Here is a 144,179-nt window from a genome sequence, read left to right on the forward strand (position 1 = left end):
GCTCGACAGAGTGAAAATTATCTCGTCGAACTGAGACATCGGCGCCAAAAGCCGAAGGAGACTCTGCTTGAACTAGGGCAAGCGATTCACGAATTGACAGCGAGAGCATACCCTGAGTTGCAGGAAGATGCTCGTGAGAGGTTGGCTAAGAACCACTTCATAGATGCTGTTGACAGTCATTCAGTTAGGAAGGGCATCAATAGGGCTCGTCCAAAAACTTTGGATGAAGCAATCCAGGCTGCCCTGGAGACTGAGAATTTCGAGAAGGTGGAACAGCACAGATTGCTGGACCGGAAGCCCGCCAAATTGGCGAGAGCTTTGGGTTCAGTAACTGAACAGAGGCTGGACACTCTCGAAGAAAATCTCAATAAGCAGGCCAAAACTTTGGACTCTGTGGCTGAATTGGTGAAGTCTTTGTCAAGTCAGATTAAAGGTCAAGGTCAGGGTAAGGGCGTGTTGTCTCCCCAGACTCACAAGCCCGGTAGGCCTGAACCTGGGGCCTTGCGGTGTTTCAGATGTGGTGACAAAGGGCACTTTGCCCGGGAGTGCAAGAAAATTCCAAAGCAGGGAAACGTCAGTCAGCCCCCCGTAGAACCCGTGGGAGGGCTGAGAGGTTAAAAGGGTTCAAGAGACAACACAGTGACAGCGAGGGTGGTGGTGGAGAGAAAAGGTCAAAGCCTGGGGATGGGCAACGAGTCAAAACTCTGCCTAATCCTAGTAGTGGAGCTCGTTATGGTTTGCTTGTTGATGGGATGGTAAGGACGACAAAGTGTCGATTTTTGATCGACACGGGGTCCACCGACACTTTGATAAATAGTACGGTGTACTACCAATTTCCTAAGGAAAAGAGACCCGTCTTACAGACGGAAGACGTTCAGGTAAAGCAAGTTGACGGTAGTCAGCTAGCCGTGTTCGGTATAGCTTGGGTAGAGGTACAAGTGGGTCGAACCACGCACCAAGTCAGGGCAGTGTTTGTTGACATGAAATACTGTGGTATCCTGGGCATGGATTTCCTGGTACCCACAGGTGGAAATTTAGATTTCCAGTCGAAAGAGTGGAGGCTCAATGGTGAGCGAATCAAATGCACAAATGGTGCTGGCGAGCATTTTGTTGGTCGTGTTGTAGTTTCTAAAACTACGGTGATTCCGTCAGGTCATGAGGCCGTGGTCCCGGGTATAATTGCTCGGAAGGGGGTTGACTTGGTCGGGCCTGCCATGGTAGAACCGATGGAAGGTGGCGGTGACCTAGCCAAGAGGGGCTTGGTGTTGGCCTGATCTCTGGTTGAGACTGAAGCCGATGTTGTTGCGTTGCGGGTCTTCAATCCCGGAAGGGAGAAAAGAGTTGCACGTGAGGGTACAACAGCGGGACTGATCTCCCAGGTGGAAGTTGGTTCAATTCATGGTGATTTGGATAGGGTGACAAATGCTGGTGAAGAGTTACCCCAGCACTTGCAAGATTTGTTTGAGAGGGGTACAGCCAATGTGGAGGCTATGTACCATGTGGATGTCCGGAAATGTCTCGTAGACTTTCAGGACGTGTTATCCAAGGGTGACCATGACATTGGTCGCACGGACGTGGTGCAGCATCACATAAATTCTGGTGATGCTAAGCCGGTGAAAGAACGGATGAGGCGTCATCTGTATCTGGAAATCCAGAGGCAAGTCGGTGATTTGGAAAAGAGGGGGGTGATTGAACCTTCCGACAGTCCATGGGCGGCAAATGTTGTTTTGGTTGACAAAAAGGATGGTACGAAACGCTTCTGTATTGATTACAGAAAGTTGAATTCGGTGACCATCAAGGATGCCTATCCGGTGCCGCGCATTGATGAAACATTCGATGCGTTGGGTGGGGCGAAGTGGTTTTGTACACTCGACATGGCGTCGGGGTACTGGCAAGTCGCTCTGGATGAGGACGCCAGCCAAAAGTCAACATTTGTTGTGAGGAGCGGGTTGTACCGGTGGAAATGCATGGCTTTTGGGCTGTGATATGCCCCGGCGACATTTGAGCAGCTCATGGAAAAGGTCATGGCCGGGTTGCTGTGGGAAATCCTACTGATTTATTTGGATGACATCATCGTGTTTGGTCAGTCGGTGATGGAGACCCTAGAACGTCTCCGAGTTGTGTTGGACAGGCTAAGAAACGCTGGGCTTAAACTCAAGCCCAGCAAGTGCCATTTGTTTCAGAAGTCAGTGGCTTACCTAGGACACATTGTGTCCTCAGAAGGGGTAGCCACGGATCCTAATAAGATTGAGGCAGTGGCAAATTGGCCGGTTCCAAGGCGTGTACGAGATGTGCGAAGCTTTTTAGGACTCGCATCGTACTACCGGAAGTTCATAAAAGGGTTTGCAGAAGTGGCGAGTCCACTTCATGCGTTGACCGAAAAATCAAGAGAGTTTGTGTGGAGTGAGAGTTGTCAAGAGGCATTTGACGAGCTGAAGGGCAGGCTTCAAGCCGCCCAAGTTTTGTCATACTCAATGCCCGAGGGTGACTTCATGCTGGTCACAGATGCCAGCGGTGAAGGTATTGGGGCGGTGTTGTCGCAGGTCCAGGCTGGTGACGAGAAAGTGCTTGCTTATGCGAGCCGGAAGCTCAGCAAACTTACTGCGTCAGCGAAATTACTGCGTCACTCGTAAAGAGTTGTTGGCTGTGGTTGTGTACTTGAAGTATTTCAAACAATACTTGTACGGCCGCAGGTTGACGGTCAGAAATGACCATGCCGCATTCCGGTGGGTACTTAATTTTAAGAACCCCGAGGGTCAGCTGGCGAGGTGGATTGAGGTCCTGTCTCAATATGACTTGGTCATTGAGCACATGAGTGGCAAGAAGCATGGTAATGCTGATGGGTTGTCGAGACGGCAATGCAAACAGTGCGGCCGTGAGGAGGTGGTCAAGGAGGATGAGGCAACCGGTGCGATACCCGAGGTTCAGCCTCAGGGGAGTGAGTTTTTGGTTAGGGGCGTAGCTGCCCAACCAACCCTGTCTCGCAGTGCTTTAAAGGAAGCACAGTCACAGGATGACACCATGAGTTGGCTCATGAAGTTGAAGGAGGATGGTGATAGTCGTCCTGAGTGGAAGACGGTCTCGCACTTGTCGGCAGCCTGTAAGACCTATTGGTCACAGTGGGACGAGTTACAGGTCCGGGAAGGAGTTCTGCATAGGAGGTGGGACTCCGACGACGGAAAGTTCATCCGGTGGCTGTTGGTTTTGCCAATGAAGTTTCGGAAAGAAATTCTGTCAGAGTTGCACGGTGGGCAACTTAGTGGTCATTTGGGGGTCAGCAAAACTCTGGCCAAAGTCAAAGCCAGGTACTTCTGGCCAGGCATGTCTGCGGACGTGCGGTCTTTTCTCCGAGGTTGCAATGTCTGTGCCAGGAGAAAGTTGGCTGCTAAGAAGAGGGTTGCGCCCCTACAGCAGTATCGAGTTGGTGTTCCGATGGAGCGAGTAGCAATAGACTTGCTCGGGACATTGCCCGTCACGGACAATGATAATCGTTGGGTGTTGGTGGTTGGCGACTACTGTACTAAGTGGATGGAAGCATTTCCACTTCCTGACGCTACTGCGGTTACAGTCGCGCACATTTTGGTGACTGAGTTTGTTTGTCGATTCGGGGTGCCCCAAGAACTTCACTCTGATCAGGGCACAAACTTTGAGTCAGAAGTGTTCAGGGAAATGTGCCGAATTCTCGGCATATCAAAAACCCGGACAACCGCCTATAATCCGAAATCGGACGGCATGGTTGAGAGGTTTAACAAAACCTTGGTCAACATCGTAGCGATGCTGATTGACCCTAGGCGTAGGCAGAAGGACTGGGATGAGTTCCTCCCCTCTGCGACCTTCGCTTATAGGTGCACGCCGCAAGACACGATTGGGGAATCGCCCAACATGATGATGTTGGGAAGAGAGGTGAGTGTCCCAGTGGATCTGGTGACAGGGTGTCCTGAGGTTGAGGCGGAAGCCACTGCAGACTTTGCTGAAACATTGCGAAGTAATATGCAGGAGGCCCATAATAGGGCGAGGAATTGTCTCGGGAAAAGTGCCCGGAGGCAAAAGAAGAATTTTGACAGGAGAGCATCTCAGCATGGGTTGAAGGAGGGCCAATTTGTGTGGCTACACAACCCTGCAAAGAAAAAGCACATGTCCCCCAAATTACAACTTAGGTGGGAAGGACCATGGCTTGTTGTCAAGAAGCTGTCTGATGTAACGGTTCGTATCCAGCTTAAGCGTAATGGCAAGCCAAAGGTAGTCTTTGTAGACCGACTAAAACCGTATGTCGGTGAGGCAATCGAACCGTGGATTGTCAGTCCAGGGATGAGGTGACAGAAACCCTCCCCATGGATGCAATCCCCGAGGTTTATGATGACAAAGAGTCGTCTGAGGAGTTGGCTGAGGTGGCCGAAAATGAGGTTCCTGTGGAGCATTCCATCACAGAAGATTTGAGTCCAAGTAGTCCAGCCGATCAGTCAGAACGGCAGGATGAGTCAGCGCCAAGACGGTACCCAAGACGGGCCCACAAATTGCCCCTGTGGTATCGTTAGAGTCCAGATTTGTTGTTAAGGTCGTCTAAGGGATGCGAGTCCAGTCTCCCCTGTTTCATCCCCTGCATCCTCCACTCCCCTACTCGAAGAGTTGGCGAGACAATCCCAGCCACGCCCCGAAGTGTCCCATTCCAGAGAGACATCCCCCCTGTTGAAGATAAGGACGGCAACTGTGCGGTTCCAGTCATCATCTCTGCAAGCAAGTGTCCACTGATGAGAACGGGCGTCCCGTCGACTCAAGTGAACGACGTGTTCAAGTTTAATGTATTTTTTTGTTTTTATCTAAGGTTTCTAAAGTTTTCTAAGGTTTTAAACAGTTCTTAAATGTTTTCTTAATAGTTTTGTTGAAAGTTTCATAAATGTTTTTATAAAAGTTTATTGTCGGTAAAGAAAAACAATGTATATAATTTAATGGAAAAATTCGTTGTTTAAACTCCGTAAAATTTATCCTAGTTAAATCATGTAAAATTCGATTAGCGAAAATCTTGCCATCAAATTTAGTGTACATTTCATCAGTCTAAGATTATCCTTAAATTTCTGCCCTTAAAATCAGTGCAAATGTTCCCCTTAATTTCTTGTGAATATTTAATGAACTAAAATTTGAGCCAGAAAAGTATAATTTTCATTAAATTTCTTGTGAATATTTAATGAGCAAAAATGTGATTCAGATGCTATACGATAATTCCCTGTGAAATCTTGTGAATATTTAATTAGCAAATGTTGGTGAAGTTGTACATGTACATGGATTTTCGACACGTTGTACTGTGCACTTAGAATCTTGTGCATATTTAATGAGCTGAATTTTGGTGTTCTTGCACATGTGAAACACTTGTACATGTAAGTGACATGTGAGGAAGGTACATGATATATTTTGTGAATATTTAATGAATTTTGAAATCAGCTTCCTCTCTTATGTTTTCTTTTAAATTTAAAAGATGAAGTTAAACTTTATGTTTCTATTGTCTTATGTTTTCTTTTGAATTTTATAGATGAAGTTAAGCTTTAAGTTTTGTATTGAATTATTTTGAAGAAGTAAAGATGTAGTCACACTTTCCTTTTATTTTTGTATTATGGCTTTAGAGTATGGGGACATCCTCTGCCATGCTCGGGGCCTTGTGGCGGAAAGTGTTTAGTTGTGACGTCATTCCATAGCTCTAACGCTTAATCACTTGTGTGCAGTGACCGGGCGGAGCTTACGAGCTCCGTGGGCTGCTACGCGTACGTGATTGGCCAATAACTCCCATAAGTTTAGCGCACCATAGGGTTAGTGCATGCACGTGGTTTGTAGACATGACGTAGCGTCTGGTACATGTATATAAATGCGTGCCTGGGGAGCGCGCTCGGTTTTAATTCTGCTTTCAGACCAGGTTTGGGTTCTAGCGGTTTAGTTGTTGGGACTGATTGATACAGTTGTGGAGATCGTTGTTAGGTGAGAAACTATAGCTGGTTGAGTGTATAGTTTTGGGGCTCAGCTGTTTTCGGTGTTGAGTGCCGCCTGTCACATGAAAATCCGACTCCTATGGAAATCGGACCCCTATTTCCCTATTATTGGTTGATCCCTCGCACGTGACAGGTCACTCTCCCGAAACGATCCTAAAAATAGCACAGTATCGTACTCACGCGTGCGCAGTACTACCAATGAGTCCACATTTCATGGAGTCGGATATTCACGCTACACCTGGTGTAGCTGCGACAGCGGGCAGAGAAGTCGGTAAATTACTTGTACTCTGCGTGTGTAATTGCTTAGGCGATTTGTGTACAAAGTCGGTGTAGCTGTACTGGGGTTGCGCTGGTATGTGTAGCTGAATTCTGGCTTACACGCACGGCGTAGCGGGTACCCTGCTATAGGACTGTATACATTGCTAAGCGGCTGTTGTGCACCTGTGATGCTGTGATATTGCTAACTTAGCGATTTATTACTAGCGCTGTGCATAGTTGCTCATTGCTGCCATTGTTGTCTAGTGCTTAATGCTGTGTGCATTGTTGCATAGGCTAGCAGCGGGCTATCTTCAGTAACTAAGGACCCTGTTAATAAAACAACCAACCGAATCACATCCTAATTGTTGTACTTGATTATTGTTGAATAAATTACGATCATTGTTGTTTGAGATTACTGACAATTCTGCTTCCAGTGTTTATGTTTACAGGATTATTGTGCAATTAATTAACGGAGATAAATAATCAACACTCATTCATAATCGGGCGGTAGATTTCCACCAAAACGGACCTGCACCCTTAGCCTTGAAGATCGCTCTGAGTGATCTCTCGTCTAGGGAAGAGCCTTGGTTTGGGAAGATTGTCTTCACCCCACTAGGAGTTAGACTTATCCTAACAGACTTAGGTTGGTCCGGGGGGTTCCCGCCACAATATCCTAGATTTTAAAGGTGTTACATGCAGAACTTCACTTAAACAGTTGTCCCGACATTTGGGGTTCTTTTTTTTTACTCACCCTGATAGTTCTTAAATGTTTTACAATGACTAAGACGATTCTAGACGATTTTATCTTAGGTTAGGCAACCTGTGCACTTGCGTTGGGTTGAATTGAGTTTGGTTGGATTTACGCCACAAAAGTACAAGTAATCCGCCTTTTGATTTTGTAGTACGTGCAACGTATATATGCATACCTTATTCTCTCCAAAAAGTGGATTTTGTTTAGTTTGTATTTTTTTTTTTAACGGATTTCATTTTGGGCACAAATAATCCGCTCTGTGAGAGCCAAAATTAATGCCTGGCTACCAATAATTCGAAATTTGTGAAGAAATAATTCACTAACTAAATGTTGGTGGATTTAAGTTAAATGTGTCATTTATAAGCGAATATAATTTATATTGCTGGGAAAATTTAAAAAAAAAAAAAAAAATTGGGGAAAAACAGTCTACTTTCCGAGGTGAAACTCAAAAACAGCACGGGGAATGCATCTTTGAATCTCAGAGAAATGGCAACATCATTCTAAATACGCTGCTGTACTCACCCCGAAACTTTTGCAAAAAGAACCCTCCAAATAGTTAATCTTGTTTGGCGCATTCACCCCATCCTGAATACATCCCCGCACTGCTTCTCTGAAGGCAGCCAAGATATCCGTCATCCTGTACACACACAATGCTGAGTGATCCAGGGGTACATCACTGGTACCCGGAGCTCCTTGGTTCTTGGCAAACACAGCATACAGCACCTGCTCGTCTGCATGGAGACCCAATGATGCCGCTAGATCAGGTCCTGCTGGTCCAAAGTGAGCTGCTTGCACCAAGCTGTACACACTGCCATCTGATCCACTGCACTGTAGGGTAATTTCTGTGTAAGCGTCTAGGTTTGGACCGCCTTGACAAACTCTGCTTATCTTTGAGACCAAACTATCGAAGTCCTCTTTTTGGGAGACAACGAAGTAGGTGAAACCCCCGAGGTCAAATGCTGCAGCGTACTTAAGATGTACCACTGATATAGGGAAACCGCTGAAGATGGAGTTATCATCGTCTGTCGCTGCTAAAAAACTAGCAGTTTCGAGGGATCTTCTTGTAATTGGTCGAAAGTGTCCTCGAGAGTCAACATTTTCAGGACTGTATGTAACTGCAACGTAAAGCTTTGCTTTTCCACCTCGCCCTTGAGTAAGCATCCAAACAGTAGATACATCCTCAAACCCAGCAGCAACGTTAGGAACTGACTCCATTATTACGTTATTAATGCCCCGTAACTGTCGTAACTGACAAATGCCATCATACACACCACCACATGTTATCAGGCTGTTTGGCCGGGTACTGTCAACTACCAGTATCTTGTTGTAGTTATTTGTAAGGTGACAGGGCATCACACTATCTGACCTGCTGTCACCACAGGTTGAAACATTCTGTATCTCTTCCAAACTACTGTCCAACCTGTACAACCAATTGACAGCTCCAACATACACATCACCATGGTCACTCAAGGTAAAATGATTGAACTTTGATACACGTCTTGGGGGTTCTTCCAAAATATCAGGATTATCAAAGCTGGCCAACTCATAGTCTGACAGGTCTCCGAGCCACTCAGCTGATGTGGTAAAAACATTTACACAGATGATGCTCCAAGACAGAACAATTGCCCACGGGAGGGTGGAGTGTCTCCTACAAGACTCCATAATATTTAGTTCACGGGGATGTTTGAGATGGCAATGCACCGTTTTGTTCAATGCAGTGGGTCGTAGAGAAAAGTCTATAGCCACAGACTGTAAAAAAAAAAAAATAGATAAATAAAAATTACCAAGGTTTACAGTACAGTAAGGGAATCCATACAATGAAAAGATTTACAAATAAAGGATGGTTCTCCTTATTTCTAAATGATTTTTTTTCACAAACGTTCTAACTGTTAGTTTTGCACAAAGTCAATTTCTGGTTATGAAACGAATGTCCAGATCTGATCTTTCGGACTCTTGTCCAAAGCCTAGAAATTTCAGGGAAAAGGTTCTCCTTCGTTTACCTGATTATATACAAAGGGGTGAAAATTAAATACTTTTATGATTGAAGAGACAAAACAAAATCCAAAATAGGACTGGATGTCGATTTCATTGTTTGTATCGTTCTAAAAAAACACACACACACAACTTTTTCCACTTTCGTGGAAAGGAAAATGGAAAATTTACGGTGTGATATCCAAATGCAGTTGGCTTTTGCTCGTCTATAAGAAATATTGGTTCGGAATTGACAATGACTTCTGGTTAACACCGATGTACATGTACTGGATAGTTAATGTCATACTCGGTTCTCCGATTGTTCAGCAACCCGGATCTACTACTGTATGGGTCTTCCCAAAAGCTATCAAGCTGCAACAATATTAATGGTGGAGAACCATTAACACGGAAGAAGCACCTTTAAGACTTGGATTTTGTTCGAATGGGGCTTTTGTTTATTTTTAAGAAAAAATTGGCCCTTGAAAACACAAAACAAGGAATATCTCTATCAAAATAAAATTTTGACGAAGCTGGCAAGCACACTATTAGACGTGAAAATTGAGGAGAATTATTCGGAAGCATTTGGAAATTCCAGTCTAAAAAATATATATCTTGAAGGATTGAAATGATGAATGTCTTTAAAGCTGGATATTAAAGCGAAATGTTGTCGTCTTTCTTGTCAATTAAGCGTGACCTCTTTTCGTTGATGTTCTATACAGATTAAATCTTAAATGTAACCCTTATTGATATCTTTTGACTGAAAGCAGGTTCGCACAGTCCATCTGTTTACCGCTGGCCCTCTTAAGTGCAAAACGTTGTAGAATCCCACATTAGTCTTCGCCCTTAGTTCCCCATTCGTTCTTCCTCATAAATAATTTATATTATACTAGACTGTGGAATAACCAATGACTGTATGACGACTGTTTGAAGCTGTGGGGAAAAGTTATTAATTCAAGATATCAAACGTACCTGATAGTGTAGGTTGAATCACTAGCACTCAGGAAATAGTCTGTGACACTTGGAAATATTGGATTGTACAAGAACAGTCACATCTATAAAAGAGCAAGATGTGCCCATTGCGTTAACCGCCACAAGTAACCGTGCTAATGGGCTAGACGCTGAGCAGTTAGTTGTAGATATAGTTTAGGCTGTCTCAGGAGTGCGAGGTGATTCTCCTCACGATCCCTCTGCTTAGTCTAAAGAGCAAAAGTTGAGTGACTGATGCTGGGTTCAATACTCCAATGAAAGTTCTTCATGTTTGTTAAATGATTACCACTCAGCCCATAGCCACAGCAACATGAACACACGTAGAGTGGCAAAAATATAATGTCGATGGGGTACGCAGTGCAGTATTGTATACATATTGATAGGAAAACAAAATAGAAAGGTTTCTTCATGGGCCAACGATCATCATTTGTTAAGTTGCCGTAGCTGATTTTCTACATAGGCCTGGTTTAAATTTTGGGGTTTCGTTTCCGGGTGTTGAAACTCAAGGTCTTTTTAACAGTTCCCTGAACGGTTGGTGAACTCGCTCAGTTGACGGTACACTCAGTGTAAGTTGTTACTGTGAAGAACAAAATATTTTTTTTAAATTACTGACTGGTTTCTATAGTTCTTGAGACTGACAAGAAATCTAGTTGTGACAAAAACAAATCCAATTCACAGTGAATTTTCCCTTTTACTGTTGACTATTATTTCAAAGAATGTTCTATTTTACTTTGATAAATTTAAATGTCAGGTAAACTTTTACTGTTTTCCATTTATATCCGAATACAATTCCTTTATAAAGAGAGTGTAGTCCTAATCTTTTTCACCGTTAAATTTCCGTAAAACAATTATGGAACCATAAAAATTCAGTATTGCATCATGACACGTCATGACACGCAATAACCTCTCTGTCTAGTTTTCAGCTATGCTCCGGTTCTGTTGTTTTTATAATGCCAGTATTACGAGATAGCAAAAACGTTTTCTGGCAATAAACCCAGCATGTCTGGATAAATCACGAAGCTGAGGATCGAGTTGTCTACCCGACTGACAAGAGGTGTGTAGGAATAACTGGAGACAACCAACAGAGGAGTGTCCGTGATGAACGGCTGAGCCTACACTCGCAAAACCCAAAATGTTCAACTCCACATGCAGTAGAAAGAGAAGTCTCTCGGAGTGTACAATTCTACAAAACATGACTTATTATGTACAGGTGAAGTCACAGTTGTTAAGCTCGAAGCAAATATAATTGCTAAGGTATGTCATCATTATGGGAGCGACTCCAGCTACGAATTTCCGCAAGTTGTTTCCGTAAGTAAACTCACGCTATTAACATTACGCATATTCAACTCCAGGGCAAATAAATATCGCTTCCGGGAGCAAACTGGCGATACTAACAATACGTGTATTCAACTGCTGGAGTGCTGGACAAATACTAATCTACATTGGTTTCGATGAAGTAATCACTGACTGTATTATAGAAGCACTACAAAGACGGTGTCAAGTTTAACAAAGGTTTGGTTGAACTACTTCCTTGAGAGGTACTTTTACACGATGGGAACCGACTTTAGTTTCCTGGTGCATACGTTAGGGTTTATCCCATCCACAGGTAATACTGGTCAAATTGGCAATGATAGATTGTTTTGTTTCACATGTCATTTTCATGGATTTTACTCACTTTTGTGTCCTGATAAATTTCCGTCTCACACTTATTTAAACGTGTAGTTAGTCTAGTTAGGTCTGACTGCAAAATACTCCAGCTTGTAATTAGCAGACGGTGCGACACGGTGTATGGCGTTATTATTGTGCGCATGACTAGTAGAGAGCGCAGGCCGGAAAGGCATCCTCCTTTTTCAGATATAGCTTTGGATTTTGGTCAAGTCTTTTTAAAATATTGTGTTCTAGAAAGGAATCGGGATACGTCACTTAATCAAAAGCACACAAAAACGAGTATCCACAAACTCGCCATTTTGTGTAACTATAGCGTAGTTAAAGAGGTTGACTTGAAAAACAGCTCTCAAAAGTACCTTTTGTACTCATTTTATGACAGAAACAATAGTCGTTTTTATTTCATGACACTTTAGGCTACATATACCCGAAAAATGACGGAAATGTCTTCGAGCATTCCACAACCTCTTTAACAAACGGCGAATGTATTTGTCTTAATTTTTAACAGATCATCATGAAAACAATCATAAATATGTTAGAATATTTAACAATACTAAATTGTTTGTAAGATCGGTTCTGGACAGATTCGTCAGTTCGTCAATCTCTGACGATTTATCTGAAATATTGTTCGATAATGAATCGAATCGAATTTGAACGAACATTGTATATGCCACAGGAGAGAGGACGAGAAACATTGGATCCTCATCAAATCAATTTTTTAAACTGATGAACAATTCTAGACGTCAACGTGCATACAAACGAATATATTTGTCATCCTCCGTTTTCAAATTTATCCCACAGGGAATCTGAGGCGTCTTTTCTGAGTGCCCCGCCCACTTAAAAACTCCAATCCACCGCTGCTAGGAGGAACGCTTTCATTGCCATGCAGTCTCAACACTGATGAGAAGGAAGGCGAGCATGAGGTACATCTTGCAAACCTTAAAGTACCTTAGCTACAGTTCCCCTGCATCGTTAGAAGTATCAAACAAGCGACACTTCTAATGGAATACTTGAAATACATTGTGAAGTATTCGTGTATAATCCTGAGCCAACCGGCGGTGTTTACAGGTCAATATCCCCTGGACGGTTTTATCTGGTTGTTGCATTGTTAAGATTCGTTTTCACCTGCATTTGCTGTATTTAGTATCAATGTTGTGACTACAACCTATTGTAGCGCAATGCATTTTATAGAGGGCGCACTGTAGTTCTTTACTGGTAGCCCACGGGGTGCGCGTGCACACACCCAGGTTTATGGGGGCACCAGCCAATTAGCGCCAGTGTATATAAGCGGCCATGCGCTCAGCTTCGCCCTCTTTCTGCTGTGGCCGGAACCCGTGCGCGGTCTCAGGAAAAGTTGCACTATTCTAATCTCCCACAATTAACCAATCACCAATCACCTAAAGTCGCAGCGGAGGGAGCCTCATACTCTGTGTGAGTGTAGTTAATTAATGATTCCTGCATTATAATCCAGATAATTAAGTAATCTCTGAGTTTGTAAGGGAAGTGATTGAGTATAAGATCACGTAGGCGAGGCGCCTCGGTAGGCTAATAAAATAATCTTCCGAAACACATATCTGGTGTCAGGTCCCCATCCTTCCCCAGTCCCCCTAGTTAGTCCGCTTGGGTTGTGTGAGCGAGAGTGCGTGTGAGGGTGATCCTTCGGTAGTCTGCTGCGGGCTGGCGGTAAATCTCCGCCGAAACGGATCTGCGTACCCGACCGTAGAGGCTAGGCCGTTCGCCGCTACTCGCCGGGGCAGTCGTCCGAGGCAGTACCACTACAATATTTTATTTGAGTCTCCCGGATTTTCCCCAATCTCATTATACAAAAGTCAATAATAGGGTAGTTTGCTATTACTTGATGCATTTTCAGGTGTTTACGGTGGGATGAACTTAGTCGTACAAACCAATTAACACTGCATGAAAATCAGACTGGCGCTGGCCTTTTCCAAAGATGTGAGTTGTATTCTATGCTTTACTCGCAGTTCTGTAATACTGAGTCAAAACACTGCAGTGTATTTCATTTCTCTTTAACCGGTGTGTAAGTGTGACGTCATTTCAACTTAACCATGCTTCTGCACATGGTGTGGCATTGGAACACATGGAACCGAAAGTAAGTGCATCTGGAGTTCTTAGCCAATGGGCGCTAGTGATCAGTGGGGCGCGCGCGTGTATATGACGCAGTCACTTACGAACCGGATAGTATCACTCCTGCCAAAATATGGTGAGGACCTGCTTTCACATAACTTTCATGTCTGTAACCATAATACCAAAAATCATGTAGGGCCTACAAATACAACTTACAAGCTTGAATATGCTAAATTGCGCAGTATGATATTATATTCAGATAAACGTAGTCAACTAAGCGTATAGAATTATATCGAATATATCGCATATAAAAGTTGCAATTAAGTCATGTTGTGTTTCTGCATTATCGAGGCAACATATCGTCACCGACACCACGAACTGACACCCGGTGGTCAGCGTTGCAGAAATACAAATCGGAGAAAAACGCTTTTAAAGGTTTGACACGAATTTACTCAGTAAAATATTCCATTTATCTTGGAGGTTTTAATATCACTCAACGTAAAAATGCTTTCACTACTCCATTATAAACGTTATATTGTAAAGATCTGCTTAGTTCATTAGCAATTAAAAGATTAAGATGGGTGTCAGTTCGTGAAAACCAAAATGTACTTGTTTTCGGAGAGTGCGCGTATGCAATAGCGTTAGTGAGTGTCAGTTCGTGAAAACCAAAATTGACCAATTTTGGGAGAGTGCGCGCACACACTGCGCATGCGTGCGCGCACTCTCCCAAAACGCGTCAATTTTGGTTTTCACGAACTGACACTCACTAACGCTATTGCATGCGCGCACTCTCCGGAAACACGTACATTTTGGTTTTCACGAACTGACACCCTGTGCAGTGTCACTTCGTGGTGACCAAAAATACCAGAATTGACAAATTTCTTGAAAATTCATTAGTAAAATTCGCTTATTTTAGATGATTTCAGCAATTTTAACCTCGTCATATTAAACTTCATGATACCAACTGCTAATATGTGCAAAAAAAGAAAATTTGAATTTTTTTTTTTTTTGTACACATGTGATGCAGAGGGTGTCAGTTCGTGGTGTCGGTGACGATATGTGAGCGGCTTTTCTTACCTTACATTAAGAACTATTTTACAAAGGTGTGTTTATTTTTTGCAACAGCTTTGATGGATGCCTCTTCTTTCACACATAAAAAAACAGGATGCAATTTATGTAATGCACCAATTTACATAAGGTAGAACGCATATGAATTTGGCAAAATAATGCATATTATGCATGTGGCATCTGACTTCACAGACTAGATTGTAGGAATGCACGAATCTCCATTGAATACCGGTCCAAAGGTGTGTTTTTTTCATGAGAGTCAAACGGTAAAGTTGTGTTGATAATGGAATATCCTCGGTCAATGTCTTTACTAAGGAGAAAATCTGTGCACACGTGATTGCGTAATAACATATACTTGGTCAGCTGGGAATATAGAGAGTCCTGCATGTACATGTATTGCAAATATAACAAGTAATGTAAATTATGTAATAGAATATATGCAGGTGGAGCATTTAAATAAAAAAATCCCATTTTATAGATTTTTGTATTGATTTCAATCAGGATTTAAATCAATCGTCACCGACACCACGAAGTAACACTCTACCGTGTAAAACCATATTTTTTTTCGATTTTCAGTTTTTTGGATTTTTAAACATTATTCATCAAGGCCTACCATTGCACGAAGTTTCAAAGCTTCAAGAGCTTTACTTTAATCATTACGCTAAGTATCCATGGCAACTTTTGCGCAAAAGTGACAATTTTCGTTTTCACGAAGTAACACTCAAGTTCCATTTACCATAGCAATGCATGGCGCGCACTCTGCTCATAAGTGAGCAAAACGTTTTCACGAAGTAACACTCTTCTTGTGACAAGTTGTATGAGCGCGCGAGCGCTGACCTAAAGTTGCACTTTCCTCGTGTTAAATACATTGAAGAGTGTTACTTCGTGAAAACAAAAATTTACAGTTTCGCAGCCTTTTCGGTTTCACGAACTAACACTGGACTTTTTTCTCTTTTTTCTTGTTTATTTAATACACAAACGGGTGAAAAACAGCAGATTTAATAAATTCAATTCATCAAGTGTCCAAAACGAGAAACCCAACTGAAAATACTCTGTCGTTTGACGCTAAGTGTTGTTTTAGAAGGCGTTCAACTTTAGTTGCCGTTTTCTCCGATTGCTAGTTTTTACTGGGCCCAATTTCATAGAGCTGCTTAATAAGCAGAAAATTTGCTTATGCACGAAAAAAACATTGCTTAGTAAAATTAGGTTAGTGGCCAAAACTCCATGTGATGTACATTGCTTGTGACTGGTATTTAGCTTTTGTTTACTTAGCATAACAATCGCATGGAGTTTTGGCCGGTCACCTGATTTTATTAAGCAAGACGTTTTTGTGCTTAAGCAAATTTTGTGCATAAGCAGCTCTATGAAATTGGCCCCAGTATGTAGATGGGTGTTACTTCGTGGTGTCGGTGACGCAATGATTAGAATTAAATAGATCAAATCAAACAACCCTGCTTCCCTAAAATACCCTACAAAATGGAACCCTCCGCATCAAGTATAAGAAGAAAGTCATCGGATAGATCGATGTCTGTGAGTATGTGATTATATGGCTTCAACACATCTAAACTAAATGCGTCGGCTTTTTAAACATAAATTCAATATTGGATAAGTTAGCAATATACCAGTTACTTATAACCAATTCTGATAATCTGAATAAAAAGGTGATCAAATATGTATCTGTGTATCAAATGAATAAATGATCCAAAAGCAAGATTATATAAAGTCAATGAATATCGAATATGAGCCTTTATACAGCACTTGGTACTAACTACAATCATCGTTACATAGATCTCCTAACTCTACGATATTTTAACAATTCATTTTCACAGGCATTTACCAACTGTTTCTGGTAAATTCTTTAACCTGTCAAGTCAGGTTGGTTTCTCTACATTAACTTGCAACCATTGAGCAGCTTGCCATACCTTGCATTAAGAACTCTTTTACAAAAATGCTAATTTCTCGCAACCTTCGACAGAAGCCTGTCCTTTCACCCCAAAAAATGTACATTTTTAAGGTAAACAAGATATCATTTTTAATAAACTGAGCTGCATTTCTATACATTTTGCAGAAGAATGCATATGCACGTGCCATCTGTCCACTCAGAATATTGGCCTTTACAGGTATTCCAAATATAAAATGTCAATTATGTAATACACTATATATCTTAATAATTAAATGCTGAAAAAACCTTTGTACACTACGTTAAATAAAATAACATTGCTATTATTGTTAGCTCCTTTTAGTTATATTTAAGTGTTTATATCAATGCTTTGTGCAGCTTGGAAGAAATTTCCCTATAAGCAAGTTATCATTTGCAATTTAACATGTATGGCTTATTATTGGTTTACCGTTTTTTCAGTACAAGAATGTTTTTTTATAAAGTTCAGATATTAACGTAGGATCATGTTTTAAAATGTTGAAATTGGCCCAGCAAATGGTTATATAATACAATACTGGAAAATCACTGTGTGTTTTAGATTAAACGGTACAAGTTTTAGGCATATTATAACATGTGAACATTTTTATCTTTAAAAACAATCATGCACTCATTTGCCCGAAATCCGAATATTATGAAGTAAAACAAAATGTGTATCTGCGAACTTTTCATTCAATGATGGTGAACGACAGTAATACCTCAGATTAAAATACCAATGTCCATAAACAACAAATGTCAATCGGAGAAAATGGCTTTTGGCATTGGTTCGGGACACTTAAACAGACAGATGTTTTGACTATTATAGTCTAGCTTGCCACCTTCTATATATTGCAAACGATTTCATTCCTATACACGAACATAAAAGGCTAAATCTTATTTTCTTAGGAATGAAAGTGAGCAAGGAGAGCCACCTTGATAAGTAAAGATTTTAAAATATTGGCCACTTGAAACAGACTTTTTCTTCAAAACATTTTCTTTTCGGATATCTCTTATCGGGGAATATGCACAGTACTTATCTAATGACAATTTTATTGACATAATCCAAGGGATCATGGGCGGCAGTCGCATGGCTCCCGCTGGTTTCTCCGTCACTACACGGGCCGTCAGCACCAAAGGCGGTCTCCTGCTGCATCGGGACCAGATAGCTGTCGTCTGTGACACCAGGTTCTTCGCGATGTTCGATGGGTCCCATACCAACCACTACCACACTAGGAGCTGCTACGTAGTCGCGATCGCCCTCCAACAGTTCTTCCAGCTCGTTGGCAACTTGGACGAAGGTGCAACGTGACTTGGGGTTGTCCTGCCAGCAACGTACCATTATGCCGTAGCTGTATCAGTCAGCAAATGTAACAAGAATCAAGATCATTAGATACTGCATTCTGGATCGTATCAAATTTTGCCTGCATTTTTACTTGAAACCCCCGACAGTACACTTTCCTTAATACTGATTACTATTATTGTTGTTTTTCACAACTAGAGAGTGTTATATCCCTACTTTAAAGTAAGGAAAACATCTGAGAGTGAAACAAGTGCATTAAGATTCCTTCGCCTTCAGAAAAAGTTGAGCAAAATGTAAAAGAAACATGTATACTTTTACAGCAGTTAAAACGACATTAAATGTGTATTTGTTTTTTAAAGTAATGGTGAGCGCTGTTTGAACATACATTTCTGGCGGGCAGTTCTTGGGAGCATCCATGCGTTGACCTCTCTTCAAGAAATCATACACATCTTGGTTGGGAATTCCTGGATACGGTTTTGCACCCTTACTGAAAATCTCCCATAGGAGCACACCGTACGACCACTGTAGAAAACCAAAGAAGACAATTTTTTTCAATGTAAGAGACCATTCTAATGATGCCTGTTCAACTGAGCTACCGAACAGTTGACATGAGCAAGCTGGAAAGGGTAGCAAAGATTAACGAAGATTGACCAAACTACATTGTATTTGAGTCTTTATTGAACTGTTTAATGAGATCTTGTGTCAAATTAAAATAAAAACGTTTATTACTAAGTTAACTTAGCAATCAGTTCGAGGTGGGCGTCTGAAGACGAAATACTCCAGCTAATGAGGGTCAGGCGCCTTGAAAAACATACCCGATGTAAATTATCAATAAACTGACGTTTAATGACCGGACATCAAAGTTCATGTAGATTCTCTTCGAAGGATAGTTCCACAGAACGCAAAGAGATGTGTTTTGCTTTCTTTTCCGTTAAGATCTTTATCTAAACATCATCTAACGTTCCAATCAAAGATGGATTTAATTGCGTACCACGTCAGTCCTGGCGTTGTACACTCGACGTTCCATGGACTCGGGAGCCATCCATTTGATAGGCAGCTTAGCCTGGGCATCGCCGCTTGTGTAGTAATCCGATTCGTGCATGTCACGGGATAGTCCAAAATCCGCTATCTTCACCAGAAGATCACTGTTCACCCTAAAGAGGTTGTTAAAAGTTGATCTTACTTTGGGGTCACATCATTAAAGAATTGCAATACCATTAATTCGAACTCTGGAGTTAATTCAATGAATGCATGTCCCTTGGTATCTCTGGTGCATAAAAATTATTTTCGATGAAACAGCTTACCGATTTCTCGTAACATTCATTTGCTTTTACTCATACACACACATAAAGACATGTGTAAAAGCCCCGGATGATATAGAAGAGAGGATACACTTACATGCAATTTCTGGCCGCAAGATCTCTGTGGACAAACTTGTGCTGAGCCAAGTAACTCATCCCGAGTGCGGCATGTGAGGCAAACCTCATCAGCAGAGATGTCGCCAAGGTCTAAATTGAAAGTAAAAACCTCCAATGAATAAATAAATACCACACTCAGAACAAAACACACGACATACTGTTTACGAAATGGAAAAGCATTTTGTTTAATAAATCTCGTGCACTGAGTGAACTATTAATTATCAAACGTAACAACATCTACCAAAATCACCATTAAGTCAGTTTAAACTCATGCCACTCATCACCAATTCTTTTATCAAAACTTCCTCTATTTATTATCGACATTGATCGCTCTTGACTACATACCTGTTTCTTCTTGACCAGATATGTCTTGAGGTCACCGTTGGCCATGAAGGGTATCACCACCAAGGGGTTTTTGTCCGCGTCAAAGGTCAACCCCAGAAGCCCCAGTACGTTGACATGGTCGAAGGTTTTCATGATCAGGCCTTCCTCCAGGAACTTCACCACATTTTTTGGGTCCAAGGTGTCTATACATGCAAAAATAAGGCATATTATATGATAACTGGCACGCCCAACTTACATTTGGCCAAGCTTACTACACAAAAACAGGAACTTGTATTTCAATTTATTTTCATCACCACAGAAATGCAATAACCCAGAGACACATTTAATTCAGTTCAAGAATATTTTACAACCAACAATTCGCAATTCTGAATGAAAAGACTCTTTCGGCTCTTTCATTCAAGACGCATAATGATTAATGTTGTTTAGTTCCTCTTTCTCGGTATAAGGTCATCCAACACCTCTTCTGTAACTCTAATCAGCAACAAGTATAATCAAGACCAAAATGCATACCATTCTGAAACTGGCCCTTTTTTAACCGAGGAACAACTTTTCAACGCTTTGTTTTGAATCCTTGATACTGTCGTAGAAAACATCTCTCACAAATGGCCGACTTTCTCATCACCAACCTTGCACTGTCTTTACGGCCACAATTTGATCTTCCCCTGACGTATCGTGTAGAACAGCTTTCAGTACACGCCCAAATGCACCTGTAAAATGTATTCAAGTGTTTTATACTCATCTTTTCTGATTATCTTTTTCTGGTACGAAGACTAGCCAGCTGGCAGACCAACCGACCTACCGGCTTACTAACAGACCCAGCGACTGGCCGAGTCTAAATAATTTCCTAAAGGTCGAAACGTGAAAATGTGTTTCAATCACGCCAATAACGGTTTGCACACACAGCCCCTTTATGTAGGCCTCTCCTTCTAAGGTAAAATAACAGCTTACACTTTGAACTCATGAAATGTTCATTGTTTCCCCGTACAAAGTCACTACCTTGTCCGAGAGTTTCCCCCAATTTCAGTTGGCTGAAGTCGATATGAATGTCGTCGGGAACGAAGCTGACCTTGTTGTTCAGGACAATGCGCTTTTGTTTTGGCTGAGCAGATTCCGACTGTTTCTGGGATCTATACCACCTGCGTCTTTTGACGTGGGAGTCAATTTCTGAGGAAAAGAGATAAAATGTCGCATTAACAGTAAATAACGTAATATAGTGGTAAGTTTACGAGCACGTTCAGGCTTACAAATCAAGATAAAACAACCTTTGCATGCTACACAAGATTCACAAGTTGTCTAAAATGGTAAACACAATCTTGACAAAAGAGTTCTATATTTACTTTTGTTTTTGTAGAGAAATTTGTTTCATCCTGTCTACAACTTGACAATTTAAAGTCAAATGAGAAGCACGCCATTTGAATTCTTTTGCCATGTATTTTACCATCAAAACCGGCTGCCCGTTAGCAGCCATCTTCAGAGTTTTTTTAGAAGTAGAACATAATTTAATACGGAGATGTGCAGCTACGTACTGTTTAATTTTTTTCTAAACTATCATAATTATGTTTGAAAATTAGAAATTGATAGGTAGCCGGTAGATACAAGTGATGAAGGATAATTGGCTTTGAAATTTGAAAGGGTTTCGTGTTTACCATTTCGCGGTCTTGCAATCAAGTGATTTTAACTTACAAGAGCATACTCATATAGACTGAGATGATACTCTCTCTTCACCGCAGTTTTGTGCACCTGTTTCTAGCACTCAGGAATTAAATATTCGAGTAAACTGAAGTCATCTCTTGCCACCAGCACTTACCGAGATGAATCGCCACTATCCTGCCCAATAGTCTTCGGTCGTGGGTGCGCTTCCTTTGCAATTGTTTGCAATACACGAAGGTAGCAGCGAGCAGTATCGCCATGGAGAGTGGAATGACCAAACTCGGTACAAGTATAGCGACAAGTGGCACCGTACTGGGATAGACCAAATAGCCCAACCTAAATTTTAAGTTATTGTGGCGAACCTATGGAATAACACAAATGAAATAATAAACTATTCAACATAGACTTGATTAAACGATTCAACAACTGACATAGACTTAACCAATTTGTTAATGTCGACGGTATAATAATCACTTTTGAAGAAACAATCAACAATGACAAAGTAGTGTAATTACGTTTTTGGGAGAACTGGCCGAATGTTGGGTGTTTTTAAACCTTTCGGATTGAGTACAACAGATGTTCAATCAATCTGAGGAACAATGTTATGAGCCGCTTTTCTTGGTCATTTTACAGCCAGAGGGGTCTTCTCTTCAGATTTCGGGAGTGTAATGACCGAATATTATGAAATTCTTTGACCGGATAAATACTGATTCCAATTTTCTAATTGGTTTACTATTCATAATGTCGAAACAATTGAACAAAAACTGAGAAAGAACTTCACATTTACAAGGTTGTTCTAAAAAATTTGTTGAAAAGCTTCAGAAAAACTTCATTTCTTTTAGATGTTTTTAAGGATAATATCAAATTAGCACAATAAAAAATTACCCGCAAGTCTGTAAAGGCGTACAGTGGCAGATCTATACGGGGAGGGTAAGGGGATAAACCTCCCCCTTGGGGCCGCACAAGAAGGAAAAAACTCGAAAGAAAAGAACAATTGACAGCTACCCCCCCCCCTCAATTCAAAAATGGATCCGCCCCTTACTTACCCATACCACAGGCAGACCTTTCCCGGTATCTTCTCCCATGTAGTCATCGGCTGCTGGTGCCTCCTCAGGCAATTCACATACGAGTGCTGAATCAGTGATCAGGCTAACGTGACAGCTCTCGACGCCGATCTTCACGATGATTTCTCCCTCTGTGATGGCGCTGTCAATCCGCTCGCCCTGTCAAAGCATCCACAGGTAATTGAAGTTCAATTGTTTTAAAGGAATTTTATTGGTATCTGCATTGGTATATTTCGGAAGAGTTTAGTCTTTTCGGTTGTGACAATTAATGCTCAACACTTTTATTTCTTTCTAAACACGAAGGTCATATGGCTGTATCACACGTAAGAATTTCTGTCGTTTTTCATGTACATGTACTCCTACACACCGTGTGAGGACTGAGGTAAAAAAGAAAGAACCTTAATTGTTATTTCACATCACATCTAGATTTGCTTTGCAATGACTGATCTGAGCTAATGAAGTTTTGTAACTCAGCAAGAGTTACCAAGATAGGCCTACTGTATTTTTTGGAAGATCCACGTGATTCAGGAGGAAGAGATATCAACTTGAATGTATCTTTAGTCACATATGAGAGGTGTTTCACTTTACAAAGCACTGTATAAGTGTGCTTCGTGCACGTTTACCGACAGGCCCCATATCTTTATACAGATAGAAAAAGCAATAAAAGGATAGGCGCATAGAATAAGACACGCGTATACCAACCGTGATTGTCAAGGTTTCTCCTTCTTTGTCCTTCATACCACCTTTAAATTTGTTATACATTGGATCCTCAAAGTACTCCAAGTTGGCATCGTTATCCTGAGACCATGTTAACAGTTGAGTGACCCCATCCATGATGAAGCCAAAGGTCAAGTTTTTATTGCTCGTGTCGAGGTCTGTTATGTTAGGAGACGGGCACCGCATCTCTGTTGCAGATTCACCTTGACATTCCTGCAAAATAAAGACCCACATCAGTCAGTTGACAATTCAGTTGACAATTGCACCTCTCTTTGTTTCTACTTCAAAACAGAAATGTGTTTAATGATGTAATGGCTGTCATTCTTTACTAGTACCCTTATTGCAATGTTCACATTTAAAGTGGTCGTTTGCAGTAACTTAGCAAAATAGAAGTTTTAAATGTTTTCCAATTATAGGCCTATATGTTGGAAGAATGGAGCAAGTAGATATAATAAGGGAGGTTGAGCAAGGATAGGGCAGATATATAATCTTTTATACAGATAATAAGTATAACACATTTCTCACCTCATTTGCATTAGTGACAACGATTTGACGGTTTCTACTTGTGTTTAGAAAAGTGCCAGTAACCGTCAACATTCGACCACCCCTGACAATTAAAATACCGATAGCAAATACTGAAAATATATTCTATACACTGAAAGATATGGGCTGGTGTAACATCACTCTAAACAATTTAGAAATGCAAGAACATGTTCACTTCCAGATATTTGAGCAAATGACATTTGGAAGTTTAGAATAAAGCAAAACATTTCACTGTAGTCTTCAGTAATAAAAAGATTTGTATTAGTCTGCTTCTTAAAACAAGCTAGCATAAATTTGACTGGGAGCTTGCTTTTTTGACAACTTCTACCTAACAACAGAAACATAACATTTCAATAATACCAAGACCAAAATTCCCCTATTGCCCTCATTTTGTTGTTAGAGTTTAAAAAATTTCAAACACCGAAAGTATCTTTTGACAATACAGGCTGTAACAGTAAAGATACAAATTAATGTGGACGTTACAAATTGAAGTATATAGCCCATGGTAAAACATATGAAGACATAAAATCATGTAGACTCACGAAACGATGCTTTTCAGAGGAGACACCTTAGTAATGGTAGGATTCTCAGCGTACGTGTACATATATGATGAGGTTCTCATGGCCCCATGGAAGGAGAGTTTCACAACATCTTTATATCCAACTTGGCCAGCAGTGGTTGTGCATTCTAGCATGGATTCAACTGGTTGGCTGAATAATTTGGGAAAGAAGGAGCAGAGGCCAAAAGACACAGGGCATGTTTACTAAAATCTAGTGTTAGACCCTTTCTGAAGAAAGGAAAAAGCGAAATTCATCTATGTGAATAATGGTCCTTGTCACTGTATGGAATTCCTCAAGGTAAATGAAAATTTGACGGTTTTGTTGTAATTCTTCACGAAAGTATTAAGTCTATTTTTAAATAAAATCATGGAAAAATAAAACATACTACTTTTACATAAATTAATTGAAATATATTTTTTTTAATTCACAACAACGAAATACTTATACAGTGTCGTGAACTTGGGGAATATGAATTATGATAATTGAAGGAACTGATTATTTGAAGCCACTGATAATAGCAATGTTGACGAGATCCCTCTTTTTCCTGAATTAATCATAATTCCACTTCTTAATTGTATTGTTTCCAACGAATGCTACAAGTCATATCATTCCAGAGTTAACTCAGGGGAAAAATTAGATTTTTCTTTATAGCGATTTGTAGGTAAAGTTACACAATACCCTGTTATCATGCAAGGACGGTCGCCGATGAACGCTTCAATATCGTGTCCCGTGTTGAGAGCAGTGCCATTCACACTTACTACCGTCCCACCGGCTTCTGGGCCGAGGCGGGGGTGAAATACTGTAATCCGTGGGTTCTGCAGTATCAAACAGTATATAACATATAACAGTAGACATAAACTTTTTTCCTGGACGCTTGTTCCAATGTTAGGCAGATTCCTAAGGGGTCAACTCAGTGTAAAGAAAACGGATGCAGGACGTGACTTACTGTGAAGCTAAAGTTGACCGTTCCTGAGCTGTACTGCATTGTACCATCTGCACCCGTGACTGTCAAAGTAACCAACTCGGCTCCTACACTCTCTACTCTCGTTCTGCAGCTGACACTGAAACGTAAAATGATATGTGAATTCGAAATATAAGGAGGTTGAGCAAAACTCCTTTACTTCATCGACTCTGGAAAATAATAACATTAACATGTTAAGCACAAAATGTATACTTTTAAGATTTGACAATGTTCAACAACATGGCACACATTCTGATGTTGACTAGATTTTGAATTGAGAATTCTGTAGGGACAAAAATACAATAATTTGATTAGAAATTCGAATAATTTTTAAGCAGGGCATACCGACATTGCCTCCAAATATAGAGAAAAAACGTATTATTACTGACAGAGAGCAATATATAGATAAAATTGTTCAATAGAAAGACTTTAAAAATGTGAACAAAAAGACGAAAAACTTAATAGCTGAATATAGTTCAAAGCTTGAATAAAAAGTACAAGGTAATGTCCTTGCATGAAGTACGATTTGACCCTATACCTTGCTCCAATTTGGTAGTCTGAGTTTAATCCAGCCAGATCACAGGGCCGATTGCCAACCATCACACTCACAACATCCTCAAATCTCCGACCGATATCAGTTCCCATCACATCTATGACTGTGTTGCCTTCAATGGGCCCAGTCAAGGGAAATACCTAACGCGTGATTTGGAAACAATAATACCATAACGCACAAACGCAAGTACATGTATCATGAAACAATGTATTTCAATACAACACATTTTTAGTAAATGCTCTTGAGAGACAGATTGTTCAGCTTGGTGGCTCATATGCAGTCATCCATATAAGCATATTTTATCATTATGATAGGTCCAACACCTTTGCTTATGCAATCATAACAATTTTTCCATCGTGCACATAACAAAATTTTCCTCTTTGTCTTTCTGTCACAAAGGCAGGCAGGTCAAATGGATACAAGGTGTTCCTCATTAGGAGGCATTAATCTTTGATACTTTGTGATAACTATGTATAATTACAAACATGTTGACAAGTAGCCTCACCTGGAATATTTAAGCGAATAATATTCAACTGGAGAGTTGTATAACGTACCTCACTCAGAACTGGATCAGGGCAGTTCAATCCGTTATCCAAAGTCACCCTATTTTCACTGCAAATTTCATTCAGTTTGCAAACACCAGACTCGCTCGGCATGGCACCACACCAAACACATTTGAGCGCTGGGCGGGCTGTAACACAACGGCTGCAGTCTGGCTTCTGGACTTCACACTTGTACAATGTTACTATTTGATATGAGCAGAATACAAGATAATCTCATGTCTTTCAACTCAATATTTTAAAGAACAACCTCCAACCGAAAAGTGTTATAACAAACGATGAAAAGCATATGAAAAGTATATTTTTAAAACGCGATATACACATTTAAAAAAAAAAAGTAAAAAGTTCGCACGGTTCTGAACTTTAAAGAATATTATAAAACAAACATCATTTTCGTGTGATTGTATTCTTAAATTCGATACTGAATTCGGGCAGCCAGGAGTGGGTGTGATTCTAAAAGGTAACAAAAGGACGTTTATCACGTTTTGGGGATAAAGTCTTCATACCTAACCATTTTAGACTGACTGACTCCTTAATCAGTCCTTATTCCTTACCGTCAAATCCATGTATGTCATCTAGGATGTGCGCAAAACCGTTTGTGTCAGACCATAAAACAGACAGTCTCACTTCCAGCTCTGGTTCATCATTGGAGAGGTATGTGTACTGTTAAAGGCAAGCATGCAAACAACGTTACCTTTTAATACCTGAAGCTAAAAACAACAACATTGTGTCCGGCCAATATACAAAATAAGTGAGGACTTTCATTCTTATTAAAAAAAACTTTAGCAATCCAAGGCAAAAAAAGTTGGATTTTAACTTACAGCCTTAGCTTGGCATGTGATCCTAATTCCATTGCGTTCTGCATTAACAACCTGTGGCGATCCCTCAACATCTAAGCTGCACTGATAGCTAGAAATCTGCACAAGGAAAACAAAGGGTGTAACGACCAATGTATTTTTTGCAAGGTTAAGTGAGTCAGGAAAGAGAATTACAAACTCAGATTTACTTTGCAGTATTTCCTTTCATGGACTCGGTAAAAGGTCTTTTGAAGTAAACAGCTTTATTTGAAAGTTCAATACTTGACAATGCGATGCAATGTTTATATTGCATGCCATCAAATGGTAATTCAAGAACAGCTTATCATTCAAATATTAACCTCTATCTAAGCACACGCAATGTTAATGCTTATGATATTATATATATGGTGCATAAAGCATTTGCAACTGCACCGACTACACTGGCCTCAAGTTTACATAGGCGGTCCTAAAAGTATAGTTATTATACAGCTAATGATAACTTTGCAATTCGCTTTGCATTTAATTCATTTAATTTAATGTCATAAAGAAGGTCAGATATCTAGAACAATAGCATATCGCAAACTATATCGGACAGTAATCCAAGAGGAATTGTATTTTCTTCTCGGGGATAAATTAAGCAAGGTTGCAAGGTTGGTATGAAAAATGACACTCTCAGGCATTGACAAGGGACTTTTCTGATAGACGGGGGTTATCAGATTACAGATTGTCATTGTGTTTGTTGTGGGGGTTTTTCCAGACATTAATAAACAAACCCCAGCTTCTGGCAGGTTTGTAGTAATGACAGTGATGTTCCTCATAATGTAATTAGGAAGCAGAACTTCAGCAGTCTGGTTCAGCAGCTGAGGGCAAAACTCAGGTCCTTTGACTGCAGAGGCGGTTGGATTCTGTGGATAAACGCCAACAAACAACAAAGTATATGTCATTGCCTCCCCAAAATGCACATTTGAAACTTATGATCTACTGACATCCGATAGGAATGGGCTAATTTCCAAAGTACTTCTATGGGTGCTTAATGGGAGGCCATATCCATTACAATAATCGGTGCCATTTTCATTAAGTAATGCGCAAAATAAGTATTTTACTGAAAAGTCAACCTAACTATAGGACTCTATACAATCAAGATATTTCAGTACAATAATACATTTTAAACAATTCAAAATATGTCTTGGTTTGGCTCGTATATTCTTGTTCTCACGTTATTTCCAGTAATGATGATTTCATTAGCACGTGTGCATGTGGAGCTATCATGAGTACATCTGTTCTCAAACACGCACCAATCGCAGGCCCAGCGACTACCAACACAGGATACACATCTACGTAAACAACCAAAGGGAATTGCTTATATTCAAAGATAAAACAAATATCATCAGGCAGACGTTCTAGGGGAAAAAACATGCATTTGAACAACCTAAAGGAAAAGACATTGAATTTCAAATACAACTAATTAATAGGGTATATAAGCTCGAATACTCACGAAGTGTGAGTTGAACACTCATAGGAGTAGAAGTCGGTGTCTATGAATTGAACTGAAGTTTCAGATGAATTAACACTCAAATCTACTCTTACTGCATCATCTAAGCAATAAATGAGAACAAATCTCTGCATTAATTAGTTGAAACAGACAATTACAAATATATTTATTGTGGGTACCAAATGCAGAAATCATTTTCATGCTGACAGGAAGCAAGTCGGTGTACCATATTTTACTGCCTATGAACACATTCTCTAAGTTGATATCCTTATGATTAGCCCAATAATGCGATTGAATGAAAAACGACACGCTTGTTCACAAACATCATTTCATTCTAGTTTGGACAAGAAGGAAACTACACGTCGACTTTTTGAATGTTTACTCTGTAAATTTTTGCCCTGAATAAATTCATATGGGTGTCTCTTATTGCACTTGCCTCCTTGTGGAATGGTAGGTATCCCATCACTGGGAGGTGACGTACACTCTAGTACTTCACCATTCTTCGTAGCTGGAGATTCGAATGACCCGAAATAACATTCATAACTCTGGCCTGTCCCTAGATCAGGTAACTGCTGCACAGTCAGGGTGATCTAAAAGTGAAAGTAAAAAATATATTAAATACTAATATTTATTTCATTAATATTCAATGACTCCAATAGTTAACTCCATTAGTCAGGGATACTGTAAACAAAGTTAAAATAAATTTGGTGAGCTCCAAATACCTGAGAATGAGTGACAGGTATAGTACATGAAGCACAACATTCTGAATCATTCCGACGCATGGTGACATTTTACAGTTGTTGACTGATGTGATGTGGGATATGACGTTTTGAGCACCCTCGGGGACGCATAGCACCCTCGGCTTCGCCTCGGGCGCTTTGCGTCCCTCATGTCCCACATCACATCAGTCAACAACTGTTTTGTCATACCTCTGTCTTGATGATGTGTTTTGCTTTTTTTAAGGGAAATTAAGGGTGGCAAACTGAAGGAATCTTAGAAAAATTTTCTTTCAACATATATAGATGTAGGGGCATTAAAACAAGCTTAAGTTCAGGGAAATTTGGGGTAAAGGTTTTAAAAGTTTAATAAAAAAAATCTTCTGTCCAGTTCTTTCACAGGAAGTGTCTCGAAACGAGTGTTCCTGCCCGTTTCTTCGCAGAATTCTCGTACAACGCGGACTGCGTAGTCGGTACAACGTTTGGTGTTTGATGAGTCTTGTTCAAAAGCTAAATCTTTTATTTGTTGTTTGTAGCGGCTCAAAAACCTTTTTGGGGCGGAGAATCTGTGCCTCCGGGCTCAGCTGACATGTTGAGGCTGATGAGGATCGTATACGAAAAAAACTAACTGTGTCAGCCCTGCATTTCCGAAGTTCTGAAGGCCTATAGGCACCGTTACTAGAGTCAGTCAAAACGTAAACATAATCTTAATGCCGCTCGTCGCTGGCCGCCAAATTAAAGTAAATATTGTCTGCAAATGCACTGCTCCCTCACTGCTATACATTATATCGTAGAACGTGAAAGTACTGCGGGGTACCAGTGAGTACAAGTATAGTCTGGTTTAAACGCGGTCCGCGCATAATGGTTTGGACTGTGGGGCGGGGACTAGTCTACATGCATGTGATATCACAATGTGATATACAACGGGAGTGTGCCATGCATATTTATCGCCCGGTCAGGTGATCGTCCTGGGCCAAAGAAAATACAGTAGAAAGACACAGGTATGACAAATTTTCTTAGAGAGTCACAAATTTCAAAACATAAAAAAGATTTTTGACATCAAATAAACAGGTCTCTGTACAAAGCCAAAATTTCATTAAGAATACAGAAAAATCAATACACAATTTACTCATCACAATTAAGGAGGCACAATAATTAAGCCTAATATTGAACTATAGGCGTCGCTTGAACTATACAAGTATAGGCGTCGCATTGACGAAAAATATTTCCGCGTACCTATAGGCCAATCTGGATATGTCCATAACAAATCTGCACTTTGAAGAAAGTGTTTAGTTTGAAAGTATGTTTAAATTTTGTTCCTATAAAGATGTGAGTAAGATGTAATCTCAATACATCTGGCTCTAGCTCACCTGTTGCTCAGTGACTGTAATTGGCAGGTTATCATAGGGAGCTACATCGGTAATACTTATGCACTGAGCAGCATTGTAAGCCAACCATCGAGTAGATACATCAGGTGATGGACAGTCGGAATATCTCGTACATCTAAGACAGAATTCAATGTTATCATATGATCAGGAAAGCAAAAACCAAAACGGAAGAGCATGAAATGCTTTACTTTCTCGATTTCATTGAGAAACATCGTTTCTTTCACGTACACATAACATCGGACAACCATGCAATGAATAGGCTCCTTGAACTTTATTAACATATACAGTGTAAATAAAAAAGAAGTTCTATCACTGACACAATCAACTAGACTGACCAGCTGTGGGAACTCTCCTAATAAATTACTTCCATTCCAGAGTGCACAACTTATATATGTTTACCTACACCATTAATGCATTAAATCTAATTGTTGCACCCCGTCTGAGTGGTGATAGACTACCGTTCTTACACCCCTCAACTCACTCAAACATTTTGGAGCATTCCGTGTGACTTACCGTCGTTCCAGTGTGCACCATCCACAATATGGGTCTCCATCATTCCCTGCATCAGTCCCAATACACGTTTCGCATGTAGTGTATTGGCCACAATTCTCAACGCGAAGCTTCACCAACTAAAGTGTAAAACATATTGTACTTTTTTTTTACAATCTTAATGTTGAGAAAAAAGTATTGATTTCATCATCAGGAAACTTTTTTTTTCTTTAAATCTTGAATCTGGTTTTTAGTTTACGAAGCAAAGGAACAATGTTTATTGTTTGCATTTGGCCAAATTCGTTGTTATAAATAATACTCAAAGCACCGAATAGTTTCTGTGGCTTTTCATAAATGACTGGAAATCTAGTTGCTATTAAAAAAACACATTTGCTTGTCAGCTTAGCTTTTGACTTTTCTGTTGACAAATCTGTCAACTTTTCTGCTAATGCGAAGCCCACGGGGGACGCTAAATCGAGCAGAGAAAGTTATTATTCAGTTAAAAGCATTCCTCCTCGGCAGGTTAGGTATGCGCTTACCTTTTTTTCCGTCAAGAGAAAAAGTACACGTGTTGTGTCATCCACCTTGACATCTGGCAGAACTGGACTGGTATCAACGCTAATGCGTTTATAAAGTCGGCTGGTAGTGTAACTTTCCACATGAACCTAATGACAAGATGCATAATTACGACACATAATAGGACTTAAACAATCTGTTTACACCGACATTGTACATAGAGAGTTAAGACGTTTTGACATGGACATGGTCAACCCGGCATGCACTGCTTGCCTTGAGTGTTTGTTCATGCAAGCCAATTTATTAAGAGAAACCAAAACTAGCTAATTGTTTCTCATTATTAAATTTTCAATGCGTCGTGATAGTAACCAAAGTCTCGAGTGCAAGGGGTGTGAACGAAATGGTTTGAAATAAAACTGTTGCTACACATTCCAATTTAGGCTCTACGACGACTTCAGCCACATTTAAATCGATTAGGGATAATTTACCTTGAGTAGATCTCCACTCGATGTTCCGATTAAAGCGATTGTGTGGTTGACTTCTATTGTAGTTATGATGGATGACATGAGAGTACCAGGCAGCTCTAGAATTGCCGTGGATGAAACGGGGGCCATGCCCTTGGCGTACTTGAATAATGGCGTTTGATTATCATCATTGGTAACGGGTATGCAGAAATAGCGATCCAGAATGTCAATCTATAACGAAAGTAGAAAGAAGAAACATGATTAAAACAGTAAAAGCAATATCGTGGTTCAGCAGTGGCAATTATCAAGACACATGAATCCAGGAAGTTCAAGGAGAGTCGTTGATGAAACGAAAATTTCAATCTAATTTAATTTAAGGGGTTTTATTATCGATTCGTCGCAGCCCAAAGGCTGAATTGTGGACGATATACAATCGTCAATACACAATATATACGTCAATATACAATAGAAATTTCGATTTCTATGTTATAACAAATTATCATGCCCAAATTCACGCGTTACCAATCCTATATCAGAAAAAAGTATGAGTGCTTTAGCGTGTTTATGCAACCACATTGATGCATCAGCGAGGGGACTACAAAGAAAGCTGCCTTGTTTTTACCATCATATGGTTCAATTACCTATAGTTTGCACCATTATTGCAGAAAAACACAGTTTGAACCGTTCAGCCTTGGACAGAGGGCTTGGCTTTACACGACAGGTTTGCTATGCATTTTGGGGGCATTTTAGGGCCTAAACAGAGTAATGTGACCGGCCAGACTTAAATTCCTGTAATTATGCTGCCAGGTCCCGTCTGTAAAATGTTTCTTTGTCGATGTCTTATATTTTTAACATAAGCGAGCGATGCGAAAGTTGTCGAAGCATTTCGAGCGCCCTTTTGTGTTTTCCATTGAATTTAGCATACTGAGTTGCGTAACAATTAACATATGGCATGCAGTGCGAAAAACCTTTTATTCCGTGCAGTGTTATAAAAGCATAAGGCTTCGGACGCACATTCCTTGAATTTTTCGCTAGTTTTCTTGGATAGTAAGCAAGCATGGGTAGGTCACTTGACTGCTGCCAGCCACACCTTATTGCGAGCCAGCTTTATTGTATTTTGCTGTATTTCGTACGTGGTTTTGCCATGGTTAGCACGCCGCATGTGCATACACATATCATGTACTTGCATATCGTGTAGTTTGCCCAAACATCCCGAGGCATAGGTACACAGGCCGCAACTGCTCCGGTAAGTGTTTCAACTTGGTAAATTTGACACATTTTTATGCCATGAATACTCAAGGTTGGAAGCCAAGTCTGTATGAAACATTTTTATGCCATAAAATAAATATCCCAGGTTGAAAGCCAAGTCTTAGTATATGAAAATTGTGCATAATATGACTTGAATTTTCGATACCGAACCTCCTTGTAATATTTGCACATTTTTTTTTTTTTACCCTTTTTTTTTGCTTCAAATGTCGGCTGATGACTGCAAATGGCATGAATGGTGCCCGACTAAACTTAGTGCAAATATATATGGGAATCCAGAGAGGCCACATAAAGCTTATTCTGGACCATAACCCAATCTAAAAACACGTTAAAATTGTGCAGCAGCAGGATTCCAGTCAAACCAGTGAGTTTGGCGGTTTTGAGACATCATCTTTCATTGATAAAAAAAACTTTTTCATTTTGCCGAAGCGCATGGCTACGGCGACGCGCGCGCATACCAGAAACCGGAGACTTTTTTTTTTTTTGGCCTAAGGATGTGTACATATGTACGGTGGCGATGAAACATTTTTATTGGCAGTGATGAATTTAATATTCCTTCATCGAAACATTTATTAATATTTATGAGATTACCTAGTATGTACATGTACAGTAATTTTATTACAGCTACTGCTTGTGGTTTTTGGTGGTTCCCGATGGTCACAAATAGAGAAGCCTTCGCGAGTAGACCAGTGTATCCTACAACCAGCATCCATAACATTTGGGTACGTGTATAGAACATTATTGCTTGAAATGTGCCTGAGAAATTGGAGATTTGGAGATAAATGTTTTGTAAAATTGTTGCCTAGCAAGTGCTTATGGAGATTATTTCTCCGTGATTAAATTTCCACGCCTTTAATATTTTTTTGCCTCTCTTAAGAAATGTATTTGCAAATTCGCACCAGAAACATTTCTAAGGAACAAATAAATGGAAATTGAGGTGTATAAAACCGCTAATGCAATTTCTCATGATGAGAGATAACCAAGGATAAGGAGAGATGGTTATTTAAAGTAATTAAATAACTGAATAATTGGATTCGTAGTCATTGTATATTTGAAATTAAATTAATTTCCATTCTTCTGTTTTTTGTTATTGCAGACTGCTTAAGAGTGACTGTCGGTTTTTTCCGTTTTGTAGTAATACAATTTTGATCAATTAAGTGGAATTATATCCCTGTGTCACTTTCAAATCTTCTGCATAACCTTCCCAGCTCAGTAACATACATCATGAGCAGAATAGCAAAGGCTAAGAAGCACTCACTGGACCTGGTCCCCATCTGGAAAGATGGAGGCGTAACCTGTGCATTTGCGTTGGGTTGAGTTGAGTTGGGTTGGATTTACGCCACAAAAGTACAGGTAATCCGCATTTTGATTCGTAGACGTGATGCAAACCGCTCTTCAAAAAGTGGATTTTGTTTAGTTTGTATATTTTTTTCAGATTTTATCATTTTGGACACAAATAACCCGCTCTGCGAGAGCCGAATTGTTGTCTACTAGCAGCCAATAATTTAAAATTTGTGAAGAAATAATTCAATGTCTCATTTTATTGCTACAAAAAACCGAAATTGAAGAAAAAAAAACCTGTTAGAGGTGTAACTCGAAAACAAAACGGGGAATTCATCTTTGTATTTTATTAGAGAAATGGCAGCATCTTTCCTAATATGCTTCTGTACTCGCCCCGAACGTACTGCAAAAATAACCCTGCAAATAGTCAACAGAGTACGTATTTCCATTCTGAATACATCCCCGCACTGCTTCTCTGAAGGCAGCCAAGATATCCGTCATCCTGTACACACACAATGCTGAGTGATCGATGGGTACATCACTGGTACCCGGAGCTCCTTGGTTCTTGGCAAACACAGCATACAGCACCTGCTCGTCTGCATGGAGACCCAATGATGCCGCTAGATCAGGTCCTGCTGGTCCAAAGTGAGCTGCTTGCACCAAGCTGTACACACTGCCATCTGATCCACTGCACTGTAGAGCAATTTCTGTGTAGGCGTCTAGGTTTGGACCGCCTTGACAGACTCTGCTCATCTTAGTAACAAACTGGGCAGAATTCAAATCTTCTTTCTGAGAGGAGACGAAGTAGGTGAATCCACTGTGTGCAAATGACCTAACATATTTTATCTTGTAATTGGCATGTATGGCATCCCTAATTAAGATAACACGGTCCTCGTAAAGTGCTGGTAAAGAGGGGTACTCTTCGAGATTTCTTCTTGTTATTGCCGGAAAGTTTCCCAAACTATCAATGTTTTTCCCACCATATGTAACAGCCACATAAAGCATTTCTTGTCCACTTCTTCCTGGAGCAATCAGACTAACAGTGGATGCGTCCTCAAACCCAGCAACGTAACGATATGATTCCATCATCACGTTACTAATATCCTGCAACTGTCGTAACTGACAAATACCATCATACACACCACCACAGGTTATCAAACTGTTTGGCCGAGTACTGTCAACTACCAGTATCTTGTTGTAGTTATTTGTAAGGTGACAGAGCATCACACTATCTGGCCTGCTGGCATCACAGGTTGAAACATTCTGTTTCTCTTTCAAACTACTGTCCAACCTGTACAACCAATTGACAGCCCCAGCATACACATCGCCATGGTCACTCAAGGCAAAATGGTTGAACTTTGATGCCCGTCTTTCGTTTTCACCCAAAATATCAGGATTGTCAAAGCTGGCCAACTCATAGTCTGACAGGTCTCCGTGCCACTCAGCTGATGTGATAAAAACATTTATGCAGATGACGCTCCAAGACAGAACAATTGCCCACAAGAGGGTGGAGTGTCTCCTATAAGACTCCATGATCTTCAGTTCACGGTGGATGTTTGAGATGGCAACGCACCGACCCTTTTATATCATGCAGTGGGTCGTAGAGAAAAGTCTATAGTCACAGGCTGTAAAAAATAATAAATACAAATTACCAAGGTTTACAGTACAGTAAGAGAATCCATACAATGAAAAGATTTACAGATAAAGGATTGTTCTCCTTATTTCTAAATGATTTTTTACACAAACGTTCTAACTATTGGTTTTGCGCAAAGTCAATTTCTGGTTATGAAACGAATGTCCAGATCGGATCTTTCGGACCCTTGTTCAGAGCCTAGAAATTTCAAGAAAAAAAATTCTCGTTCGTTTACCTGAAAAATATACGAAAGGGTGAAAATTAAATACTTTTATGATTGAAGAGACAAACAAAATCCAAAAATAGGACTGGATGTCGATTTCATTGTTTGTATCGTTCTTATAAAAAAACACACACAACTTTTTCCACTTTCGTGGAAAGGAAAATGGAAAATGTTTTGGTGTGATACCCAAAGGCAGTTGGCTGTTGCTCGTCTTGAAGAAATATTGGTTCGGAATTCACAATGATTTCTGGTTAACTGCATTGGTCTTACCAAAAACTATCGAACTGCAACAATATTAATGGTGGAGAACCATTAACACGGTAGAATCACCTTTAAGACTTTGATTTTGTTCGAATGGGGCTTTTGTTTCTTTTTAAGAAAAAATTGGCCCGTGAAAACACAACCCAAGTAATATCTCTATCAAAATAAATTGTTAAACATAAACATTTTAATGTCACGTGACTTTCATGAACATTTTTACAAGTGCCCCCCCCCCCCCCCCCCCCCCCCCCCCCCCGTCGCGACGCCCATGAGTCCATCTGTTTACCGCTGGCCCTCTAAGTGCAAAACGTTGTAGAATTCCACATTTAGTCTACGTCTGCGATTCCCCATTCGTTTTTTCTAATAAATAATTTATGTTCTACTACACTGTGGAATAACCAATGACTGTAAGGCGACTGTTTGAAGCTGCGGGGAAAAGTTATTAATTCAAGATATCAAACGTACCTGATAGTGTAGGTTGAATCACTAGCACTCAGGAAATAGTCTGTGACAGTTAGAAATATTGGATTGTACGAGAGCAGTCACATCTATAAAAGAGCTTGATGTGACAATTGCGTTAACCGCCACAAGTAACTGTGCTAAATGGACTAGACGCAGAGCAGTTAGTTGTAGATACAGTTTAGGCGGTCTCAGGAGTGCGACGTGATTCTCCTCACGATCCCTCTGCTTAGTCTAAAGAGCAAAAGTTGAGTGACTGATGCTGGGATCGGACTTCCAATGAAGGTTCTTCGTGTTTGTTAAAGCAGTACCGCCCAGCCCATATATAGCCACAGCAACATGAACACACCAAGAGTGGTAACAAGCTAATGTCGATAGGGTGCGCAGTGCAGTACTGTATACACATATAATTGATAGAAAAACATGTTAAATAGAAAGGTTTCTTCATGGGCCAACGATCATCATTTGTTAAGTTGCCGTAGCTGAGTTTCTACATATGCCTGGTTCAAATATTTTGGGGTTTCGTTTCCGGGTGCTGAAACTCAAGGTCTTTTTAACAGTTCCCTGAACGGTTGGTGAACTCGCTCAGTTGACGGTACACTCAGTGTAAGTTGTTACTGTGGTGAGCAAAATATTTTGAAACAAACTACTGACTGGTTTTCTCTTGTTTTAGCGGCTGACAAGAACTCTATAGTTGTGACGAAAACAAATTAATCCAATTTCCAGTGAATGTTCCCTTTTAATTTTGACTATTATTTCAAAAGAATTGTCAAATAATTGAGGTCTGATAATGTTTACTGATTATTTTCCATTTAAATCTGAATACACTTCCTTTTTAAAGAGTGTACTCCTGCTCATTCACACCATTTAATTTCCATACAAAGTGAACATTGAACTTATGGAACCATAGAAATTCACTTTTTCAAGGCTTCGTCATGACACGCAATGCCACCTGTGTTTTTTTTCTATGCTTTCAGTTATGTTCCAGTTCTGTTGTTTTTATAATGCCAGCATTACAAAATAGCAAAACAAGTTTTCTGGCAATATACCCAGCATGTCTGGATAAATCACGATGCCAAGGAGTTGTCTACTCGGCTAACAAGAGGTTGGCAGAAATAGTTTTGTGTGAGCTGGAATCCATGGGAGATCAGTGAGGTTTTTTTTACTGAATGGATCACCCAGGAAAAATAAAAAATAAATAAATAATTATTGGAGGCAACCAAACGAGGAGTGTCCATGATGAACGGCTGAGCGTGCCCCCAAACCTAAAATTTCCAACTCCACAGGCCACAGAAATTGACGTCTATCGGAAAGTAAAATTTAGCAAAAGCACGAATAATGTAAAGGTTTATAGATCGCGGTTGTCGCTCGAAGCATATAAAATTGCCAAAGTAACTGTGTATCGTCATATTGCATAGCGAACCCCGCTACGAATTTCCACAAGTCGTTTCCGGGAGCGAACTGACGCTTTTAACAATACATGTATTCAACTGCAGGGCAAATATAAATCTACGTGTACATTGGTTTCGATAAAGTAAACACTGACTGTATAGAAGCACTACAAAGACGGTGTCAAGTTTAACAAAGGTTTGGTTGAACTACTTCCTTGAGAGGTACTTTGACACGATGGGAACCGACTTTAGTTTCCTGGTGCATACGTTAGGGTTTATCCCATCCACAGGTAATACTGGTCCAATTGGCAAGAATACATTGTTTTGTTTCACATGTCATTTGCATGGATTTTACAGAATTTTGTTGTACTTATAAATTTCCGTCCCACAATTATTCAAACGTGTAGTTAGTCTAGTTAGGTCTGACTGCAAAATACTCCAGCTTGTATTTAGCAGACGGTGCGACACGGTGTATGGCGTAATTATTGTGCGCATGACTAGCAGAGAGCGCAGGCTAAAAAGGCATCCTCCTTTTTCAGATATAGCTTTGGATTTTGGTCAACTGTTTTTAAAATATTGTGTTCTAGAATTGTTAAGGAATCGGGATACGTCACTTAATCAAAAGCATCCACAAACTCGGCATTTTGTGTAACTATAGCGTAATTAACAAACGGCGAATGTATTTGTCTTGATTTTTAGAAGATCACCTTGAAGACAATCATAAATATGTTAGAATATCTAACAATCCTAAATTGCGTATCAGGTCGGTTCTGGACAGATTCGTCAGTTCGTCAAACTCTGACGATTTATCTGAAGATTTGTTCGATAATGAATCGCGACATTCGAACGAACATGGCATAAGCGACAGAAGAGAGGACGAGAAACATTGCATCCTCATCAAATCAATTTTTTTAAACCGATGAACAAATCTAGACGTCAACGTGCATACACACGAATATATTTGTCATCTTCCGTTTTCAAATATATCCAAGGGGATTCTGAGGCGTCTTTTCTGAGTGCCCCGCCCACTTTGTTTAAAACTCCAATACACCGCTGCTAGAAGGAACGCTTTCCTTACCAGCAGTCTCAACACAGATGAGAAGGAAGACGAGCATGAGGTACATCTTGCAAACCTTCAACTACCTTAGTTTCCCTGCATCGTTTGAAGTATCATACAAGCGACACTTCTAATGTAATACTTGAAGTACATCGGGCAGCATTTGCCTATAATCCTGAGTCAACTGGAGATGTTTACAGGACAATCCGGTTCGTTAGTGTGATGTCACCTCCAGCACTTTCTGCACGATTGGAACCGGAAGTCAACGCAGCTCCAGTGGTTGTAGCCAGTGGGCGCTAGTAATCAATGGTGGGCGCGCGTAAATGACGTTTTTACTAACGAACCAGATATCCTCTGGAAGGTTTTATCTTCTTGGTTGTTGCATTGTTTAGAATCTCATTAAATAAAAGTCAATAATAGTGTATAGTTTGCTATATATTACTTGATGCATTTTCAATGGTTAACGGTGGGATGAGACAGGGGAGTCAGGTTGGCGTAGCGGTACTTTCCTCGCCTTCCACCGCTGTGACCCAGGTTCGAATCCCGCCTGGGCCAATACGTGGATTGGGTTTCTACCTGATTCCGTGGGTTTTCCTCAGACAATTCCTCTGGGTTTTTCCACCCACCTCTAAAACTGTAATTTCTTCTCATTGTCTTCTCTCTACAGGTTTCTTCAGGCTTTCGAGCTACAGTGCTTATGGTACTTTTGAGGATCCTTGGTTTCATTACCAGAAAGAAATAAAATAAAAATAAAATACTAAAAAATGAATTAAGTCGTGCAAACCAAATATCAATGAAAATAAAACTGACGCTGATCTTTTCCCACGATGTGAGTTGTATTCTATGCTGTATTCACATGCAGTTATGTAATATTGAGTATAACAAAACACTGACTTCATCAATCAATTGGTTGAATCTCATATGTCTTAATCTGGTTTGTAAGTGTGACGTCATTTCAACTTAACCCTGCGTACTGCACACGGTGTAGCATCGGAACCAATGGAACCGGAGTAAGTAAGTGCACCTGGAGTGCTTAGCCAATGGGCGCTAGTGATCAGTAGTAAGCGCGCGTGTATGACGCAGTCACTTACGAACCGGATAGTATCACTCCTGCCCAAATATGGTGAGGACCTGCTGTCAATACAAACAAGCATGTAGGGCCTACAAATACAACTCCGATTAGAATGCGCTTGAATATGCTAAATTGCACAGTATGATGTTGTATTCACATATACGTAGTCAACTAAGCGTATAAAATTTCATCGAATATATCGCATATAAAAGCTACTTTTACAGATGAGACAATTTATCATAAAGTTTAATTTGTCAACGTTTAACACAATCTCTGAAAAAATACTTTGAGAATACCTTTATAGAGTCCATTTTACTAGCTTGGTTTAAATTGAATGACCGGGTGTTAAATGTGGTTCTTTCTTTATTCAATGGAAAATCTATATATGTTATTATCCTTTGGAATAAAATCTAAACTAAGGTTTAAATTCTATTCTGACAACAACAAAGTATGCATTTCAAACACAGTGCGTCAATGTCTTGACTATTTAAACGGAAATTCAATATCCGAAATTGTAATGTTAGTTAAGTAAATACTTGTAAATATGTATCCGTGTATCAAATGAATACAAGATCCAAAAAGCAACATAATAAAAAGGCAAATGATTTCGAATTTGAAAATAACAGTGCTTCGTTCTCATGACAATCATGATTGCAAAATTTTACTTTACAAAATTTATATTTCGCGGGCATTTACCAATGTTTCGTTTTTGAAAAAAAAAATAAGTCATGTTGTTTTCCTGCATTATCGAGGCACCAAGTGAGCGGCTTTTCATACCTTTAATACATTTAAGAACAAACACTTAGTAGTCGTGAATTTCTATACGCCCAATGAATATGCTCCCATACACTAAGCACATAACCGTACGATCGAGGACCGTTTTCAACAAAGACCCAACACTCGAGGACTGAAAGGATCTTTTGTTCTCCCTCTGTGTCTGTCCTCTGTCGTAAAGCCATACATGTACTACTTTTAAAATGTGTGTTAATTTCCTGTGTGTTAAAAAACAGCTTTGATAGACGACTCTCTTTTCACACATGAAAAACACGATGTACATTTCTAATGTAAACACAGCTATTTACATAAGGTACAATACATATTAATTTGGCAGAATAATGCATATGCACGTGGCATCTGTCTCCACAGACTAGTTTGTAAGAATGTATGAATCTCCATTGAATACCAATTCCATTTTTCATACGAGTCAAACGGTAAAGTTGTGTTGATAATGGAATATGCCCTCGATCAATGTCTTTATAAGGGAAAAAAACCTGTAACAGATACTTAGTTAGCTAAGAATATAGGCCTGCACATGTAGGGATGGTAGGGCATTATAGGGGCCGTTTGGTTCAGTTTCTTCCAAAAGCACCAAATTTGGCACAGATGTCGTTCATACCATACTATTTCGATTTTTGACGGGCGCCAAGACGGGCGCCCCACGGGGCCGCCATATTGGCAAAATCCAATATGGCCGCCAACCGGGTCAGAGGTCAATCGAACTAAACGAGCTAGAATCATAAATACTACCACTTTTCAGGTATTTTCGGGGTCGAGCAATCCGAATCTGATGTTATTTTTACGAATTGAGGCAAGACAGATGCCCCAATAAGGGACCGCCATATTGGCAAAATCCAAAATGGCCGCCACATACCGCAGTTAAAAAACTTAACTAGCTAGAATCATAAGTAATACAACTTTGGAGGGGTTTTCGTTGTCAACGAATCTGAATCTGAGGTTATTTTAATGATTTGATGCCAGACGGATGCCCATGGGGCCATATTAGAAAAATCCAAAATGGCCGCCAGCCAAGTTAGAGGTCAGTCACAGTTAAAAACTAAACGAGCTAGAATTATTAATAATACCATTTTACATGGATTTTCAGGGTCGGAGAATCTGAATCTATTGTGTTATTAAAGATTGTATGTCACATTTTGCCCTAAAGGTCATTAAGGATTGGACTTATCAATAAGCCAAAAATTATTGTTTGAACTATTTTCATTTAAATATTTAGAGATGATGTCTGCAGTGACAAAATGCTATGTGCCGCTGTATGCGTTTAAATGGAGCTGTTCATTTGTAGAGGACCTTGCATATAGAAACCTAGTGTAATTGCATTTCAACCTTCCTTTGCATGTGCCTGCAGCCGCAGCGCACGAGAATGGCACATGTCACTGAAGCATCATTGAGAGTTGGTCCATAGTGATTGCCATGTACTGGTACCATCTTTGTGCCAGCCCCACATGATGAAGTCAGGAATTTCCTGCTGGACCGAGGTGGCCTGTAGTAGCGGTTGCTTTACATGTTCAAACAGCACGGCAGGTAGCTGGGAGCCTGGGATGCTTCCGACAAGCTGCTTCCAGTAGTGAAGAAGCGATGTCTGGCCCCTTTGACACCTACAGTTGCACCACAGCCCTTGCTCTGCATGAAATGGCAAAGCAAGTTGTGTCACACCATGTTAGGCTTTGGAAGAAGGGTGGTGCCAAGGACTTTGTCAGACCGAGATCGGAGTAGATGCTTTGGAGTAGTATGTTACTGTACTTTTCACCACTTCTGAAGCCCACTCAGATCTCCAATAGGCCGAGGATCTTCAAAACAAGCTTGAAATGATCTCGAAAGTGATCGCAGTGACTCGACTCTCAATTTTTCACTGGCTCAGTGGGTCGCATATCAAGTTACTCCGGTGCACCCATAAGATGTGGATGCAGCCTTGTCTATGTATAGGGCGTAGATCCCGATTTTGGCATGGGGCTTTGCCGACTCGATTGCTAGCACTGAGTTAATTGTATCCCAACCAGGTGAGGATGTCACCATCTGCAAACTGTTATGATGTGTCGAAGAAGTCAAGCTTGATGAGCCCGCCTCACTGCAGGGTTCTCATGCGAGAAATGGATATTTACGGTTTGGGCATATCACTGGAACTCACTAAGTGAGAGGTTGCCCTGAGCCTTTGTTATCTGTGATCAACATTGGTTGATAGCTCCACCCATCCTCAGCATGGCGGGCACACACCACACGCGCCTATACATCCTTACAATAACTTAGGACACTTGTCTCGCTCCAATCTAAGATTGTTTCTGTGGTATGCGTAGAAATGTCAAACTGTCCGACATTTGCAGCTAATGGGAAACGTTTTTTTTTATGGAATGACGCACCAGAAACACCAGGTTTGACCAGAATGATCTCGAGTGGTAAACTTGACATCAAATAATCAAAATAACATCAGAATCAGATATTTGGACCCCCCCCAAAAAAAAAAACCCGTTGTATTGTTTTAACTGCGAGTACCTCCAACCTGGGTGGCGGCCTTTTTTTCAAAAATGGCGGCTCCTACAGCATCTGCCTTGCCTCGAATCATTAACCCTAAAATGGCCGGGGGGGCGGAATCCCCCCTCGACTTTTTCCGTGATAGCCTTCAAAAAATGTTTTTTCGCGACCCAAACTTGTATTACTTTTTAGCCTCGAGCTTTGCGCATCTTTTGACACCAAAAACATAAAAATCGGACCGGGGGTTGTCGCGCAACGAAAGTTTTTCCGGCGCTACGCGCCGGGAAAACTGAATTTTCCCATATACGTCGTGTACACAGTCCAGAATTGCCATTCATACATATGAATAATTAATTAGCCATAATTCCAAAACCCTTTGACCTTTGGTCATGAAATTTCTTTGGTATGTTCATGAAGAGTTGCTCTCTTCTGTGAAATTGGCCTAGCAAATGGTTATATAATACAATACTGGAAAATCACTGTGTGTTTTAGATTAAACGGTACGAGTTTTAGACATATTATAACATGTGAGCATCTTTATCTTTAAAAACAATCATGCACTCATTTGCCCGAAATCCGAATATTATGAAGTAAAACAAAATGTGTATCTGCGAACGTTTCATTCAATGATGGTGAACGACAGTAATACCTCAGATTAAAATACCAATGTCCATAAACAACAAATGTCAATCGGAGAAAATGGCTTTTGGCATTGGTTCGGGACACTTAAACAGACAGATGTTTTAACTATAGTCTAGCTTGCCACCTTCTTTATATTGTAAACGATTTCATTCCAATACACGGACATAAAAGGCTAAATCTTTTTTTCTTAGGAATGAAAGTGAGCAAGGAGAGCCACCTTGATAAGTAAAGATTTTAATATATTGGCCACTTGAAACAGACTTTTTCTTCAAACCATTTTCTTTTCGGATATCTCTTATCGGGGAATATGCACAGTACTTATCTAATGACAATTTTATTGACATAATCCAAGGGATCATGGGCGGCAGTCGCAAGGCTCCCGCTGGTTTCTCCGTCACTACACGGGCCGTCAGCACCAAAGGCGGTCTCCTGCTGCATCGGGACCAGATAGCTGTCGTCTGTGACACCAGGTTCTTGGCGATGTTCAATGGGTCCCATACCAACCACTACCGCACTAGGAGCTGCTACGTAGTCGCGATCGCCCTCCAACAGTTCTTCCAGCTCGTTGGCAACTTGGACGAAGGTGCAACGTGATTTGGGGTTGTCCGGCCAGCAACGTACCATTATGCCGTAGCTGTATCAGTCAGCAAATGTAACAAGAATCATGACCATTAGATACTGCATTCTGGATCGTAACAAATTTTTTCTGCACTTTCACTTGAAACCCCCGACAATACACTTTCCATTATTACTGATTACTCGAGCACATTAACCCTACATTTTTTGAAAAATGTTTGAGAACTGAGTTACCCTTTTTTTGAAACCCCAAACAAAACACTCTTCACAGTTTCTCACAACTACAGAGTGTTATATCCCTACTTTAAAGTAAGAAAAACCTCTGAGAGTGAAACAGATTCCTTCACTTTTAGAAAAAGTTGAGCAAAATACAAAAAACCATGTATACTTTTACAGCAGTTAAAACGACATTAAATGTGTAATCTTTTAAAAGTAATGGTGAGCGCTGTTTGAACATACATTTCAGGCGGGCAGTTCTTGGGAGCATCCATGCGTTGACCTCTCTTCAAGAAATCATACACATCTTGGTTGGGTATTCCTGGATACGGTTTTGCACCCTTACTGAAAATCTCCCACAGGAGCACACCGTATGACCACTGTAGAAAACCAAAGAAGATCTTGTGTCAAATTGAAATAAAAATGTTCATTACTAGGTTAACTTAGAATCAGTTTGAGGTGGGCGCCTTAAGACGAAATACTCCAGCTAATGAGGGTCAGGCGCTTGATGAGGGTCATGACCGGACATCGAAGTTCATGTAGTTTCTCTTCGAAGGATAGTTCCACAGAACGCAAAGAGATGTGTTTTGCTTTCTTTTCCGTTAGGATCTTTATCTAAACATCATCTAACATTCCAATCAAAGATGGATTTAATTGCGTACCACGTCAGTCCTGGCGTTGTAAACTCGACGTTCCATGGACTCGGGAGCCATCCATTTGATAGGCAGCTTAGCCTGGGCATCACCGCTTGTGTAGTAATCCGATTCGTGCATGTCACGGGACAGTCCAAAATCCGCTATCTTCACCAGAAGATCACTGTTCACCCTAAAGAGGTTGTTAAACGTTGATCTTACTTTGAGGTCACATCATTTAAAAATTGCAATGCCATTAATTCGAACTCTAGAGTTAATTCATCTCTGGTGCATTAACATTTTTTTCCATAAAACAGCTAACCAATGTCTCGTAAGATAAACAAAATATCTGGAGTCAAATTTTGCCTTAATACAAACGCTTATATAAAGACATGTGCAAAAGACCGGATGACAGAAGATACACTTACATGCAATTTCTGGCCGCAAGATCTCTGTGGACAAACTTGTGCTGAGCCAAGTAACTCATACCGAGTGCGGCATTTGAGGCAAACCTCATCAGCAGAGATGTCGACAAGGTCTAAATTAAAAGTAAAAACCTCCAATGAATAATTAAATACCACACTCAGAACAAAACACATGACATACTGTTTACGAAATGGGACAGCATTTTGTTCAATAAATCTCGTGAGTGAACTATTAATTATCAAACTGAGCAACATCTACCAAAATTACCAGTGAGTGAGTTCCAAACTCATGCCACTCATCACTTATTCTTTGATCAAACTTTTCACTACTTACTATCGACATTTTTGATTGTCATGATCGCTCTTGACTACATACCTGTTTCTTCTTGACCAGATATGTCTTGAGGTCACCGTTGGCCATGAAGGGTATCACCACCAAGGGGTTTTTGTCCGCGTCAAAGGTCAACCCCAGAAGCCCCAGCACGTTGACATGGTCGAAGGTTTTCATGATCAGGCCTTCCTCCAGGAACTTCACCACATTTTTCGGGTCCGAGGTGTCTAGACATGAAAAAATAAGGCATTGATATGTGTTAACTGGCACGCCCAACTTACATTTGGCAAAGCTAGTACACAAAAACAGGAAGTTGTATTTCAACTTATTTTCATCACCACAGAAATGCAATAACCCAGAGACACATTCAATTCAGTTCAAGAACATTTTACAACCAACAATTCGCAATTCTGAATGAAAAAACTCTTTCGGCTCTTTCATTCTCAAGATGCACATTGATTAATGTTTTTTCGTTCCTCTTTCTCGGTATAGGGTCATCCAACACCTCTTCTGTAACTCTAATCAGCAACAAGTATAATCAAAACCAAAATGCATACCATTCTGAAATGGGCCCTTTTTATTCGAGGAACAACTTTTCAATGCTTTGTTTTGAATCCATGATACTGTCATAGAAAACATCTCTCACAAATGGCCGACATTCTCATCACCAACCTTGCACTGTCTTTACGGCCACAATTTGATCTTCCCCTGACGTATCGTGTAGAACAGCTTTCAGTACACGCCCAAATGCACCTGTAAAATTTATTCAAGTGTTTTATACTCATCTTTGCTGATTATCTTTTGCTGGTACTGAAGAACTAGCCAGCTGGCAGACCGACCGACCTACCGACTTACTAACAGACCCAGCGACTGGCCGAGTCTAAATAATTTCCTAAAGGTCGAAACGTGAAAATGTGTTTCAATCACGCCAATAACAGTTTGCACACACAGCCCCTTTATGTAGGCCTCTCCTTCTCAGGTAAAATAACAGCTTACACTTTGAACTCATGAAATGTTCATAGTTTCCTCGTACAAAGTCACTACCTTGTCCGAGAGTTTCCCCCAATTCCAGTTGGCTGAAGTCGATATGAATGTCGTCGGGAACGAAGCTGACCTTGTTGTTCAGGACAATGCGCTTTTGTTTTGGCTGAGCAGATTCCGACTGTTTCTGGGATCTATACCACCTGCGTCTTTTGACGTGGGAGTCAATTTCTGAGGAAAAGAGATACAATGTCGCATTAACAGTAAATAACGTAATATAGTGGTAAGTTTACGAGCACGTTCAGGCTTACAAATCAACACACAAAACAACCTTTGCATGCTGCACAAGATTCACGAGTTGTCTAAAATGGTAAACACAATCTTGACAAAAGAGTTCTATATTTAATTTTGTTTTTGTAGGGAAATTTGTTTCATCCTGTCTACAACTTCACAATTTACTGTCAAATGAGGAGCACGCCATTTGAATTATTTGCCCGTTAGCAACCATCTTGAGAGTTTTTTTTAGAAGTAGAACATAGTTCAATACAGAGATGTACAGCTACGTACTGTTTTTTTTCTTATTAACTATCATAATTATGTTTGAAAATAAAGAATTGATATGTTGCCGGTATACACTAGTGATGAAGGATAATTGGCTTCGAAATTTTAAAGGGTTTCGTGGTGTTTACCATTTCGCCGTCTTGCAATCAAGTGATTTAACTTACAAGAGCATACTCATATAGACTGAGATGATACTCTCTCTTCACCGCAGTTTTGTGCACCTGTTTCTAGCACTCAGAAATTAAATATTCGAGTAAACTGAAGTCATCTCTTGCCACCAGTACTTACCGAGATGAATCGCCACTATTCTGCCCAATAGTCTTCGGTCGTGGGTGCGCTTCCTTTGCAATTGTTTGCAATACACGAAGGTAGCAGCGAGCAGTATCGCCATGGAGAGTGGAATGACCAAACTTGGTACAAGTATAGCGACAAGTGGCACCGTACTGGGATAGACCAAATAGCCCAACCTAAATTTTAAGTTATTGTGGCGAACCTATGGAATAACACAAATGAAATAATAAACGATTCAACATAGACTTGAATAAACGATTCAACATAACTGACATAGACTTAACCAATTTGTTAATGTCGACGGTATAATAATCACTTTTGAAGAAACAATCAACAATGACAAAGTAGTGTAATTACGTTTTTAGGAGAACTGGCCGAATGTTGGGTGTTTTTAAACCTTTCGGATTGAGTACAACAGATGTTCAATCAATCTGAGGAACAATGTGTAAACTTAGCTTAATAATATTCAATCCTAAATGAGCCGCTTTTCTTGGTCATTTTACAGCCAGAGGGGTCTTCTCTTCAGATTTCGGAAGTGTAATGACCGAATATTATGAAATTCTTTGACCGGAGAAATACTGATTCCAATTTTCTAATTGGTTTACTATTCATAATGTCGAAACAATTAAACAAAAACTGAGAAAGAACTTCACATTTACAAGGTTGTACTTAAAATTTTGTTGAAAAGCTTCAGAAAAACTTCATTTCTTTGAGATGTTTTTAAGGATAATATCAAATTAGCACAATAAAAAATTACCCGCAAGTCTGTAAAGGCGTACAGTGGCAGATCTATACGGGGAGGGTAAGGGGATAAACCTCCCCCTTGGGGCCGCACAAGAAGGAAAAATCTCGAAAGAAAAGAACAATTGACAGCTACCCCCCCCCCCAATTCAAAAATGGATCCGCCCCTTACTTACCCATACCACAGGCAGACCTTTCCCGGTATCTTCTCCCATGTAGTCACCGGCTGCTGGTGCCTCCTCGGGCAATTCACATACGAGTGCTGAATCAGCGATCAGGCTAACGGGACAGCTCTCTACGCCGATCTTCACGATGATTTCTCCCTCTGTGATTGCGCTGTCAATCCGCTCGCCCTGTCAAAGCATCCACAGGTAATTTAAGTTCAATTGTTTTAAAGGGAATTTATTGGTATCTGCATTGGTATATTTCGGAAGAGTTTAGTCTTTTCGGTTGTGACAATTAATGCTCAACACTTTTATTTATTTCTAAATACGAAGGTCATATGGCTGTATCACACGTAAGAACTTCTGTCGTTTTTCATGTACATGTACTCCTACACACCGTGTGAGGACTGAGGTAAAAAAAAAACCTTAACTTTTATTTCACATCACATCTAGATTTGCTTTGCAATGACTGATCTGAGTTTGATATGAAGTTTTGTAACTCAGCAAGAGTTACCAAGATAGGCCTACTGTATTTTGGGAAGATCCACTTGATTCAGGAGGAAGAGATATCAACTTGAATGTATCTTGAGTCACATATGAGAGGTGTTTCACTTTACAAAGCACTGTATAAGTGTGCTTCGTGCACGTTTACCGACAGGCCCCATATCTTTATACAGATAGAAAAAACAATGAAAGGATAGGCGCATAGAATAAGACACGCGTACACCAACCGTGATTGTCAAGGTTTCTCCTTCTTTTTCCTTCATACCACCTTCAAATTTGTTATACATTGGATCATCAAAGTACTCCAAGTTGGCATCGTTATCCTCAGACCATGTCAACAGTTGAGAGACCCCATCCATGATGAAGCCGAAGGTCAAGTTTTTATTGCTTATGTCGAGGTCTGTTATGTTCGGAGACGGGCACCGCATCTCTGTTGCAGATTCACCTTGACATTCCTGCAAAATAAAGACCCACATTCTTAAGTTGACAATTCTGGTCAGTATTAGCTCCGGTTGACAAGGCACCCTTCTTTGTTTCTATTTTAAAACAGACAGGTTTTTAATGATGCAATGGCTGTCACACTTCACGTAGTACACTTTTTGCCAGTTTCGTTAGTGGTTAGAGAAAAATAGAAGTTTTAAATAGTTTCCATATTATATGTATGTTGGAAGAGTGGAGCAAATAGATATATTGAGATTGTTGGTTAAGGGGAAGTTGAGCAGGGATTGGAAAGATATAAAATCCTTTATACAGATACCAAATGAGTGATCTTGCAGGGGTGCACCTATTTTTCTACTCACTTAATTGTCCATCTCATTACCGTAATTGTAGTTACTTGTTTACACATGTATATCCTTATACATTTGTATATATTTTTTTTTATTCGTGTGAAATAATAAATTAAATGAAAAACATTTCTCACCTCATTTGCATTGATGACAACGATTTGACGGTTTCTACTTGTGTGTAGAAAAGTGCCAGTAACCGTCAAAATTCGACCACCCCTGACAATTAGAAACACGATGGCAAATACTAAAAATACATTTTATACACTGAAAGATATTGGCTGGTGTAACATCAATTTAAACAATGTAGAATTGCACGCACATGTTCACTTTCAGACATTTTCAGCAAATGACATTTTGAAGTTATTAATCAGCCATAACATTTCACTGTTCACTCAGTTAACAGTAGTCTTCAGAAATAAAAAGAGTTGTGTTAGTTTGCTTCTTAAACAGCCATGCTTAAACTTGGCTGCAAACTTGCTACTTGACAACGTATCTCACAATAGAAACATAACATTATTTTCACTAATACAAGGACCAAAAGTCCCTTTTTACCCTCATTTTGTTGTTTGTGTTTAAAAATATTTAAAACACAGACATTTTCATTGGACAATACAGACTGTAATACAAATTAGGTAGAAATAATGTGGTCGATACAAATTGAAGTATATACCAAAAAAGCTATACCAAAAAGCTATACAAAAATGCCCATCATGGTAAAAAAGATGAAGACAAAAAATCTAGAGACTCACGAAACGATGCTTTTCAGAGGAGACACCTCAGTAATGGTGGGATTCTCAGTGTACGTGTACATATCTGATGAGGTTCTCATGGCCCCATCGAAGGAGACTTTCACAATACCTTGATATCCAACTTGGTCAGCAGTGGTTGTGCATTCTAGCATGGATTCAACCGGTTTGCTTTACAATTTGGGAAAGAAACAAATCACTTGAGACAGAGGCCATGTAAAGTTTTCTGCAGAGACGTAAACGTGAATTCCTCTCTGTGTATGATGCTCCTTAATACTGAATGGATGTATAGCAATTATTGTTCAAGGTAATTGGAAATTGGACGCATTTAGAGCAATTCTACAGAACAGGATAAAGTAGAGTTTTATAATAAAATATATAACTAACAAAAGCCGTTCCACACAGGTGGGAAAGGAAAATTTAACAACTGAAGCTTGATAGAAGTCTAAATGATTTTGTTGAAACTAGAAATTGTACCAACGTTGGGGAGATCCCTCTTTTTCCTGAATTAATAATGATCGTACAAAACACTGTTATTTGTTTCCAATGAATGCTTCAATAAATGTCATTCCAGAGGGGAAAATAGGACAATGCTCCGATTTTTGCCGTATGGGCAACAATTTGAATAATCACGTGTATCAGGAAAGAGACACAATACCCTTTTATGTTGCAAGGATTGTCGCCGATGAACGCTTCAATATCGCGTCCTGTGTTGAGGGCTGTACCATTCACACTTACTACCGTCCCACCGTCTTCTGGGCCAAGGTGGGGTTGGACATGTGTAATAACTGGGTCCTGTTAACAAAATACATCTGATGAAAACATTTCTAGAACTGTGTTAGTCTCTCACACAATTTGCACAACAAGTATATTGTTTTTATATTATATTATCGTTGAAGTAAGTATTTGCTAGATAATCGTACATAGAATACTCAAGTATTATTGATTTTAAGTATTTTGACGTTTCAAACGTATTTCTGAGATACGTTTGAGGAAATTCACTCAAATGCCTGGCACTTTTCCAAATATCCTCAACTCAAACATACAATTTTTGGTGTAAAATTATCAACTAATTCAGCCAAAGTATATCTTATCATTGCTCCAGCTGACATAATGCGGTGCCGCACTGCTAAAAAAAAGAACATTCGTGAACAGACCCCTTTCGTGATCATACATTCCGTGATTACTATTTCAGTGTAAAAAAAAATTCTTGGACGCTTGTTCATTTTCCAAGCAGGTTCCTCAGTGGCTGAGTCAGTGTAAACGAGTGCGTGCAGGACGTGACTTACTTTGAAGTTAAAGTTGACTGTTCCTGAGGTCTGTTGCATTGTACCATCTGCACCCGTGACTGTCAAAGTAACCAACTTGGCTCCTTCACTTTCTGCTCTCGTTCTGCAGCTGACACTGAAACGTAATGTGATATGTGACATTAAGAAAAGGAGGTTGAGCAAACCTCCTCAACCTCATCCACTCTGGAACAAATACATGGCCAATTAAGTAAATGCTATATTTGTTAAGCACAAAATGTCTCCTTTTAGATTTTACAATGTTCCACAGCACGACACACATGACTGTGAATTGAGAATTCTAAAGGGAAAATTATTAGAAATCCAAACAAAAAAAATTTATGCACAGCATACCGCATCGCCTGTAAACGATGGAAAAAAGTATTATAACTGACAGAGAACAAAATACTTCCGTTAGAAAGTTTTTTTTTAATATGTTAACAAAAAGACGAAAAACTGAATAGATGGCCATTAGTCAGTGCTTGGATTAAAAGGTAATGTCCTTACATGCAGTATGATTTGACCCTACCTTGCTCCGAGTTGGTAGTGTGAGCTTAATCCAGCCAGATCACATGGTTGATCGCCAACCATCACCCTCACAACATCACTCGATCTCCGACCGATATCAGTTCCCATCACATCTATGACTGTGTTGCCTTCAATGGGCCCAGTCAAGGGAAATACCTAATGCGTGATTTGGAAACAATAATACCATAACGCACAAACGCAAGTACATGTATCATGAATCAATGTATTTCAATACAACACATTTTTAGTAAATGCTCTTGAGAGACAGATTGTTCAGCTTGGTGGCTCATATGCAGTCATCCATATAAGCATACTTTATCATTATGATAGGTCCAACACCTTTGCTTATGCAATCATAACAATTTTTCCATCGTGCACATAACAAAATTTTCCTCTTTGTCTTTCTGTCACAAAGGCAGGCAGGTCAAATGGATACAAGGTGTTCCTCATTTGGAGGCATTAATCTTTGATACTTTGTGATAACTATGTATAATTACAAACATGTTGACAAGTAGCCTCACCTGGAATATTTAAACGAATAATTTTCAACTGGAGAGTTGTATAACGTACCTCACTCAGAACTGGATCAGGGCAGTTCAATCCGTTATCCAAAGTCACCCTATTTTCACTGCAAATTTCATTCAGTTTGCAAACACCAGACTCGCTCGGCATGGCACCACACCAAACACATTTGAGCGCTGGGCGGGCTGTAACACAACGGCTGCAGTCTGGCTTCTGGACTTCACACTTGTACAATGTTACTATTTGATATGAGCAGAATACAAGATAATCTCATGTCTTTCAACTCAATATTTTAAAGAACAACCTCCAACCGAAAAGTGTTATCACAAACGATGAAAAGCATATGAAAAGTATATTTTTAAAACGCGATATACACATTTAAAAAAAAAAAAAGTAAAAAGTTCGCACGGTTCTGAACTTTAAAGAATATTAAACAAACATCATTTTCGTGTGATTGTATTCTTAAATTCGATACTGAATTCGGGCAGCCAGGAGTGGGTGTGATTCTAAAAGGTAACAAAAGGACGTTTATCACGTTTTGGGGATAAAGTCTTCATACCTAACCATTTTAGACTGACTGACTCCTTAATCAGTCCTTATTCCTTACCGTCAAATCCATGTATGTCATCTAGGATGTGCGCAAAACCGTTTGTGTCAGACCATAAAAGAGACAGTCTCACTTCCAACTCTGGTTCATCATTGGAGAGGTATGTGTACTGTTAAAGGCAAGCATGCAAACAACGTTACCTTTTAATACCTGAAGCTAAAAACAACAACATTGTGTCCGGCCAATATACAAAATAAGTGAGGACTTTCATTCTTATTAAAAAAACTTTAGCAATCCAAGGCAAAAAAAGTTGGATTTTAACTTACAGCCTTAGCTTGGCATGTGATCCTAATTCCATTGCGTTCTGCATTAACAACCTGTGGCGATCCCTCAACATCTAAGCTGCACTGATAGCTAGAAATCTGCACAAGGAAAACAAAGGGTGTAACGACCAATGTATTTTTTGCAAGGTTAAGTGAGTCAGGAAAGAGAATTACAAACTCAGATTTACTTTGCAGTATTTCCTTTCATGGACTCGGTAAAAGGTCTTTTGAAGTTAACAGCTTTATTTGAAAGTTCAATACTTGACAATGCGATGCAATGTTTATATTGCATGCCATCAAATGGTAATTCAAGAACAGCTTATCATTCAAATATTAACCTCTATCTAAGCACACGCAATGTTAATGCTTATGATATTATATATATGGTGCATAAAGCATTTGAAACTACACCGACTACACTGGCCTCAAGTTTACATAGGCGGTCCTAAAAGTATAGTTATTATACAGCTAATGATAACTTTGCAATTCGCTTTGCATTTAATTCATTTAATTTAATGTCATAAAGAAGGTCAGATATCTAGAACAATAGCATTTAGCAAACTATATCGGACAGTATTCCAAGGGGAATTGTATTTTCTTCTCGGGGATAAATTAAGCAAGGTTGCAAGGTTGGTATGAAAAATGACACTCTCAGGCATTGACAAGGGACTTTTCTGATAGACGGGGGTTATCAGATTACAGATTGTCATTGTGTTTGTTGTGGGGGTTTTTCCAGACATTAATAAACAAACCCCAGCTTCTGGCAGGTTTGTAGTAATGACAGTGATGTTCCTCATAATGGTATTAGGAAGCAGAACTTCAGCAGTCTGGTTCAGCAGCTGAGGGCAAAACTCAGGTCCTTTGACTGCAGAGGCGGTTGGATTCTGTGGATAAACGCCAACAAACAACAAAGTATATGTCATTGCCTCCCCAAAATGCACATTTGAAACTTATGATCAACTGACATCCGATAGAAATGGGCTAATTTCCAAAGTACTTCAATGGGTGCTTAATGGGAGGCCATATCCATTACAATAATCGGTGCCATTTTCATTAAGTAATGCGCAAAATAAGTATTTTACTGAAAAGTCAACCTAACTATAGGACTCTATACAATCAAGATATTTCAGTACAATAATACTTTTTAAACAATTCAAAATATGTCTTGGTTTGGCTCGTATATTCTTGTTCTCACGTTATTTCCAGTAATGATGATTTCATTAGCACGTGTGCATGTGGAGCTATCATGAGTACATCTGTTCTCAAACACGCACCAATCGCAGGCCCAGCGACTACCAACGCAGGATACACATCTGCGTAAACAACCAAAGGGAATTGCGTATATTCTAAGATAAAACAAATATCATCAGGCAGACGTTCTAGGGGAAAAAAACATGCATTTGAACAACCTAAAGGAAAAGACATTGAATTTCAAATACAACTAATTAATAGGATATATGAGCTCGAATACTCACGAAGTGTGAGTTGAACACTCGTAGAAGTAGAAGTCGGTGTCTATGAATTGAACTGAAGTTTCAGATGACTCAACACTCAAATCTACTCTTACTGCATCATCTAAGCAATAAATGAGAACAAATCTCTGCATTAATTAGTTGAAACAGACAATTACAAATATATTTATTGTGGGTACCAAATGCAGAAATCATTTTCATGCTGACAGGAAGCAAGTCGGTGTACCATATTTTACTGCCTATGAACACATTCTCTAAGTTGATATCCTAATGATTAGCCCAATAATGCGATTGAATGAAAAACGACACGCTTGTTCACAAACATCATTTCATTCTAGTTTGGACAAGAAGGAAATTACAAGTCGACTTTTTGAATGTTTGCTCTGTAAATTTTTGCCCTGAATAAATTCATATGGGTGTCTCTTATTGCACTTGCCTCCTTGTGGAATGGTAGGTATCCCATCACTAGGAGGTGACGTACACTCTAGTACTTCACCATTCTTCGTAGCTGGAGATTCGAATGACCCGAAATAACATTCATAACTCTGGCCTGTCCCTAGATCAGGTAACTGCTGCACAGTCAGGGTGATCTAAAAGTGAAAGTAAAAAATATATATTAAATACTAATATTTATTTCATTAATATTCAATGACTCCAATAGTTATCTCCATTAGTCAGGGATACTGTAAACAAAGTTAAAATAAATTTAGTGAGCTCCAAATACCTGAGAATGAGTGACAGGTATAGTACATGAAGCACAACATTCTGAATCATTCCGACACATGGTGACATTTTACAGTTGTTAACTGATGTGATGTGGGATATGACGTTTTGAGCACCCTCGGGGACGCATAGCACCCTCGGCTTCGCCTCGGGCGCTATGCGTCCCTCATATCCCACATCACATCAGTCAACAACTGTTTTGTCATACCTCTGTCTTGATGATGTGTTTTGCTTTTTTTAAGGGAAATTAAGGGTGGCAAACTGAAGGAATCTTTGAAAAATTTTCTTTCAACATATATAGATGTAGGGGCATTAAAACAAGCTTAAGTTCAGGGAAATTTGGGGTAAAGGTTTTAAAAGTTTAATAAAAAAAAATCTTCTGTCCAGTTCTTTCACAGGAAGTGTCTCGAAACGAGTGTCCCTGCCCGTTTCTTCGCAGAATTCTCGTACAACGCAGACTGCGTAGTCGGTACAACGTTTGGTGTTTGATGAGTCTTGTTCAAAAGCTAAATCTTTTATTTGTTGTTTGCAGCGGCTCAAAAACCTTTTTGGGGCGGAGAATCTGTGCCTCCGGGCTCAGCTGACATGTTGAGGCTGATGAGGATCGTATACGAAAAAAACTAACTGTGTCAGCTCTGCATTTCCGAAGTTCTGAAGGCCTATAGGCACCGTTACTAGAGTCAGTCAAAACGTAAACATAATCTTAATGCCGCTCGTCGCTGGCCGCCAAATTAAAGTAAATATCGTCTGCAAATGCACTGCTCCCTCACTGCTATACATTATATTGTAGAACGTGAAAGTACTGCGGGGTACCAGTGAGTACAAGTATAGTCTGGTTTAAACGCGGTCCGCGCATAATGGTTTGGACTGTGGGGCGGGGACTAGTCTACATGCATGTGATATCACAATGTGATATACAACGGGAGTGTGCCATGCATATTTATCGCCCGGTCAGGTGATCGTCCTGGGCCAAAGAAAATACAGTATAAAGACACAGGTATGACAAATTTTCTTAGAGAGTCACAAATTTCAAAACATAAAAAAAAAATTTGACATCAAATAAACAGGTCTCTGTACAAAGCCAAAATTTCATTAAGAATACAGAAAAATCAATACGAAATTTACTCATCACAATTAAGGAGGCACAATAATTAAGCCTCATATGATTGAACAATAGGCGTCGCTTGAAGTATACATGTTTAGGAGTCGCATAGACGAAAAATATTTCCGCATACCTATAGGCCTATCTGGATATGTCCATAACAAATCTGCACTTTGAAGAAAGTGTTTATTTTTAAAGTTTTTTTCAATTTTGTTCCTATGAAGATGTGAGTAAGATGTAATCTCAATACATCTGGCTCTAGCTCACCTGTTGCTCAGTGACTGTTATTGGTAGGTTATCATAGGGCGCTACATCGGTAATATGAATGCACTGAGCAGCATTGTAGGCCAACCATCGAGTAGATACATCTGGTGATGGACAGTCGTAATATCTCGTACATCTAAAACATAATTCAATGTTATGATAAGGAAAGTAAAAACCAAAACGGAAAAACATGCAATGCTTTACTTTCAAGATTTCATTGAGAAACATCGTTTCTTTCACGTACACATAACATCTGACAACCATGCAAGGAATAGGCTCCTTGAACTTTATTAATCATATACAGTGTAAATAAAAAGGAAGTTCTTTCACTGACACAATCAACTAGACTGACCAGCTGTGGGAACTCTCCAAATAAATTACTTCCATTCCAGAGTGTACAACTTATATACATGAAACCTTATTGTTGCACCTCGTCTGAGTGTAATAGACTACCGTTCTTACAACTTCTCGAACGACCCACTCACACACTTTGGAGACATCCCGTGTGACTTACCTTCGTTCCAGAGTGCACCATCCACAATATGGGTCTCCATCATTCCCTGCATCAGTCCCAATACACGTTTCGCATGTAGTGTATTGGCCACAATTCTCAACGCGAAGCTTCACCAACTAAAGTGTAAAACATATTGTAACTTCTTTTTACAATCTTAAAAAGTATTAATTTCATCATCAGGAAAGTTTTTTTCTTAAAATCTTGAATCTGGTTTTTAGTTTACGAAGCAAAGGAACAATGTTTATTGAGTGCATTTGGCCAAATTTGCTATGCTTTTCGTTGTTATAAATAATACTCAAAGCACCGAATGGTTTCTGTGGCTTTTCATAAATGACTGGAAATCTGGTTACTGTTAAAAAAAACACATTTGCTTGTCAGCTTAGCTTTTGACTTTTCTGTTGACAAATCTGTCAACTTTTCTGCTAATGCGAAGCCCACGGGGGACGCTAAATCAAGCAGAGAGAGTTATTATTCAGTTAAAAGCATTCCTCCTCGGCAGGTTAGGTATGCGCTTACCTTTTGTTCCGTCAAGAGAAACAGTATACGTGTTGTGTCATTAACCTTGACATCTGGCAGAACTGGACTGGTATCAACGCTAATGCGTTCATAAAGTCGGCTGGTAGTGTTACTTTCCACATGAACCTAATGACAAGATGCATAATTATATGACACATATAGGACTTAAACAATCTGTTTACACCGACACTGTACATAGAGAGATAAGAAGTTTTGACATGGACATGGTCAACCCGGCATGCACTGCTTGCCTTGAGTGTTTGTTCATGCTTGCCAATTTATTAAGAGAAACCAAAATTAGCTAATTGTTTCTCATTTTAAAAAAAATCAATGCGTCGTGATAGTTACCAAAGACTCCAGTGCAAGGGGTGTGGACGAAATGGTTTGAAATAAAACTGTTGCTACACATTGCGATTTAGGCTCTACGACAACTTCAGCCACACATTTAAATCGATTAGGGATAATTTACCTTGAGTAGATCTCCACTCGATGTCCCGATTAAAGCGATGGTGTGGTTGACTTCTATTGTGGTTATTATGGATGACATGAGACTACCAGGCAGCTCTAGAATTGCCGTGGATGGAACGGGGGCTATGCCCTTTGCGTACTTGAATAGTGGCGTATTATTATCACTGGTCGTGGGTGTGCAGAGATAGCGATCCAGAATGTCGATCTATAACGAAAGTAGAAAGAAGAAACATGATTAAAACAGTTTAAGCAATATCGTGGTTCGGCAGTGGTCGTTATCAAGACACATGAATCCAGGAAGTTCAAGGAGAGTCGTTGATGAAACGAGAATTTCAATTCAATTTAATTTAAGGGGTTTTATTATCGATTCGTCGCAGCCCAAAGGCTGAATTGTGGACGATATACAATGAAGTACAAATATAACAAAACATTTGAATTACTTCATACAAAAAAATGAATCGTCATAACAAATTAATAGCTATCAATTAGGAATAAAATGAATAACATGTCAAATAAAAACGCAATATAAGGACACACATAAAGGATATATATTTTTATCTTCAAAGTTAACAATAGAGCAACATTCTTGCTGATGAAATTACGGTTGTTAATAAAATAGCCTAAGCTCAATTAAAAAATAGAAATTTCGATTTCTATGTTATAACAAATTATCATACCCAAATTCACGCGTTACCAATCCTATATCAGAAAAAAAAGTATGAGCGCTTTAGCGTGTTTATGCAACCACACTGATGCATCAGCGAGGGGACTACAAAGAAAGCTGCCTTGTTTTTACCATCATATGGTTCAATTACCTATAGTTTGCACCATTATTGCAGAAAAACACAGTTTGAACCGTTCAGCCTTGGACAGAGGGCTTGGCTTTACACGACAGGTTTGCTATGCATTTTGGGGGCATTTTAGGGCCTAAACAGAGTAATGTGACCGGCCAGACTTAAATTCCTGTAATTATGCTGCCAGGTCCCGTCTGTAAAATGTTTCTTTGTCGATGTCTTATATTTTTAACATAAACGAGCGATGCGAAAGTGGCGATGAAACATTTTTATTGGCAGTGATGAATTTAATATTCCTTCATCGAAACATTTATTAATATTTATGAGATTACCTAGTATGTACATGTACAGTAATTTTATTACAGCTACTGCTTGTGGTTTTGGTGGTTCCCGATGGTCACAAATAGAGAAGCCTTCTCGAGTAGACCAGTGTATCCTACAACCAGCATCCATAACATTTGGGTACGTGTATAGAACATTATTGCTTGAAATGTGCCTGAGAAATTGGAGATTTGGAGATTAATGTTTTGTAAAATTATTGCCTAGCAAGTGCTTATGGAGATTATATCTCCTTGATTAAATTTCCACGCCTTTAATATTTTTTTGCCCCTCTTAAGAAATGTATTTGCAAATTCGCACCAGAAACATTTCTATGGAACAAATAAATGGAAATTGAGGTGTATAAAACCGCTAATGCAATTTCTCATGATGAGAGATAACCAAGGATAAGGAGAGATGGTTATTTAAAATAATTAAATAACTGAAAAATTGGATTCGTAGTCATTGTATATTTGAAATTAAATTAATTTCCATTCTTCTGTTTTTTGTTATTGCAGACTGCTGAAGAGTGACTGTCGGTTTTTTTCCGTTTTGTAGTAATACAATTTTGATCATTTAAGTGGAATTATATCCCTGTGTCACTTTCAAATCTTCTGCGTAACCTTCCCAGCTCGGTTACAGTAACATACATCATGAGCAGAATAGCAATGGCTAAGAAGCACTCACTGGACCTGGTCCCCATATGGAAAGATATAGGCGTCGATACATTATTTTGTCAAAATGTTACATTTTACATTATTTTGCAGTTTTTCCTCTTCGCTATTCTACATTCACTCATTGTCGTGAAAAAGCAGCATATTTTGCACGTTTAGTGCTTAATTGTTTTACAACTACTAAGACGACTCTGGACGAATTTATTTTAGGTTAGGCAACCTGTGCATTTACGTTGGGTTGAGTTGAGTCGGGTTGGATTTACGCCACAAAAGTACAGGTAATCCGCCTTTTTGATTCGTAGACGTGCAATGTACAGATGCATACCTTATGCTCTTCAAAACTGAATTTTGTTTAGTTTGTATATTTTTTCATTTCATTTTTATGCACAAATAACCCGCTCTGCGAGAGTTGAATTGTTGTCTGGCAGCCAAAAATTCGAAATTTGTGAAGAAATAATTCAATAACTAAACGCTGGTGGATTTTTGAGTAAATTGTCTCATTTAAAAGTGAATAAATGTTATATTGCTGGGCAAATGGAAATTACAAAAAAATTCCAGGTGTAACTCGAAAACAGCTCGGGGAATTCATCTTTGAATCTTTTTAGAGAAATGACAACATCATTCTTAATACACTTCTGTACTCACCGCGTAGTTATTGCAAAAAAAATGATCCAAATAGTCCACAGAGTACGTATTTCCATTCTGAATACATCCCCGCACTGCCTCTCCGAAGGCAGCCAAGATATCCGTCATTCTGTATACACACAATGCTGAGTGATCGATGGGTACATCACTGGTACCCGCAGCTCCTTGTTTCTTGGCAAACACAGCATACATCACCTGCTCGTCTGCATGGAGACCCAATGATGCCGCTAGATCAGGTCCTACTGGTCCAAAGTGAGCTGCTTGCACCAAGCTGTACACACTGCCATCTGATCCACTGCACTGTAGGGTAATTTCTGTGTAAGCGTCTAGGTCTGGACCGCCTTGACAGACCCTGTTTATCTTAGAAACAAACTGAGCAGAATTCAAGTCGTCTTTCTGCGATGCGACGAAGTATGTGAATCCACTATAGGCAAATGATGCAACATATTTCATGCGAAATTGTGTCATTTTTGCAGTGTTTCCAAAAAAGATTACATCTTCATTTTCAGCTGCCGATAAAAAAACATAATTGAGGCTTCTTCTTGTAATTGGTGGAAAGAATCGTCTATTATTGACATTTTCACCAGTATAAGTAACAGCCACATAAAGCATTTGTTGTCCACCTCTTCCTGGAGCAATCAGACTAACAGTAGATGCGTCCTCAAACCCAGCAACGTAGAGAACAGATTCCATCATCACGTTACTAATATCCTGTAACTGTCGCAACTGACAAATACCATCATACACACCACCACAGGTTATCAAACTGTTTGGCCGAGTACTGTCAACTACCAGTATCTTGTTGTAGTTATTTGTAAGGTGGCAGGGGGTCACACTATCTGGCCTACTGTTATCACAGGTTGTAACATTCTGTATCTCTGTCAAACTACTGTTCAACCTGTACAACCAATTGACAGCTCCCACATACACATCACCATGGTCACTCAATGCAAAATGATTGAACTTTGATGCACGTCTTTCGTTTTCACCCAAAACATCAGGATTGTCAAAGCTGGATAACTCATAGTCTGACAGTTTTCCGAGCCACTCAGCTGATGTGGATAACACATTTACGCAGATGACGCTCCAAGACAGAACAATTGCCCACAAGAGGGCGGAGTGTCTCCTACAAGACTCCATGATCTTCAGTTCACGGGGGATGTTTGATAAGATGGCAATGCAGCCTTTTATATCATGCAGTGGGTCAGAGAGAAACGTATATAGTCACAGGCTGTAAAAAAAAATTATAAAAATTACCAAGGTTTACAATACAGTAAGGGAATCCACACAATGAAAAGTTTACAGATAAAGGATGGTTCTCCTTATTTCTAAATGATTTTTTTTCACAATGTTCTTACTGTTGGTTTTGCAACAAGTCAATTTCTGGTTATGAAACAAATGTCCAGATCGGATCTTTCTGACCCTTGTCCAGAGCCAAGAAATTTCAAGAAAAAAGTTCTTGTTCGTTTACCTGAAAAATATACAAAAGGGTGAAAATTAAATACTTTTATGATTGAAGAGACAAAACAAAATCCAAAAATAGGACGGGATGTCGATTTCATTGTTTGTATCGTTCTGAAAAAAACTCTTTCCACTTTCGTGGAAAGGAAAATGGAAAATGTGTTGGCGCGATACCCAAAGGCAGTTGGCTGTTGCTCGTCTTTAAGAAATATTAGTTCGGAATTCACAATGATTTCTGGTTTAACACCGATGTACTGGATAGTTCATGTCATACTCGGTTCTTCGATTGTTCAGCAACCCGGATCTACTACTGCATGAGTCTTACCAACAGCTATCAAGCTGCAACAATATTAATGGTGGAGAACCATTAACAAGGGTGGCAACACCTTTAAGACTTGGATTTTGCTCGAATGGAGTTTTTTTTGAAAAATTGGCCTGTGAAAACACCAACCAAGGAATATCTCTATCAAAATTTAATGTTAAACATAAAAAGTTTAGTGTCACGTTACTTTCATGAACATTTTTATAATGCTGGCAAGCAAACTATTATACGTGAACATTGAGAATTATTTTGAAGAATTTGGAAATTCCAGTCTAAAAAATGTCTTGAAGGCTTGAGATGGTGAATGTCTTTTAAAGCTGGAAATTAAACCGAAATGTTGTCGTCCTTTTTGTCAATTAAGCGTGACCTCTTTTCGTTGATGTTCTATACAGATTAAATCTTAAATGTAACCCTTATTGATATCTTTTGACTGAAAGCAGGCTCGTACAGTCCATCTGTTTACCGCTGGCCCTCCCAAGTGCAAAACGTTGTAGAATTCCACATTTAGTCTATACGCTCGTAATTCCCCATTCGTTCTTCCTCATAAATAATTTATATTCTACTAGACTGTGGAATAACCAATGACTGCATGGCGACTGTTTGAAGATGTGAGGAAAAGTTATCAATTTAACATATCAAACATACCTGATAATGTAGGCTGAATCACTAGCACTCAGGAAATAGTCTGTTACACTTGGCAATATTGGATTGTACGAGAGCAGTGACATCTATAACAGAGCTTGATGTGACAATGGTGTTAACCGTCACAAGTATAACTGTGCCAAATGGGCTAGACGCAGAACAGCTAGTTGTTGAGAGTTTTGGCGGTCTCAGCTTTGCGAAGTGATTCTCCTCAACATCCCTCTGCTTAGTCTAAAGGGCAAAAGTTGAGTGACTGATGTTGGGGTCGGCACTCCAATGAAGGTTGTTCATGTTTGTTAAATCACTCTCTGCCGCCCAGCCCATATATAGCCACAGCAACATGAACACACCAAGAGTGGTAACAATCTAATGTCGATATGGGTGCGCAGTGCAGTACTGTATACACATATTGATAGAAAAACATGTTAAATAGAAAGGTTTCTTCATGGGCCAACGATCATCATTTGTTAAGTTGCCGTAGCTGAGTTTCTACATAGGCCTGGTTCAAATATTTTGGGGCTTCGTTTCCGGGTGTTGAAACTCAAGGTCTTTTAACAGTTCCCTGAACAGTTGGTGAACTCGCTCAGTTGACGGTACACCCAGTGTAAGTTGCTGCCATGGTAAACAAAATATTTTAAAACAAATTACTGACTGATTTTCTCTTGTTTTAGAGACTGACAAGAACTCTATAGTTGTGACGAAAACAAATTAATCCAATTCACAGCGAATTTTCCCTTTTAATTTTGACTATTATTTCAAAAGAATTGTCAGTTACGCCTCGGTAACTTTGAGGTCTGATAATGTTTACTGATTATTTTCCAATTATATCTGAATACACTTCCTTCATACAGAGTGTACTCCTGCTCATTCACACCGTTTAATTTCCATACAAAGTGAACATTGAACTTATGGAACCATAGAAATTCACTTTTTCAAGGCTTCGTCATGACACGCAATGCCACCTCTGTTTTTTACTATGCTTTCAGTTATGCTCCGGTTCTGTTGTTTTTATAATGCCAGCATTACAGAATAGCAAAACAAGTTTTCTGGCAATATACCCAGCATGTCTGGATAAAACACGATGCCAAGGAGTTGTCTACTCGGCTAACAAGAGGTTGGCAGAAATAGTTTTGTGTGAGCTGGGATCATGGGAGATCAGTGAGGTTTTTCTCACTGAATGGATCACCCAGGATAAATAAAAAATAAATAAATATCGTCATTTTGCATAGCGAACCCTGCTACGACTTTCCACAAGTCGTTTCCGGGAGCGAACTGACGCTTTTAACAATACATGTATTCAACTGCAGGGCAAATATAAATCTACATTGGTTTCGATGAAGTAAACACAGACTGTATTATAGAAGCACTACAAAGATGGTGTCAAGTTTAACAAAGGTTTGAATGAACTACTTCCTTGGGAGGTACTTTGACACGACGGGTACAGACTTTAGTTTCCTGGTGCATGCGTTAGGGTTTATCACATCCATGGGATATACTGGTCAAATTGGCAAGGATAGATTGTTTTGTTTCACATGTCATTTTCATGGATTTTACACAAATTTTTGTACTGAGAAATATCCGTCTCACACTTATTCAAACGTGTAGTTAGTCTAGTTAGGTCCGACTGCAAAATACTCCAGCTTGTAATTAGCAGACGGTGCGACACGGTGTATGGCGTTATTATTGTGCGCATGACTAGCAGAGAGCGCAGGCTAAAAAGGCATCCTCCTCAGATAAACCTTTGTATTTTGGTCAACTGTTATTGAAATATTGTGTTCTAGAATTGTTAAGAAATCGGGATACGTCACTTTACGGTGGCCCACAACTGTCACGGCAAGCGCAAAAGCGCCACGGCAAGCGCAAAAGCGCCAAGGCAAGCGCAACAGCGCCGCGGCAAAAAGCAAAAGCGCCACGGCAAGCGCAAAGGCGCCAAGGCAAGCGCAACAGCGCCGCGGCAAAAAGCAAAAGCGCCACGGCAAGCGCAAAAGCGCCGCGGCAAAAGCAAAAGCGCCACGGCAAGCGCAAAAGCGCCGCGGCAAAAGCAAAAGCGCCGCGGCAAGCGCAAAAGCGCCGCGGCAAGCGCAAAAGCGCCGCGGCAAAAGCAAAAGCGCCACGGCATGCGCAAAAGCGACACGGCGAAAGCAAAAGTTTTGTGTAACTATAGCGTAATTAACGAACGGCGAATGTATTTGTCTTGATTTTTATAAGATCACCTTGAATACAATCATAAATATGTTAGAATAGCGAACAATCCGAAATTGCGTATCAGGTCGGTTCTGGACAGATACGTCAGTTCGTCAAACTCTGACGATTTATCTGAAGATTTGTTCGATAATGAATCGCGACATTCGAACGAACATTGTATATGCGACAGGAGAGAGGACGAGAAACATTGCATCCTCATCAAATCAATTTTTTTTTAAACCGATGAACAAATCTAGACGTCAACGTGCATACACACGAATATATTTGTCATCTTCCGTCTTCAAATATATCCAAGGGGAATCTGAGGCGTCTTTTCTGAGTGCCCCGCCCACTTTGTTTAAAACTCCAATACACTGCTGCTAGAAGGAACGCTTTCCTTACCAGCAGTCTCAACACAGATGAGAAGGAAGGCGAGCATGAGGTACATCTTGCAAACCTTAAAGTACCTTAGCTACAGTTCCCCTGCATCGTTTGAAGTACCATACAAGCGACACTTCTAATGTAATACTTGAAGTACATCGGGCAGCATTCGCCTATAATCCTGAGTCAACCGGAGATGTTTACATGCCAATCCGGTTCGTTAGTGTGACGTCACCTCCAGCACTTTCTGCACGATTGGAACCGGAAGTTAACGCAGCTCCAGTGGTTGTAGCCAGTGGGCGCTAGTAATCAATGGTGGGCGCGCGTAAATGACGTTTTTACTAACGAACCAGATATCCTCTGGAAGGTTTTATCTTCTTGGTTGTTGCATTGTTTAGAATCTCATTAAATAAAAGTCAATAATAGTGTATAGTTTGCTATATATTACTTGATGCATTTTCATTGGTTAACGGTGGGATGAGACAGGGGAGTCAGGTTGGCGTAGCGGTACTTTCCTCGCCTTCCAACGCTGTGACCCAGGTTCGAATCCCGCCTGGGCCAATACGTGGATTGGGTTCTCTACCTGATTCCGTGGGTTTTCCTCAGACAATTCCTCTGGGTTTTTCCACCCACCTCTAAAACTGTAATTTCTTCTCATTGTCTTCTCTCTACAGGTTTCTTCAGGCTTTCGAGCTACAGTGCTTAGGGTACTTTTGAGGTATCCTTGGTTTCATTACCAGAAAGAAATAAAATAAAAATAAAATACTAAAAAATTAATTAAGTCGTGCCAACCAAATATCAATGAAAATAAAACTGACGCTGATCTTTTCCCACGATGTGAGTTGTATTCTATGCTGTATTCACATGCAGTTATGTAATATTGAGTATAACAAAACACTGACTTCATAAATCAATTGGTTGAATCTCATATGTCTTAATCTGGTTTGTAAGTGTGACGTCATTTCAACTTAACCCTGCGTACTGCACACGGTGTAGCATCGGAACCAATGGAACCGGAAGTAAGTGCACCTGGAGTGCTTAGCCAATGGGCGCTAGTGATCAGTAGTAAGCGCGCGTGTATGACGCAGTCACGAACCGGATAGTATCACTCCTGCCAAAATATGGCGAGGACCTGCATTCAATACAAACAAGCATGTAGGGCCTACAAATACAACTCCGATTAGAATGCGCTTGAATATGCTAAATTGCACAGTATGATGTTGTATTCACATATACGTAGTGAACTAAGCGTATAAAATGTCATCGAATATATCGCATATAAAAGCTACTTTTACAAATGAGACAATTTATCATAAAGTTTAATTTGTCAACGTTTAACACAATCTCTGAAAAATTACTTTGAGAATACCTTTATAGAGTCCATTTTACAAGCTTGGTTTAAATTGAATGACCGGGTGTTAAATGTGGTTCTTTCTTTATTCAATGGAAAATCTATATATGTTATTATCCTTTGGAATAAAATCTAAACTAAGGTTTAAATTCTATTCTGACAACAACAAAGTATGCATTTCAAACACAGTGCGTCAATGTCTTGACTATTTAAACGGAAATTCAATATCCGAAATTGTAATGTTAGTTAAGTAAATACTTGTAAATATGTATCCGTGTATCAAATGAATACAAGATCCAAAAAGCAACATAATAAAAAGGCAAATGATTTCGAATTTGAAAATAACAGTGCTTCGTTCTCATGACAATCATGATTGCAAAATTTTGCTTTACAAAATTTATATTTCGCGGGCATTTACCAATGTTTCGTTTTTGAAAAAAAAATAAGTCATGTTGTTTTCCTGCATTATCGAGGCACCAAGTGAGCGGCTTTTCATACCTTTAATACATTTAAGAACAAGACTTAGTAGTCGTGAATTTCTATACGCCCAATGAATATGCTCCCATACACTAAGCACATAACCGTACGATCGAGGACCGTTTTCAACAAAGACCCAACACTCGAGGACTGAAAGGATCTTTTGTTCTCCCTCTGTGTCTGTCCTCTGTCGTAAAGCCATACATGTACTACTTTTTAAAATGTGTGTTAATTTCCTGTGTGTTAAAAAACAGCTTTGATAGACGACTCTCTTTTCACACATGAAAAACACGGTGTACATTTCTAAAGTAAACACAGCTATTTACATAAGGTACAATACATATTAATTTGGCAGAATAATGCATATGCACGTGGCATCTGTCTCCACAGACTAGTTTGTAAGAATGTACGAATCTCCATTGAATACCAATTCCATTTTTCATACGAGTCAAACGGTAAAGTTGTGTTGATAATGGAATATGCCCTCGATCAATGTCTTTATAAGGAAAAAAAACCTGTAACAGATACTTAGTCAGCTAAGAATATAGGCCTGCACATGTAGGGATGGTAGGGCATTATAGGGGCCGTTTGGTTCAGTTTCTTCCAAAAGCACCAAATTTGGCACAGATGTCGTTCATACCATACTATTTCGATTTTTGACGGGCGCCAAGACGGGCGCCCCACAGGGCCGCCATATTGGCAAAATCCAATATGGCCGCCAACCGGGTCAGAGGTCAATCGAACTAAACGAGCTAGAATCATAAATAATACCACTTTTCAGGTATTTTCGGGGTCGAGCAATCCGAATCTGATGTTATTTTAACGATTTGAGGCAAGACAGATGCCCCAATAAGGGACCGCCATATTGGCAAAATCCAAAATGGCCGCCACATACCGCAGTTAAAAACTTAACTAGCTAGAATCATAAGTAATACAACTTTGGAGGGGTTTTCGTTGTCAACGAATCTGAATCTGAGGTTATTTTAATGATTTGATGCCAGACGGATGCCCATGGGGCCATATTAGAAAAATCCAAAATGGCCACCAGCCAAGTTAGAGGTCAGTCACAGTTAAAAACTAAACGAGCTAGAATTATTAATAATACCATTTTACATGGATTTTCAGGGTCGGAGAATCTGAATCTATTGTTTTATTAAAGATTGTATGTCACATTTTGCCCTAAAGGTCATTAAGGATTGGACTTATCAATAAGCCAAAAATTATTGTTTGAACTATTTTCATTTAAATATTTAGAGATGATGTCTGCAGTGACAAAATGCTATGTGCCGCTGTATGCGTTTAAATGGAGCTGTTCATTTGTAGAGGACCTTGCATATAGAAACCTAGTGTAATTGCATTTCAACCTTCCTTTGCATGTGCCTGCAGCCGCAGCGCACGAGAATGGCACATGTCACTGAAGCATCATTGAGAGTTGGTCCATAGTGATTGCCATGTACTGGTACCATCTTTGTGCCAGCCCCACATGATGAAGTCAGTAATTTCCTGCTGGACCGAGGTGGCCTGTAGTAGCAGTTGCTTTACATGTTCAAACAGCACGGCAGGTAGCTGGGATGCTTCCGACAAGCTGCTTCCAGTAGTGAAGAAGCGATGTCTGGCCCCTTTGACACCTACAGTTGCACCACACCCCTTGCTCTGCATGAAATGGCAAAGCAAGTTGTGTCACACCATGTTAGGCTTTGGAAGAAGGGTGGTGCCAAGGACTTTGTCAGACCGAGATCGGAGTAGATGCTTTGGAGTAGTATGTTACTGTACTTTTCACCACTTCTGAAGCCCACTCAGATCTCCAATAGGCCGAGGATCTCCAAAACAAGCTTGAAATGATCTCGAAAGTGATCGCAGTGACTCGACTCTCAATTTTTCACTGGCTCAGTGGGTCGCATATCAAGTTACTCCGGTGCACCCATAAGATGTGGATGCGGCCTTGTCTAGGTATAGGGCGTAGATCCCGATTTTGGCATGGGGCTTTGCCGACTCGATTGCTAGCACTGAGTTAATTGTATCCCAACCAGGTGAGGATGTCACCATCTGCAAACTGTTATGATGTGTCGAAGAAGTCAAGCTTGATGAGCCCGCCTCACTGCAGGGTTCTCATGCGAGAAATGGATATTTACGGTTTGGGCATATCACTGGAACTCACTAAGTGAGAGGTTGCCCTGAGCCTTGGTTATCTGTGATCAACATTGGTTGATAGCTCCGCCCATCAACAGCATGGCGGGCACACACCACACGCGCCTATACATCCTTACAATAACTTAGGACAATTGTCTCGCTCCAATCTAAGATTGTTTCTGTGGTATGCGTAGAAATGTCAAACTGTCCGACATTTGCAGCTAATGGGAAACGTGTTTTTTTTATGGAATGACGCACCAGGTTTGACCGGAATGATCTCGAGTGGTAAACTTGACATCAAATAATCAAAATAACATCAGAATCAGATATTTGGACCCCCCCCCCCAAAAAAAAAAAAACCGTTGTATTGTTTTATCTGTGAGTAGGCCTACCTCCAACCTGGGTGGCGGCCTTTTTTTCAAAAATGGCGGCTCCTACAGCATCTGCCTTGCCTCGAATCATTAACCCTAAAATGGCCGGGAGGCGGAATCCCCCCTCGACTTTTTCCGTGATAGCCTTCAAAAAATGTTTTTTCGCGACCCGAACTTGTATTACTTTTTAGCCTCGAGCTTTGCGCATCTTTTGACACCAAAAACATAAAAATCGGACCGGGGGTTATCGCGCAACGAAAGTTTTTCCGGCGCTACGCGCCGGGAAAACTGAATTTTCCCATATACGTCGTGTACACAGTCCAGAATTGCCATTCATACATATGAATAATTAATTAGCCATAATTCCAAAACCCTTTGACCTTTGGTCATGAAATTTCTTGGGTATGTTCATGAAGAGTTGCTCTCTTCTCTGAAATTGGCCTAGCAAATGGTTATATAATACAATACTGGAAAATCACTGTGTGTTTTAGATTAAACGGTACAAGTTTTAGACATATTATAACATGTGAGCATCTTTATCTTTAAAAACAATCATGCACTCATTTGCCCGAAATCCGAATATTATGAAGTAAAACAAAATGTGTATCTGCGAACGTTTCATTCAATGGTGGTGAACGACAGTAATACCTCAGATTAAAATACCAATGTCCATAAACAACAAATGTCAATCGGAGAAAATGGCTTTTGGCATTGGTTCGGGACACTTAAACAGACAGATGTTTTAACTATAGTCTAGCTTGCCACCTTCTATATATTGTAAACGATTTCATTCCAATACACGGACATAAAAGGCTAAATCTTTTTTTCTTAGGAATGAAAGTGAGCAAGGAGAGCCACCTTGATAAGTAAAGATTTTAATATATTGGCCACTTGAAACAGACTTTTTCTTCAAACCATTTTCTTTTCGGATATCTCTTATCGGGGAATATGCACAGTACTTATCTAATGACAATTTTATTGACATAATCCAAGGGATCATGGGCGGCAGTCGCAAGGCTCCCGCTGGTTTCTCCGTCACTACACGGGCCGTCAGCACCAAAGGCGGTCTCCTGCTGCATCGGGACCAGATAGCTGTCGTCTGTGACACCAGGTTCTTGGCGATGTTCAATGGGTCCCACACCAACCACTACCGCACTAGGAGCTGCTACGTAGTCGCGATCGCCCTCCAACAGTTCTTCCAGCTCGTTGACAACTTGGACGAAGGTGCAACGTGATTTGGGGTTGTCCTGCCAGCAACGTACCATTATGCCGTAGCTGTATCAGTCAGCAAATGTAACAAGAATCATGACCATTAGATACTGCATTCTGGATCGTAACACATTTTGTCTGCACTTTTACTTGAAACCCCCGACAATACACTTTCCATTATTACTGATTACTCGAGCACATTAACCCTACATTTTTGAAAAATGTTTGAGAACTGAGTTACCCTTTTTTTGAAACCCCAAACAAAACACTCTTCACAGTTTCTCACAACTACAGAGAGTTATATCCCTACTTTAAAGTAAGAAAAACCTCTGAGAGTGAAACAGATTCCTTCACTTTTAGAAAAAGTTGAGCAAAATACAAAAAACCATGTATACTTTTACAGCAGTTAAAACGACATTAAATGTGTAATCTTTTAAAAGTAATGGTGAGCGCTGTTTGAACATACATTTCAGGCGGGCAGTTCTTGGGAGCATCCATGCGTTGACCTCTCTTCAAGAAATCATACACATCTTGGTTGGGTATTCCTGGATACGGTTTTGCACCCTTACTGAAAATCTCCCACAGGAGCACACCGTATGACCACTGTAGAAAACCAAAGAAGATCTTGTGTCAAATTGAAATAAAAATGTTCATTACTAGGTTAACTTAGAATCAGTTTGAGGTGGGCGCCTTAAGACGAAATACTCCAGCTAATGAGGGTCAGGCGCTTGATGAGGGTCATGACCAGACATCGAAGTTCATGTAGTTTCTCTTCGAAGGATAGTTCCACAGAACGCAAAGAGATGTGTTTTGCTTTCTTTTCCGTTAGGATCTTTATCTAAACATCATCTAACATTCCAATCAAAGATGGATTTAATTGCATACCACATCAGTCCTGGCGTTGTAAACTCGACGTTCCATGGACTCGGGAGCCATCCATTTGATAGGCAGCTTAGCCTGGGCATCGCCGCTTGTGTAGTAATCCGATTCGTGCATGTCACGGGACAGTCCAAAATCCGCTATCTTCACCAGAAGATCACTGTTCACCCTAAAGAGGTTGTTAAACGTTGATCTTACTTTGAGGTCACATCATTTAAAAATTGCAATGCCATTAATTCGAACTCTAGAGTTAATTCATCTCTGGTGCATTAAAAAATTTTTCCATAAAACAGCTAACCAATGTCTCGTAAGATAAACAAAATATCTGGAGTCAAATTTTGCCTTAATACAAACGCTTATATAAAGACATGTGCAAAAGACCGGATGACAGAAGATACACTTACATGCAATTTCTGGCCGCAAGATCTCTGTGGACAAACTTGTGCTGAGCCAAGTAACTCATACCGAGTGCGGCATTTGAGGCAAACCTCATCAGCAGAGATGTCGACAAGGTCTAAATTAAAAGTAAAAACCTCCAATGAATAATTAAATACCACACTCAGAACAAAACACATGACATACTGTTTACAAAATGGGACAGCATTTTGTTCAATAAATCTCGTGAGTGAACTATTAATTATCAAACTGAGCAACATCTACCAAAATTACCAGTGAGTGAGTTCCAAACTCATGCCACTCATCACTTATTCTTTGATCAAACTTTTCACTACTTACTATCGACATTTTTGATTGTCATGATCGCTCTTGACTACATACCTGTTTCTTCTTGACCAGATATGTCTTGAGGTCACCGTTGGCCATGAAGGGTATCACCACCAAGGGGTTTTTGTCCGCGTCAAAGGTCAACCCCAGAAGCCCCAGCACGTTGACATGGTCGAAGGTTTTCATGATCAGGCCTTCCTCCAGGAACTTCACCACATTTTTCGGGTCCGAGGTGTCTATGCAAAAATAAGGCATTAATATGTGTTAACTGGCACGTCCAACTTACATTTGGCAAAGCTACTACACAAAAACAGGAAGTTGTATTTCAACTTATTTTCATCACCACAGAAATGCAATAACCCAGAGACACATTCAATTCAGTTCAAGAACATTTTACAACCAACAATTCGCAATTCTGAATGAAAAAACTCTTTCGGCTCTTTCATTCTCAAGATGCACATTGATTAATGTTTTTTCGTTCCTCTTTCTCGGTATAGGGTCATCCAACACCTCTTCTGTAACTCTAATCAGCAACAAGTATAATCAAAACCAAAATGCATACCATTCTGAAATGGGCCCTTTTTATTCGAGGAACAACTTTTCAATGCTTTGTTTTGAATCCATGATACTGTCATAGAAAACATCTCTCACAAATGGCCGACATTCTCATCACCAACCTTGCACTGTCTTTACGGCCACAATTTGATCTTCCCCTGACGTATCGTGTAGAACAGCTTTCAGTACACGCCCAAATGCACCTGTAAAATTTATTCAAGTGTTTTATACTCATCTTTGCTGATTATCTTTTGCTGGTACTGAAGAACCAGCCAGCTGGCAGACCGACCGACCTACCGACTTACTAACAGACCCAGCGACTGGCCGAGTCTAAATAATTTCCTAAAGGTCGAAACGTGAAAATGTGTTTCAATCACGCCAATAACAGTTCGCACACACAGCCCCTTTATGTAGGTCTCTCCTTCTCAGGTAAAATAACAGCTTACACTTTGAACTCATGAAATGTTCATAGTTTCCTCGTACAAAGTCACTACCTTGTCCGAGAGTTTCCCCCAATTCCAGTTGGCTGAAGTCGATATGAATGTCGTCGGGAACGAAGCTGACCTTGTTGTTCAGGACAATGCGCTTTTGTTTTGGCTGAGCAGATTCCGACTGTTTCTGGGATCTATACCACCTGCGTCTTTTGACGTGGGAGTCAATTTCTGAGGAAAAGAGATACAATGTCGCATTAACAGTAAATAACGTAATATAGTGGTAAGTTTACGAGCACGTTCAGGCTTACAAATCAACACACAAAACAACGTTTGCATGCTGCACAAGATTCACGAGTTGTCTAAAATGGTAAACACAATCTTGACAAAAGAGTTCTATATTTAATTTTGTTTTTGTAGGGAAATTTGTTTCATCCTGTCTACAACTTCACAATTTACTGTCAAATGAGGAGCACGCCATTTGAATTATTTTGCCATGTATTTTACCATCCTGCCCGTTAGCAACCATCTTGAGAGTTTTTTTTAGAAGTAGAACATAGTTCAATACAGAGATGTACAGCTACGTACTGTTTTTTTTCTTATTAACTATCATAATTATGTTTGAAAATAAAGAATTGATATGTTGCCGGTATACACTAGTGTTGAAGGATAATTGGCTTTGAAATTTTAAAGGGTTTCGTGTTGTTTACCATTTCGCCGTCTTGCAATCAAGTGATTTAACTTACAAGAGCATACTCATATAGACTGAGATGATACTCTCTCTTCACCGCAGTTTTGTGCACCTGTTTCTAGCACTCAGAAATTAAATATTCGAGTAAACTGAAGTCATTTCTTGCCACTAGCACTTACCGAGATGAATCGCCACTATCCTGCCCAATAGTCTTCGGTCGTGGGTGCGCTTCCTTTGCAATTGTTTACAATACACGAAGGTAGCAGCGAGCAGTATCGCCATGGAGAGTGGAATGACCAAACTCGGTACAAGTATAGCGACAAGTGGCACCGTACTGGGATAGACCAAATAGCCCAACCTAAATTTTAAGTTATTGTGGCCAACCTATGGAATAACACAAATGAAATAATAAACGATTCAACATAGACTTGAATAAACGATTCAACATAACTGACATAGACTTAACCAATTTGTTAATGTCGACGGTATAATAATCACTTTTGAAGAAACAATCAACAATGACAAAGTAGTGTAATTACGTTTTTAGGAGAACTGGCCGAATGTTGGGTGTTTTTAAACCTTTCGGATTGAGTACAACAGATGTTCAATCAATCTGAGGAACAATGTGTAAACTTAGCTTAATAATATTCAATCCTAGATGAGCCGGTTTTCTTGGTCATTTTACAGCCAGAGGGGTCTTCTCTTCAGATTTCGGAAGTGTAATGACCGAATATTATGAAATTCTTTGACCGGAGAAATACTGATTCCAATTTTCTAAGGTTGTACTTAAAATTTTGTTGAAAAGCTTCAGAAAAACTTCATTTCTTTGAGATGTTTTTAAGGATAATATCAAATTAGCACAATAAAAAATTACCCGCAAGTCTATAAAGGCGTACAGTGGCAGATCTATACGGGGAGGGTAAGGGGATAAACCTCCCCCTTGGGGCCGCAGAAGAAGGAAAAATCTCGAAAGAAAAGAACAATTGACAGCTACCCCCCCCCCCCAATTCAAAAATGGATCCGCCCCTTACTTACCCATACCACAGGCAGACCTTTCCCGGTATCTTCTCCCATGTAGTCACCGGCTGCTGGTGCCTCATCGGGCAATTCACATACGAGTGCTGAATCAGTAATCAGGCTAACGGGACAGCTCTCTACGCCGATCGTCACGATGATTTCTCCCTCTGTGATGGCGCTGTCAATCCGCTTGCCCTGTCAAAGCATCCACAGGTAATTTAAGTTCAATTGTTTTAAAGGGAATTTATTGGTATCTGCATTGGTATATTTCGGAAAGTTTAGTCTTTTCGGTTGTGACTGTTAATGCTCAACACTTTTATTCATTTCTAAATACGAAGGTTATATGGCCGTTTCACACGTAAGAATTTCTGTCGTTTTTCATGTACATGTACTCCTACACACCGTGTGAGGACTGAGGTAAAAAAACCTGAACTTTTATTTTACATCACAATTACATTTGCTTTTGCAATGACTGATCTGAGTTTGATATGAAGATTTGTAACTCAGCAAGAGTTACCAAGTTAGGCCTACTGTATTTTGGGAAGATCCACTTGATTCAGGAGGAAGAGATATCAGCTTAAATTTACCTTGAGTCACATATATGAGAGGTGTTTCACTTTACAAAGCACTGTATAAGTGTGCTTCGTGCACGTTTACCAACAGGCCCCATATCTTTATACAGATAGAAAAAACAATGAAAGGATAGGCGCATAGAATAAGACACGCGTATACCAACCGTGATTGTCAAGGTTTCTCCTTCTTTGTCCTTCATACCACCTTCAAATTTGTTATACACTGGATCATCAAAGTACTCCAAGTCGGCATCGTTATCCTGAGACCATGTCAACAGTTGAGTGACCCCATCCATGATGAAGCCAAAGGTCAAGTTTTCATTGCTTATGTCGAGGTCTGTTATGTTCGGAGATGGGCACCGCATCTCTGTTGCAGATTCACCTTGACATTCCTGCAAAATAAAGACCCACATCAGTCAGTTGACAATTCTTTTCAGCATTAGCTCCGGTTGACAATGGCATCCCTCTTTGTTTCTACTTCAAAACAGAAATATTTTAATGATGTAATGGCTGTCATTCTTTACATAGTACCCTTATTGCAATGTTTACATTTAAAGTGGTCGTTTGCGGTAACTTAGCAAAATAGAAGTTTTAAATGTTTCCTAATTATATAGTTGGAATAGTGGAGCAAGTAGATATAATAAGGGAGGTTGAGCAAGGATAGGACAGATATCAAATCATTTAAACAGATAATAAGTATAACACATTTCTCACCTCATTTGCATTAGTGACAACGATTTGACGGTTTCTACTTGTGTTTAGGAAAGTGCCAGTAACCGTCAACATTCGACCACCCCTGACAATTAAAATAACAATAGCAAATACTGAAAATATATTCTATACACTGAAAGATATGGGCTGGTGTAACATTACTCTAAACAATTTAGAAATGCACGAACATGTTCACTTTCAGATATTTGAGCAAATGATATTTGGAAGTAGTTTAGAATAAAGCAAAACATTTCACTGTAGTCTTCAGTAATAAGAAAATTTGTATTAGTCTGCTTCTTAAAACAAGCTAGCGTAAATTTGACTGTGAGCTTGCTATTTTGACAGCTTCTACCTAACATAACATTTCAATAATACCAAGACCAAAATTCCCCTATTGCCCTCATTTTGTTGCTAGTGTTTAAAATATTTAAAACACCGAAAGTATCTTTTGACAATACAGGCTGTAACAGTAAAGATACAAATTAATGTGGATGATACAAATTGAAGTATATAGCCTATGGTCAAACAGATGAAGACATAAAATCATGTAGACTCACGAAACGATGCTTTTCAGAGGAGACACCTCAGTAATGGTGGGATTCTCACTGTACGTGTACATATCTGATGAGGTTCTCATGGCCCCATGGAAGGAGAGTTTCACAACATCTGTATATCCAACTTGGCCAGCAGTGGTTGTGCATTCTAGCATGGATTCAACTGGTTGGCTGAATAATTTGGGAAACAAGGAGCAGAGGCCAAAAGACAGAGGCCATGTTTACTAAAATCTAGTGTTTCTGAAGAAATGTAAAAGTGAAATTCATCTATGTGAATAATGGTCCTTGTCACTGTATGGAATTCCTCAAGGTAAATTAAAATTTGACGGTTTTGCTGTAATTCTTCACGAAAGTATCAAGTCTATTTTTAAATAAAATCATGGAAAAAAATAAAACATACTACTTTGACATAAATTAATTGAAATATATTTTTTTAAATTCACAACAACAAAATACTTATACAGTGTCGTGAACTTGGGGAAAATGAATTATGATAATTAAAGGAACTGATTATTTGAAGCCACTGATAATAGCAATGTTGACGAGATCCCTCTTTTTCCTGAATTAATCATAATTCCACTTCTTAATTGAATTGTTTCCAACGAATGCCACAATTCATATCATTCCAGAGTTAACTCAGGGGGAAATTTTTTTAGATTTTTCTTTGATAGTTGTCATATCCACCACAATTTGAATATTGAATTGTAGGTAAAGTTACACAATACCCTGTTATCATGCAAGGACGGTCGCCGATGAACGCTTCAATATCGCGTCCCGTGTTGAGAGCAGTGCCATTCACACTTACTACCGTCCCACCGGCTTCTGGGCCGAGGCGGGGCTGAAATACTGTAATCCGTGGGTTCTGGTAACAAAAAACATTGTATCAAACAGTATATAACATATAACAGTAGACATAAACTTTTTCCTGGACGCTTGTTCCAATGTTAGGCAGATTCCTAAGGGGTCAACTCAGTGTAAACGGATGCACGACTCAGTGTAAACGGATGCGAGACGTGACTTACTGTGAAGCTAAAAATGACCGTTCCTGAGCTGTGTTGCATTGTAATACCATCTGCACCCACGACTGTCAAAGTAACCAACTCGGCTCCTTCACTTTCTGCTCTCGTTCTGCAGCTGACACTGAAACATAACGTAATACGTGACATTAAAATAGAGGGTTGAGCAAAACCTCATCCACTCTGTACACTTTTAAGATTTTACAATGTTCCACAACATGGCAACAAAAGAGAAGTAATGTCCTTGCATGAGGTAAGATTTGACCCTATACCTTGCTCCAATTTGGTAGTCTGAGTTTAATCCATCCAGATCACAGGGCTGATTGCCAACCATCACCCTCACAACATTACTCACTCTCCGACCGATATCAGTTCCCATCACATCTATGACTGTGTTGCCTTCAATGGGCCCAGTCAAGGGAAATACCTAATGCGTGATTGGAAACATAATAACATAACACACAAAAGCAAATACATGTAACATGGAATAATGCAGTAAAATACAACACATTTTTAGTACAGATGCATTGGTAAATGCTCTTGAAAGACAACTTGCTCAGCTAGGTGGCTCATATGCAGTCATCCGTATAAGCCTACTTTATAGACCATACACCTTTGCTTATGCAGTCATACGAATTGGGTTTTTTTTTTCATCTTGCACATGACAAAATTTCACTTTTTTTTACCTTGTCGCAAAGGCAGGTCAAATGGATACAAGGTGTGCTTCATTTGGAGGCAGTAGTCTTTCATACTTTGTGATAAATATGGATAATTACAAACACGTTGACAAGTAACCTCGCCTGGAATATTAATAAAGAATATTCTAGCGAATAATATTCAGCTGGAGAGAGTTTATAGCTTACCTCACTCAGAACTGGATCAGGGCAGTTCAATCCATTATCCAAAGTCACCCTATTTTCACTGCAAATTTCATTCAGTTTGCAAACACCAGACTCGCTCGGCATGGCACCACACCAAACACAATCGAGGGCTGAGCGAGCTGTAACACAACGGCTACAGTCTGGCTTCTGGACTTCACATTTGTACAATGTAACTGTTTGATATGAGCAGAATACAAGATAATCTCATGGCTTTCAACTCGACATTTTAAAGAACAACCTCCAATGCAAAACTGTTGATAACAAACGAAGAAAAGCACATGAAGAGTTTGTTTTAAAAACTTGATATACCCATTTCCAAAAAAGTAACAAGTTTGCACGGTTCTGAACTTTAAAGAATATAAAACAAACATTATTTTCGCTTGATTGTAATGATTCTTAATTCGATACTGACTTTGAGCAGCCAGGAGTGAGTGTAATTGGTAAAACAAAATGACGTTTATCAGTTTTGGAAATAAACTCATATATAAACGTTTTAGACTGACGAAAGATTGAATTTCCAAAATCTGTCCTTATTCCTTACCCTTATATCCATGTATGTCATCTAGGATGTGCGCAACACCGCTTGTGTCAGTCCATGAAACAGACAGTCCTACTTCCATCTCTGGTTCACCACTGGAGAGGTAAGTGTACTGTTGAAGGCAAGCAAGCAACGTCACCTTTTCAAACCTGAAGCTAAAAATCTCCACATTGTGTTTGGCCAGTATGCAACGTTCATTCTTATCAAAGAAGTTAGCAATCCAAGGTTACAATATAAGTTTAAGTATAACTTACAGCCTTCTCTTGGCATATGATACTATCTGCATCACGATATGCACTAACAGCCTGAGGTGATCCCTCTACATCTAAGCTGCACTGATAGCTAGAATTCAGCTGCACATGGAAAACAAAGGGTGACCAATTTTTTTCAAATTTAAGTGATTCTCGAAAGGGTAAAACTAAGATTTACTCGGCAGTATTGCATTGAATGTCATAAAGAAGGTCAGATATGTAGACCAATAGCATTAAGCAAACTATTTCATCAAGTATTCCAAGGGGAAATAGTATTTTTTTCTTCGAGAAAGAATTAAGCAAAGCGGTAACTGGACTCAGAGAAATTTTGAAAAATGCCACTATCAGGCATTGACGGGGGAATTTTTTGATAGACGGGACTTAACGTGGACATCAGTCACAGACTGACATTGTTTTTTCCCCAGCCATTAATAAACTAACCTCAGCTTCGTCTGGCAGGTTTGTAGTCATGACAGTGATGCTCCTCAAAATGTCATTAGGAAGCAGAACTTCAGCGGTCTGGTTCAGCAGTTGAGGGCAAAACTCAGGTCCTTTGACTGCAGAGGCGGTCGGATTCTGTAGGTTGAATGCCAACAAACAACAAACTATGTCATGACCTCCCCAAAAATATACATCTGCTTCAATCTGAAACTAATGATCAAGAGAAATCTGATGGGAATTATCTTATTTCCAAAGTAAAAATATAATTTCAGAAAAGTCCACGTGTGCTTAATGGAAGGAGTACATGACAATTAGTGTCATTTTCAATAACTAATGCGCAAAATACGTGTTTACTGAATAGTCAACATATAGGATTCTACAATCAAGAGATGTAAGCAAAAGAATTTTTTTTTTTCTTTTCAAAATTTGTATCGGCTTAGCTCTTATAGTTTTGTTCTCACGTTATCTCCAGTAATGATGTTTTCATTAGCACGTGTGCATGTGGAGCTTTCATGAGTACATCTGTTGTCAAACACGCACCAATCGCAGGCCCAGCGACTACCAACGCAGGATACACAGCTACATAAACAACCAAAGAGAATTGCGTATATTCAAAGATTAATCAATTATCATCAGGCAGACGTTCTAGGGGAGAAAACATGCATTTGAACAACCTAAAGGAAAACACATTGAATTTCAAATACAACTGATTAATAGGTTTATAAACTCGAATACTCACGAAGTGTGAGTTGAACACTCATAGAAGTAGAAGTCGGTGTCTATGAATTGAACTGTTTCAGATGACTCAACACTCAAATCTACTCTTACTGCATCATCTAAGCAATAAATAAGAACAAATCTCTGCGTTAATTAGTTGAAACAGACAATTACAAATATATATTGTGGGTACCAAATGCAGAAATCAATTTCATGCTGACAGAAAGCAAGTCGGTGTACCATATTGTACTGCCTATGAACACATTCTCTAAGTTGATATCCTTATGATTAGCCCAATAATGCGATTGAATGAAAAACGACACGCTTGTTCACAAACATCATTTCATTCTAGTTTGGACAAGAAGGAAACTACATGTCGACTTTTTGAATGTTTGCTCTGTATATTTTTGCCCTGAATAAATTCATAAGGGTGTCTCTTATTGCACTTGCCTCCTTGCGGAATGGCAGGTATCCCATCACTAGGAGGTGACGTACACTCAAGTACTTCACCATTCTTCGTAGCTGGAGATTGGAATGACCCGAAATAACATTCATAACTCTGGCCTGTCCCTAGATCAGGTAACTGCTGCACAGTCAGGGTGATCTAAAAGTGAAAGTAAAAAATATATATTAAATACTAATATTTATTTCATTAATATTCAATGACTCCAAGAGTTAGCTCTATTGGTCAGGGGTACTAAAGACAGAGTTGAAATAACATTTGGTGAGCTCAAATGACTGAGAATGAGCGACAGGTATAGTACATGAAGCACGACATTCTGTATCATTCCGACGCATGATAAACTATTTTCTTAGAGAGTCACACATTTTAAAACATATTTAAGATGTTTGACATCAAATACCCACCAGGTCTCCGTACAAAGCTAAAATTCATTAAGAATACAGAAAATCAATTGCTTACAATATTTACTCATCTCAATTAAGGAGGCAAAATGATAATACCTTATATGATTGAACTATAGGCGTCGCTTGAACTATACAAGTATAGGCGTCGCATTGACAAAAATATTTCTGCATATATATAGGCCTATCTGGATAAGTCCATAACAATACTGCACTTTGAAGTAAGTGTTTAATTGTAAGGATGTTTCAATTTTGTTCCCATAAGGATGCAAGTAAGATGTAATTTCAATCCATCTGGCTCCAGCTCACCTGTTGGTCAGTGACTGTGATTGGCAGGTTATCATAGGGAGCTACATCGGTAATATTAATGCACTGAGCAGCATTGTAGGCCAACCATCGAGTAGATACATCAGGTGATGGACAGTCTGGATATCTCGTACATCTGGGGAGGAATGCAATGTTATCACATGACCAGGGTAGCTTGGTAGTCGACAGTGACCAGAAGCCAAAAACGAAAAACATGAAATGCCCTACTTTCAAGATTTCATCAAGAAACATGGTTAAGTCACCACTTAATTTAATGAATCGCACGAAGATTCTCTACGTACAAATAACATCGGACAACCCTTACAATGAATAGGCTCCTTGAACTCTGTATTGATCATATAAATAAAAGAAAGTTCTTTCACTGACACTCAACTAGACTGACCAGCTATCGGAACTCTCCTATTACTTCCATTCCAGAGTGCACAACTTATACAGTTGTACCTACATTATTAATGGATCAGATCTAATTGTTGCACCCCGTCTGAGTGGTGATAGACTACCGTTCTTACAACTTCTCGAACGACCCATTTACACACTTTGGAGACATTCCGTGTGACTTACCTTCGTTCCAGAGTGCACCATCCACAATATGGGTCTCCATCATTCCCTGCATCAGTCCCAATACACGTTTCGCATGTAGTGTATTGGCTACAATTCTCCACACGAAACTTCACCAACTAAAGTGTAAAACAAATTGTACCTTTTTTTACAATCTTAATGTTGAGAAAAAAAGTATTTGATTTCATCAGGAAACTTGTTTTTTTTTTCTTACCATCTTGAATCTGGTTTTTAGTTTACGAAGCAAAGGAACAATGTTTATTTTGTGCATTTGGCCAAATTTGCTATGCTTTTCGTTGTTATTAATAATACACAAAGCACCGTGTTTCTGTGGCGTTCCATAAATGACTGGAAATCTAGTTGCTGTTAAAAAAACACATTTATTTGCTTGTCAGCTGAGCTTTTGACTTTTCTGTTGACAAATCTGTCAACTTTTCTGCTAATGCAAAGCACACGGGCGAAGCTAAAAAAAAAAGGAGAAATAGTAATTATTCAGTTAACAGCAGTCCTCCGTGGCAGGTTAGGTATGCGCTTACCTTTTGTTCCGTCAAGAGAAATAGTATACGTGTTGTGTCATTAACCTTGACATCTGGCAGAACTGGACTGGTATCAACGCTAATGTTTTCATAAAGTCGGCTGGCGCTGTTACTTTCCACATTAACCTAATGACAAGATACATAATTGTGACACATATAGTACATAAATACATCCGTTTACACCTACATTGACATGGATTTATGGATATTAACATAAGGTCAACCCGGCATGCACTGCTTGCCTTGAGTGTATGCTTAAGCAGGGTCGTTCATGCAAGCCAATTTATTAAGAGAGACCAAAAATATAGCTTATTATTTCTCATTTTAAAAAAAAAATCAATAACTTTCGAGAATCAGTGCGTCCTGCTAAAAACTGAAGTCTCGAGTGCTAGGGGTGTAAACGAAATGGTTTTAAAAAAATCTGTTGCTACACAGTCCAATTTAGGCTCTGCGACACCTTAAGTCATACATTTCAACCGATTATGGATAATTTACCTTGAGTAGATCTCCACTCGATGTTCCGATTAAAGCGATGGTGTGGTTGACTTCTATAGTGGTCGTGATTGATGACATGAGAGTACCAGGCAGCTCTAGAATTGCCGTGGACGGAAATGGGTCTATGCCCTTGGCGTACCTGAATAACGGCGTTTGATTTTGATCATTGGTCTTGGGTATGCAGAAATAGCGATCCAGAATGTCAATCTATAACGAATTTAGTAGATACAAGAAAAAATGACTAACCAGTTAAAGCAATATCATGGTTCGGAAGTGGCAATTATCAAGACACATGAATCCAGTCAGTTCAAGGAGAGTCGTTGATGAAACGAGAATTCCAATTCAATTCAATTTAAGGGTTTTATTATCGATTCGTCGCAGCCCAAAGGCTGAATTGTGAATAATACACAATAAAGTATGTTATTATAACAAATTATCATACCCAAAGTCACGCATTACCAATCCTATATCAGAAAAAAAGAATGGGCGCTTTAGCGTGTTTATGCAACTACATTGATGCATCAGCCAGGGACTACAAAGAAAGCTGCCTTGTTTTTTACTATCATCTATGGTTCAATTACCTATAGTTTGCACCATTATTGCAGAAAGAAACAGTTTGAACCGTTGTGCCTTGAAATGAAGTGGAGAAGCGGGACAGAGGGCTTGACTTTACACGACAGGTTTGCTATGCATTTTGGGAGGCATATTTAGGGCCCACAGAGTAACAGACATCGACAGCAGAATAGTGATGGCAAAGAAACACTCACTGGACCTGGTCCCCATCTGGAAAGATGGACGCGTCGATACATTGTCAAAATGTTACAGTTTATACTATTTTGCAGTTTTTTTCTCTTCGCTATTCTATATTCACTCGTTGTTGTGAAAAAGCAGCATAGTTTACACGTATATAGTGATTTAATGGTTTATAATGACTAAGACGACTCTGGACGATTTTATTTTAGGTTAGGTAACCTGTGCATTTGGGTTGGGTTGAGTTGAGTTGGGTTGGCTTTACGTCACAAATGTACATGTAATCCGCCTTTTGATTCGTAGACGAGCAATTTACACTGCATGCCTTATGCTCTTCAAAAAGTGGATTTTATTTACTTTGTATATTTTTTTTCGGATTTTATCATTTTGGACACAAATAACCCGCTCCGTGAGAGTCAAATTGTTGTCTACTAGCAGCCAATAATTCAAAATTTGTGAAGAAATACTTCAATGTCTCATTTTATTGCTAAAAAAACAGAAATTGAAAAAAAAAACCTGTTAGAGGTGTAACTCGAAAACAGCACGGGGAATTCATCTTTGAATCTTATTAGAGAAATGACAGCATCTTTCTTAATATGCTTCTGTACTCACCCCGAACCTACTGCAAAAAGAACCCTCCAAATAGTCAACGGAGTACGTATTTCCATTCTGAATACATCCCCGCACTGCTTCTCTGAAGGCAGCCAAGATATCCGTCATCCTGTACACACACAATGCTGAGGGATCGGTTGGTATATTACTGGTACCCGGAGCTCGTTGGTTCCTGACAAACACAGCATACAGCACCTGCTCGTCTGCATGGAGACCCAATGATGCCGCTAGATCAGGTCCTGCTGGTCCAAAGTGAGCTGCTTGCACCAAGCTGTACACACTGCCATCTGATCCACTGCACTGTAGGGTAATTTCTGTGTAGGCGTCTAGGTTTGGACCACTTTGACAGACTCTGCTTATCTTAGAAACAACCTGCATAGAATTCAAATCCTCCTTCTGGAAGGCTACGAAGTATGTAAACCCTTCGAAGTCAAATGCTTCAACATAATTAATAACAAAATTATTTGTTCTTGCAACAGCACTGAAAAGGATGGCATTGGTGATCTCGGATGCTGATAAAAAGGGATTGTTTGGAAGCTTCTTCATTGATATTGCTTGAAAGCGTCCTGCCGAGTCAACATTTTCCCCAGTATATGTTACAGCCACATACAGCATGTCTTCTCTACCTCTTCCTGGAACAATCAAACTAATAGTAGATGCACCCTCAAACCCAGCAACGTAACGAACCGACTCCATCATCACGTTCCTGATATCCTGTAACTGTCGTAACTGACAAATACCATCATACACACCACCACATGTTATCAAACTGTTTGGCCGAGTACTGTCAACTACCAGTATCTTGTTGTAGTTGTTTGTAAGGTGACAGAGCATCACACTATCTGGCCTGCTGTCATCACAGGTTGAAACATTCTGTATCTCTTCCAAACTACTGTCCAACTTGTACAACCAATTGACAGCTCCAACATACACATCGCCATGGTCACTCAAGGCAAAATGGTTGAACTTTGATGCCCGTCTTTCGTTTTCACCCAAAATATCAGGATTGTCAAAGCTGGCCAACTCATAGTCTGACAGGTCTCCGTGCCACTCAGCTGATGTGATAAAAACATTTATGCAGATGACGCTCCAAGACAGAGCAATTGCCCACAGGAGAGCGGAATGTCTCCTACAAGACTCCATAATATTAGTTCATGGGGATGTTTGAGATGGCAATGCACCGCTTTGTACAATGCAGTGGGTCCTAGAGAAAAGTCTATAGCCACAGACTGTAAAAAAAAAATAGATAAATAAAAATTACCAATGTTTACAGTACAGTAAGGGAATCCATACAATGAAAAGATTTACAGATAAAGGATGGTTCTCCTTATTTCTAAATGATTTTATTTTCACAAACGTTTTAACTGTTGGTTTTGCACAAAGTCAATTTCTGGTTATGAAACAAATGTCCAGATCTGATCTTTCGGACCCTTGTCCAAAGCCTAGAAATTTCAGGAAAAAGGTTCTCGTTAGTTTACCTGAGAAAATATACAAAGGGGTGAAAATTAAATACTTTTATGATTGAAGAGACAAAACAAAATCCAAAAATAGGACTGGTTGTCGATTTCATTGTTTGTATCGTTATGAAAAAAAAAACACGCACAAAGCTATCAAGCTGCAACAATATTAATGGTGGAGAACCATTAACAAGGGTAGCAACACCTTTAAAACTTGGATTTTGCTCGAATGGGGCTTTTTAAGAAAATTTGCCCTTGAAAACACAAACCAAGGAATATCCTATCAATATAAAATGTTAAACATAACATTTTAATGTCACGTGACTTTCATGAACATTTTTACAATGCTGGCAAGCAAACTGTTATACGTGAAAATTGAGGAGAATTATTCTGAAGAATTTGGAAATTCCAGTCTAAAGAAATGTCTTAAAAGGCTTGAGATGATGAATGTCTTTTAAAGCTGGATATTAAACCGAAATGTTGTCGTCCTTTTTGTCAATTAAGCGTGACCTCTTTTCGTTGATGTTCTTTACAGATTAAACCTTAAATGTAACCCTTAGGGCCGATCGATATCTTTTGACTGAAAGTAGGTTCGTACAGTCCATCTGTTTACCGCTGGCCCTCTTAAGTGCAAAACGTTGTAGAATTCCACATTTAGTCTACGCCCGTAATTCCCCATTCGTTCTTCCTCATAAATAATTTATATTCTACTAGACTGTGGAATAACCAATGACTGCATGACGACTGCTTGAAGCTGTGGGGGAAAGTTATTAATTCAAGATATCAAACGTACCTGATAGTGTAGGTTGAATCACTAGCACTCAGGAAATAGTCTGTGACACTTGGAAACATTGGATTGTACGAGAGCAGTCACATCTATGACAGAGCTTGACGTGTGACCATTGCGTTAACCGCCACAAGTAACCGTGCCAAATGGGCTAGACGCAGAACAGCTAGTTGTAGTAGTTTAGGCGGTCTCATGTGTGCGAAGTGGTTCTCCTCAACATCCCTCTGCTAAGTCTAAAGAGCAAAAGTTGAGTGACTGATGCTGGTGTCGGTACTCCAATGAAGGTTGTTCATGTTTGTTAAATCACTCTCTGCCGCTCAGCCCATATATAGCCACAACAACATGAACACACCAAAAGTGGTAACAATCTAATGTCGATAGGGTACGCAGTGCAGTACTGTATACACATATTGATAGAAAAACATGTTAAATAGAAAGGTTTCTTCATGGGCCAACGATCATCATTTGTTAAGTTGCCGTAGCTGAGTTTCTACATAAGCCTGGTTCAAATTTTGGGGTTTCGTTTCCGGGTGTTGAAACTCAAGGTTTTTTCACAGTTCCCTGAACGGTTGGTGAACTCGTTCAGTTGACGGTACACTCAGTGTAAGTTGTTACTGTGATGAACAAAATATGTTTTAAAAATTACTGACTGGTTTCTATACTTCTTGAGACTGACAAGAAATCTAGTTGTGACGAAAACAAATCCAATTCACAGTGAATTTACCCTTTTATTGTTGACTATTATTTCAAAGAATGTTCTGTTTTACTTTGATAAATTTAAATGTCAGGTAAACTTGTACTGTTTTTCATTTATATCCGAATACAATTCCTTTATAAAGAGAGTGTAGTCCTAATCTTTCTCACCGTTAAATTTCCGTAAAACCACTTATGGAACCATAGCCTTGACCAAGCCGTTGGGCTTATCGATTCGCCGATAAAAAAAATCGCCGATAAGAAAATCCCTTATCAACTTGGCAAGGCATAATTGCGTGCACATATCGATGCCCGTACGCTGCTAGTGAGAAAGTAACTTGCCCACCATACAGCAAGGCTATGCTTGTACGTACGCACGTACACGCACCCCCACACCCATACTCGTACAACAGCCATGCACAGTACATGCATGAGCTAGTCCCACTTATCTCTATATAAAGACTGGATAGCGGATATGCATACAACATTCACACAGTAGACTTTGCATATTGACCAATTCGCCCCCGGTCTCACGAAGATGGCTGCGTATAATACGAACGTTCTACGCGTAACTACGCGCGCGTTGTATCAACAGTTGACGCGCATTTTGGTCACGTACACATATTATGATGTTCTAAAAGGGACCCATTTCCGTAGTGATTATTATTTCAAAACGCCGAAAAAGTTATATTTGCGGCATTTTAGTAACCACGACGTTAGAAAAATTGTAGTTAACCTTGGTCAGTGGTGGTGGTCAAAATATAAGTCAAGTGAACCGCGACGTTACAAACGAAATCATGCTGTCTACAAAGACAGCAACTTGTCCTTTGTAGATCACCAGCCGGTCTCACCAATATGGCGTCAAATTCGTTCATTGTGCGGCTCTTTATTAGCTATCCAGTCTTTATATAGAGATCAGTGCCCACGACAGGCCACGCGGCGCGTATATCCCCCACACGCACGTACGTACACCCACACGCAGAACACAGTAGGCCTACATTAACTGCCTTATTACACCATGCGTACAGTCCGTACACACGTGTGTGCTTGCTGGTTGTGTGAGCCGTTCGTACGGACAAGGGTCGTACACACACGTAGCCGCGTTGATTGCGCAGGGCCCGATTATCTCCCTTCGACAAAAAGCCGAGAGACCGCATTGAACAAGGCTAATGGAACCATAGAAATTCAGTATTGCATCATGACACGTCATGACACGCAATAACCTCTCTGTCTAGTTTTCAGTTATGCTCCGGTTCTGTTGTTTTTATAATGCCAGCATTTCGAGATAGCAAAAATGTTTTCTGGGAATAAACCCAGCATGTCTGGATAAATCACGAAGCTAAGGATCGAGTTGTCTACCCGACTGACAAGAGGTGTGTAGGAATAACTGGAGACAACCAACAGAGGAGTGTCTGTTATGAACGGCTGAGCCTACTCTCGCAAAACCCAAAATGTTCAACTCCACATGCAGTAGAAAGAGAAGTCTCTCGGAGTGTACAATTCTACAAAACATGACTTATTATGTACAGGTGAAGTCACAGTTGTTAAGCTCGAAGCAAATATAATTGCTAAGGTATGTCATCATTATGGGAGCGACTCCAGCTACGAATTTCCGCAAGTTGTTTCCGTAAGTAAACTCACGCTATTAACATTACGCATATTCAACTGCAGGGCAAATAAATATCGCTTCCGGGAGCAAACTGGCGATATTAACAATACGTGTATTCAACTGCTGCAGTGCTGTACAAATACTAATCTACACTGGTTTCGATGAAGTAATCACTGACTGTATTATAGAAGCACTACAAAGACGGTGTCAAGTTTAACAAAGGTTTGGTTGAACTACTTCCTTGAGAGGTACTTTTACACGATGGGAACCGACTTTAGTTTCCTGGTGCATACGTTAGGGTTGATCACTAATACACAGGTAATACTTGGCAATGATAGATTGTTTTGTTTCACATGTCATTTTCATGGATTTTACTCACTTTTGTGTCCTGATAAATTTCCGTCTCACACTTATTCAAACGTGTAGTTAGTCTAGTTAGGTCTGACTGCAAAATACTCCAGCTTGTAATTAGCAGACGGTGCGACACGGTGTATGGCGTTATTATTGTGCGCAATACTAACAGAGAGCGCAGGCTGGAAAGACATCCTCCTTTTTCAGATATAACTTTGGATTTTGGTCAAGTCTTTTTAAAATATTGTGTTCTAGAACTGATAAGGAATCGGGTTACGTCACTTAATCAAAAGCACACAAAATCGAGTATCCACAAACTCGCCATTTTGTGTAACTATAGCGTAGTTAAAGAGGTTGACTTGAAAAACAGCTCTCAAAAGTACCTTTTGTACTCATTTTATGACAGAAACAATAGTCGTTTTTATTCCATGACACTTTAGGCTACATTTACCCGAAAAATGACGGAAATGTCTTCGAGCATTCCACAACCTCTTTAACAAACGGCGAATGTATTTGTCTTAATTTTTAGCAGATCATCATGAAAACAATCATAAATATGTTAGAATATTTAACAATACTAAATTGTTTGTAAGATCGGTTCTGGACAGATTCGTCAGTTCGTCAAACTCTGACGATTTATCTGAAATATTGTTCGATAATGAATCGAATCGAATTTGAACGAACATTGTATATGCGACAGGAAAGAGGACGAGAAACATTGGATCCTCATCAAATCAATTTTTTAAACTGATGAACAATTCTAGACGTCAACGTGCATACAAACGAATATATTTGTCATCCTCCGTTTTCAAATTTATCCCACAGGGAATCTGAGGCGTCTTTTCTGAGTGCCCCGCCCACTTTGTTAAAAACTCCAATCCACCGCTGCTAGGAGGAACGCTTTCATTGCCATGCAGTCTCAACACTGATGAGAAGGAAGGCGAGCATGAGGTACATCTTGCAAACCTTAAAGTACCTTAGCTACAGTTCCCCTACATCGTTAGAAGTATCATACCAGCGACACTTCTAATCTAATACTTGAAATACATTGGGAAGTATTCGTGTATAATCCTGAGCCAACCGGCGGTGTTTACAGGTCAATATCCCCTGGACGGTTTTATCTGGTTGTTGCATTGTTTAGATTCGTTTTCACCTGCATTTGCTGTCTTTAGTATCAATGTTGTGACTACAACCTATTTTATTTGAGTCTCCCGGATTTTCCCCAATCTCATTATACAAAAGTAAATAATAGGGTAGTTTGCTATTACTTGATGCATTTTCAGGTGTTTACGGTGGGATGAACTTAGTCGTACAAACCAATTAACACTGCATGAAAATCAGACTGGCGCTGGCCTTTTCCAAAGATGTGAGTTGTATTCTGTGCTTTACTCACAGTTCTGTAATACTGAGTCGAAACACTGCAGTGTATTTCATTTCTCTTTATCCGGTGTGTAAGTGTGACGTCATTTCAACTTAACCATGCTTCTGCACATGGTGTGGCACTGGAACACATGGAACCGAAAGTAAGTGCATCTGGAATTCTTAGCCAATGGGCGCTAGTGATCAGTGGGGCGCGCGCGTGTATATGACGCAGTCACTTACGAACCGGATAGTATCACTCCTACCCAAATATGGTGAGGACATGCTTTCAAATCACTTTCATGTCTGTAACCATAATACCAAAAATCATGTAGGGCCTACAAATACAACTTACAAGCTTGAATATGCTAAATTGCGCAGTATGATATTATATTCAGATAAACGTAGTCAACTAAGCGTATAGAATTATATCGAATATATCGCATATAAAAGTTGCAATTAAGTTATGTTGTGTTCCTGCAATATCGAGGCAACATATGTGAGCGGCTTTTCTTACCTTACATTAAGAACTATTTTACAAAGGTGTGTTTTTTTTTTGAAACAGCTTTGTTTATTTTTTGAAACAGCTTTGACAGATGCCTCTCCTTTCACACATAAAAACACGAAGCAAATTATGTAAATACAGCAATTTTACATAAGGAAGAACGCATATTAATTTGGCAAAATAATGCATATATGCACGTGGCATCTGTCTTCACAGACCTGTTTGTAGGAATATATGAATCTCCACTGAATATCAATTCAAAGGGATTCCATTTTTTTGCATGAGAGTCTAATGGTACAGTTGTGTTGACACTTGAATATTCCTCAATCAATGTCTGTACTAAGGCGAAAACCTGTGCACACGCGATTACGTTAGAACAGATATTTAGTCAGCTAGCAGGCCTGCGTGTACATGTATTGAAAATATAACAGTAATGTCAATTATGTAATAGAATATATGCAGGTGGAGCATTCAAATTAAAAATGCCGATTTTAGTCGTTTTTGTATTGATTTAAACCAGGATTTAGATTAATGATTAAAATCAAACAATAATTCAAATCAAACAACCCTGCTCCCCAAAAATACTCTACAAAATGCATATCAAGTGCAAGAAGAAAGTCATCGGATAAATCGATCTGTCTGTGAAATGTATGTGATTCAACTCATCTGAACTAAAGTTTGTCTTAACATTTTAAACAGAAATTCAATGTTTGCTATAAGTTAGCAATATACCATTGCAATGCTAATAATCTGAATAAAAAAGGTGATTAAATATGTATCTGTGTATCGAATGAATCATGATCCAAAAGCAAGATTAAATCGAATCAAATGAAAATCGAATACATGTATGAGCATTTATACAACACTCGGTGCTAACTACAATCATTGTTAGATCTCCAACTCTGCAACTTTTTAAAATAAATCTTTCGAAGTCATTTACCAACTTATTCTGGTATTTTGTTAACCTGTTAAGCCAGTTTGTTTTTCTACATTAACTGGCAACCATTGAGCAGCCTCAGTTACCTTGCTTAAAGAACTTCTTTTCAAAATTGCTATTTTTTGCACCTTCGACAGAACACTCTCCTTTCACCATTTTTAAAACACTTTTAAAGGTAAACAAGATATCATCTCAATGAAATGAGCTACATTTCATATTGATTTCGCAGAAGAATGCAAATGCACGTGTCATCTGTCTAAGTATATAAGTCTTTACTGGTGTTCCAAATATACAAATTATGTCAATTATGTAATACAATATTAATTTTAATAATTAAATGCTGAAAAACAAATGTGTACAATACGTTAAATAAAATAACATTGCTATTAGTGTTTGCTCCAAATTTTAGTTTTATAAAGATACCGACAGTCGATAATTATTGATAACTTCACCCATTTTTATATAAATGATTTGTGCAACTTGCAAGAATCTGTAAGGAAATTTCCCAGTCGGCAAGTTATCAATTGCAAATAAACATTGTATGGCTTGTTATTATTTTCCTATTTGTACAGGAATGTACTTTACGAAGCTAATGGTTATATAATACAGTACTGGAAAATCACTGTGTATTTAGAATAAACGGTTCAAGTATTATTATAAAATGTGAACATTTTTATCTTTAAAAACAATCATGCACTCATTTGAGGGAAATCCGAATATTATGAAGTTCAACAAAATATTTATCTGTGAACGTTTCATTCAATGATGGTGAACCACAGTAATACCTCAGATTTAAATACCACAGTCCATAAACAACAAATGTCAATCGCAGAAAAAAATGGCATTTGGCATTGGTTTAAGACGCTTAAAAAGCCATGTTTTAGCTATTAATTTAGTCTGCCACCTTCTATATATTGTAAACGATTTCATTCCAATACACGGAGAGAAAAGACTAGAATCTTTTTTCTTAGGAATGAAAGTGAGCAAGAAGCGTGTCCTATAGATCCATCTTGATCAATAATGATTTTAATATATTGGCAACTGGAAACAGACTTTTTTCTTCAAACCATTTTCTTTTCGGATATTTCTTATCTGGGAATTTGCAAGACACTTTATCTAATGACAATTTTATTGACATAATCCAAGGGATCACGGGCGGCGGTCGCATGGCTCCCGCTGGTTTCTCTGTCACTACACGGTCCGTCAGCACCAAAGGCGGTCTCATGCTGCATCGGGACCAGATAGCTGTCGTCTTTGACACCAGGTTCTTCGCGATGTTCGATGGGTCCCATACCAAACACACCCGCACTAGGAGCTGCTACGTAGTCACGGTCTCCCTCCAACAGTTCTTCCAGCTCGTTAGCAACTTGGACGAAGGTGCAACGTGATTTTGGGTTGTCCTGCCAGCAACGTACCATTATGCCGTAGCTGTATCAGTCAGCAAATGTAACAAGAATCATTAGATGCTGCATGCTTGATCGTACTTCAAATTGTGTCTGCACTTTTACTTGAAACCCCCGACAATACACTTTCCATTATTACTGATTACTCGAGCACATTAACCATACATTTTTTGATAAATGTTTGAGAATTGAGTTACCCTTTTTTTGAAACCCCAAACAAAACACTCTTCACAGTTTCTCACAACTACAGAGTGTTATATTCCTTCTTTAAAGTAAGAAAAACCTCTGAGAGTGAAACAGATTCCTTCACTTTTAGAAAAAGTTGAGCAAAATACAAAGAAACAGGTATACTTTTACAGCAGTTAAAACGACATTAAATGTGTATTTGTTTTTTAAAGTAATGGTGAGCGCTGTTTGAACATACATTTCTGGCGGGCAGTTCTTGGGAGCATCCATGCGTTGACCTCTCTTCAAGAAATCATACACATCTTGGTTGGGAATTCCTGGATACGGTTTTGCACCCTTACTGAAAATCTCCCATAGGAGCACACCGTATGACCACTGTAGAAAACCAAAGAAGACAAATATTTGTTTTCAATGTAAGAGACCATTCTACTGATGCCTGTTCAATTGAGCTACCGAACAGTTGACATGAGCAAGCTGGAAAGGGTAGCCAAGATTAACGAAGATTGACCGAACTACATTGTATTTGAGTCTTTATTGAACTGTTTAATGAGATCTTGTGTCAAATTAAAATAAAAACGTTTATTACTAAGTTAACTTAGCAATCAGTTCGAGGTGGGCGTCTGAAGACGAAATACTCCAGCTAATGAGGGTCAGGCGCCTTGAAAACATACCCGATGTAAATTATCAATAAACTGACGTTTAATGACCGGACATCAAAGTTCATGTAGATTCTCTTCGAAGGATAGTTCCACAGAACGCAAAGAGATGTGTTTTGCTTTCTTTTCCGTTAAGATCTTTATCTAAACATCATCTAACATTCTAATCAAAGATGGATTTAATTGCGTACCACGTCAGTCCTGGCGTTGTACACTCGACGTTCCATGGACTCGGGAGCCATCCATTTGATAGGCAGCTTAGCCTGGGCATCGCCGCTTGTGTAGTAATCCGATTCGTGCATGTCACGGGATAGTCCAAAATCCGCTATCTTCACCAGAAGATCACTGTTCACCCTAAAGAGGGTGTTAAAAGTTGGTCTTACTTTGGGGTCACATCATTTAAGAATTGCAATGCCATTAATTCGAACTCTGGAGTTAATTCAATGAATGCATGTCCCTTGGTATCTCTGGTGCATTAAAATTATCTTCGATGAAACAGCTGACCGATTTCGTTTTGGTTTGCGGTAACACCATGTGGTAATAACTACTGCTTAGATAATATTAGTTCTGAAAAGAACTTGTCCTGCTTATTATCAATTTTGCTAAGTAGTTTTTTGTTCGGTAAAGAGCAGTCCTGCTGTAAGTTCTAAACGAACTGACCGATTTCTCGTAACATTCATTTGGTTTTACTCAAACACACATATAAAGACATGTGTAAAAGCCCCGGATGATATAGAAGAGAGGATACACTTACATGCAATTTCTGGCAGCAAGGTCTCTGTGGACAAACTTGTGCTGAGCCAAGTAACTCATACCGAGTGCGGCATGTGAGGCAAACCTCATCAGCAGAGATGTCGCCAAGGTCTAAATTGAAAGTAAAAACCTCCAATGAATAAACAAATACCACACTCAGAACTGGGACAGCATTTTGTTTAATAAATCTCGTGAGTGAACTATTAATTATTAAACGTAACAACATCTACCAAAATCACCATTAAGTGAGTTTCAAACTCATGCCACTCATCACCATTTCTTTTATCAAACCTTCCACTACTTATTATCGACATTGATCGCTATCGACATTGATTGACTACATACCTGTTTCTTCTTGACCAGATATGTCTTGAGGTCACCGTTGGCCATGAAGGGTATCACCACCAAGGGGTTTTTGTCCGCGTCAAAGGTCAACCCCAGAAGCCCCAGTACGTTGACATGGTCGAAGGTTTTCATGATCAGGCCTTCCTCCAGGAACTTCACCACATTTCTCGCGTCCGAGGTGTCTATACATGCAAAAGTAAGGCATTTATATGTGATAACTGGCACGCCCAACTTACATTTGGTCAAGCTACTACACAAAAACAGGAACTTGTATTTCAACTTTTATTCATCACCAGAGAAATGCAATAACCCTGAGACACATTCAATTCAGTTCAAGATCATTTTACAACCTACAATTCGCAATTCTGAATGAAAAGACTCTTTCGGCTCTTTCATTCAAGACGCACAATGATTAATGTTGTTTAGTTCCTCTTTCTCGGTATAAGGTCATCCAACACCTCTTTTGTAACTCTAATCAGCAACAAGTATAATCAAGACCAAAATGCATACCATTCTGAAATGGGCCCTTTTTTAACCGAGGAACAACTTTTCAATGCTTTGTTTTGAATCCATGATACTGTCATAGAAAACATCTCTCACAAATGGTCGACATTCTCATCACCAACCTTGCACTGTCTTTACGGCCACAATTTGATCTTCCCCTGACGTATCGTGTAGAACAGCTTTCAGTACACGCCCAAATGCACCTGTAAAATTTATTCAAGTGTTATATACTCATCTTTGCTGATTATCTTTTGCTGGTACCGAAGAACTAGCCAGATGGCAGACCAACCGACCTACCGACCTACCGACTTACTAACAGACCCAGCGACTGGCCAAGTCTAAATAATTTCCTAAAGGTCGAAACGTGAAAATGTTTTTCAATCACGTCAATAACGGTTTGCACACACAGCCCCTTTATGTAGGCCTCTTCTTCTCAGGTATAATAACAGCTTACACTTTGAACTCATAAAGTGTTCATTGTTTCCTCGTACAAAGTCACTACCTTGTCCGAGAGTTTCCCCCAATTCCAGTTGGCTGAAGTCGATATGAATGTCGTCGGGAACGAAGCTGACCTTGTTGTTCAGGACAATGCGCTTTTGTTTTGGCTGAGCAGATTCCGACTGTTTCTGGGATCTATACCACCTGCGTCTTTTGACGTGGGAGTCAATTTCTGAGGAAAAGAGATACAATGTCGCATTAACAGTAAATAACGTAATATAGTGATAAGTTTACGAGTACGTTCAGGCTTACAAATCAACAGACAAAACAACCTTTGCATGCTACACAAGATTCACAAGTTGTCTAAAATGGTAAACACAATCTTGACAAAAGAGTTCGATATTTATTTTTGTTTTGTGTGGAGAAATTTGTTTCATCCTGTCTACAACTTGACAATTTACAGTCAAATGAGGAGCACGCCATTTGAATTCTTTTGCCATGTATTTTACCATCAAAAACCGGCTGCCCGTTAGCAGCCATCTTGAGAGTTTTTTTAGAAGTAGAACATAGTTTAATACGAAGATGTGCAGCTAAGTACTGTTTAATTTTTTTCTAAACTATCATAATTATGTTTGAAACTTAGGAATTGATAAGTAGCCGGTAGACACAAGAGATGAAGGATAATTGGCTTTGAAATTTGAAAGGGTTTCGTGTTGTTTACCATTTCGCCGTCTTGCGATCAAGTGATTTTAACTTAATAACGAAAGGTTTGCGGAAACACCATGTGCGAATAATTTCTCAACTAAGAGAATGGTTCTGAAAAGAACCAGAGGTATAAACTCGACGTTCCGGTAAGTATGCTCTGACCGTCTTCAGGAGAGTGCCTAAACTCTAAGAAAGTGAATACAGAAAGTAGCAAAAGGCGAAGTCAATGAAGTGAGAAGTTTGCATCCTGTGAGGATGCCAAGTAGACAGGATCTTAGAACAAGCTTGGTGCCCACTGAAGTGGAACAGTAGGGTTGCAGTGTCAGTAGAGGGAGGACCTAGGGTATAGGAGACCCATCAGTCTAAGGTGGTAGCTGAGGACCTAGGGTATAGGAGACCCATCAGTCTGGAGAAGTGGGAGCCAGATGTCGTTGAGTTGAAACCCGATGTCTTGCGGAACTGTGTTGTGCTTGCGGATCTCGATGGCTTCCCGTATGCGTCTAGGATGCCAGAACTGGATCGGTGCGAAGAGTTCGGCCGCATCCCAATCAACTTTGTGGTCGTTGATGTGGGAATGTTTGACATTGGCCGATTTGTCAAAATCCCCTCGCCGTCCATGTGCTCTGTGTTCCTTGAGCGGGAAGGTTCCGACCGGTTTCGCCGATGTAGACTTTGCTGCATTCACATGGAATGCGGTAGACTCCCGCCTTGAAAGAGGAGTCCTGCTTGTCCTTTTGAGTATGGAGGCTGCCTTGGAGCTTGTTGCCAGATGAGTGGTACACCTTGACGCCAGCTTGTCGGAGGATGCGTTGTAGATGATGAGAAGCTGGACCTATGTAAGGAAGAGTGACTTAGGGAGATACAGTGGAAGGACCTTGGGTATAGGAGACCCGTTGGTCAGGTTTGCTGATCGTGATGCGGTTGGGTTTGTAGCCGTTCCGTTGTAGTGACGCCTGGATGTGCTTGAGTTCACGCTTGAGGTTGTCTTGGTCGCAGACCTCAAAGGCTCTCTGTACTAGGGTGCGGTTGACCGATGACTTGATGCTGGGGGGATAAAACGACCGCTGGTGGAGATAGCGGTCGGTGTGGGTTGGTTTCCTGTAGACGCTATGTCCCAGGGTGCCATCTGGATTCCTGGAGTTCTTGACGTCCAGGAAAGGAATGGTGGCATGCTGTTCTTGTTCCGTGGTGAAGCTGATGCTGGAGGAAGTCTTGAAGTGTGTCCGGGCCATGGGACCACAGTTTAGGCACTCTCCTGAAGACGGTCAGAGCATACTGACCGGAACGTCGAGTTTATACCTCTGGTTCTTTTCAGAACCATTCTCTTAGTTGAGAAATTATTCGCACATGGTGTTTCCGCAAACCTTTCATGATTTTAACTTACAAGAGCATACTCATATAGACTGAGATGATACTCTCTCTTCACCGCAGTTTTGTGCAGCTGTTTCTAGCACTTAGGAATTAAATATTCGAGTAAACTGCAGTCATCTCTTGCCACCAGCATTTACCGAGATGAATCGCCACTATCCTGCCCAATAGTCTTCGGTCGTGGGTGCGCTTCCTTTGCAACTGTTTGCAATACACAAAGGTAGCAGCGAGCAGTATCGCCATGGAGAGTGGAATGACCAAAGTCGGTACAAGTATAGCAACAAGTGGCACCGTACTGGGATAGACCAAATAGCCCAACCTCGATTGTAGGTTATTGTGGCGAACCTATGGAATAACACAAATAAAATAACAAACGATTCAACACAGACTTGAATAAACGATTCAACACAACTGACATAGACTTAACCAATTTGTTAATATCGACGGTATAATAATCACTTGAAGTTTGAAGAAACAATCAACAATGACAAAGTAGTGTAATTACGTTTTGGGGAGAACTGGCCGAATGTTGGGTGTTTTTGAGCCTTTTGGATTGAGTATAACAGATGTTCAATCCATCTGAGGAACAATGTTTAAACCTAGCTTAATAATATTCAATCCGAGATGAGCCGTTTTTCGTGGTCATTTTACAGCCAGAGGGGTCTTCTCTTCAGATTTCGGGAGTGTAATGACCGAATATTATGAAATTCTTTGACCGGAGAAATACTGATTCCAATTTTCTAATTGGTTAACTATTCATCATGTCGAAACAATTGAACAAAAAGTGAGAAGGAACATTACATTTACAAAGTTGTACTTAAAATTTTGTTGAAAAGCTTCAGAAAAACTTTATTTCTTTGAGAAGTTTTTAAGGACAATATCAGAAAAATGACCCACAATTTTGTACTCACAACAATGGAAAAAAAAGGATAAACTTGTTCCCCTTGGGACCGCAAAAGAAGGAAAAACCTTGAAAGAAAAAAACACTTGACAGCTAACCCCCCACCCCACCCTCTGATTCATACATGGATCGGCCCCTAACTTACCCATACCACAGGCAGACCTTCATCGGTATCTTTTCCCATGTAGTCACCGGGTGATGGTGCCTCATCGGGCAATTCACATACGAGTGATTTGTCACTGATCAGGATAACGGGACATCTCTCTACACCGATCGTCACATTGATTTCATCAGCTGTGATGGCGCTGTCAATCCGCTCGCCCTGTCAAAGCATCCATAGGTAATTTCAGCTAAATTGTTGGAAAACTATTGGTATCTGGATTGGTATATTTCGGAATAGTTTAGTCTTTTCGGTTGTGACAAAATGTGCAACACTTGTTTTACTTCTAAATAGAAAGGTCATAAACTATGTCACACGTAAGACTTTCTGTCGTTGTTCATGTACATATACTCCTATACACACTGAGTGAGGACTGAGGTAAAAAAAAAAAAGAACCTTAATTTTTATTTCACATCACATCTAGATTTGCTTTGCAATTACTGATCTGAGCTAATGAAGTTTTGTAACTCAGCAAGAGTTACCAAGTTAGGCCTACTGTTTTTTGGGGAAAATCCACGTAATTCAGGAGGAAGAGATATCAAACTTGAATTTATCCCTAGTCACATAAAAGAGGTGATGTCACTTCACAAAGCACTGTGTAAGTGTGCTTCGTGCACTTTGACCGACAGGCCCCATTTCTACACATAGAAAAACACAACAATGAAAAGGATAAGCACATAGAATAAAACACGCATATACCAACCGTGATTGTCAAGGTTTCTCCTTCTTTTTCCTTCATACCACCTTCAAATTGGTTATACATTGGATCCTCAAAGTACTCCAAGTCGACATCGTTATCCTTAGACCATGTCAACAGTTGAGTGACCCCATCCATGATGAAGCCAAAGGTCAAGTTGTCATTGCTTATGTTGAGGTCTGTTACGTTCGGAGACGGGCACTGCATCTCTGTTGCAGATTTACCTTGACATTCCTGCGAAATAAAGACCCACATCAGTCAGTTGACAATTCTGTCCAGCATTAGCTCCGGTTGACAATGGCACCTCTCTTTGTTTCTACTTTAAAACAGAAATGGTTTTTGATGATGTAATGGCTGCCACACTTAACATAGTACCCTTTTTGCCATTTTCACATTTAAAGTGGTCGTTCGCGGTAACTCAGCAATATAGAAGTTTTAAAAAGTTTCCTTTTTAGGATCACTGGATCCTCAAAGAACTCCAGGTGGACATCGATATCCTCAGACCATGCCAACAGTTGAGTGACCCCATCCATGATGAAGCCAAATGTTTCATTGATCTCTGACAAGGTCTGTTATGTTGGGAGACAAGCACAACATCTCTGTTGCAGATTTAACTTCACATTCCTGCAAAATAAAGACGCCATCAGTTGACAATTCTGGTCAGCATTAGCTCTGGTTGACCATATGGCACCTCTCTTTGTTTCTACTTCAAAACAGAAATTTGTTTCATGATGTAATGGCTGTCACACTTTACATAGTACACTTATTGCCATTTTGTAAAAGTGGTCGTTTGCGGTAACTGAACAAAATGTAAAAAAATAAAGGATTTAAAAAGCTTCCTAATTATATATGTTGCAATAGTGGAGCAAGTAGATAGAGATCGGTGGTTAAGGGGAGGTTGAGCAAGGATAGGGCAGATATAAAATCATTTATGCAAAGATCAAAACACATTTCTCACCTCCACTTTACGATCACCGTTTCCATTAGTGACAACGATTTGACGGTTTCCACTTGTGTTTAGAAAAGTGCCAGTAACGTTCAAAATTCGACCACCCCTGACAATTAGAAACACCGATAGCAAATACTGAAAATAAGTTCTACACTGAAAGATACTGGTTGATGTATAGAATCAATTTAAATAATTTAGAAATGTATACGCACATGTTCACTTTTGATATAATAATAATGAAATTTTGAAGTTTAGAATAAAGCATAATATTTCACTGTTCACTCAGTTATCAGTGTCTTCGGTGATAAGATGATTTGTAGTAACCTGCTTCTTAAAACAATCAAGCATAAATTTGGCTGTAAGCTTGCTGTCTTGAAAGCGTGCCTTACAATAGAAACATAACATTTCACAAAATTAATACCTAGACAAACATTTATTTTTACTCCATTTTTTGTTTGCATTTAAAAAGTTTTAAAACACCGAAATTCTCTTTGGACAATACAGTCTGTAATGATTTACTAATAATGTGGATGATGCCAATTGAAGTATATACATGGTAAAACAGACAAAAAACAGACAAAAAATCATGTAGACTCACGAATTGATGCTTTTCAGAGGAGACACCTTAGTAATGGTGGGATTCTCACTGTACGTGTACATATCTGATGAGGTTCTCATGGCCCCATCAAAGGAGACTTTCACAACACCTTGATATCCAACTTGGCCAACAGGGGTTGTGCATTCTAGCATGAATTCAACTGGTTGGCTGGATAATTTTGGAAAGAAATAAAAGTTTTCTGCAGAGATTTTTACCAGGCGCGGTTCTACAGGAGGCTGGGGGTGTCTTTAGGCCCCCTAATGTTGTCTAGCCCCCCCCCCCCACCTCCAAAAAAAAAATCTATTGAAAAAAATGCCAGTAGTCAATTTAGGAATTTGACGTCACATGCGACTTGTCTCCCCCCCCCCCTAAAAAAAATAAAATTGAAGGGGGCATTTGTCCACCGTTTGGTAATACAGTGTGCACGATTGTAAGACTTTATCAGAACTCCTCATAGAAAATATGGTACGAGGCCCACTCCCCCCCCCCCCCCCCTCGGAGGCCTGATAAAAACCGGTCTAAATTTCAGCACGCCTCCAGGCAAAAATTTCAGAATCCACACATGCTAGCCCCCAACAAATATAGGCTCTAGAACCGCGCCTGGCGTAAACTTAAATTCATCTTTGTGTATGATGCTCCTTAATACTGAATGGATGTAAAGCAATGTCTCAAGGTTATTCGAAATTGGACAAATTTAGAGCAATTCTACAGAATAAGATAAAGTAGATTTTTATAAAAGAATTTATAACTTACAAAATCCCTTAAAGGTGGGAAAGGGAAGGCGATCGTGAAGTGAAGGGCCCGGTTCCTATATAGGGAACAAAATCCACTTTGAAAGTATTGGACCTACCAAACTAGTTTACGACATTCTCAATAAACAGGTATGTCATAGACAGAGAGCAGGGTTTTGATTTTTTGAGGGAAATTTGGGGGTAAAATGACGGTGACAGCGCGGAGACAACACGCGACCCGAAAATAAAGATGGCGATCACCGCGCGATGTACCGTTAGCACGCACGGCGCGCTGAATCGCAAGGCACAAACCGCGCAGGAAAATCGTGATTTCTACCCTAAGAATCTGTTCAAAATTGCAAAACGGGTGTTTGATTGTAAAGGTGAATTTTGAGCAATGAAAAATATTTTTGACTCTAATTTGATCAAAACAAAACAGGGGCCCTTCACTTCACGATCGCCAATGTTGTACCAATGTTGTACCAATGTTGGGGAGATCCCTCTTTTCCCTGAATTAATATTATTAATAATAATTATCGTAAAAAGCACTGTTATTTGTTTTCAATGAATGCTTCAATAAATGTCATTCAAGAGGGCAAAATTTGACAATACTCCGATTTTTGCCGTATGCGCAACAATTTGAATAATGATGTGCAACGAAAGCGGCATAATACCCTGTTATGTTGCAAGGATTGTCGCCGATGAACGCTTCAATATCGCGTCCTGTGTTGAGAGCTGCTCCATTCACACTCACTGCCGTCCCACCGGCTTCTGGGCCGAGGAGGGGTTGGAAATCTGTAATCATTGGGTCCTGTTAAGAAAAACATGAAAACATTTCTAGAACTGTGTTTGTCTATCACACAATTTCCACAACAATTATATTATTTTTATATTATATTATTGTTGAAGTAAGTATTTGCTAGATATTCGTGCATAGAATCCTCGAGTATACTTGATTTTAAGTATGTTGGCGTTTCAAACGTAAATCTGAGATATGTTTTAGGAAATTCACTCAAATGCCTTGGATTTTCCCAAATATCCTCAATTCAAACATAAAATTCTTGGCGTGAAATTATCAACTAATTCAGCTCAAATATATCTTATCATTGCTCCAGCTGACATAATGCGGTGCCGAACTGTTAAGAAAAGAACATTCGTGAACAGACCTCATTCGTGATCATACATTCCGTGATTACTATTTCAGTGTAAAAAACATTTTCTTGGAAGCAGGATCCTCAGTGGCTGAGTCAGTGTAAACGAGTGCGTGCAGGACATGACTTACTCTGAAGTTAAAGTTGACTGTTCCTGAGCTGTGTTGCATTGTACCATCTGCACCCGTGACTGTCAAAGTAACCAACTCAGCTCCTTCCCTTTCTGGTCTCGTTCTGCACCTGACACTGAAACGTAATGTGATACGTGACGTTAAAATAGAAGGTTGAGCAAACCCGCATCCACTCTGGAACTATACTTTTAAGATTTTACAATGATGTACACTTTTAAGCTTTTACAATGTTCCACAACATGGCACACACTTTGCTGTTGACTAAATTGTGAATTAGAAATTGTGAGGGAAAAATTAACATTTGAATAGAAATTGAAATATTTTTGTTGGCAAGACATACCGACATTGCCTACAAATACTGAGAAAAAAGACAATATTATAACTGACAGAGGACAATTTATAGATAACATTTTTCGATTAGGACGGTTAAAAATATGTTAACAAAACGTCGAAAAACGGAATAGGAGAACATTAGTTAAAGTTTTGAATAAAAAGGACTGGTAATGTCCTTGCATGAAGTATGATTTGACCCTACCTTGCTCCAATTTGGTAGTCTGAGTTTAATCCAGCCAGATCACAGGGCTGATTGCCAACCATCACCCTCACAACATCACCAAATCTCCGACCGATATCAGTTCCCATCACATCTATGACTGTGTTGCCTTCATTGGGCCCAGTCGAGGGAAATACCTAATGCGTGATTTTGGAAACAATGATAACATAACACACAAAAGTACAAATATCACGGAATAATGTATTTCAATACAACTCATCATTAGTAAAGATGCATTGGTAAATGCTCTTGAAAGATAATTTGTTCAACTTAGCGGCTTATATGCAGTCATCCATATCGACCTACTTTATATAGTGGGTATTACGCCTTTGTTTATGCAGTCATAAAAATGGTTGTTGTTTTTTCATCTTGCACGGGAACGAAATTCCTTTTTTTTTCATTTTGTCAAAAAGGCACGTCAAATGGATACGAGATGTGCTTCATTTGGTGACAGTAATATTTGATACTATGGATGATTACAAACATGTTGACAAGTATCCTCGCCTGGAATATTCATAAAAGAAATATTCAAGATACTTCAAAGCGAATAATATTCAACTGGAGAGTTATAGCTTACCTCACTCAGAACCGGATCAGGGCAGTTCAATCCGTTATCCAAAGTCACCCTATTTCCACTGCAAACTTCATTCAGTTTGCAAACACCAGACTCGCTCGGCATGGCACCACACCAAACACAATCGAGGGCTGAGCGGGCTGTAACACAACGGCTGCAGTCTGGCTTCTCGACTTTACACTTGTACAATGTAACTGTTTGATATGAGCAGAATACAAGATAATCTCATGGCTTTCAACTCGACATTTTAAAGAACAAACTCCAATGCAAAACTGTTGATAACAAACAATGAAAAGCATATGAAGAGTTTATTTTAAAAACGCGATATACCCATATCAAAAAAAGGCAATTTGCACGGTTCTGAACTTTAAAGAATATTAAACCAACATCATTTTCGCTTTATTGTATTCTTAAATTCGATACTCACTTTGGGCAGCAAGGAGTGGGTGTGATTCTAAAAGGTAACAAACTGACGTTTATCAAGTTTTGGAAATAATCTCATATTATATATAATAATATAATTATGCAAAAAATCCGAATACGAGCTAATCAAACTTTGGCAGATCTCTCTTCTGGACAGACTGTTTTGTACCATAAGGCACTCATCAGCAGAATTGTGAATTGAATTGTGACAGAAGACGATTTCATTGGATAATAATATAATTATGTATGAACATTTTAGACTGACGAAATCGTAAATCTCCTCAAATTATTATCAATCGGTCCTTATTCCTTACCATCAAATCCATGTATGTCATCTAGGATGTGCGAAGCACCGCTTGTGTCAGTCCATGAAACAGACAGTCCCACTTCCATCTCTGGTTCATCATTGGATAGGTAGGTGTACTGTTGAAGGCAAGCAAACAATCACCTGTTAACACATGAAGCTCAAAACATCAACATTGTGTCTGGCCAGTATGCATAATAAGTGATAACTTTCATTCTTATAAAAAAAAACACATAGCAATGTAAGTCACAAAATAAGTTGGAATTTAACTTACAGCCTTATCTTGGCATGTGATCATATCTACATTGCGTTCTGCATTAACAGCCTGAGGTGATCCATCTACATCTAAGCTGCACTTATAGCTAGAAATCTGCACATGGAAAACAAACGAAGGGTGTAACGACCAATATTGTTCTGCAAAGTTAAGTGAGTATGGAAAGAGTAAAACTAAGAAGTACTCGGCAGTATCATCCCCATCATACCTGCGTTTCACAGACTCCAGTGAAGGTCTTATAAAGTAAACAGCGTTCTTTAAAAGCTCAATACTTGACAATGCGACGCCAACATTTTTAATGCAGTTATGCAGCAAATCCAATAAAGGTTAACCGATATAGAGTAGACATGCATAATGACGGGGGTTAACGTGTACATCGGTTACAGACTGACATTGTTTTTGTTTGTGCTTTTTTCTAAGCCATTAATAAACTAACCTCAGCTTCGTCCGGTAGGTTTGTAGTCCTGACAGTGATGCTCCTCATAATGTCATTAGGAAGCAGAACTTCAGCAGTCTGGTTCAGCAGCTGAGGGCAAAACTCAGGTCCTTTGACTGCAGAAGCGGTTGGATTCTGTGGATAAACGCCAACAAACAAGAAAGTATGTCATTGCCTCCCCAAAAATATACATCAGCTTCAATCTAAAACTAATGATCAAGAGAAATCTGATAGGATTTTTCTTATTTCCAAAGTAAAAGTATAATTTCAGATACTTCCACGTGTGCCTAATGGGAGGAGTACATGACAATTAGTGTCGTTTTCAATTTAAAAAAAATGCAAAGAATAGGTATTTACCAAATAGTCGACATATAGGATTCTACAATCAAGAGATTTAAGCAAATTAATAGTTCTTTTTCTTTTCAAAATTTGTATCGGCTGAGCTCTTATTTTTTTGTTCTCACGTTATCTCCAGTAATGATGATTTCATTAAGTCGTGTGCATGTGGAGCTTTCATGAGTACATCTGTTCTCAAACACGCACCAATCGCAGGCCCAGCGACTACCAACGCAGGATACACAGCTACGTAAACAACCAAAGACAATTTCATTATTCATCGATTCAAAATATCACAGGCAAATGTACTGAGGGGGGATATGCATTAAAACAAACTATTGAATTTTAAATACAGCTGATTAATAGGGCATACGCGAATACTCACGAAGTGTGCGTTGAACACTTGTAGAAGTAGAAGTCGGTGTCTATGATTTGAACTGAGGTTTCAGATGACTCGACACCCAAATCAACGTGTACTGCATCATCTTAGCAATAAATAAGAACAAAATCAACTCGTTTATGAGTTGAAACAGACAATTCGAAAATGAGCGTGTATTTTTAAATTACTACGAGTTCAAATCGATTTTTGTGGGTACCAAATGTAGACATCATTTTCATGCTAACAGTTAGTACGTCAGTGTAACATATTGTACTGCCTATATGATCACATTCCTCTGTTGATATAATGCGATTGATTTACAAGCATCATTTCATTCTAGAATGGACAAGAAGGAAACTATAAGTCGACTTTTTGAGTGCTTGTTCTGTATATTTTGCCCTAATTAACATCCTATGGGTGTCTCTTATTGCACTTGCCTCCCTGTGGAATGGCAGGTATCCCATCACTAGGAGGTGACGTACACTCTAGTACTTCACCATTCTTCGTAGCTGGAGATTTGAATGACTCAAAATGACATTCATAACTCTGGCCTGTCCCTAGATCAGGTAACTGCTGCACAGTCAGGGTGATCTAAATGTGAAAGAAAAAAGACATATTAAATAATAGTATTTATTTTATTAATATTCAATGAACTCCAAGAGTTAGCTCCATTGGTCAGGGGGTACTAAAGACAGAGTTGAAATAACATTTGGTGAGCTCAAATGACTGAGAATGAGCGACAGGTATAGTACATGAAGCACGACATTCTGTATCATTCGGACGCGCGAAAAAAATATTTTCTTAGAGAGTCACAAATTTCAGAACATAAGAAAGATGGTGTGACATGAAATAGACCGTTCACTGTACGAAGCCATTCAGAGTACATAAAATAAATTGCACACAATTTTTACTCATCACAATTAAGAAGGCAAAGTGCATGGAACAATATATGAAATTATATACGGATGAAAATCTATTTCAATTCTGGAGATCCCTGGGAAGCAAAACTAAAATTATTAGGCCCTATACATGTACGTCGTTTGTACGATAGGCGTCGCATTGACGTAAAATATTTCCACATACCTATCCGCCTATCTGGATACGTCCATTACAAATCTGCACTTTGAAGTAGGCCTAAGTGTTTAATTTCTAAAGCAGGTTTCATTTTTGTTCCTTTAACGGATGCAATAAAGATTTAAACGCATCTGTCTCTCACCTGTTGCTCAGTGACTGTAATTGGTAGGTTATCATAGGGAGCTACATCAGTAATATTAATGCACTGAGCAGCATTGTAGGCCAACCATCGAGTAGATACATCAGGTGATGAACAGTTTGAATATCTCGTACATCTAAGGAGGAATGCAATGTTATTATGACCACGGTAGCTTGGTAGTCGACAGTGACCAAAAGCAAAAACCAAAATTGAAAAACATGAAATATCCTACTTTACAGATTTCATTGAGAAACATCAGTAGGTCATCACTGAATTAGATGGATCGTACGAAATTTCACATACAAATAATTACAACTTTAGACAACCATAGCTCGTCGAACTCTGTATTAGTCATGTAAATAAAATGGAAGTTATTTCAGGGACACGATCAACAACTAAACTGACCAACTATAGGAGCTCGCCCAATAAATGACTTGCCTTCCAGAGTGAACAAAAGCTTATTTTTTTACCTATACAGGGTGACCCAAAAATGCAACCCTAATTCATTTGCCTTAAAAAAAAACAGATCGGTGGATTGTTATGTTTTGGGTATCAGATTAAAGCTGAAAGGTCATTTTTCATCGTGTACACAAAAAATTACCACAGTAAGGGAGTTTCACTGTACCTATTTATGCATGTCCTAATCCTTACAAACAACACGGCACATAATATGACAAGAGTACAAATGAATTTGATGAAAATGCCTTTTATTTTCCACCTGCACAGGTATCACATCCTTTTCAACGCTGATCGGCCGATCAGCGTTGGAAATTGATACAAAAATACCACTTTTCTTGAAAATGACAGTATACCGGGGGCCATGATTTTACAGGATGCTTTACACTGTCATTCACTAACAGTCCAGCAAGGTATTTCAAAATGATTCGGTAGTTCTTTTTTTTTAATGTTTGCACATGTTGTATTTTCCCTTTAATCTGATACCCAAAGCATAAAAATCCACTGATCCTTTTTTTAAGGCAAATGTTTTAGGGTTGTATTTTTTGGGGTCACCCTGTACAACATTAATATAGAATGGAAAGTTTGCTGTAACACCACGTACATGTCTTTTGGGTTGTGTGGTTCTGACTCCGGCGACGTTTCGAACAGTGTGCTCTGTTCGTCGTCAGGAGACTGCCGGACTCTTACTGGTGTAGTTGTTTTAGTAGTGGAGGCTTGGATTCAGCATTAGGGAGATTCTTCAGGTAAACATTACAATGATACACCGTGAATGATACATTTTCATACATGATGCACCCCATCTGAGTGGTGATAGACTACCGTTCTTACACCCCTCAACTCACTCACACACTTTGGAGACATCCCGTATGACTTACCTTCGTTCCAGAGTGCACCATCCACAATATGGGTCTCCATCGTTCCCTGCATCAGTCCCAATGCACGTTTCGCATGTCGCGTATTGGCCACAATTCTCCACGCGAAGCTTCACCAACTAAAGTGAAAAACATATTGTACCTTTTTATCAATCTAAATGTTGAGAAAGAAAAGTATTTGATTTCAGCAGGTTTTTTTTCTTTCAAATTTGAATCTTGTTTTCAGTTTACAAAGCAGAAAAGTTCATGTTCATTATGTTCATTTGACCAAAACAAAAACACTTTTTCTTGTCAGCTTAGCTTTCGACTTTTTCCCCTGCCAAATCTGTCTTCTTTCCTGCTAATGCAAAGCCCACGGGCGACGCTAAATGGAGCAGAGAAAGTAATTATTCAGTTAATAGTAGTACTCCTCAAAAGGTATGTATGCATGTGCTTACCTTTTGTTCCGTCAAGAGAAATAGTACACGTGTTGTGTCATTAACCTTGACATCTGGCAGAATTGGACTGGTATCAACGCTAATGCGTTCATAAAGTCGGCTGGTAGTGTTACTTTCCACATGAACCTAATGACAAGATGCATAATTATGACACATATAGGACTTAAATACATCTGTTTATACCTTCATTGTACATAGAGAGTTAAGAAGTTTCACATGGATTTATGAATAATTAAGATCAACCCGGCATGCACTGCTTGCCTTGAGTGTATGCTTAAGCAGCGTCGTTCATGCAAGCCAATTTATTAAGAGAGACCAAAAATTTAGCTTATTATTTCTCATTTTTAAAAAAATCAATAACTTTCCAGAATCAATGCGTCGTGCTAAAAACTAAAGTCTCGAGTGCAAGGGGTGTAAACGAAATGGTTTGAAATAAAACTGTTTCTAAACTGTCCAATTTAGTCTCTACGTCGCCTTCAGTCATACATTGTATTTAAACCGATTAGGGATAATTTACCTTGAGTAGATCTCCACTCGATGTTCCGATTAAAGCGATGGTGTGGTTGACTTCTATAGTGGTTATGATTGATGACGTGAGAGTACCAGGCAGCTCTAGAATTGCCGTGGATGGAACGGGGTTTATGCCCTTGGCGTACTTGAATAATGGCGTTTGAGATGCATCAGGGGTCACGGGTATGCAGAAATAGCGATCCCGAATGGTAATCTTTAACGAAAGTAGAAACAAGAAACATGATTAAAACAGTTAAAGCAATATCGTGGTTCGGCAGTGGCAATTATCAAGACACATTAATCCAGGACGTTCCAGGAGAGTCGTTGATGAAACGAGAATGAGTGCTTTAGCGTGTTTATTGATGTATCAGCCAGGGGACTGTTAAGAAAGTTGCCTTGTTCAACCATCCTCCATGGTTCAATCTATAGTTTGCACAATTATTGCAGAAAGAAACAGTTGAACCGTTGTACCTACAGAGTAGCAGACATCAAGAGCAGAATAGCAATGGTAAAGAAGCGCACACTGGACCTGGTCCCCATCTGGAAAGATGGAGGCGTCGATACATTGTAAAAATGTTACATTTTATACTATTTTGCAGTTTTTCCTCTTCGCTATACTATATTCACTCGTTGTTGTGAAATAGCATCATATTTTGCACGTATATGGTGATTAAATGATTTGCAATGACTAAGACGACTCTGGACGATTTTATTTTAGGTTAGGCAACCTGTGCATTTGCGTTGGGTTGAGTTGAGATGGCAAAAAAGTACAGGTAATCCGCTTTTTGATTCGTAGATGTGCAATTTATTAGATGCATACCTTTTGTTCTTCAAAAAAGTGGAATGTTTAGTTTGTATATTACTTTAACGAATTTTATTTTTTTGTGAGAGCCAAACTAAGGCCTGGCTACCAATAATTCGAAATTTGTGAAGAAATAATTCAATAACTAAATGTTGGTGGATTTTAAGTTAAATGTGTCATTTAAAAGTGAATACAATTTATATTGCTAGGAAAATGAAAATTGGGTTAAAAAAAATATACTTTTCGAGGTGGAACCACTGATCTCTATATAAAGACTGGATAGCTAATAAAGAGCCGCACAATGTACGAATTTGACGCCATATTGGTGAGACCGGCTGGTGATCTACAAAGGACAAGTTGCCGTCTTTATAGACAGCTTGATTTCTTTTGTAACGTCGCGGCTCACTTGACTTATATTTTGGCCACCACCCCTGACCAACTGACCAAGGTTTACTACAATTTTTCTAACGTAGTGGTTACTTTTATAATGCCGCAAATCACTTTTTCGGCGTTTTTGAAATAATAATCACTACGGAAATGTGTTCCTTTTAGAACATCATATTATGTGTACGTGACCAAAATGCGCGTCAACTGTTGATACAACGCGCGCGTATTTACGCGTAGAACGTTCGTATTATACGCGGCCATCTTCGTGAGACCGGGGCGAATTGGTCAATATGCAAAGTCTACTGTGTGAATGTTGTATGCATATCCGCTATCCAGTCTTTATATAGAGATCAGTGGGTGGAACTCGAAAACGGCATGCATCTTTGAATCTCATTAGAGAAATGCCAACATCTTTCCTTATATTCTTCTGTACTCACCGGGAAGCTTCTGCAAAAGGAACCACCCAAATAGTCAATTTTGTTTGGCCCATTATCTCCATCCTGAATACATCCCCGTACTGCTTCTCTGAAGGCAGCCAAGATATCCGTCATCCTGTACACACACAATGCTGAGTGATCGATGGGTACATCACTGGTACCCGGAGCTCCTTGATTCCTGGCAAACACAGCATACAGCACCTGCTCGTCTGCATGGAGACCCAATGATGCCGCTAGATCAGGTCCTGCTGGTCCAAAGTGAGCTGCTTGCACCAAGCTGTACACACCGCCATCTGATCCACTGCACTGTAGGGTAATTTCTGTGTAAGCGTCTAGGTTTGGATCATCCTGACAAACTCTATTTATCTTTGAAACAAACTGCGTAGAACTCAAATCCTCTCTCTGTGAGGCAACAAAATATGTGAATCCACTGTAGTCAAATACAGCAACATACTTTATGGAAAACATTCTCCTTCTGGCGGAAGGATTGAAACAGATTGAATTTGGCAATGATGTTGATAATAAAAGGGAAGTCTCGAAGCTTCGTCTTGTAATTGTTCGAAAGCGTCCGTTAGCATCCACATTCTTACCAGTAAATGTAACAGCCACATAAAGTTTTTCTTTTCCTGGAGCAATCAGACTAACAGTAGATGCATCCTCAAACCCAGCAACGTAACGAACCGACTCCATCATCACGTTACTAATATCCTGTAACTGTCGTAACTGACAAATACCATCATACACACCGCCACAGGTTATCAAACTGTTCGGCTGAGTATTGTCAACTACCAGTATCTTGTTGTAGTTATTTGTAAGGTGACAGGGCATCACACTATCTGGCCTGCTGTCATCACAGGTTGAAACATTTTGTATCTCTTTCAAACTACTGTCCAACCTGTACAACCAATTGACAGCTCCCAAATACACATCGCCATGGTCACTCAAGGCAAAATGATTGAACTTTGATGCACGTCTTCTGGGTTCATCCAAAATGTCAGGATTGTCAAAGCTGGCCAACTCATAGTCTGACACGTCTCCGAGCCACTCAGCTGATGTGGATAACACATTTACGCAGATGACGATCCAAGACAGAACAATTGCCCACAAGATGGCGGAGTGTCTCCTACAAGACTCCATGATCTTCAGTCCACGGGAGATGTTTGAGACGGCAATGCACCCTTTTATATCATGCAGTGGGTCATAGAGAAACGTCTATAGCCACAGGCTGTTAAAAGAAGGAAAAAAAATACCAAAGTTTACAGTACAAAAAGGGACACCATACAATGACAAGATGTACAGATAAAGGATTATTCTCCTTATTCTTAAAGGAATTGTTTTTAACAAACTTCCTAACTATTGGTTTTGCGAAAAGTCAATTTCTGGTTATGAAACGAATGTTCAAATCGGTTCTTCGATTCTTTCGGACCATTGTCCAAAGCCTAGAAATTTCATGAAAAAATTCTTGTTCGATAGCTGAAAAATATACAAAAAGTGTGCAAATAAAATACTTTTATGATTGAAGAGACAAAAAAGATGCAAAAATAGGACTGGACTGTCGATTTCAATGTTTGTATCTTTCTGAGAAAAAAACACAACTTTTTCCCTTTCGTGGAAAAGAGAATGAAAAATGTTTTTGGTGTGATACCCAAAGGTAGCTGGCTGTTACTCGTCTTTAAGAAATATTGGTTCGGAATTTACAATGACTTCTGGTTAACACCGATGAAATGGAAGTGTCATTCTCGGTTCTCCGAGTGTTCAGAAACCCGGATCTACTACTGCATGGGCCTTACCAAAAGCTATCAAGCTGCAACAATATTTAATGGTGGAGAACCGTTAACAAGGGTAGCAACACCTTTGAGACTTGGATTTTGTTCGAATGGGGCTTTTTAAGAATAATTGGCCTGTGAAAAACCAAGGAATATCTTTATCAAAATTTAATGTTAAACATAAAAAAGTTCAGTGTCACGTTACTTTCATGAACATTTTTACAATGCTGGCAAGCAAAAAAATATACGTGAAAATTGAGAATTATTCTGAAGAATTTGGAAATTCCAGTCTAAAAAAATGTCTTGAAGGCTTGAGATGATGACTGTCTTTAAAGCTGGATATTAAACCGAAATGTTGTCGTCCTTTTTGTCAATTAAGCGTGACCTCTTTTCGTTGATGTTCTATACAGATTAAATCTTAAATGTAACCCTTAGGGCCGATCGATATCTTTTGACTGAAAGCAGGTTCGTACAGTCCATCTGTTTACCGCTGGTAATTTATATTCTTCTAGACTGTCGAATAACCAATGACTGTATGACAAAGCTGTGGGGAAAAGTTATTAATTCAAGATATCAAACGTACCTGATAGTGTGGGTTGAATCACTAGCACTCAGGAAATAGCCTGTGACACTTGGAAATATTGGATTGTACGAGAGCAGTCACATCTATAACAGAGCTTGACGTGTGACAATTGCGTTAACCAGCACTAGTAACCGTGCCTAATGGGCTAGACGCAGAACAGCTAGTTGTAGAGAGTTTAGGCGGTCTCAGGAGTGCGACATGATTCTCCTCAACATATAAATCCCTCAGCTTAGTCTAAAGAGCAAAAGTTGAGTGACGGATGCTGTTGTCGGCACTCCAATGAAGGTTCTTCGTGTTTGTTAAAGCAGTACCGCCCAGCCCATATATAGCCACAGCAACATGAACACACCAAGAGTGGCAACAATCTAATGTCGATAGGGTGCGCAGTGCAGTACTGTATACACATATTGATAGAAAAACATGTTAAATAGAAAGGTTTCTTCATGGGCCAACGATCATCATTTGTTAAGTTGCCGTAGCTGAGTTTCTACATAGGCCTGGTTCAAATTTTGGGGTTTCGTTTCCGGGTATTGAAACTCAAGGTCTTTTTAACAGTTCCCTGAACAGTTGGTGAACTCGCTCATTTGACGGTACACTCAGTGTAAGTTGTTACAGTGATGAACAAAAATTATTTTTTTAAAAATTACTGACTGGTTTCTATAGTTCTTGAGACTGACAAGAAATCTAGTTGTGACGAAATCAAATCCAATTCACAGTGAATTTTCCCTTTTATTGTTGACTATTATTTCAAAGAACTTTCTGTTTTCCTTTGATAAATTTAAATGTCTGGTAGACTTGTACTGTTTTCCATTTATATCTGAATACAATTCCTTTATAAAGGGAGTGTAGTCCTAGTCTTTCTCACCGTTAAATTTCCGTAAAACAACTTATGAAACCATAGAAATTCAGTATTTCGTCATGACACGCAATAACCTCTCTGTTTAGTTTTCAGTTATGCTCCGGTTCTGTTGTTTTTATAATGCCAGCATTACGAGATAGCAAAAAGGTTTCTGGCAATAAACCCAGCATGTCTGGATAAATCACGAAGCTAAGGATCGAGTTGTCTACCCGACTGACAAGAGGTGTGTAGGAATAACTGGAGACAACCAACTGAAGCGTGGACGGTGATGAACGGTTGAGCCTACCTCGCAAAACCCAAAATGTTCAACTCCACATGCAGTAGAAAGAGAAGTGTATCTGAGTGTACAATTCTTCAAAACATGACTTATTATGTACAGGTAAAGTCACGGTTGTTTAGCTCGCAGCATATAAAATTGCTAAGGTATGTCATCATTATGGGAGCGACTCCAGCTACGAATTTCCACAAGTGGTTTCCGTGAGTAAACTGACGCTATTAACATTACGTATATTCAACTGCTGGACAAATACTAACCTACATTGGTTTCGATGAAGTAAACACTGACTGTATTATAGAAGCACTACAAATACGGTTCAAGTTTAACAAAGGTTTGGTTGAACTACTTCCTTGAGAGGTACTTCGACACGATGGAAACCGACTTTAGTTTCCTGGTGCATACGTTAGAGTTTATCCCATCCACAGGTGATACTGGTCAAATTGGCAATGATAGATTGTTTTGTTTCTCATGTCATTTGCATGGATTTTACTCACTTTTGTGTCCTGATAAATTTCCGTCTCACACTTATTCAAACGTGTAGTTATTCTAGTTAGGCCTGACTGCAAAATACTCCAGGTTGTATTTAGCAGACGGTGCGACACGGTGTATGGCGTTATTATTGTGCGCATGACTAGCAGAGAGCGCAGGCTGAAAAGGCATCCTCCTTTTTCAGATATAGCTTTGGATTTTGGTCAAGTCTTTTTACAATATTGTGTTCTAGAACTGATAAGGAATCGGGATACGTCACTTAATCAAAAGCACAAAAAAACGAGTGTCCACAAACTCGCCATTTTGTGTAACTAAAGCGTAGTTAACAAACGGCGAATGTATTTGTCTTGATTTTTAGCAGATCATCATAAAGACAATCATAAATATGTTAGAATATTTAACAATACTAAATTGTTTGTAAGATTGGTTCTGGACAGATTCGTCAGTTCGTCAAACTCTGACGATTTATCTGAAATATTGTTCGATAAAGAATCGAATCGAATTTGAACGAACATTGTATATGCGACAGGAGAGAAGACGAGAAACTTTTGATCCTCATCAAATCAATTATTTTTTAAACTGATGAACAATTCTAGACGTCAACGTGCATACAAACGAATATATTTGTCATCCTCCGTTTTCAAATTTATCCCACAGGGAATCTGAGGCGTCTTTTCTGAGTGCCCCGCCCACTTTGTTAAAAACTCCAATCCACCGCTGCTAGGAGGAACGCTTTCATTGCCATGCAGTCTCAACACTGATGAGAAGGAAGGCGAGCATGAGGTACATCTTGCAAACCTTGAACTACCTTAGCTACAGTTCCCCTGCATCGTTAGAAGTATCATACAAGCGACACTTCTAATGTAATACTTGAAATACATTGGGAAGTATTCGTGTATAATCCTGAGCCAACCGGCGGTATTTACAGGACAATATCCACTGGACGGTTTTATCTGGTTGTTGCATTGTTTAGATTCGTTTTCATCTGCATTTGCTGTCTTTAGTATCAATGTTGTGACTACAACCTATTTTATTTGAGTCTCCCGGATTTTCCCCAATCTCATTATACAAAAGTCAATAATAGGGTAGTTTGCTATTACTCGATGCATTTTCAGGTGTTTACGGTGGGATGAACTAAGTCGTACAAACCAATTAACACTGCATGAAAATAAGACTGACGCTGGCCTTTTCCAAAGATGTGAGTTGTATTCTATGCTTTACTCACAGTTCTGTAATACTGAGTCAAAACACTGCAGTGTATTTCATTTATCTTTATCCGGTGTGTAAGTGTGACGTCATTTCAACTTGACCATGCTTCTGCACATGGTGTAGCATTGGAACCAATGGAACCGGAAGTAAGTGCATCTGGAGTGCTTAGCCAATGGGCGCTAGTGATCAGTGGTGCGCGCGCGTGTATATGACGCAGTCACTTACGAACCGGATAGTATCACTCCTGCCAAAATATGGTGAGGACATGCTTTCACATAACTTTCATTTCTGCTAATACAGTACAAAAAAATCATGTAAGGCCTACAAATACAACTCCGATTCAAAGGCCTTGAATATGCAAAATTACGCAGTGTGATATTATATTCAGATATAAGTGGTCAACTTAGCGTACAGAATTATATCGAATATATTGCATATAAAAGTTGCAATTAAGTCATGTTGTGTTTCTGCATTATCGAGGCACCAGGTGAGCGGCTATTCTTACCTTACATTAAGAAGTACTTTTACAAAGGTGTGTTTATTTCTCGCAACAGCTTTGATAGATGACTCTCCTTTCACACATAAAAAACACGACGCAAATTATTTTAATACAGCAATTTTACATAAGGAAGAACGCATATTAATTTGGCAAAATAATGCATAATATGCAGGTGGCATCTGTCTTCACAGACTAGTTTGTAGGAATAGATGAATCTCCACTGTATATCAATTCAAAGGGATTCCATTTTTTCATGAGAATCTAACGGTACAGTTGTGTTGACAATGGAATATCCCTCAATCAATGTCTGTACTAAGGCGAAAACCTGTGCACACGCGATTACGTTAGAACAGATATTTAGTCAGCCAGCAGGCCTGCGTGTACATGTATTGAAAATATAACAGTAATGTCAATTATGTAATAGAATATATGCAGGTGGAGCATTCAAATTAAAAATGCCGATTTTAGTCGTTTTTGTATTGATTTAAACCAGGATTTAGATTAATGATTAAAATAAAATAATTCAAATCAAACAACCCTGCTCCCCAAAAATACTCTACAAAATGCATATCAAGTATAAGAAGAAAGTCATTGGATAAATCGATCTGTCTATGAAATGTATGCGATTCAACACATCTGAACTAAAATTTGTCTTAACATTTTAAACAGAAATTCAATGTTTGCTATAAGTTAGCAATATACCATTGCAATGCTAATAATCTGAATAAAAAAGGTGATTAAATATGTATCTGTGTATCGAATGAATCATGATCCAAAAGCAAGATTAAATCGAATCAAATGAAAATCGAATACATGTATGAGCCTTTATACAACACTCGGTGCTAACTACAATCATTGTTAGATCTCCAACTCTGCAACTTTTTAAAATAAATCTTTCGAAGTCATTTACCAACTTATTCTGGTATTTTGTTAACCTGTTAAGCCAGTTTGTTTTTCTACATTAACTGGCAACCATTGAGCAGCCTCAGTTACCTTGCTTAAAGAACTTCTTTTCAAAATTGCTATTTTTTTGCACCTTCGACAGAACACTCTCCTTTCACCATTTTTAAAACACTTTTAAAGGTAAACAAGATATCATCTCAATGAAATGAGCTACATTTCATATTTATTTCGCAGAAGAATGCAAATGCACGTGTCATCTGTCTAAGTATATAGGTCTTTACTGGTGTTCCAAATATACAAATTATGTCAATTATGTAATACAATATTTATTTTAATAATTAAATGCTGAAAAACAAATGTGTACAATACGTTAAATAAAATAACATTGCTATTAGTGTTTGCTCCAAATTTTAGTTTTATAGGATACCGACAGTCGATAATTTATTGATAACTTCACCCATTTTGATATAAATGTTTTGTGCAACTTGCAAGAATCTGTAAGGAAATTTCCCAGTCGGCAAGTTATCATTTGCAAATAAACATTGTATGGCTTGTTATTATTTTCCTATTTGTACAGGAATGTACTTTACGAAGCTAATGGTTATATAATACAATACTGGAAAATCACTGTGTATTTTAGGAAAAACGGTTCAAGTATTATTATAAAATTTGAACATTTTTATCTTTAGGTTCGACAAAATATTTATTTGTGAACGTTTCATTCAATGATGGTAAACCACAGTAATACCTCAGATTTAAATACCACAGTCCATAAACAACAAATGTCAATCGCAGAAAAAAAAATGGCATTTGGCATTGGTTTAAGACGCTTAAAAAGCCATGTTTTAGCTATTAGTTTAGCCTGCCACCTTCTATATATTGTAAACGATTTCATTCCAATACACGGAGAGAAAAGACTAGAATCTTTTTTCTTAGGAATGAAAGTGAGCAAGAAGCGTGTCCAATGGATACATCTTGATCAATAATGATTTTAATATATTGGCCACTTGAAACAGACTTTTTTCTTCAAACCATTTTCTTTTCGGATATTTCTTATCTGGGAATTTGCAAGACACTTTATCTAATGACAATTTTATTGACATAATCCAAGGGATCACGGGCGGCGGTCGCATGGCTCCCGCTGGTTTCTCTGTCACTACACGGTCCGTCAGCACCAAAGGCGGTCTCCTGCTGCATCGGGACCAGATAGCTGTCGTCTTTGACACCAGGTTCTTCGCGATGTTCGATGGGTCCCATACCAAACACACCCGCACTAGGAGCTGCTACGTAGTCACGGTCTCCCTCCAACAGTTCTTCCAGCTCGTTAGCAACTTGGACGAAGGTGCAACGTGACTTGGGGTTGTCCTGCCAGCAACGTACCATTATGCCGTAGCTGTATCAGTCAGCAAATGTAACAAGAATCATGATCATTAGATACTGCATTCTGGATCGTATCAAATTTTGCCTGCATTTTTACTTGAAACCCCCGACAGTACACTTTCCATTAATACTGATTACTATTATTGTTGTTTTTCACAACTAGGGAGTGTTATATTCCTACTTTAAAGTAAGAAAAACATCTGAGAGTGAAACAAGTGCATTAAGATTCCTTCTCCTTCAGAAAAAGTTGAGCAAAATGTAAAAGAAACATGTATACTTTTACAGCAGTTAAAACGACATTAAGTGTGTATTTGTTTTTTAAAGTAATGATGACCGGTGTTTGAACATACATTTCTGGCGGGCAGTTCTTGGGAGCATCCATGCGTTGACCTCTCTTCAAGAAATCATACACATCTTGGTTGGGAATTCCTGGATACGGTTTTGCACCCTTACTGAAAATCTCTCATAGGAGCACACCGTATGACCACTGTAGAAAACCAAAGAAGACAAATATTTTTTTTCAATGTAAGAGACCATTCTAATGATGCCTGTTCAATTGAGCTACCGAACAGTTGACATGAGCAAGCTGGAAAGGGTAGCCAAGATTAACGAAGATTGACCGAACTACATTGTATTTGAGTCTTTATTGAACTGTTTAATGAGATCTTGTGTCAAATTAAAATAAAAACGTTTTTTACTAAGTTAACTTAGCAATCAGTTCGAGGTGGGCGTCTGAAGACGAAATACTCCAGCTAATGAGGGTCAGGCGCCTTGAAAATATACCCGATGTAAATTATCAATAAACTGACGTTTAATGACCGGACATCAAAGTTCATGTAGATTCTCTTCGAAGGATAGTTCCACAGAACGCAAAGAGATGTGTTTTGCTTTCTTTTCCGTTAAGATCTTTATCTAAACATCATCTAACATTCCAATCAAAGATGGATTTAATTGCGTACCACGTCAGTCCTGGCGTTGTACACTCGACGTTCCATGGACTCGGGAGCCATCCATTTGATAGGCAGCTTAGCCTGGACATCGCCGCTTGTGTAGTAATCCGATTCGTGCATGTCACGGGACAGTCCAAAATCAGCTATCTTCACCAGACGATCACTATCCACCCTATAGAGGTTGTTAAAAGTTGATCTTACTTTGGGGTCACATCATTTAAGAATTGCAATACCATTAATTCGAACTCTGGAGTTAATTCAATGAATGCATGTCCCTTGGTATCTCTGGTGCATAAAAATTATTTTCGATGAAACAGCTGACCGATTTCTCATAACATTCATTTTGCTTGTACTCATACACACATATAAAGACATGTGTAAAAGCCCCGGATGATATAGAAGAGAGGATACACTTACATGCAATTTCTGGCCGCAAGATCTCTGTGGACAAACTTGTGCTGAGCCAAGTAACTCATACCGAGTGCGGCATGTGAGGCAAACCTCATCAGCAGAGATGTCGCCAAGGTCTAAATTAAAAGTAAAAACCTCCAATGAATAAATAAATACCACACTCAGAACAAAACACATGACATACTGTTTACGAAATGGAAAAGCATTTTGTTTAATAAATCTCGTGCACTGAGTGAACTATTAATTATTAAACGTAACAACATCTACCAAAATCACCATTAAGTCAGTTTAAACTCATGCCACTCATCACCAATTCTTTTATCAAAACTTCCTCTATTTATTATCGACATTGATCGCTCTTGACTACATACCTGTTTCTTCTTGACCAGATATGTCTTGAGGTCACCGTTGGCCATGAAGGGTATCACCACCAAGGGGTTTTTGTCCGCGTCAAAGGTCAACCCCAGAAGCCCCAGTACGTTGACATGGTCGAAGGTTTTCATGATCAGGCCTTCCTCCAGGAACTTCACGACATTTTTTGGGTCCGAGGTGTCTATACATGCAAAAATAAGGCATATTATGTGATAACTGGCACGCCCAACTTACATTTGGCCAAGCTACTACACAAAAACAGGAACTTGTATTTCAACTTATTTTCATCACCACAGAAATGCAATAACCCAGGGACACATTCAATTCAGTTCAAGAACATTTTACAACCAACAATTAGCAATTCTGAATGAAAAGACTCTTTCGGCTCTTTCATTCAAGACGCACAATGATTAATGTTGTTTAGTTCCTCTTTCTCGGTATAAGGTCATCAAACACCTCCTCTGTAACTCTAATCAGCAACAAGTATAATCAAGACTAAAATGCATACCATTCTGAAGCTGGCCCTTTTCTAACCGAGGAACAACTTTTCAACGCTTTGTTTTGAATCCTTGATACTGTCATAGAAAACATCTCTCACAAATGGCCGACTTTCTCATCACCAACCTTGCACTGTCTTTACGGCCACAATTTGATCTTCCCCTGACGTATCGTGTAGAACAGCTTTCAGTACACGCCCAAATGCACCTGTAAAATGTATTCAAGTGTTTTATACTCATCTTTTCTGATTATCTTTTTCTGGTACGAAGACTAGCCAGCTGGCAGACCTACCGACCTACCGGCTTACTAACAGACCCAGCGACTGGCCGAGTCTAAATAATTTCCTAAAGGTCGAAACGTGAAAATGTGTTTCAATCACGCCAATAACGGTTTGCACACACAGCCCCTTTATGTAGGCCTCTCCTTCTCAGGTAAAATAACAGCTTACACTTTGAACTCATGATATGTTCATTGTTTCCCCGTACAAAGTCACTACCTTGTCCGAGAGTTTCCCCCAATTCCAGTTGGCTGAAGTCGATATGAATGTCGTCGGGAACGAAGCTGACCTTGTTGTTCAGGACAATGCGCTTTTGTTTTGGCTGAGCAGATTCCGACTGTTTCTGGGATCTATACCACCGGCGTCTTTTGACATGGGAGTCAATTTCTGAGGAAAAGAGATAAAATGTCGCATTAACAGTAAATAACGTAATATAGTGGTAAGTTTACGAGCACGTTCAGGCTTACAAATCAACAGACAAAACAACCTTTGCATGCTACACAAGATTCACAAGTTGTCTAAAATGGTAAACACAATCTTGACAAAGGAGTTCTATATTTATTTTCGTTTTTGTAGAGAAATTTGTTTCATCCTGTCTACAACTGGACAATTTACAGTCAAATGAGGAGCACGCCATTTGATTCTTTTGCCATGTATTTTACCATCAAAACCGGCTGCCCGTTAGCAGCCATCTTCAGAGTTTTTTTAGAAGTAGAACATAATTTAATACGGAGATGTGCAGCTACGTACTGTTTAATTTTTTTCTAAACTATCATAATTATGTTTGAAAATTAGGAATTGATAGGTAGCCGGTAGATACAAGTGATGAAGGATAATTGGCTTTGAAATTTGAAAGGGTTTCGTGTTGTTTACCATTTCGCCGTCTTGCAATCAAGTGATTTTAACTTACAAGAGCATACTCATATAGACTGAGATGATACTCTCTCTTCACCGCAGTTTTGTGCACCTGTTTCTAGCACTCAGGAATTAAATATTCGAGTAAACTGAAGTCATCTCTTGCCACCAGCACTTACCGAGATGAATCGACACTATCCTGCCCAATAGTCTTCGGTCGTGGGTGCGCTTCCTTTGCAACTGTTTGCAATACACGAAGGTAGCAGCGAGCAGTATCGCCATGGAGAGTGGAATGACCAAACTCGGTACAAGTATAGCGACAAGTGGCACCGTACTGGGATAGACCAAAAAGCCCAACCTAAATTTTAAGTTATTGTGGCGAACCTATGGAATAACACAAATGAAATAATAAACGATTCGACATAGACTTGAATAAACGATTTAACAACTGACATAGACTTAACCAATTTGTTAATGTCGACGGTATAATAATCACTTTTGAAGAAAAAATCAACAATGACAAATTAGTGTAATTACGTTTTTGGGAGAACTGGCCGAATGTTGGGTGTTTTTGAACCTCTCGGATTGAGTAATACAGATGTTCAATCAATCTGAGGAACAATGTTTAAACCTAGCTTAATAATATTCAATCCTAGATGAGCCGCTTTTCTTGGTAATTTTACAGCCAGAGAGGTCTTCTCTTCAGATTTCGGGAGTGTAATGACCGAATATTATGAAATTCTTAGACCGGAGAAATACTGATTCCAATTGTCTAATTGGTTTACTATTCATAATGTCGAAAAAAATTGAACAAAAACTGAGAAAGAAATTCACATTTACAAGGTTGTACTTACAATTTTGTTGAAAAGCTTCAGAAAAACTTCATTTCTTTGAGATGTTTTTAAGGATAATATCAAATTAGCACAATAAAAAAATACCCGCAAGTCTGTAATGGCGTACAGTGGCAGATCTATACGGGGAGGGTAAGGGGATAAACCTCCCCTTTGGGGCCGCACAAGAAGGAAAAATCTCGAAAGAAAAGAACAATTGACAGCTAACCCCCCCCCCCTTCCAATTCGAACATGGATCTGCCCCTTACTTACCCATACCACAGGCAGACCTGCCGCGGTATCTTCTCCCATGTAGTCCCCGGCTGCTGGTGCCTCATCGGGCAATTCACATACGAGTGTTGTCCCAGTAATCAGGCTAACGGGACAGCTCTCTACGCCGATCGTCACGATGAGTTCTCCCTCTGTGATGGCGCTGTCAATCCGCTCGCCCTGTTTAAGCATCCACAGGTTATTTAGGTTAAATTGGTTTTTTTTTAAAGGAAAATTAGAAGTATCTGGATTGGTATATTTTGGACAGATTTAATCTTTTCGGTTGTGACAAATGTTTTATTTCTAAACAAAAAGGTTATAACCTGTATCACACGTAAGACTTTTTTTTTCTTCTTCTCATGTTCATGTACCCCTATACATACCGTATGGGGACTGAGGTAAAAAATAAGAATCTCAGCTGTTATTTCACATCACATCTAGATTTGCGCTTGCAATGACTGATCTGAGCTTATGAAGTTTTGTGACTTAGCAAGTGTTACCGAGATAGGCCTACTGTATTTTTGGAAGATCCACTTGATTCAGGAGGAGGAGATATCAACTTGAATTTATCTTAAGTCACATAATGAGAGGTGATATCACTTCTCATTAGCATTGCATAAGTGTGCTTCGTGCACTTTTACTAGGCCTCATATCTACGGATAGAAAAACACAACAATGAAAAAGATAGATTAAGACACGCATACCAACCGTGATTTTTAAGGTTTCTCCTTCTTTGTCCTTCATAGCACCTTCAAATTTGTTATACACTGGATCCTCAAAGTACTCCAAGTCGACATCGTTAGCCTGAGACCATGTCAACAGTTGAGTGACCCCATCCATGATGAAGCCAAAGGTCAAGTTTTCATTGCTTATGTCGAGGTCTGTTATGTTCGGAGACGGGCACTGCATCTCTGTTGCAGATTCACCTTGACATTCCTGCAAAATAAAGACCCACATCAGTCAGTTGACAATTCTGTTCAGCATTAGCTCTGGTTGACAATGGCACCCCTCTTTGTTTCTACTTCAAAACAGAAATGTGTTTAATGATGTAATGGCTGTCATTCTTTACATAGTACCCTTATTGCCTTTTTCACAATTAAAGTGGTCGTTCGCGGTAACTCAGCAATAAAGAAGATGTAAACAGTTTCCTAATTATATATGTTGGAAGAGTGGAGCAAGTAGATATATTGTGATCGGTGGTTAAGTGGAAGTTGAGCAGGGATAGGACGGTATAACACATTTCTCACCTCATTTGCATTACTGACAACGATTTTACGGTTTCCACTTGTGTTTAGAAAAGTGCCAGTAACCGTCAAAGTTCGACCACCCCTGACAATTAGAAATACCGATGGCAAATACTGAAAATACATTTCATACACTGAAAGATATTGGTTGGTACAAAGAATCAATTTAAACAATTTAGAAATGTATACGCACATGTTCACTTCAGATATTTTGAGCAAATGACATTTTGAAGTTTAGAATAAAGCGTAATATTTCACTGTTCACTCAGTTCTCAGTAGTCTTCGGTGATAAGATGATTTGTAGTAGCCTGATTCTTAAAACAATCAAGCACAAATTTGGCTGCAAGCTTGCTGTCTTGAAAGCCTGCCTTACAATAGAAACATAACACTTCACAAAACTAATACCTAGACAAAAATTTCTTTTTACTCTCATTTTTTGTTCGCATGTAAAAAGTTTTAAAACACCGACATTTTCTATGGACAATACAGTCTGTAATGGTTTACAGATAATGTGGATGATACCAATTGAAGTATATAGACCATAGTAAAACAGATGAAGACAAAAAATCATGTAGACTTACGAAACGATGCTTTTCAGAGGAGACACCTCAGTAATGGTGGGATTCTCAGTGTACGTGTACATATCTGATGAGGTTCTCATGGCCCCATCAAAGGAGACTTTCACAACACCTTGATATCCGAGTTGGCCAGTAGTGGTTGTGCAATCTAGCATGAATTTAACTGGTTGGCTGAATAATTTTGGAAAGAAATAAAAAATCACAGTTAAGTTTTCTGCAGAGATGTTTACCAGGCGCGGTTCTACAGGAGGCTGGGGGAGTATTTAGGCCCAAAAATGTTGTCTAGCCCCCCCCAAAAAAAAAATTATATTGAAAAAAAATGCCAGTAACCAATTCAGGAATTTGACGTCACATGCAACTTGTCTCCCCCCTCCAAGGAAAAAATTGAAGGGTGCATTTGTCCACCGTTTGGTAATACAGTGTGTCCGATTGTAAGACTTTACCAGCGCTCCCCATAGAAAATATGGTACGACCCCCCCCCTCCCCCGGAGGCCTGATAAAAACCGTTCTAAATTTCAGCACGCCTTCTGGCAAAAATTTCAGGATCCACACATGCTAGCCCCCCAAAATTATAGGCTCTAGAACCGCGCCTGGCGTAAACTTGAATTCATCTTTGTGTATGATGCTCCTTATATTAATACTGAATGGATGAATAGCAATGTCTCAAGGTAATTCGATATTGGACGAATTTAGAGCAATTCCACAGAATAGGATAAAGTCGATTTTATAATAAAATCTATAACAAACAAAATCCCCTCCACAAAGGTGGGAAAGGAAAATCCTTTTAACTGAAGTTTGATAGAAGTCGAAGTGATTTTTTGAAACTAAAGATTGCACCAATGTTGGGGAGATCCCTCTTCTTCCTGAATTAATAATTATCGTACAAAACACTGTGTATTAGGAAAGAGACACAATACCCTGTTATGTTGCAAGGATAGTCGCCGATGAACGCTGCAATATCGCGTCCTGTGTTGAGGGCTGTACCATTCACACTCACTGCCGTCCCACCGGCTTCTGGGCCGAGGTGGGGTTGGAAATGTGTAATAGCTGGGTCCTGTTAACAACATACATCTTATTACAACATTTCTAGAACTGTGTTAGTCTCTCACACAATTTCCACAACAATTATATTATTTTTATATTATATCATTGTTGAAGTAAGTATTTGCTAGATAATCGTGCATAGAATCCTCGAGTATTATTTATTTTAAATATGTTGACGTTTCAAACGTAAATCTGAGATACGTTTTAGGAAATTCACTCAATTGCCTGGGATTTTCCCAAATATCCTCAACTCAAACATAAAATGTTTGATGTCAAATTATCAACTAATTCAGCTAAAATATATCTTATCATTGCTCCAGCTGACATAATGCGGTGCCGAACTGCTAAGAAAGAACATTCGTGAAAAGACCTCATTCGTGATCATACATTCAGTGATTACTATTTCAGTGTAGAAACACTTTTCTTGGACGCTTGTTCCTTTTCCAAGCAGGTTCCTCAGTGGCTGAGTCAGTGTAAACGAGTGCGTGCAGGACATGACTTACTTTGAAGTTGAAGTTGACTGTTCCTGAGCTGTGTTGCATTGTACCATCTGCACCCGTGACTGTCAATGTAACCAACTCAGCTCCTTCACTTTCTGGTTGCGTTCTGCAGCTGACACTGAAACACAAGGTGATATGTGACATTTAAAATACATGGAATTTGAGCAAAACTCGTCAACCTCATCCACTCTGAAAACTAAAACATGTATATATACATATGTAGGCATATCAACTAAATAATAACATTTACTTGTTAAGCAGAAAATGTCTCATTTTAGATTTTACAATGTTCCACAGCATGGCACACAATGATTGTGAATTGAGAATTCTAAAGGAAAAAAATGATTAGAAATCCAAACAATTTTATCCAAACAATTTTGTGCACGGCATACCGACATCGCCTATGAATGCTGAAAAAAAGACCGTATTATAACTGACAGAGGACAACATACTTCAGTTAGAAAGATTTTTTAAAAAAAGTTTACAAAAAGTCGAAAAACTGAATAGGTGACCATCAGTCAAAGCTTGAATAAAAAGGTAATGTCCTTGCATGAAGTATAATTTGACCCTACCTTGCTCCAATTTGGTAGTCTGAGTTAAGTCCAGCCAGATCACAGGGCAGATTGCCAACCATCACTGACACGACATCCTCAAATCTCCGACCGATATCAGTTCCCATCACATCTATGACTGTGTTGCCTTCAATGGGCCCAGTCAAAGGAAATACCTAATGCGTGATTTTGGAAACAATAATAACATGACACACCAAAGCAAGTACATGTAACATGAAACAATGCATTTAAATACAACACATTTTTAGTAAAGATGCATCGGTAAATGCTGTTGAAAGACAACTAGTTCAGCTTGGTGGCTCATATGCAGTCATCCATATAAGCCTACTTTATAGACCATACACCTTTGCTTATGCAGTCATACGAATTGCGGTTTTTTTCATCTTGCACATGACAAAATTTCCCTTTTTTACCTTGTCACAAAGGCAGGTCAAATGGATATAAGGTGTGCTTCATTTGCTGGCAGCATTCTTTAATACTTTGTGATATATGGATAATTACAAACATGTTGACAAGTAGCCTCGCCTGGAATATTAATAAAGAATATTCAAACGAATAATATTCAGCTTGAGAGTTTATAGCTTACCTCACTCAGAACTGGATCAGGGCAGTTCAATCCGTTATCCAAAGTCACCATATTTTCACTGCAAACTTCATTCAGTTTGCAAACACCAGACTCGCTCGGCATGGCACCACACCAAACACATTCGAGTACTGGGCGGGCTGTAACACAACGGCTGCAGTCTGGCTTCTGGACTTCACAATTGTACAACGTTACTGTTTGATATGAACAGAATACAAGATAATCTCATGGCTTTCATTCAATTCGACATATTAAAGAACAACCTCTAATGCAAAACTGTTGATAACAAACAGTTTTGCATTGGAGGTTGTTCTTTAAAATGTCGAGTTGAATGAAAGACATAATATTATCTTGTACTCTGCTCACACCAAACACAATCATGAAGAGTTTATTTTAAAAAGTTGAAATACCCATTTTCACCCCAAAAAGTAAAACGTTTGCCCGGTTCTGAACTTAAAAAGAATAAGAAACAAACATAATTTTTGTTTTGTTGTATTCTTAAATTCGATACTGACTTTGGGCAGCCAGTAGTGGGTGTGATTCTAAAAGGTAATAACTTGAGGTTAATCATGTTTTGGAAAAAAGTCTTCATATACATGTACAACCATTTTAGACTGACGAAAGCGTGAATCTCCTTAATCAATCCTTATTCCTTACCGTCAAATCCATGTATGTCATCTAGGATGTGCGCAACACCGCTTGTGTCAGTCCATGAAACAGACAGTCCAACTTCCATCTCTGGTTCATCATTCGAGAAGTAAGTGTACTGTTGAATGCAAGCAAACAACCTCACCTTTTAATACCTGAAGCCCAAAACATCAACATTGTGTCCGGCCAGTAGGCAAAATAGAGGATTACTTTCATTTTTATCAAAGAGATTAGCAATCCAAGGATACAATAAATATAAGTTTAATTGTAGGTATAACCTACAGCCTTATCTTGGCATGTGACTCTGTCTCCATTGCGGTCTGCATCTACAAACTGAGGTGATCCCTCAACGTCTAAGCTGCACTGATATCTAGAAATCTGCACATGGAATAAAAAGGGATTGACAACCAATTTTTTTTTTTTGCAAATGAAGTGAGTCAGGAAAGAGTATTAAAAACTAAGATTTTCTTGGCAGTATTTCCTTTCATGGACTCGGTAAAAGGTCTTTGAAAGTAAACAGCTTTCTTTGAAAATTCAATACATGACAATGCGATGTTTATAATTATTGCATGCCACCAAATGGCAATTCAAGAGCAGCTTATCATTCAAATATTAACATCTATCAAAGCACACGCGATGTTAATGATTATGGTAATGTATAGGGTGCATAAAGCATTTGCAAACTGCACCGACTACGCTGACCTCAAGTTTACATAGAGGGTCCAAAAATAGTTATCATACAGCTAATGATAACTTTGCAATTCACTTTGCATTTAATTCATTTAATTCAAAGTCATAAAGAAGGTCAGATATCTAGAACAATAGCATTTAGCAAACTATATCGGACAGTATTCCAAGGGGGCATTGTATTTTCTTCTTGGGGATGAATTAAGCAAGGTTGCAAGGTTGGTATGAAAAATGTCACTCTTATAAGGCATTGACAAGGGACTTTTCTGATAGACGGGGGTTATCAGATTACAGATTGTCCTTGTGTTTGTTGAAGGTTTTTTTCCAGACATTAATAAACAAACCTCAGCTTCATTTGGAAGGTTTGCAGTCATGACAGTGATGTTCCTCATAATGTTATTAGGAAGCAGAACTTCAGCAGTCTGGTTCGGCAATTGAGGGCAAAACTCAGGTCCTTTGACAGCAGAGGCGGTTGGATTCTGTAGGTAAACGCCAACAAACAACAAACTATGTCATTGCCTCCCCAAAAATATACATCTGCTTCGATTTGAACTTATGATCTACAGAAATCTGATAGAAATGATCTAGTGTCCAAAATATAAATATAATTTCAGATACTTCCACATGTACATGACAATTAGTGTCATTTTCAATAACTAAAATACGCAAAAATACGTATTAACTGAATAGTAAACATATAGGATTCTACAATCAAGAAATTAAAGTCAAACTTGTTTTTTTTTTCAAATTTTGTCTTGGCTTAGCTCTAATATTTTTGTTCTCACGTTATCTCCAGTAATGATGATTTCATTAGGTCGTGTGCATGTGGAGCTTTCATGAGAACATCTGTTCTCAAACACGCACCAATCACAGGCCCAGCGACTACCAACGCAGGATACACAGCTACGCAAAAAACCAAAGAGAACTGCATTATTAAAAGATTAAAAAATCATCAGGAAAACGTACTAGGGGAGAAAATAAGCATTTAAACAACCTAAAGGAAAACAAATTGAATTTCAAATACAACTGATTAATACTCACGAGGTGTGCGTTGAACACTCGTAGAAGTAGAAGTCGGTGTCTATGAATTGAACTGAAGTTTCAGATGACTCGACACCCAAATCTACATGTACTGCATCATCTAAATAATAAATAAGAACAAAATCACCTCGTTTATGAGTTGAAACAGACAATTCGAAAATGAGCGTGTATTTTTAAATTACTACGAGTTCAAATCGATTTTTGTGGGTACCAAATGTAAACATCATTTTCATGCTAACAGCAAGCACGTCAGTGTACCATATTGTACTGCCTATGATCACATTCCTCTGTTTATATAATGCGATTGATTTACAAGCATCGTTTCATTCTAGAATGGACAAAAGAAAAAGGACAGAAGGAAACTATAACTCGACTTTTTGAATGTTTGCTCTGTATATTTTTGCCATAAATAACTTCATATGGGTGTCTCTTATTGCACTTGCCTCCTTGCGGAATGGCAGGTATCCCATCACTAGGAGGTGACGTACACTCTAGCATCTCGTCAATCTTCGAAGCTGAAGATTCGAATGACCCGAAATGACATTCATAACTCTGGCCGGTCCCTAGATCAGGTAACTGCTGCACAGTTAGGATGATCTAAAAGTGAAAGTAAAGAAAAGATATATCAAATAATAGTCTTTTTTTTTTTAATATTGAATGAACTCCAAGAGTTAGCTCCATTGGTCAGGGGTACTAAAGACAGAGTTAAAATAACATTTGGTGGGCTCAAATGACTGAGAGTGAGCGACAGGTATAGTACATGAAGCACGACATTCTGTATCATTCTGACTCGCGATAAAATATTTTCTTAGAGAGTCACACATTTCAAGACATAATAAAGATGGTGTGACATGAAATATACCGTTCACTGTACGGAGCCTAAATTCATTCATAATACAGCAAATAAATTGCGCACAATTTTTACTCATCACAATTAAGAAGGCCAAGTGCATGGAACAATATGTTAAATTATATACAGGTGAAAACCTATTTAAATTCTGGAGATCCATGGGAAGCAAAACTAAAATTATTAGGCCCTGTACATGTACGATAGGCGTCGCATTGACGTAAAATATTTCCACATACCTATCCGCCTATATGGTTAAGTCCATAACAAATCTGCACTTTGAAGTAGGCCTAAGTGTTTAATTTCTAAAGCATGTTTCATTTTGTTCCTTTAACGGATGCAATAAAGATCTAATTAAAAACATCTGTCTCTCACCTGTTGCTCATTGACTGTAATTGGTAGGTTATCATAGGGAGCTACCTCGGTAATATTAATGCACTGAGCAGCATTGTAGGCCAACCATCGAGTAGAAACATCAGGTGATAGACAGTCGGAATATCTCGTACATCTAAGGAGGAATGCAATGTTATATGACCAGAATAGCTTGGTAGTCGACAGTGACCAAAAGCCAAAAACCAAAATTGAAAAATGAAATGTCATACTTTCCAGATTTCATTAAGTATCAGTAGGTCATCACTGCATTAGATGGATCGTACGAAATTTGTTTCACATACAAATAATTACAACTTCGGACAACCGCAGCTCATCGAACTCTGTATTCGTCATGTAAATAAAATGGAAGTTATTTTAGGGACACGATCAACAACTAAACTGACCAACTATAAGAGCTCGCCCAATAAATGACTTCCCTTCCAGAGTGCACAAAAGCTTATTTTTTACCTATACAGGGTGACCAAAAATCATTGCCTTTAAAAAGAAAAGGTCGGTGGTTTTTAATGTTTTGGGTATCAGATTAAAGCTGAGAGCTATTTCTTTTAAATACCGAAACAATCATGAAAATAGTACTTTGGGTTGATGAGTAAACAGTAATTATGTGAAAGTGGTTATTTTTCATCCGGTACACAAAAAATTACCACAGTAAGGGATTTTCACTGTACCTATTTGTGCATGTCCAAATCCTCACAAACAACACGGCACATAATATGACAAGAGTACAAATTAATTTGATGGAAATACCTTTTACTTTCCACCTGAACAGGTATCTCATCCTTTTTAGTATCTCAGTCCTATTTTAAACCTTTTCAGCATCATAAATAATTATGTCCAAATATTAAAGACGAATGAAGGACAATTGCACAGTAGGCTTACAGTAAAATGTTTCACTGTTTGAAGTATTATGAAAAATGACTTCTTTTACATAATAAGCATTTTGTCAGCAACCCAAAGTGCTATTGTCATGATTTTTTTCAGTATTTGAAAGAAAACACTCTCAGCTTTAATCTGATACCCAAAGCAAAAACATCCACCGATCCTTTTTTTTTAATGCAAATGTTTTAGGGTTGAATTTTATGGGGTACATCATTAATATAGAATGGACAGTTTGTGGTAACACCATGTCTTTTGGGTTGTGTGGTTTTGACTCCGGCGACGTTTCGAACAGTGTGCTCTGTTCGTCTTCAGGAGACTGCCGGGCTCTTACTGGTGTAGTAGTTTTAGTAGTGGAGGCTTCGATTCAGCATCAGGGGGATTCTTCAGGAGGACCATTACAATGATACACCATGAATGATACATTTCCATACACGTTGCACCCCGTCTGAGTGGTGTCCACCGTTCATACACCCCTCCACCCACTCACACACTTTGGAGACATCCCGTGTGACTTACCTTCGTTCTAGAGTGCACCATCCACAACATGGGTCTCCATCATTCCCTGCATCAGTCCCAATACACGTTTCGCATGTCGTGTATTGGCCACAATTCTCAACGCGAAGCTTCACAAACTAAAGTGAAAAACATATTGTAACTTTTTTAACGATCTTAATGTTGAGAGAAAACAAGGCATTTGATTTCAGCAGAAAAATTGGGTTTTTTTTCTTTCAATCTTGAATCTGGTTTTCAGTTTACGAAGCAAAAAAAGGTAACGCTTGATATGTTCATTTGGCCAAATTGCTATGCTCTTAGTTGTTAAAGGCCTAGATAAATAGTACCTCATGATTTCTATGGCTTTTCATAAATGACATAAATTTTAATAAATGACTTCTTTTCTGCTAATAAAAAGTTCACAAGTGAAGCTAACTGGAGCAGAGATAGTTAGTTAACAGCACTCCTCCGTGGCAGGTTAGGTATGCGCTCACCTTCTGTTCCGTCAAGAGAAGTAGTACACGTGTTGATTCATTAACCTTGACATCTTGCAGAACTGGACTGGTATCAATGCTAATGCGTTCATAAAGTCGGCTGGCAGCGTTACTTTCCATATGAACCTAATGTCAATATGGCATATAGGACCTTAATATATCTGTTTACAACCTAGATGTACATAGTTGAGAAGTTTAACATGGATTTGTGGATATTAACATATGGTATACCCGGCATACACTGCTTGCATTGAGTGTATGCTTAAGTAGCGTCGTTCATGCAAGCCAATTTAGTAAGAGAGACCAAAAAATATAGCTTATTATTTCTCCTTTTAAAGAAATTATTAACTTTCTAAAATCAATGCGTCACGCTAAAAACTAAAGTCTCGAGTGCAAGGGATGTACACGAAATGGTTTGAAATAAAACTGTTGCTACACATTCCAATGTAGGCTCTACGACGACTTCAGTCACATACTTTTAAATCGATTAGGGATAATTTACCTTGAGCAGATCTCCTGTCGATGTTCCGATTAAAGCGATGGTGTGGTTGACTTCTATTGTGGTTATGATTGATGACATGAGAGTACCAGGCAGCTCTAGAATTGCCGTGGATGGAACGGGGGCTATGCCCTTGGCGTACTGGAATAATTGCATTTGAGCAGCATCATTGGTAACGGGTATGCAGAAATAGCGATCCAGAATGGGAATCTATAACGAAAGTATAAACAAGAAACATGATTAAAACAGTTAAAGCAATATCGTGGTTCGGCAGTGGCAATTATCAAGACACATTAATCCAGGAAGTTCCAGGAGAGTCGTTGATGAAACGAGAATGAGTGCTTTAGCGTGTTTATTGATGTATCAGCCAGGGGACTGCAAAGAAAGTTGCCATGTTCAACCACCCTCTATGGTTCAACCTATAGTTTGCACAATTATTGCAGAAAGAATCAGTTTGAACCGCTGTGCCTTGAAATGAAGTGGAGAGGGCTTGACTTTACACGAATGGTTTGCTATTTGGGGGCATATTTAGGGCCTACAGAGTAACACTAACATACACAGAAGCGCACACTGGACCTTGTCCCTATCTGGAAAGATGGAGGCGTCGATACATTTTTGAAAATGTTACATCTTATACTATTTTGCAGTTTGAGTTGAGTTGAGTTGGGTTGGTTTTAAGCCACAAAAGTACAGGTAATCCGCCTTTTGATTCGTAGACGTGCAATGCCTTATATGCTCTTCAAAAATGGATTTTGTTTACTTTGTATATATTTTTTTCGGATTTTATCATTTTGGGCACAAATAACCCGCTCCGTGAGAGTCGAAGTGTTGTCTACTAGCAGCCAATAATTCAAAATTTAGGAAGAAATACTTCAATGTCTAATTTTATTGCTACAAAAAAACCAGAAATTGAAAAAAAAACCTGTTAGAGGTGGAATTCGAAAGCAGCACAGGAAATTCATCTTTGAATCTTATTAAAGAAATGGCAGCATCTTTCTTAATATGCTTCAGTACTTACCCCGAACGTACTGCAAAAAGAACCCTCCAAATAGTCAACAGAGTACGTATTTCCATTCTGAATACATCCCCGCACTGCCTCTCTGAAGGCAGCCAAGATATCCGTCATCCTGTACACACACAATGCTGAGTGATCGACGGGTACACCACTGGTACCCGGAGCTCCTTGGTTCTTGGCAAACACAGCATACAGCACCTGCTCGTCTGCATGGAGACCCAATGATGCCGCTAGATCAGGTCCTGCTGGTCCAAAGTGAGCTGCTTGCACCAAGCTGTACACACTGCCATCTGATCCACTGCATTGTAGGGTAATTTCTGTGTAAGCGTCTAGGTTTGGACCGCTTTGACATACTCTGCTCATCTTAGTAACAAATTGGGCAGAATTCAAATCCTCCTTCTGGGATGCAACAAAGTATGTGAAGCCACTGTGGGCAAATGCTGCAACATACTTAATAGAAAAGATCGTACTCTTAGCAGGGCCATTAAAAACGATGGAACCTTCACGCTGCGCTGATAACAGAGAATTCTGATGATAGCGAATGGTTTCAAGGTTTCTTCGTATTATTGTAGGGAAATCCCCATGATTATTAACATTTTCACCAGTATAAGTAACAGCGACATAAAGCATTTTTTGCCCATCTTCTCCTGGAGCTACCAGACCAACAGTAGATGCACCCTCAAACCCAGCAACGTAAGGAACCGACTCCATCATCACGTTCCTGATATCCTGTAACTGCCGTAACTGACAAATACCATCATACACACCGCCACAGGTGATCAAACTGTTTGGCCGAGTACTGTCAACTACCAGTATCTTGTTGTAGTTATTTGTAAGGTGACAGGGCATCACATCTGGCCTGCTGTCATCACAGGTTGAAACATTCTGTATCTCTTCCAAACTACTGTCCAACCTGTACAACCAATTGACAGCCCCAACATACACATCGCCATGGTCACTCAAGGTAAAATGATTGAACTTTGATGCACGTCTGTGGGGTTCTTCCAAAATATCAGGATTGTCAAAGCTGGCCAACTCATAGTCTGACAGGTCTCCGTGCCACTCAGCTGATGTGATAAAAACATTTATGCAGATGACGCTCCAAGACAGAGCAATTGCCCACAGGAGGGCGGAGTGTCTCCTACAAGACTCCATAATATTTAGTTCACGGGGAAGTTTGAGATGGCAATGCACCGTTTTGTACAATGCAGTGGGTCATAGAGAAAAGTCTATAGCCACAGTCTGTAAAAAAAAAAATAGATAAATAAAAATTACCAAGGTTTACAGTACAGTAAGGGAATCCATACAATGAAAAGATTTACAGATAAAGGATGGTTCTCCTTATTTCTAAATGATTTTTTTCACAAACGTTCTAACTGTTGGTTTTGCAGAAAGTCAATTTCTGGTTATGAAACGAATGTCCAGATCTGATCTTTCGGACCCTTGTCCAAAGCCTAGAAATTTCAGGGAAAAGGTTCTCGTTCGTTTACCTGAAAAAATATACAAAGGGGTGAAAATTAAATACTTTTATGATTGAACAGACAAAACAAAATCCAAAAAATAGGACTGGTTGTCGATTTCATTGTTTGAATCGTTCTGAAAAAAAAAAAACACGCACAACTTTTTCCACTTTCGTGGAAAGGAAAATGGAAAATGTTTTTGTGTGATATCCAAAGGCAGTTGGCTTTTGCTCGTCGTTAAGAAATATTGGTTCGGAATTGACAATGACTTCTGGTTAACACCGATGTACTGGATAGTTAATAATGTCATACTCGGTTCTCCGATTGTTCAGCAACCCGGATCTACTACTGCATGAGTCTTACCAAAAGCTATCAAGCTGCAACAATATTAATGGTGGAGAACCATTAACAAGGGTAGCAACACCTTTAAAACTTGGATTTTGCTCGAATGGGGCTTTTTAAGAAAATTTGCCCTTGAAAACACAAACCAAGGAATATCTCTATCAATATAAAATGTTAAACATAACATTTTAATGTCACGTGACTTTCATGAACATTTTTACAATGCTGGCAAGCAAACTGTTATACGTGAAAATTGAGGAGAATTATTCTGAAGAATTTGGAAATTCCAGTCTAAAGAAATGTCTTAAAAGGCTTGAGATGATGAATGTCTTTTAAAGCTGGATATTAAACCGAAATGTTGTCGTCCTTTTTGTCAATTAAGCGTGACCTCTTTTCGTTGATGTTCTTTACAGATTAAACCTTAAATGTAACCCTTAGGGCCGATCGATATCTTTTGACTGTAAGTAGGTTCGTACAGTCCATCTGTTTACCGCTGGCCCTCTTAAGTGCAAAACGTTGTAGAATTCCACATTTAGTCTACGCCCGTAATTCCCCATTCGTTCTTCGTCATAAATAATTTATATTCTACTAGACTGTGGAATAACCAATGACTGCATGACGACTGCTTGAAGCTGTGGGGGAAAGTTATTAATTCAAGATATCAAACGTACCTGATAGTGTAGGTTGAATCACTAGCACTCAGGAAATAGTCTGTGACACTTGGAAATATTGGATTGTACGAGAGCAGTCACATCTATGACAGAGCTTGACGTGTGACCATTGCGTTAACCGCCACAAGTAACCGTGCCAAATGGGCTAGACGCAGAACAGCTAGTTGAAGTAGTTTAGGCGGTCTCATGTGTGCGAAGTGATTCTCCTCAACATCCCTCTGCTTAGTCTAAAGAGCAAAAGTTGAGTGACTGATGCTGTTGTCGGTACTCCAATGAAGGTTGTTCATGTTTGTTAAATCACTCTGCCGCTCAGCCCATACATAGCCACAGCAACATGAACACACCAAGAGTGGCAACAATCTAATGTCGATAGGGTGCGCAGTGCAGTACTGTATACGCATATTGATAGAAAAACATGTTAAATAGAAAGGTTTCTTCATGGGCCAACGATCATCATTTGTTAAGTTGCCGTAGCTGAGTTTCTACATTCAAATTTTGGGGTTTCGTTTCCGGGTGTTGAAACTCAAGGTCTTTTTAACAGTTCCCTGAACGGTTGGTGAACTCGCTCAGTTGACAGTACACTCAGTGTAAGTTGTTACTGTGATGAACAAAATATTTTTAAAAAATTACTGACTGGTTTCTATAGTTCTTGAGACTGACAAGAAATCTAGTTGTGACGAAAATAAATCCAATTCACAATGAATTTTCCCTTTTATTGTTGACTATTATTTCAAAGAATGTTCTGTTTTACTTTGATTAATCTAAATGTCAGGTTAACTTGTACTGTTTTCCATTTATATCCGAATACAATTCCTTTATAAAGAGAGTGTAGTCCTAATCTTTTTCACCGTTTAATCCGTAAAACAACTTATGGAACCATAGAAATTCAGTATTGCATCATGACACGTCATGACACGCAATAACCTCTCTGTCTAGTTTTCAGTTATGCTCCGGTTCTGTTGTTTTTATAATGCCAGCATTACGAGATGGCAAACACGTTTTCTGGCAATAAACCCAGCATGTCTGGATAAATCACGAAGCTAAGGATCGAGTTGTCTACCCGACTGACAAGAGTTGTGTAGGAATAACTGGAGACAACAAACAGATGAGTGTCCTTGATGAACAGCTGAGCCTACACTCGCAAAACCCAAAATGTTCAACTCCACATGCAGTAGCAAGAGAAGTCTATTGAAGTGTACAATTCTACAAAACATGACTTATTATGTACAGGTGAAGTCACGGTTGTTAAGCTCGAAGCATATATAATTGCTACGGTATGTCGTCATTATGGGAGCGACTCCAGCTACGAACTACCACAAGTTGTTTCCGTGAGTAAACTCACGCTATTAAAATTACGCATATTCAACTGCAGGGCAAATAAATATCCGGGAGCAAACTGGCGATATTAACAATACGTGTATTCAACTGCTGGAGTGCTGGACAAATACTAATCTACATTGGTTTCGAAGAAGTAAACACTGACTGTATTATAGAAGCACTACAAAGACGGTGTCAAGTTTAACAAAGGTTTGGTTGAACTACTTCCCTGAGAGGTACTTTTACACGATGGGAACCGACTTTAGTTTCCTGGTGCATACGTTAGGGTTGATCACTAATACACAGGTAATACTGGTCAAATTGGCAATGATAGATTGTTTTGTTTCACATGTCATTTTCATGGATTTTACTCACTTTTGTGTCTTGATAAATTTCCGTCTCACACTTATTCAAACGTGTTGTTAGTCTAGTTAGGTCTGACTGCAAAATACTCCAGCTTGTAATTAGCAGACGGTGCGACACGGTGTATGGCGTTATTATTGTGCGCATGACTAGCAGAGAGCGCAGGCTGGAAAGACATCCTCCTTTTTCAGATATAGCTTTGGGTTTTGGTCAAGTCTTTTTAAAATATTGTGTTCTAGAACTGATAAGGAATCGGGATACGTCACTTAATCAAAAGCACACAAAAACGAGTATCCACAAACTCGCCATTTTGTGTAACTATAGCGTAGTTAAAGAGGTTGACTTGAAAACAGCTCTCAAAAGTACGTTTTGTACTCATTTTATGACAGAAACAATAGTCGTTTTTATTTCATGACACTTTAGGCTACATATACCCGAAAAATGACGGAAATGTCTTCGAGCATTCCACAACCTCTTTAACAAACGGCGAATGTATTTGTCTTAATTTTTAGCAGATCATCATGAAAACAATCATAAATATGTTAGAATATTTAACAATACTAAATTGTTTGTAAGATCGGTTCTGGACAGATTCGTCAGTTCGTCAAACTCTGACGATTTATCTGAAATATTGTTCGATAATGAATCGAATCGAATTTGAACGAACATTGTATATGCGACAGGAGAGAGGACGAGAAACATTGGATCCTCCTCAAATCAATTTTTCAAACTGATGAACAATTCTAGACGTCAACGTGCATACAAACGAATATATTTGTCATCCTCCGTTTTCATATTTATCCCACAGGGAATCTGAGGCGTCTTTTCTGAGTGCCCCGCCCACTTTGTTAAAAACTCCAATCCAACGCTGTTAGGAGGAACGCTTTCATTGCCATGCAGTCTCAACACTGATGAGAAGGAAGGCGAGCATGAGGTACATCTTGCAAACCTTAAAGTACCTTAGCTACAGTTCCTCTGCATCGTTAGAAGTATCATACAAGCGACACTTCTAATGTAATACTTGAAATACATTGGGAAGTATTTCGTGTATAATCCTGAGCCAACCGGCGGTGTTTACAGGTCAATATCCCCTGGACGGTTTTATCTGGTTGTTGCATTGTTTAGATTCGTTTTCAACTGCATTTGCTGTCTTTAGTATCAATGTTGTGACTACAACCTATTTTATTTGAGTCTCCCGGATTTTCCCCAATCTCATTATACAAAAGTCAATAATAGGGTAGTTTGCTATTACTTGATGC

General features: G+C 39.2%; 7 protein-coding genes across 7 annotated transcripts; all 7 read right to left on the reverse strand.

Annotated features, from left to right (window-relative positions):
• Positions 1–6,474: 6,474 nt before the first annotated feature.
• Positions 6,475–8,199, reverse strand: LOC119738514 (plexin-B-like). Its single transcript, XM_038213415.1, has 2 exons — positions 7,578–8,199; positions 6,475–6,560 (listed from the first exon to the last, which is right to left on the reverse strand). Exons 1-2 carry the CDS (start codon positions 8,197–8,199, stop codon positions 6,475–6,477), a joined length of 708 nt encoding a protein of 235 aa, XP_038069343.1.
• Positions 8,200–17,708: 9,509 nt separating this feature from the next.
• On the reverse strand, positions 17,709–18,843 carry LOC119738515 (leukocyte tyrosine kinase receptor-like). The gene is made up of 3 exons (XM_038213416.1): positions 18,817–18,843; positions 18,361–18,497; positions 17,709–18,024 (listed from the first exon to the last, which is right to left on the reverse strand). The coding sequence occupies exons 1-3, from the start codon at positions 18,841–18,843 to the stop codon at positions 17,709–17,711; spliced, it is 480 nt and encodes a 159-aa protein (XP_038069344.1).
• A 111-nt stretch (positions 18,844–18,954) lies between these two features.
• Positions 18,955–36,288, reverse strand: LOC119738516 (plexin-B1-like). Its single transcript, XM_038213417.1, has 25 exons — positions 35,149–36,288; positions 32,233–32,439; positions 31,768–31,893; positions 31,253–31,368; positions 30,722–30,854; positions 29,072–29,225; positions 28,639–28,738; positions 28,360–28,477; positions 27,917–28,048; positions 27,168–27,263; positions 26,901–27,009; positions 26,341–26,531; positions 25,772–25,926; positions 25,219–25,333; positions 24,951–25,087; positions 24,255–24,422; positions 23,695–23,776; positions 23,155–23,382; positions 22,435–22,611; positions 21,546–21,750; positions 20,735–20,902; positions 20,365–20,445; positions 19,739–19,920; positions 19,374–19,483; positions 18,955–19,129 (listed from the first exon to the last, which is right to left on the reverse strand). Exons 1-25 carry the CDS (start codon positions 36,286–36,288, stop codon positions 18,955–18,957), a joined length of 4,605 nt encoding a protein of 1,534 aa, XP_038069345.1.
• Positions 36,289–46,605: 10,317 nt separating this feature from the next.
• On the reverse strand, positions 46,606–63,557 carry LOC119738524 (plexin-B-like). Its single transcript, XM_038213427.1, has 24 exons — positions 62,410–63,557; positions 59,980–60,183; positions 59,511–59,636; positions 58,995–59,110; positions 58,484–58,616; positions 56,828–56,981; positions 56,395–56,494; positions 56,115–56,232; positions 55,679–55,803; positions 54,923–55,028; positions 54,657–54,765; positions 54,098–54,288; positions 53,529–53,683; positions 53,003–53,117; positions 52,372–52,508; positions 51,717–51,884; positions 51,093–51,183; positions 50,407–50,634; positions 49,688–49,864; positions 48,768–48,972; positions 47,982–48,149; positions 47,610–47,690; positions 46,983–47,164; positions 46,606–46,719 (listed from the first exon to the last, which is right to left on the reverse strand). Exons 1-24 carry the CDS (start codon positions 63,547–63,549, stop codon positions 46,606–46,608), a joined length of 4,443 nt encoding a protein of 1,480 aa, XP_038069355.1. The 5' UTR covers positions 63,550–63,557.
• A 7,092-nt stretch (positions 63,558–70,649) lies between these two features.
• Positions 70,650–88,199, reverse strand: LOC119738525 (plexin-B1-like). Its single transcript, XM_038213428.1, has 28 exons — positions 87,057–88,199; positions 85,695–85,901; positions 85,200–85,325; positions 84,667–84,782; positions 84,088–84,220; positions 83,365–83,518; positions 82,937–83,033; positions 82,659–82,776; positions 82,198–82,332; positions 81,760–81,858; positions 81,509–81,617; positions 80,950–81,140; positions 80,359–80,513; positions 80,093–80,210; positions 79,796–79,932; positions 79,074–79,241; positions 78,520–78,601; positions 77,970–78,197; positions 77,252–77,428; positions 76,396–76,600; positions 75,589–75,756; positions 75,217–75,297; positions 74,594–74,775; positions 74,221–74,330; positions 73,823–73,985; positions 73,404–73,540; positions 72,712–73,003; positions 70,650–70,880 (listed from the first exon to the last, which is right to left on the reverse strand). The coding sequence occupies exons 1-28, from the start codon at positions 88,197–88,199 to the stop codon at positions 70,650–70,652; spliced, it is 5,262 nt and encodes a 1,753-aa protein (XP_038069356.1).
• A 7,667-nt stretch (positions 88,200–95,866) lies between these two features.
• LOC119738527 (plexin-B-like) lies at positions 95,867–115,963 on the reverse strand. Its single transcript, XM_038213430.1, has 27 exons — positions 114,827–115,963; positions 113,208–113,414; positions 112,691–112,816; positions 112,257–112,372; positions 110,926–111,058; positions 110,147–110,300; positions 109,716–109,815; positions 109,459–109,576; positions 108,995–109,129; positions 108,559–108,654; positions 108,295–108,403; positions 107,561–107,751; positions 106,966–107,120; positions 106,431–106,545; positions 105,823–105,959; positions 104,418–104,585; positions 103,829–103,925; positions 102,877–103,104; positions 102,159–102,335; positions 101,253–101,457; positions 99,104–99,271; positions 98,724–98,804; positions 98,098–98,279; positions 97,754–97,863; positions 97,191–97,353; positions 96,582–96,718; positions 95,867–96,182 (listed from the first exon to the last, which is right to left on the reverse strand). The coding sequence occupies exons 1-27, from the start codon at positions 115,961–115,963 to the stop codon at positions 95,867–95,869; spliced, it is 5,061 nt and encodes a 1,686-aa protein (XP_038069358.1).
• An 8,191-nt stretch (positions 115,964–124,154) lies between these two features.
• Positions 124,155–139,989, reverse strand: LOC119738529 (plexin-B-like). Its single transcript, XM_038213432.1, has 24 exons — positions 138,771–139,989; positions 137,756–137,962; positions 137,254–137,379; positions 136,784–136,899; positions 135,374–135,506; positions 134,595–134,748; positions 134,152–134,251; positions 133,896–134,013; positions 133,455–133,589; positions 132,706–132,801; positions 132,433–132,541; positions 131,779–131,969; positions 131,193–131,347; positions 130,624–130,738; positions 129,994–130,130; positions 129,080–129,247; positions 128,493–128,583; positions 127,963–128,190; positions 127,258–127,434; positions 126,334–126,538; positions 125,519–125,686; positions 125,149–125,229; positions 124,524–124,705; positions 124,155–124,268 (listed from the first exon to the last, which is right to left on the reverse strand). Exons 1-24 carry the CDS (start codon positions 139,920–139,922, stop codon positions 124,155–124,157), a joined length of 4,458 nt encoding a protein of 1,485 aa, XP_038069360.1. The 5' UTR covers positions 139,923–139,989.
• Positions 139,990–144,179: the final 4,190 nt, after the last annotated feature.

The sequence above is a fragment of the Patiria miniata genome, unplaced genomic scaffold, assembly GCF_015706575.1.
Source record: "Patiria miniata isolate m_02_andy unplaced genomic scaffold, ASM1570657v1 HiC_scaffold_3, whole genome shotgun sequence".
Classification (NCBI taxonomy): domain Eukaryota; kingdom Metazoa; phylum Echinodermata; class Asteroidea; order Valvatida; family Asterinidae; genus Patiria; species Patiria miniata.

Bases quoted from the DNA above. Each gene is read 5' to 3' on its own strand.
- LOC119738514 (XM_038213415.1), bottom strand. From the start codon at position 8,199: ATGGAGTCAGTTCCTAACGTTGCTGCTGGGTTTGAGGATGTATCTACT. The intron at 6,561-7,577 runs GTATTCAGGATG...TTTTATTAACAG, and splicing joins CAGAGAAGCAGTGCGGGGAT to GGTCCTTAGTTACTGAAGAT.
- LOC119738515 (XM_038213416.1), bottom strand. From the start codon at position 18,843: ATGAACTTTGATGTCCGGTCATTAAAC. The intron at 18,498-18,816 runs GTCAGTTTATTG...GGTTTTCTACAG, and splicing joins TTGATGTCCGGTCATTAAAC to TGGTCGTACGGTGTGCTCCT. The intron at 18,025-18,360 runs GTATGTTCAAAC...TGACTGATACAG, and splicing joins AAGAACTGCCCGCCAGAAAT to CTACGGCATAATGGTACGTT.
- LOC119738516 (XM_038213417.1), bottom strand. From the start codon at position 36,288: ATGGAGTCTTATAGGAGACACTCCACCCTCTTGTGGGCAATTGTTCTG. The intron at 30,855-31,252 runs GTAAGTCACACG...ATTCTGTCTTAG, and splicing joins TGGTGCACACTGGAACGACG to ATGTACGAGATATTCCGACT. The intron at 27,010-27,167 runs GTAAGTTAAAAT...TGCCTTTAACAG, and splicing joins TCACATGCCAAGCTAAGGCT to TACACATACCTCTCCAATGA.
- LOC119738524 (XM_038213427.1), bottom strand. From the start codon at position 63,549: ATGGAGTCTTGTAGGAGACACTCCGCCCTCTTGTGGGCAATTGTTCTG. The intron at 55,029-55,678 runs AGCTGGGGTTTG...ACCCTTTGTTTT, and splicing joins ATTACTACAAACCTGCCAGA to CCTTGTGCAGATTTCTAGCT. The intron at 49,865-50,406 runs GTTGGTGTACGC...ATGCTTTGACAG, and splicing joins GAGAAACCTTGACAATCACG to GGCGAGCGGATTGACAGCGC.
- LOC119738525 (XM_038213428.1), bottom strand. From the start codon at position 88,199: ATGGAGTCTTGTAGGAGACATTCCGCTCTCCTGTGGGCAATTGCTCTG. The intron at 81,141-81,508 runs GTAAGGAATAAG...CATATCAAACAG, and splicing joins TGACATACATGGATATAAGG to TTACATTGTACAAATGTGAA. The intron at 74,776-75,216 runs GTTGGTGATGAG...ATTTTTGCATAG, and splicing joins GGCCGTAAAGACAGTGCAAG to ACACCTCGGACCCGAAAAAT.
- LOC119738527 (XM_038213430.1), bottom strand. From the start codon at position 115,963: ATGGAGTCTTGTAGGAGACACTCCGCCATCTTGTGGGCAATTGTTCTG. The intron at 109,816-110,146 runs GCAAGTGCAATA...TTTATTGCTAAG, and splicing joins ACCTGCCATTCCACAGGGAG to ATGATGCAGTACACGTTGAT. The intron at 97,864-98,097 runs GTATGTAGTCAA...CTTTCAATTTAG, and splicing joins ATCTGGTCAAGAAGAAACAG to ACCTTGGCGACATCTCTGCT.
- LOC119738529 (XM_038213432.1), bottom strand. From the start codon at position 139,922: ATGGAGTCTTGTAGGAGACACTCCGCCCTCCTGTGGGCAATTGCTCTG. The intron at 132,802-133,454 runs GTTTGTTTATTA...TTCCATGTGCAG, and splicing joins ACCTTCCAAATGAAGCTGAG to ATTTCTAGATATCAGTGCAG. The intron at 128,191-128,492 runs GTGTTATACCGT...TTTATTTTGCAG, and splicing joins ATGCAAATGAGGTGAGAAAT to GAATGTCAAGGTGAATCTGC.